This window comes from Sinohyriopsis cumingii, chromosome 5 (assembly GCF_028554795.1).
Source record: "Sinohyriopsis cumingii isolate HCF-2022 chromosome 5, ASM2855479v2, whole genome shotgun sequence".
NCBI lineage: Eukaryota > Metazoa > Mollusca > Bivalvia > Unionida > Unionidae > Sinohyriopsis > Sinohyriopsis cumingii.
This window is the reverse complement of record NC_142965.1, coordinates 86419913-86560454: the sequence shown is the minus strand read 5'-3', so window position 1 is coordinate 86560454 and position 140542 is coordinate 86419913. Positions and strand designations below refer to the sequence as shown.

The following is a 140542-nucleotide window of genomic DNA, read 5'->3' as shown; positions in this document are numbered from 1 at the left end:
TTAGATTCTGCTTCAGTGTCTTTATTAATAGTTCAATAACTAAACAATATATCAAATAGCATGCTCTGCGAGGACGGTCTCATATTGAGATGTTGTCTCTCTATACATATCATAGTCGAACATGATGTCAACTGCGTCCGTGATTTCTTTGACATGGTTGTACGCTAAAGAAAAACCAAATATGAACTTGCGAGAGATATTTTTTTGTAAATCGTGGAGTCATCTCCGAATTTCAGTAAATTTAGTTTGGAAATGAATGAGAAACGTAGTGGGTGGATAGCTTCGTAAACAAAATTAGTCGAAATATATCAACCATGATCACTAGCTGGACATCCAATAGATCCAGTGAAAAGATAAATAATGAAAAGAGAACTCAATTTTGTTTTTATCAGTTCAGGTTTTCTTAATTATCATGTATCGGAAGTGTGAAAAGCTTACGACCATTTAAACAACGCTGCTCAAGGACTTTGCACTCTTACAGCTCAGAACTTTTAAATCATTTCTTTATTATGGCACTTTTTGCCATAGTAAAATGTTTGTTACTGAGGTTGTGAAAATCTTCATCTATACAATTATTGCCTTACTTCCTTTTTATGTCTTTTGAATGCTTCTTGTATAAAAATAATATAAAAGCTATTGTTTTCTTTCCTGTTTCTACAGTTACAGATTGAAACGTCCTAGTAACTTTGCATTTAATCAGTTCGTATTGGACCTCTTTTGGTGGCTCCTCCGTGAAATCAGGAGATATAATTTAACAAAAATCAAGTTGGTACACTATTTATGTTATCACATTGGCTACACTATGTACGTTATGCGATTCTATCTTCACGTTTTGTGACAGCAGCCCAAAATCATGAGTAAAAGGTGTCTTACATTGTCAAGTTTTAATATCTTTATATATGTGATTCTTTCTGTTTATATTATAATCTACTTTCTACTTTAATATATTAGTTGTATTGTTTTATACACTGAATTCTATCCGTATAACCACGATAAAAAGACGCGTTGTTGCTGTTTGCACATAAGTTCCTGTAGCAATGTATATGGGCTTATGTATGCGTGTGTGCATGTATGTGCGTGTGCGTCAAAAATGGAAAGTAAATGCAATTAAAGGAGCGAAATGTCATATATATATATATATATATTTTTTTTTTTAGCTCTTAAAGTATCATCGTGCGCACGCGACTGTAGCCACCTCTTATGACTATAAGGTTGTTGATTCTAAAAATCTATTTCAACAAATTCAAAAGTGTCATAATAGTCATAGATATGAAGTTCATTTGGAACAACTCTGCTTTTCCAAAACTTTATTAAACTTTATTGAACTGGAAATTAATAGTGAGTTTGATAAAGATGATCTTGTTTCAGTTACTTTGATAGATTACTGAATTATATTTTTAAATCGTTCAATATTATTAAGCTCATTTATTACCACGTCATATCTATGTTTGCTGATTAAGCTATTTAAAACGTAGATCATGACGCCACTAATACAGTGATTTCTGCCACTGCGAATTCGGACACAGTACCCCGTAATTTTATTATAACAGTATGAAGCTGGGGTTGGGATTAGATGTTGCGAAGACAATAATAGCAATCTCGTTCATGAGACATTTAAATATAATATAATTGAACTATGAATGAATCTGACAATATGCTCGTGTGCATAAAGTAAAACATCGGATTGAATGAATGATGCACACGTGTATCTACAGCTGATAAAAAGCAATTATATGGTTCCTAAATTGAACTAATCAGAACAGAAATCTTTAACAATAATCAAATTTTGGAACTTATAACAAATATGATATATATATTAATCTATCACAATAGCTGATCAATGTATAGAATTTATAAATAAATACGAACAGTATATGATTCTGTAACCTAAGTTATGAAAGGATGGAATTTATACACAGATATGACCAATGTAAATTTTATCACCAATTATGATCACAATACATACTCTATATAAGTATATAAAATAATGTTCGCTTCATCTACAAGTATGGCGTATGTATAATTGATTTTTACTCGTATTGCGCAACTGAATTATTTGTTTCAATCAAATAGTGATATTGCATAATATTGTTCAAAACTGGAACATGTGTATCTCGTGACGTTCAGTTGATGAACACGACCTACGTCCGGTTCAACGGCATTTTATGAATGATAAAGGAGCCACCACGAATGGTCCCATTCTGCTGCAAAATTCTTTGAGAGCTTCCTTATTCCCTACAGACCCATATGTACCGAAATTGTGGTCCAACACTGCGAATAAACCAATGTTGTCATCAGAACCAACGTCACAAGTGGCATCAGCATACGGGCAGCACGAAGTCCCGCAATAGTTCTACAACTTACAGTCGGAAATATAGCTCAATATCCAACGATTGCTCCCGTAAAGTGGACAGCCTCCAGACGAAACTCGTTGTCTTGTGCTAAAACAGTCAGACTTTACTCTATACGTACCCTGATTATATTGAAATCCGTGGTCAGATGATATGAGATAATTGGGTTTCTCACTGCAGAGGGTGAGCAGATCTCGTTCTTTTGAAATAGCTAAAGTTAAACATAATGGGAATCGTAAATTCTTAAAGTCTACCCCTGAACGTTTATTTAATTCTCTACATTTTTAGGGTTTAGTGTCAGTTTTTATAAATCTAAAGGTACTAGTTCGGGGGTAAAGCGGCAGAGATGGATTATGTCCGAGTGGTCAAATATTATGGAGAGTGTTACGACTCAATCGTCTGAAAGTACATTTGTTTCTCTAAGTTTCAGAGCAACGATTTAAGAGGAACGTACACGTATTTTGCTTTAAATCCTAAACAATCCTAAATTTGTTATCACAATTCCAAATGTATAAAGTGTTATCAACAAATTCAATATTGAAACTTGCGATGTACCAGCAAGTAGTCTTGAATAGGTTGATTTATCAACAGTGTTGAAGTATCACGACGGTATAATCCATATTATATTTGAACGAATTCACAAAAAATCTCCAAATAGTGATCTAATTTAAAAAGTCGATGAACACTTTTGGAATTTAAATGAATAATTAAACAAATGATTCCTATGAAACTAATATCTGTACAATAATTCCACAGACTCGAAATAAAACGGAAATGAAAAATTTCGTTTGCAACAAATTTATATAAAAACCTTAGACTCTATAAACAATTCCACGATAAGGGTCACAGGTTCGCTTCCAAAATATGCAAACATTAGAAATATTCCAATATCTTGATATCAGACATAAGTAAACAACGTAATATGACTTCAAAAGTGACAAAACTATGATAGGCCATAGCTACTCTGCCACCAATCACGGACAAAGGTCAATCACACAATATAAATGAAATATACATAAACAAGGAGACAGTAAGTTTACGATAATTATTATGATATTCGTGCAGAATATGTACTGCACACAAAATAGCTATTTCACGTACACTCCATTGCATAGTTTCGATAAATATAGCAAAAAAATTGACACTATGGATTGAATAAGCAGATGAAGAGCAGAGTTTGATATGAAAATCGGACAGAATCAGATAAACTGTGCTCTTTCTATTGCAATTACACTTTGAGGATTATCGTTCTGGCATTTTTCGTGGTAAAATGTACAAGATGTGAACTCAATATACGATTGTCTGTATTAGAGATAAATTAGTTAATAAGGAAATCATGTTATTGATAATTGGCCTAAAGATCAAAACTGTAGATCAGGGCTTCGAAGAATCTACATCAGTTGATGTGGTAAGTGTTTTTTTCTTATGGTTCTTTAACTGTTCAATGTTAGAGAAACATTTCTCCTTAAGAGGTTGTTGTAGTTGTTGTTGTTGTAGTGTTTAACGCCATTTTTCAGCGCACGATAGCTATTCATGGCGGCCAGTATTAATGGTGGAGGAAGAACCCGGGAAAACCCCAGAAAAAATACCGAACCACAAGAAGTGACTGGCAAGCTTTCTCACGTACCCACATAGGCTGAATCCGTACATTCACTAATGACGACAAGCAATGAAAATAATAGATGGGTTTATATTTTCTACAAAGTAATAACTGTCTAACAGAAGAAAAAGTATGTGAACTAAATCAAAATAGAAATACAAAATAGAATATATATTACGCAGTTTGTTTCTCCTGTTCATAACACTATCATTTAACACATACAATTGGTGCAGAAGGCTATGGCCCAGATGAAAGCAATATAATAACATTAGGCAATATATTTTTAGAACCGTAAAGGTACATTGAACTATCTGTGTTGATGTCATATTTCTGTTGGCAAGTGTGTGTGTGTGTGTGTATGTGTGTGTGTGACTTGGATTTTTAACGTACCTTTAACAAGTTTTCAGTCAAATCGCTACGATGTCTGCAGTGGCACAATTTATATTGATGTCTTGCGCTGGGGCTTCATGCCGCTGACATGTAGCATGATGTCCCACACTGTCACATTATCCTGACACCTGGTCGACCAGTACGAACACTAATCTTTTAATACAGTTGTTAGTATCATTTGTGTAAGTCTTTGGTATGACTCGGCCGGGGAACCCACGACCTCCCGCATATGAGGGGAACGCTCTAACCACTATGCCACCGGTGCGGTTACCTGTTAGCAAGTAGTATAATGGTCACAACAACATTTAAACAATTTTAATATAGGAATAAACAGAGCCATTGAAAGGGAAGTACCAAGAAAATAGCCGCAACGAATAAGCAGCCTGTAACAATTCGATAAAAGAAAGCGAATGAAATAAAAGAAAACATCAGTAAGAATTATGTAGACAAGAATTTAAAATCGGTGAGAGTAACGATAAGTGGCTGGTGTAAAAGGTCTACAAATAGGATGTTTTTTGTAACCCTTGTTATTTTCTTTTTGCTTTTATTGTAGACTACTGTGTACCTTTCTTTACGACTGTAAATAGTAATCTAATTAATGATGATAGAATAATTAAAATGATATGATCAGGTAGTACAAAACCAATTATTTCAGATGATTTTAAAACTCTGCCTATTAAATTAATAATAATAGCAGGGAATGGGTACTAATGCATATGTAGCAAATTCAAACACATAGTTTGCAGTAGTTTGTATTTCTTGTTTATCTTGTTAATGTATAAACTTCCTTTAGTACCTTTACCACCACTATTACACTTACGAAATAATATACTTCCTACTAATCATTTAACCAAATTTTGCAATGGGAAATATGGGTTGTTAATATCATACATATAGCCATACAAATTTTGTGTTTGTTAGATCTTTCTCTTTAAAGAGTTGTCTTAACCTCTCTCTAACTGGTAAGTCTTTAAAGTTTGAGATTTATCTTGTGGAAAGTTTTAGTAAAAGTCTTTAAAGTTTCTATGAAATGCTCAATTATCTGTTCCCTTTTCCTTTGAACATATTGCAATTGTTACTTTACTTATACATTTCTTTAGGACATCTATATGTTCTCCATGCATTTTAAAATCTAATTACATCAAGTGTTTCACTGAAGGTCTAAAAAAAAGCTCACATCACCTCCTAATTATCATACCTTTCGTGGAGCAATTATCCTTGAACCTTTGCTTGATATGAAAGTTTATAACGGGAAAACACCTTTTTAACGTAGTGTTTGATGTTATATTTCTTTATAGTGGTTTCATAATATTGATTCTTGTCAAGTGAATTACTTCGCAATAGTTATCATTATAATACCGTGTGTCTGATGTACTCCTGGAGGCATTCATTTTACTGTATTATATGCTCTCCTCACCTATGCGTAAAATAATATATTATTAAAAATTCTCAGCCGTTTCATAAATTCATTATAGTGCTCTGTATTTACCTGCCTCCATTTTGGAGCAATCTTTCTCGTGCTTTCTGTTTTTTTTTTTTGTGCTCTGTTTCTTATGGTACACATTCCTGTAGTCATTGAAATGGCCACACATTTCAAACACGCGTTGAGCTTCATTTATTTTATAATCATGTTTAAATGAATTTTATTTTATCAAAATATTGTCTTTTTTAAATATGACCGTAAGATCAGTTTAAGTCCATGTATACTTTTCAATGGTTTAAATAAATAGGTTCTTTCGTTAAATCAATTATATGTTACCTGTTATATTTATTATGTTGTTTATAAACTACATGTCCCTGGTCAGGTACATATAGAACGTAATTTTGGACAAGATGAAGTACAAATAAAACTGCATATGAAATATAATCATTAAAAAAGCAATACAAAATACAAATGATATATATATATATATATATATATATATATATATATATATATATATATATATATATATATATATATATATAACGATATTAACGGCATTTAATTATAGTCTAACAACATTAGAATTGTAGGTGAGGCCTCGTTTTGTTGGACGAATTTTTGTAGCTAAAATATCCAAAGTGAAAACTGAATAGTTATTTTATATTCATCTCCGTCTTATGACACCATAATTAAAGTTAATGCTAATGCAAAATCCGATTTAATAATTTCCTTCCACTGGACGTTGTTAAGAAAGTTTTGATCATCCCTGAAAATATTACGGTGTTATGCATGTTTAATTTGCATTGTGTAAGCTTTCCTCTGTGATTATATGATATGAATATCTATATTGTGTTTTTGACCTTCGTCAGTAATATATAGATGTTTTAGGACTATTTGGGATTAAATTCACAACACTGTTAAGTTGTTTTGAAAAATGTCACTGTTGTATTTTAAGGAAATACATTATTTGTTGAATTTTACAATACTTGTTGGTTTTCTCTCTCTTGTGTTACTTTGCTACAGACCAATCAGTCGTAACAAATGTAAAGTATGTAACTTTGGAGTACAATAAACGTGGGGTATTTGCTTGAAGTCACTTGAGCTGGTTCGTAAATAGTCTGTCGTTGAGACTATCTGCTGCATGATACCGGACTTCTGAGCGCATTTGTTTATCCAAAAAGTTACAATTGACATACACCACGCTATTCAATCATTGCCCTGGTGGTTGCTTAATTGTTTTGTTTTTCATTGTCTTGGCACTACATTATAACTACTATTACTTGTATGTATAATGAAAAGACTCAACAATCGTACAATTTCTGACAAATTGCTGGTGCAATAAGAAGGTGCAAAACTTAATGTATATTTAAAGATATATTATGTACTTGTGTATATGTGTTTTGATACGATACTGGTAAAAAGACATTTCAGACATCTTTATCTGTTAAAACTCTATTTTCTCATTTTTGGCTTAGTAGCTCATTTGTTAGCACCATGGAATGTCCAACATAAATTCAGTATTTGATTTCAAGACCAGGCCATGTCAACTGACGTTTGGTACCTTTGAACAGACTGTTTATAAAATCTTTAAGAGTCATATTTGGGATAATTGTATCCAAATGGTCTCGATTCTTAAACATGATAAAGTGGTATAGAATTATGAAAAATAACTACAATGCATTGTATCAGTAAAGACATATGTATCTTTTGTGTCTCAGAGATACATGATAAAGAAACCGTCATGCAAATTCACAGCATTTATTAGCGGCTTGAGATGTGTAATTGTTTATATGTATTAACCTTGTATCTCTTTTAATTGTTTGTACATGAACAAGGTTATACACGAAACTAGACGCACATGTGTGTCTGCGTTTGTTTCAAATCTGCATATTGCACATGTACAGCTGCACGACTAGCTATGCACCTAGTTGGAGCTATATCTCTGAGGTCACGTACATGATATCTAAGGCAAATCATAATCATAGTGCCCTAATGTTTATTGATTTGAATTAAGTTGTTATGAGACACAAACTAATTATTATGCCAGTACGTGCCTTTAAGCAAGATTCAAGGCCTCATTGCACTATCATGACTGGTTCAGGAAAGCATTTGAATAAATAGTAGACTAGATGTGGCTGTTACAGTGTACGATTTCAAGCATAGCTGATGAGATCTGGGACCTATCTTTAATACAAATGGCCTGTTGGCATTACTAGATTATATTGAATTTTTATGTTTTCTCAAGACCTTTGCCCACAATGCGTGTTTATGATTTAAACCTTTGTCACAATTGTGCATCAAGTTCAACTTCGCTGGAGTGATAGGAACAATATACCATTTTAAATTCCAAGAGCCTCGTCAGATTGCAGTCAATCATCGGCATTGCTGCTGTATCCTAAAACATGTTGAAACGCAAAGGTAAAGGATTGTTTTGTGTATGCATTCGAACAATGATATTTAAAGAAAATATAAATTTTTGTTGTCGACAATAGGGTTGAGAAATGTTATTACAGTTTACATGACATTTTACAGCTGCTATTTCTTTTATACTAAGTTAGTATCTTTTTAAATCGGGGTGTAAATTATGTATTTGTTCCAATAATATATGTCACTGAATCCATCCACATGTATATAGTGTATCGTTATTTTAATCATAATAAGTCTGTCATAGTCGCTTTACAAAACACGTTACCAATATTAAAACCTAAAGTTACCGATGATGATGGCTTACCGTTGTATATTACAATAGGTCGACTATTTCGCATGATGTTCATTCTTGGTGATGGTGATGATGTCCTACAAACAGTCCCAACTACTACTACTACTACTACTACACTACTACTACAACTGCGATTGCAAACACAGGGTTTGATTAATCATTATTATTAAATAAAATAACGTCTCACGATCATAAACATCCACCTTGAATGTTACTGAAGGTCTAATATTCAACAAAAAGGAAAGTTTGTCACCTAGTAGCAGAAACTGAATTTGTAATTTGTAATTAAATGATGCACACTTACTCGTCCATGGCACATGCTGTTTTGTTTCGTCTGTTCCTTTTAGCCAAAAAAAAAAAAAAAAAAAGAAAACGAGAACGAAAACAAGCACAGAAGATAACTAAACATATCTTTAATACAGTGATTTCGTATTTACTAATGTAGCAGATGTCAAGAACAAAAAACAGTTAAAAATGAAGATCAAGTAAATCAAGCTGGGTAGGATTTAAACATACACCTTTGCAGACTTTGGAATGTAGAAGCTCGATCTGCCCTCAGATGTTAAAAGAGACAAGAAAGATATGTTGCATTGGCTCAGTGGTTACTGGGACGGGTTCACAATTGAAAAAGTACAGTACGATACCTACCATAGAATCCACCTGATCAGGAAATTGTGTTGTGTTCTTTGGCAATGCACTTAGCTAAAGCATCGACACTAAAGAACCAAAAGGTACTGCTGAGTTATTAACCAACAAATTAGGTCGTTTTGTGGTTGCAAACAGATAGACATGCGTTTGTCTGACCTTTATATACATCTATGTTTTGTGTATAAACCTGATGTGTCGAATATATCTGATTGTTTAACAGGAATATGAATATTCATGACTATGTGTATGCAGATCGTGGTTAAAAATGTTTAGGTCCAGACTGTCTTGAAAGAACGCAGAACGCACAATATCAAGGCTTGTGTATTACGCCAAAATGGTCGCCACATAATTTCAGGGTAATGTTTGCTTTTTTATTTTATTTTCACGCATCTTGAGTAGGACTGTGATTACAGTACCTGGCCACTTGCAGAAACACTTCATGTATTAATCTTATTACAAATTACAGTCAGTGGCAGTTGCAACCGAAACTGTAGCAGCGACATAAAAGTAAGTTGTGATAAGACCAAGTTAAACCGAGTAAACGTTATAAATGGAGTGAGTTTCCGTTAAGAGAAAATATATACCGTAGATTAGAAAGAGAAGGAAACATTTTGATCAAATATATCAACGGTGTGCATTTACAGTCTTTACAAAGTTACAAAAAAGAACAAATACAGTTACAGAAGGTGCAAATGCATTTACAATTGGAGAAAGAGAAAGAACAAATGCAATTGTAGAAAGAGATAGGTCAGATACATTTACACTTGGAGAAAGAGAAGGAAGAGAGGGTATATCAATGTAGAATGAAAGAAATGGAGTTGGTAACTGAAAAGCACGCTCCTACTTTAGATAAAAATTCCAATTTCGGTGTTAAAAAATATTTGGTTAGTGTACCCCTTTAGAGAAAAAGATGCAGACAAATAGTTTCCTTAATTTGAAAAACAAAATTGCTGTTAATTTGAAATGGCAAGGGAGCATTGGACTCAATTACTACAATGTACATTTTTTTTGGCAAAGCCCGATATATCTATGAATCCCTGTCAGTACAGGAGATTGCTGTCTATGATTTGTTGAAGGAATGCATCTTTAGGGTTATGAGTTAGTGCCTGAAATTTAACGGCAGATATTCAGAAACTACAAAATAAAGAAGGTAACAAACCAATTTGCAAGAGAAAAAGAGTTGTTATTTGACAGATGGTGCTTAGCCAAGAAAGTTGATGAAGGTTATGAAAGTCTCAAACAACTTGTATTACTTGAAGATTTTAAGAACTGTATCCATACTGAGATTAACATTTATGTTTATGAGCATCAGAGCAAAACTTTGGAAAATATTGCTCGTGCAGCCGACGAGTATGTTTTAGCTCATATATTTTCTTTTGTAAATAAGACTTCCACTCAGCAATCGTCTGGCAGAAACGTATTTCAGTCTAATACAAGCTGTTCTAAATCTCAGTCATGCACAACTTTTAAAAATTAAGCTTCAGATAAGTTTGATCAAAGTTCTTTGTCTCTTCCTACGTGTACGTTTTGCAAGAAGAAATGATATGTTATTTCTGATATTGCAAATTGACAAATCGGCCTTGGAATCAAGACAAACCTAATCCAAATGATCTTATTTCTAAGAGGTTAAGGTCACGGTCGTGAATTGAAAGCCATACATTTGATGGGTCTGATGAACCCCAGACTGATTTAATTATAGAGAATGATGAACCATTCATACCAAAGGGTTCTGTATCACTCTTGGATGATTCGGCCAATCTCTTTCCAGAGTCTTGTTTTGTCGGGTACTTTGCCTTTTTCTTAGAAGTCTTCTTTTAATGAGAGTGTTCTTATTCAGGGAATATAGTGCGGTTTTGTTAATATACCTCACCATTGTGTAAATTTGTTATCAGATGTAGTCTCAGGACCCGTGACAGTCGGAACAGTGTTTGCTTTACCCGTTGAGGACATTCAGTTTTAACTAGTCAACGACTTAGCTGGAGACAAGGTTGTGGTTAATCCACTTGTAACTGACAGGCCATGTTTGGGTCAGAAAGGTGATCTAATTGAAAATGAATTCCCTGATATTCAAGCTTGTGCAATGAGCAGAGAAATGGCGAAAAAAGCTCTTGAGAATGATATTGATCAGGAAATTATTCATTTATCTGACACATGTATTGGTCAGGCTTTTGATGAGGGCACTTTCACTCCTAGTTTAGATCAATCAGAAGGTATTTAACTACTCATTCTCTTTATTCTAATCAGGGTGATAAACGACAATCACTTGTCGTCGAACAGGTAAACAATCCTGAGATATCCTATTTGTTTCAAAGGGTCATACTTGAAAACTGAAATAACTGAAATTCCTGTATTACATTTCATTAAAAATGGAATTCGTATGAGAAAATGGAGACCTCATGAGGTACCTGCGGGTGACGATTAGTCTGTGAACTATCAAATTGTAGTTCCAAAATCTTACAGACATGAAATACTTAGTCTGACACATGCAACTCCTTTCGCTGGTAATTTAGGGATTAATAAGACTTATCACAAGATCTTGACTCACTTCTATTGGCCAAAAAATCAAAAGTAATGCAGATCATATCATATATGTCAAATTGTAGGAAAACCCAATCAGAAGATACCTAAGGCTCATCTTCAACATATCCCTGCATTTGACTAATCATTTAGCATAATTCTGGTAGATTGTGTTGATCCTTAACTAAGACTAAGTCAGGTAGCCGATACTTTATGACCATAATGTGTGCGTCAACATGCAAATCCTTTGAGAAATATCAAATTTAATACAATAGTAGAAGCTTTAATAAACTTTGTTTTTACTCAATTTGGCCTTCTCAAGTCTGTCCAATGTGATCAAGGCACAAATTTCATATCCGGAATTTTTCAGCAAGTTATGTATGAATTAGGCATACAAGAAATAAAATCTTCCGCTTATCACCCTGAGAGCCAAGCCAAGTGGCATTGGAAAGACTTTAGCAGACTTTAAAAATACGATTCGATCATATTGTTTTTATTACGGGTAAAGATTGGGACGAAGGCATTCATTTACTATTGTTTGCTGTTAGGGAATCAATTCAACAATCTTTAAGCTTCAGTCCCTTTGAACTGGTATTTTGACGTACTGTGCATGTACCATTAAAGAGTTTGAAAGAGATCCTTCTTTCTAATGAAGATACTAAAATTAATCTTCTCAACTGTGTTTCCAATTTTAAGCATAAGTTGTCAAAGGTTTGTGAGGTTGTAAGAGCGAATCTGCACTCTACTCAGGCAAAAATGAAATTAAGATGTGATAAAATGTCAAAGGAAAGTAGTTTTCAGCCTCAAGATATAGTTTTGGCTCTCTTGCCCACATCATAAAATCGTCTTTAGGGCAAGTAATATGGTCCCTACACAGTTGACAGGAATGTAAATGATTTAAATTACATCATAAATACTCCTGGGAGGCGGAAACAAAAATAAGTTTGATACATAAACATGTTAAAGGGAGAAGTTGAAAGAGATAGCCAGGTCAAACATACAATTAAATTAGTAGTACCTGTCCCACTCATTGAAGATTTAAAGGAAGGAATGTCATTGAATTCTACTGATATTGGAGTGATAAAATCTCCAAAAGTCAAATATTATAAAAGATCTGGACCATACACTTTCACATTTGCAGCAGCAAGACAGAAATGAACTTAAACATTTCTTATTTGAATATGAGCTCTTATTTCCAGATGTCGCTACAAGAATATCAAACACAATTTTTCATGATGTTGAAATTGTAAATTCTCAATCTGTGAAACAAAACCCGTACATGATAAACCCTCTCAAACAGGAATACTTGAAAAAAGAAATTCAGCATTTGCTGGAGAATAATTTCATAGAGCCCAGTACAAGTGACTGAAGATCACCATGTATACTTGTTTCGAAACCAGATAAAATATTCCGTATGTGCACTGACTAAAGAAAGGGGAACAGTTTGACAAAAACAGATTCATTTCCATTACCAAGAATCGATGACTGTATTGATAAGATCGTAAATGTCAAGTATGTCACCAACATCAATCTTCTGAAAGGGTTTTGGCAAACTCTTTTGACGGGAAGAGCAAAGGAAATTTCGGTATTCGTGACTCACGATGGACTTTATAAATATAAATAGTACCGTTGGGGATGAAAGGTTCGCAAAGTAATTTTAAATGTTTGATGAATATGATCACCTCTGGTCGATATAATTGTGATGCTTACATCGATGATGTCATCATCTACAAAGACACCTGCAAAGAACATTTAGCGACAATTTGGAGATTCTTTGAGAGACTCACTGATGCAAGTTTGATAATTAATTTATCCAAAGGTGTGTTCTGCCGTGCTAGTGTAACTTTTCTAGGACATATCGCGGGACACGGAAAAGTTAATGATATAGAAGCTAAGGTCAAGGCATTATCTGAATTCAATGTGCTTGTTAGTAAAAACAAAATTTAAAAGGTTATGTACATCCAATTATGAAATAATGTCAAGCACTAAATTAGCTTTTAGATACAAAGATCTAATATTAGGTTTTCGAAGAAACGGAAACGAATTTCTGGAAAATATCATACCCAGTAAGTAAAATACCAGCATAGTAGCAGGTTTAGTGACAACAACCCCCTTACTGTCATCGACAAGATGAAAAAGACTGCTATAGTGGAATTTGTTGTTACTGAAAAATGATATCGACATCAGGCATATCAAAGGAAAAAGTAATTTAATAGGATGTGCATTTTCCCGTGTATAGAAATGTATTATTTAATGTACAGTGTGTACAATTCAGAAGGGTTCTTATGATTTTTAACCTCATGCATAACTAATATGTGGTAAAAAAAGCTTTATCATATAAATCTTTCTTTTTCTTTATGGGGGAAGTGTTATATATATATATATATATATATATATATATATATATATATATATATATATATATATATATATATATATATATATTTGATTTAATTTATATTTGATTTGATTTATTTGTTTGTTAGTTTGAGATTTTTTTAAATTCCATTACCTGCTACTGTACTGGTATTTTACTTACTAGGTATACTATTTTCCAGAAATTCAGTTCCGTTTTTTCAAAAACTTAATATTAGATCTTTGTATCTAAAAGCTGATTTAGTGATTGACCTTATTTCAGGATTGGATGTACATAACCTTTTAAATTTTGTTTTATTCAATCTTAGTGTGCGATTTATAGAGTGAAATCGAGGTTGTACTGGGAGAACGTGACTTTAAACATGTAAAAACCTTTACGTTATTATTTCGAAATGCTGGTTCTACCGGTATTTCGCAGTAGCTAGATTTAATAGTGACATTTTGAGAAAATATTTCAGTTGGGTTTTTTAAACACTTAGACGTCTTGGTGACTTGTTTGAGTTGGAATTCTATTTTATCGAACTATTAATTCTTTTCCCTAGGAATATTTAAGTCCTCATAGAAAATTCTTGGACAAAAACATTTATTGAAATTTTATTTTTAATTCAAAATTGGAATATTATTTTCTGTGGTTCAACAAGAAACTGTTGACTCATCATATATATACTGACTACAGTATACGTTATTGCTTTCCATTTTGGATTTTTGTCGGGACCAAAACTCCCATTCTTTTGAACATGTTACTACTTGGACTTCAAAATTTTTATTTCTTGGATTATTCTTGGATTATTATTGGATTTGATTCTTAAAACCGTAAGTTCATTTTCTCATTTTTACCTTGCTTTTCTAAATATATAAATTATTTGTTAAATTGTACAAAGCTTGTTGTCTTCAATCTTTACTTGTTAGTAGTAAATGGGGTGAGATTAGCGACAATGGGAATTAGCATTACAGAGACCCCTGGGTCAGATTAGCGACAAGGGAAATTTAACATGGCGAAAAATCGTGGGTCAGATTAGCGACAAGGGAAATTAACATGGAGAAAAACGCTGGGCCACTTTAGGGACAATGGGAATTTAACATAGAGTTTGGGTCTGTCTAAAGACAAGGGAAATTAACATGGGGAATAGAGTTTGGGCTTTTGGGATTTTTTTTTTTTTTTTTTAAAGTTTTTTTAAATTTAAATTTAAATTTAAAAAAAAGGGGTAGGCAATGGAAAGGCTATCTCTTTTCGAGAAATATGGCTGGCCCTGAAAAGGGCCTTTGGGTTTATGTTAATGTATTCATTAACATAAATGGTACCGCATTGGTCTTCTTCTTGTCCTTAGGCTACGTCTCACTGTTGGTCCGTAAATCAGCACTCTTTTCAGGCATCCTTGTCTTTCTACGTAGATCCTACGTATCCACAGGCTGGTGTTTGTCCTGTGGACAACGGTCCACTTGGATCGGACATACATGGGTATGTCCGTCCGGAACATCATGGAAGACACAAGCGTAGAAGATTGCACATCGGTCCACATCTTGAAGCGACGAGAACAAGTGAATCAATGCACTGAACTGCGCTTATTTATAGGTAGAGGCAGGATTGAAACGGATTGAGTTCATTCACCAATCCAAACACGCGTTACAAAATTCAGTCAGCCCGCATCCAATCCGAAGAGAGTAGTCTGTGACGTCAGTTGGTCTATATAGATTCGCTAGCGCTTGTGTGCAGTCAATCTATGCGACAGTGATTCAACATGACGGAAACTCAGAAAACGATCCATTGGGGTGCACCAGCAGGGGAGACTGCCCAAGGGAACCCGGACTTACTTTCAGAAGAGGTACATTGAGATTTTGTGGATTTTCTTACCTCGCAAGAATTTGTTCCGGAACCTTCGTTACCTTCTTCATTACCGCAAGTGGAGAATTTTAGACAGAGACAGAAAGAAGAATTGGAAAAATTTATGCAACGACAAAAGGAAGCGGAACAAGCTTTTCTCCTACAGCAACAGCAACAGCAACAAGAAGAGGTAAGAAAAAAACAACAGCAACAACAGCAAGAAGAAGTAGCAGCAAAGAAACAAGAGGGTGAAAATCAAACGGCTACGGTACTGTTGGACATTTTAGCGGAGTTAAGAAGTCTGAAACAAATGTATCAGACCTCTTTATCACGACCGAAGAGAATACGACCTTCCCGAGCTAAACACGCCAACCCTGTGACTAAGCCTATCGTACCACCCTTAGTGATTTCAACCCAATCATCAGAAGTAGGCCTTGGCCGTGGCAAAGGCTTAAGGCAGTTAAAGTTGATTGGTTAAACTCACCCCTACACCAAAATAAAAAGGCCCTTTTCAGGGCCACCCACATTTCCCGAAAAGAAATACAATTTCAATTTGCCAATAACTCAAAAATAAACCCCACCCATTTTACCCTTATAGTACGTGTCTGTGTATGAGTGCGTGAGTGTAGCTTCTTATTTTAAAATCAAAACTCAAAGACACTTACCTTATATCATTCATGTATTCTTTTATCCATTTTTTACAATCCAATTCACAATTCACCACAGAACACTTTAATTAAAAGTTCATTGACTTCTTCTTTCTCCTTGTTTAGTCTCTCTGTTTTTTGAATTTCTTCACCGTTTTTTCCTCATTTTCTTCCCTTCTTCTTTTCCTCTCCTGTTTCTTTGCTTCTTTTAAATAGAATTGTCTTCTTTCTTCCTCTTCTTCCTCTGAAGAATCCCTCTCTTCTTTCGAAGAATCCCTCTCTTCTTCCGAAGAATCCCTCTCTTCTTCTGAAGAATCCTTCTTTTCTTCTGACTCCTCTTGTTTCTTTTTTGGGCAATCTGGAGACCAATGTCCTTTTTCTTGACAATAATAACAGGTATCTTGACTTTTGTCTTTTTTAGCCCCTGTTTTTTCTCTTTTTTGACGGTCTGGACACTCTGAAGACCAATGCCCTTTCTTCTGACAGATATAGCAAGTATCCTGACTCTTATCTCGAAAGGAAGGAGAGTAGTCCGTCGGCTAGTCTGAAGAGAATTTTCTAATGACCCTTCGCAAAGCTCTGACGAAACGTTCCATCTGGGTAGTCTCTTCCATCGTTCTCCTCGGTTTGAGAGTGAAATGAATAGTGAAAGGACAAGACACACCCTTTTTATACACGCTGGTTTGCCAAGACTATAAATTAGTCTGTGGTGTTTAAACTTGAGTCATTTGACGTTTTGCACTCAAGATGAAACGATCTCATTCATTCGAGAAGAAAGAAGAAGAAGAAAGTAAGAGGCAGAAACGTGATCTATCGCCTCGTACCAGGGCCGAAATCTTGGCACAAATTCATGCCAGTGATTTTGAAGAGGACATGAGTGAACCAGAATCCGAACCCTCTAAACCAAGTTCACCACCCTTAGTCAACCCTGAAAAGTACTATTCCATTCGAGAGACGGAAAAGCGCTCCTCTAGAAAATTTAGAACCACGGCTTACACCTACACGGTGAAGTTTAAAGATTTCAAGGCCGACGTACCCTTGGAGAAAGCAGAAGGGTTTATCACCGAGATGTGGGATTCTTTGCTCACCGCACTCAAGCGACAATGTCAAGCCAAAGAAGACGATCGCTTGACACTATCCATAGATCACGACGGTTTGAAATCCCCTGTTTGGATCGAGTTTAGCAGACCCGCAGAACTGACCCCTTCCAAAGTCATGGAGAAGATACAACAGGTGCAACAATCTAATGACCAGTTTGACATCACCGATGGTAAAGCCACACTGAAAATGGCCCACGTCTCTCCTCCTCAAGGAACTGGATGCAAAAAGATGTTATTGGTGGACGACCTTCGCAACACCAAAAAGAGTCTCGTCCGAATTAACAACCCTCAAGACCAGATGTGTTTAGCCCGTGCCATCGTGGTGGGATGAACCTATGCCAACAAGAACGACACGGTAGAATGGAAAAGAACCTGGAAAACTATTCAACAATCCGACCGAGCCAAACAACGAAATGAAGCAGAACTCCTGTTACAACAAGCCGGACTGTCCAAAGACACACCCTGTGGCATTCCTGAGATGCAAAAATTGCAAGATGCCCTAGCTCCACGCTACACCTTGAAAGTGCACCCTCAAGAAATGCGTGGAACTCTGTTGTTTCGAGGCCAAGATTTTAAGGACGGAAAATACATTCATGTCTATCATCACGATGACCATTTCGATACCATTACCAGTATCACTGGAAAGTTACCAGTTCATGGACCCGCTGAACCCGAGGGATAGTTTGTACGGAGGAAGGACCAATGCCACCTGTTTGCTGTACCAAGCCGACGAAGAGAAAGGAGAAGAAATCAAATACTTGGACGTGTGTTCGCTGTATCCCTACGTGTGCAAATATTGTCGCTTTCCTGTAGGGCACCCACAATTGCTGACGGAACACATCGACCTGAAAAACATTCGACAATACGAAGGCTTGATCAAGTGTAAAGTTTTGCCTCCCACGAACCTATACCATCCCGTCTTACCTCACCATTGTCAAGGCAAACTGATGTTTCCCTTGTGCCGTACTTTTGCCGAAACGTGCAACCAGGACCAACCTTGCCATCACAGCCAGGAAGAACGTGCCTTGACGGGAACCTGGGTCAGCGTGGAATTGTTCAAAGCTCTGGACATGGGATACCAACTGTTAGAAGTGTACGAAATTTGCCACTTTCCCAAGACACAACAGTACCACAAGGGTGACCCTACTCAGAAAGGCATTTTCGCCGACTACGTGGATGCCTTTTTGAAACTGAAACAAGAAGTCAGCGGCTATCCTTCCTGGTGTCACACTCCCGAAGACCAAATACAATTCAAAGAGAAATACTATGCACAAGAAGGCATCTCTTTAGACCACATCGAAAAAAACGAAGGCAGGCGATCGTTTGCCAAAGTGATGTTAAATTGCTTGTGGGGTAAAATGGCACAACGCCCGTGTTTACCCAAGACGGAATATTTGACAGAACCTTCCCGCTACTTCCAGATGATTCACGACAAAACCAAATACATGAAACACGTGGACGTCGTTCGAGAGGATTTGATCTTGGTCAATTACGAAGAAGATCTGGACTTTGTACAAGACGACCCTTTTGGAAATGTCATCATTGCGGCTTACGTGACAGCTCATGCTCGCTTAAAATTGTACGAAGCTTCAGAACTGTTAGAAGAACGCGTCCTGTACTTTGACACGGACAGTTGCATTTACATCCATCACCCGATTCAACAGCACCCTGACATCGAAGGAAACCGTTTAGGAGCCTGGACAGACGAGCATCCCGACGACAAGATTCTAAGTTTCGTCAGTGGTGGTCCCAAAAATTACGGCTACGAATACCGGGACAAACAAGGAGAAGTGCACACGACGTGTAAAGTGAAAGGACTGACTCTGAATCATCGTACCAGTCGAGTGGTCAACTTTGGGGTATTGAAAGAAGCCTTGCAATCGGGAGAGGATGGAAACTTTAAAGTGACCACCTATCAACCGAACAAGATTGTACGTTTACCCACTCACCACATCGTCAGTCGACCCTTGGAAAAGGTCTATCAAATTGTATACCAGAAGCGAGTGCGACTTCCCAATCACTTCACCTTACCGTACGGTCACGTCGGTATTGGTCTGTATATGAAAAGGAACCCTAGGCAAGATCGATAGTTCATTGTTCATTGAAGTAACTTACCATGTCGTTGACGAAGAAGAAACCAAATTGGTTAGGAGTCAAATGTTGGACATCACCGAGACCAGGGTTTTGAGGCTTGGACACAAGAGGTGGCCCAGTATGCACGAGAGTTATTCAAGGAAAAAAGTTACTTTTCAACCTGTGTTAGTGACGGTGCCAGAATAACCCGTCACCCAGGACAGGACTGTCGTGGACAGGCCTGAAAGACCCTTTCGGGAGGACACTTGTGTGACCTTACCCCTACTATAGAACTGGTTAGAACTTTACCCAAAACATGTTGTACAGACACTTGTGTTTATTCCACGTTCATGGTTATCATGTGCCTTTTATTCTTGTACTTAAGCCTTTGGCTTTTATGCATTTTTGTCTTTCGTATTCATGTTTGAAACATTCAATAAACGTGTTCTGAAAAAGTATATAAACTCTTGTCTTGTTTGTTTTTCCTGTCACAAGTGACATTTCTCACACCATGGCTACCTCTGCTGTCTCTGCTCCCTCTTCCTCTACTGTCAAAGTCATCGACGAACACTTAGATCGTGCCAGTTGGGAGGCTTTGTATCTTCGTCATCCCTTTAACATGCTCATTGCTGGACCTAGCGGTTCAGGCAAAACCGAATTCGTCAAACGTTTGATCGAACATAAACATCATTTGATCGATCGGCCCCCTCAACGAATCGTGTGGTGTTACAAAGAGTGGCAATCGGCGTACAACCTCTTGCGAGAAAGTCAAGGCGATTCCATCGTGTTTGTGGAAGGCATTCCTAAAGAAGACGATGGCATCGTCTCTGACTCCCGTCTAACCCATTTGGTCATTTTCGACGACATGTTAGGAGAAGACGAAGAAGAAATTAAACTGTGGTTCACGCGCAAAGGGCATCACCGTAATGCCAGTGTCGTTTACATCACCCAAAATCTGTTTCAACAAAGTAAAGCCCATCGCACCATCAGTCTCAATGCGCATTACGTGGTCTTGTTTAAAAGCCCTCAAGATAAATCGCAAGTGCAAGTCTTAGCCAAACAGTTAGGAACGCCTTGGCTGACTCAGGCGTACGACGATGCCACTCAAACTCCACACGCCTATTTACTCGTCGATTTGAAACCTACGACTCCCGAGGATTTGCGATTTCGTACCCACTTGTTTCACCACTGGTGCCAAGACGGAGGGCCTGTCCTGTACACGTCTCCGTCCTCGACTTCATTTCACTCCCCATAAAAAAAATCTATAAAAACCTCAGACCCTTTTTCGTCTGTCTCACTCTCAGTGCGAACATGACGTCCCTTCAGTCACATCTTCCCGTCAAATTGATTCGTGCCTTGTATGGCATCAGTCGAGAAAAAGATCCACAAACACGAGCTCGTGTCTTAGAAGCTAGTCTCAAAGAAGTCTTACGATGGTTCACGGTGACGGCACGTCAATTACTCCAAGGAATCATTCAGATTCCTCATCAAACCAAACGCTTTTTCGATCGAAACAAAGTCGCTTTGGTCCAACTGGCCGATCCCCGCATCGACACTCAAACCAAAAAACAAATCATTTTGAAACCTGGAGGGAGCGGTACTCTAGGAGGGGTCATCATTCGCTCACTCTTAAGATGGGATCCTAATGCCCCCAAAGTTATACCCAAGACAAAAGTCCAACGAAGCCCCAAGAAGAAAAAGACCAGGTCCCCAAGGAGAACTTCTCCAGTGGCAGGACCCTCCTCTGACCAGACACCACCCCGGAAAAAGAAAAGAAGCCCCCAGAAAAAGAAAAGTCCACAGAAAACTAGTCGCAAGAGAGGCACTTCGGCCAGGACGCAACCTTACACTCGCAAACTACGACCTGCCACAGCGGTGACTGCGTCTCCGGCAGCTTCACGTTTGTCCACTTCTCCGTTAATGACACCCAGAACTGAAGAGTACTTGGAGACGTTGATCACACCAAGAACTTCTCCGTTGATGACCCCCAAAAGAACTTCCCCAGTGGCAGGACCTTCCAATTTAGTAGCAGTGGCTGCTGCTCACAAAGTACCTTCTCCCAAAATCAAAGTTCAAGAAAGATCGGGCATGTTACAAAGTTTACTGGATTTGTCCAAGCAAAAACTGGCTCGATTTAGTCCGTTGCGTACCCCTGCACGACGTGTCATGCCTGTCCTCAAACTGATACGACGTAAAGACAATCAGTGGCGACGCGTTCCAGTATAAAAAAGGCCTGTGACCAAGTCGGGTATCAGTGTTTTTTCGGTGCTCCTGAAGACTCAAAGATGTCACCCTCCAGAAAACCCCAAGGAAAGAAAAGGAAAGGACTGCCACCACGTTTAGCCAAACATCGGGACATGTTATCTGTCCTGTCCAAAGCTTCTCCACCCCTACGAAAAAAACTCATTCAAACGGCCTCCAAAGAGGTCATCGATACCGTGTGCGAATGTTGTTTGAACGTTTTGAAAGGCACGATCCCTTTGTCCAAACACCAGAAAGAATGCTTAAGCAAACATCGTCACGTTCTTCGCCAAATGGTTCAAAAGAAAATTCCCATTCGTCAAAAAAAGAAGATGTTAGTGCAACGTGGAGGTATTTTACCTCTCTTGTTAGGCCCCATACTGAAAGGAGTCTTGGGAACCATGTTGGGAGGACTGGTGGGAGCAAGATAAAAAGGCCTTCGGAAGTCCCAAGATCTCAGAATCGACCCCTGACAACCCCATGGAAGGACGAAAACTAGCTTTAGTGCCTTATAAACGATGGATGGAATACCATCGGTGGCAAGAACAACACACCCCGCATTTACCTCCCAATCCCCATTTGAGCGAGATGTCCCAGTTACAACACGAATTGCAGTCCTTGATGGATCGCCAAGATTTGTCCGAAACAGAAAAATCGCAAAAGTACGGTCAACTCTTGCAACGACTGCAACTCTTTCACCAGAAAGCTTTAGACGAAACAGCTCTACCCACTCTGAAAGATTTTAAGACCTTGATGAAAAGTCCAGCACCATCACCAGTACCAGTACCAGTACCAGTACCACCAGTACCCGTGACCAAGACAGAAAAAGGAGAAGAAGAGGAAGGGTTTCAAATTCCACCAGAAAAAGTACGCAAGTTAACAACACCACCTACCTCCAGAATTGGATGGATTAAAAAGATGATGGCCACCCCTTCTTCCTCACAAGAGAAAAAGAAAGTGAAGACAGAAGTGAAGACAGAAGTGAAACAAGAACCGATATCCCCCGCTCAGACATCCTTCTCCTCTTCGACACCTATTGCTGGCCGCACACGCAAAGCATTGCAATCCAAGAAAATACCCCAAGAGAAAAAGAGTAGCATCCTCCAAGAGTGGGTGTCTTATTAACACACCAACCAACACAAAAAAAATGGAAAAAGTCTTAGCCAGCATTTACTACGATCCCTCCCATCCTGCAGGTTACGCAGGAGTTCAAAAATTGTATCGTGCTGCCAAAACGCGACTGAAAAGTCTCCGTTTACCTCAAGTGCAACGATGGTTACAAGAACAAGCTACCTACACTTTACACAAACCCATTCGACGCAAGTTTGCCAGAAGTGGCACCCGAGTGGAAGGCATCGATCATCAATGGCAAGCCGATTTAGCCGATGTCTCTCATTTGGCCAGCTACAATCGTGGCTACAAATATTTGTTTTGTGTCATCGACGTCTTTTCCAAATTTGCCTGGGTCGTGCCCTTGACTTCCAAATCGAGCAGCGAGTTAGTGCGAGCCCTGCAACGGGTGTTGAAACAAAGCGGTCGTCACCCTCTTCGATGGCAAACGGACAAAGGCACCGAATTTCTGAACCAAGCTTTCCAAAAAGAATTAAAGAAACGTGACATTCATTTTTTTACCACCGAGAATCCCGAAACCAAAGCCAGCATCGTGGAACGTTTTCAACGCACTTTGAAAGAACGCATGTGGAAATATTTTACGCATCACCACACTCTGAAGTACATCGACATCTTACCGCACCTGGTGCAAGCGTACAACCAATCTTACCATCGAAGCATCGGACGTGCCCCGCAAGACGTGACTCCCGACAACGAAGTGTTGGTGTTTGAGCGTCTGTTTGGTACGTCCCCGACGAGGGCTGTCCCCGAGAAAAGTGGAATGTTGGCCTTAGGAGATTGGGTGCGCATTGGCAAAACCAAACGCACTTTCGACAAAGGTTACTTACCTAACTGGACGACCGAATTGTTTCGCGTCACTGGACGAGTGCATGGCCGTCATCCTGCCGTCTATAAATTGGAAGACATGAACGGAGAAGTGCTCAAAGGAACGTTTTATTTGCCCGAGTTACAACGTGTCACCAAAAAAGAAGACGACGTGTACGACATCGAAAGCATTCTCGAACGCAGAACCCATAAAGTGGGCAAACGACGTGTCAAAGAAGTTAAAGTACGTTGGAAAGGATATCCACCCAGTTTTGATTCTTGGATCGACGCTTCGCAAGTCATCGACTATAAAAAGAAGTGACCATTATGCCCTTTCACACAGCAGACGCAGCTAGGTCGACCACTCCTCCTTCACCTAGTTCTTCTGTGCAAGATTTACAAAAACAACCCTTGTGGGTGTGGTGTGGAGAACGTGTGCCTAAAACGCAAATCGTCTTTTTCTGCCAAATCTTCGTGGTGTATTGTGTCATCGGGGCAGCCATTGCCAATTTGAGTTTGCAACAAGGAGACAAACAATTGTGGACCATTTTATTGAGCAGTTGCATCGGTTACCTGCTTCCTAATCCCTCCCTGAAATTCTCCTCGAACGGGAACCCCGGGAACCTTGTGTCCAGTGCCAGTGCCAGTCACCACTTCAACCACAATCAGAACCCCATTTTAGACGGAGACACGCCTCTGACGTCCAGTAATATCCCCTCGGACAGCCACAGAACTCTGGAATTATGAGTCACCAAAACCAATTTTACTTAACTTTATCCAGTGACAGTTCCATGGAGGTGTTTCCCAAGAACACGTTGTGCTGTTACACGGTCAAATTACCTCAAGCCATCCAGTTAGATCACGAAGCCCATTGGGAAGTGGCTTTAGTAGAAATGATTCACCCGACCCAAGTCCTCAATGTCCTTCCCAATCAAAATTTTTTTGATGTGGAAGTTCATGACGAGCAAATGCAACAGTGGATGGATAGCAATGTCAAATATGACAAGAAAACCCGTACACAAAAGTACACCACCTATCACTTGTTCATTCCCCCAGGCTATTATTTTAGTGGTCAACATTTGGTCAGCACCATAGCCTCCAGGTTTAATGTCGTGTTTCTGAAAGCTTTGGAGCATGTCAACAAAAGTGTCACCATGGAGTACCACAAAACAGCTCGTCGCTTCTTGATGAAATTTGAACGAAGTAAAATCGTGTCCATTTTATTTTGTCCTGAATTGTTTGACATGTTGGGCGGAGACATGGACATGAGAAAGGCCATGCTCAAGAAAAACGAATTACCCATCGTTTACGACAACGAGTCTTTTAGCAAGTTATTTCGTGCCCCGGTAGAACTGAACCAAGGACTGAATTTGATGTTCGTGTATTCCGATGTGGTGGAGTACAACGTGGTGGGACACACCTCCGTACCGTTACTGCGTGTCATTCCTTTCAAAGTAGATTCTGCCACGAACGCTGACGAGGAAGGTGGAAACACTTACCACGTCCACCGCGAATTTGTACATCCTCACTATTTGCCTGTCAGTAAGTCGTATTTGGACACGGTCAACATTGCTATAAAAGGAGATCTGGGACAAAATATTCCATTCACCAAAGGTAAAGTCACGGTCCATTTTCGAAAACGGTTCTCTCACGACTCGTAAGTAAGTCATGTATCCAGTGTACCGAGGGGTTGCTCGACAGCGAGGACACGGTTTAGGAGATATGTTAAAATCGGCCTTTCGTTCGGTGGCCCCGGTGTTGAAACCAATGGTGACACGCGGATTGCACGCCTTGAAAGATGCGGCACTGACGCAAGACAAAGAATTTCTCCAAAATGTCATCATCGACAAACAAAACCCTAAAGAAGCCTTCATGAGGGCAGGCAAAAATGTCTTGCTGCAAACGGGCAAAGACATTTTAGGCCAACGAGAAACACCTATAAATACCCTGCACGCTACCGAGTCAGGCATTCAGCAAGGGCAAGGCAGAAAGAGACGACGAAGAAAACACCCTTTCACCAGACTTCAAGCTAGAAAGGCCAAGAAAAGAAGAACCGTTCGAGACTTAGACGTTTTCGATTATTGAGAAAAGAGACAAAAAAATGATGCACCGAGAATCTTGCGCTTGTTCCAAGACGGAACTGGATCTGTTTGCCATGCCCCCTACCATGATGACCATGCAAGAATCCCAGTGGGTGGAATTTCACCCCGTCTCCTCACTGACCGATTCCGCTCCCATCGAGTTTGAAATCAAAGGACAGCCCGAAGATTACATCGATCTGAATAGCAGTTACTTGTACCTGAAAGTCAAAATTCTAGATAAGACTGGAGGTGCTATAGACGATGAAGCAGTAGCTCCCGTCAACAATTTCATGCATTCCTTGTTCAGTGGAGTGGACTTGTACTTGAATAACAAACTGGTCAGTAGCAGCATGGATACTTACCCTTATCGTGCCTACCTGGAAAATCTCTTGACGTACGGAATAGATGCCAAGAACACTCATCTCAATGCCTGTGTGGTATGGGAAGCTGACGAACCTACCAAGTTTGAAATGTTGGAAACTGATGAAAAGAAAGACAACAATGATGGATTTGTAGAACGAAGAAAGAGAATCACGGGAGCCGACACAAGTTTAGAACTGATGGATCTTTTGCATTTGGACATGTGGTTGCAAGAAAAGTATTTGCTGAACGGGGTGGATGTCCGCCTGAGACTGAATCGTAGCAGTGCCGCTTTCCATTTGATGGCTGATAGTGACGGTTACAAAACCAAAATCCTAGAAGCCAGACTCTACGTACGCCGTGTGGAAGTGTTACCTAAAGTGGGAAACGACATCAGTCAGACGTTGAGTAGAACGACCGCCAAGTATCCCATACGACGCGTGGAAGTGAAAACCTTCACCATTCCCAAGGGACAGCGATCCATGATCGAAGATCATCTGTTCCAAGGACAGTTACCCAAACGTTTGATCGTTGGTATCGTCGAGAATACAGCCTTCAACGGAGCTGACGAAAAAAATCCTTTCTACTTTCAACACTTTGGCGTGTCCAAAATCGAAGTCAGTCGCGATGGCAAGACCTTGTGTACCCGACCTTTCGAACCTGACTTTACCAAGAAGAATTACTTGAGATCGTACTTGTCCCTGTACGAAGCCACCGGACAGTTAGGAACCAATACCAGTCACGGTATTACGTACGAGGATTATGCAGGAGGCTACGCTTTGTGGGCTTTCAATTTCACTCCAGACCAAGGCAGCGACGAGGGACATTTCCACCCTATAAAATCCGGCCAGATTCGTGTGGAAATTCAGTTTAAAGACCGAGACCCTGATGAAACGGTGAACGTCATCCTGTATGCAGAATTCGATAATACCATAGAAATCAACAGTTTGAGAGAAGTCATCCTAGATTACTAGAAACCATGGAAGACTGTTATCCCTCTTTACCTAGTGGAGAAACTTTTAGTGTTGGATTATTGTTAAAAAATGTTAGAGTTCTTGTTGTTTAGTGTTAAGTGATTTTTGAATAAAAAATTTTGTGTTTTGAAAAAAATTGTTTGATGTTATATTGTTGGATTATTGTTAAAAATGTTAGAGTTGTTGTTTAGTGTTAAGTGATTTTTGAATAAAAAATGTTGTGTTTTGAAAAAATGCCTTTGTCTTTTGTTTAGCTATAAGAATGTTGGATTGATGCTCTTTCATTTCTTACTATCCCTCTCATGACACTCACTAAACGTTGCGACTCAAAAACCGTGTGGGGGATGTTTTCCTTCACGTCCGCGCTTTAACTTTAAGAACCGGGTTGTTTCCAGTCTAACCATCCATTGTCGACTCATCCTCCTAAGAAGATGTGCTCCAAACTAGCTAAACTGAACGAAGCCTACGTGAATTTGCATAGGGTCAGACACAGTCTGATACCGAAGCCAGAAGAAATAGAGAATGTGAGAATGTTAAAAATCACTGAAGACCTGATAGAAGAGCTCTTCAGAGAAGAAATGAACAGGGAAAAAGAAGAATGGACAGAGAAGTACAGACTTCAGAGACAGCAGCAACAACAACAACAAGAGCAACAGCAGCAGCAACCTGAACCTGACAGAGGCTTTGTCGATTGCCGTATCGACACCAAAGAGTTCTTCTTTTCTTTCCGAAGAAGCAGACCTATCGCCAGAAAGTCTATCCTCAGAGGACATCGCATTCTTAGAAACTAAAAAAAAGAATGCCATAGCAAACAAAAAAAACCCAGCCCTTTTCAGGGCTACCCCAATACTCTAGAAAAGAAATAAAGATCGATTTGCCAATGTTTGTAGGTAGAGTAGTGTGAAAATAAACACTAACTCTTTTTTAAAAAATGTGAGGGTATGTGTTTGTGTGTTAGTAGGTGCTTAAGTAAGTTGGTATGAATAGTAGATTAAAATCATGTTTTTTTTGGTGTTTGAGGTGTATATTTGGAGTTAGATTGGATTGCTTTGCGTATGTGGATAGTCTAATGAAGTGATTTATAAAAAATTTTAAAATAGTGATGGGTAGCATAAAAAAGTGAATGAGTGTTTCTTTTAGGTCCGCGCGTTGTTGTTTTTGGTCATGATGTAGGTAACATCAATTTTATGTTTTTTTTGGGGATGTTTTCCTTCACGTCCGCGCTTTCACTATAAATTGAAACTCGCTGGGCAGTCTAGCTACCTTTGTTGATTGATCAACACCAAAAATGAACACGAGACTGTCTAAACTGTTGGAACTTCATGTGCATCTGGAATATGCCAGGCGCCTGTTGAATGAACTGGCCGCGGAAGCCATTGTGGAGGAGGGAAGGATAAGAGAGGAGGAGGAAAGAAGAAAAAAAGAAGAGGATGAGAGAAGATATGAAGAAGAAGAAGAAGAGGAAAGAAGATACAAAGAGGAGGAGAGAAGAAACAAAGAAGAGGAGGAGGAGAAGGAAAAGAAGAGAAGAAGAATAAATTTCAGAATCCCAGAGAGCGAAAATTGGGAGTCTGAAGCGACATATCCTGCCTCTGCTCTCTCTCCCAAAAAAGTAAAAAGTAACTGGGGGATAAGATGTGTATGTGGCGCCAGGCCTGGAAGGTGCCACCATTAACCAGGTGTCCATGAAGTTCCAAAAAAACAGCCCTTTTCAGGGCTACCCAATACTCTAGAAAAGAAATAACCATCAATTTGCCAATGTGTAGGTAGAGTAGTGTGAATATAAACACTAACTCTTTTCTAAGATAGTGTGAGGGTATGTGTTTGTGTGTTGGTGCTTGTAAGAGCTAAGGTATGTTTGTGTGAATAGTAGATTATGGGTTTCTTTATTGTTTCTTAGCGTATGTGGAGAGTATAGTTTGGGTTTTGTAACCGCTCACGTACGATTGTGTGGATAGTAGATTATGGATTTTGTTTATTGTTTCTTAGCGTATGTGGAGAGTATAGTTTGGGTTTTGTAAGCGCTCACGTACGATTGTGTGGATAGTAGACTATGGATTTGTTTATTGTTTCTTAGCGTATGTGTTTGTGTGTTTGTGTTTGTGTGTTTGTGTTTGTACCCGCTGACGTACGATTGTGTGGATAGTAGATTATGGATTTGTTTATTGTTTCTTAGCGTATGTGACGAGTATAGTTTGGGTTTTGTAAGCGCTCACGTACGATTGTGAGGATAGTAGATTATGGATTTTGTTTATTGTTTCTTAGCGTATGTGTTTGTGTGTTTGTGTTTGTGTGTTTGTGTTTGTACCCGCTCACGTACGATTGTGTGGATAGTAGATTATGGATTTGTTTATTGTTTCTTAGCGTATGTGAAGAGTATAGTTTGGGTTTTGTAACCGCTCACGTACAATTGTGTGGATAGTAGATTATGGATTTTGTTTATTGTTTCTTAGCGTATGTGGAGAGTATAGTTTGGGTTTTGTAAGCGCTCACGTACGATTGTGTGGATAGTAGATTATGGATTTGTTTATTGTTTCTTAGCGTATGTGTTTGTGTGTTTGTGTTTGTGTGTTTGTGTTTGTACCCGCTGACGTACGATTGTGTGGATAGTAGATTATGGATTTGTTTATTGTTTCTTAGCGTATGTGAAGAGTATAGTTTGGGTTTTGTAAGCGCTCACGTACGATTGTGAGGATAGTAGATTATGGATTTTGTTTATTGTTTCTTAGCGTATGTGTTTGTGTGTTTGTGTTTGTGTGTTTGTGTTTGTACCCGCTCACGTACGATTGTGTGGATAGTAGATTATGGATTTGTTTATTGTTTCTTAGCGTATGTGAAGAGTATAGTTTGGGTTTTGTAAGCGCTCACGTACGATTGTGAGGATAGTAGATTATGGATTTTGTTTATTGTTTCTTAGCGTATGTGTTTGTGTGTTTGTGTTTGTGTGTTTGTGTTTGTACCCGCTGACGTACGATTGTGTGGATAGTAGATTATGGATTTGTTTATTGTTTCTTAGCGTATGTGAAGAGTATAGTTTGGGTTTTGTAAGCGCTCACGTACGATTGTGAGGATAGTAGATTATGGATTTTGTTTATTGTTTCTTAGCGTATGTGTTTGTGTGTTTGTGTTTGTGTGTTTGTGTTTGTACCCGCTCACGTACGATTGTGTGGATAGTAGATTACGGATTTGTTTATTGTTTCTTAGCGTATGTTGAGAGTATAGTTTGGGTTTTATTATATGAAATGAAAAAGTAGGAGATGTTTTCCTTCACGTCCGCGCGTTGTTTGGTCATGATCTAGGTAAGATCAATTTTACGTTTTAGGGGGATGTTTTCCTTCACGTACGCGCTTTAAGTATAAGAACCCACAGTATTCGTCGTTCAAACCATTCTGCAAAGAATAAAAAAAGAAGATGGCTTCTAACCAAATGGACAAAATACAAACATTACAAGACGTTTTAGACAACTTAGGAATGATGGAGCAGATGTTGATAAGACTGGTTGAAGACCATTATTCCTATAGTCCCCATCGTGTAAAGATGGAAATTAATAACTTAAAAAAGGTAAAGGACAAGATTAGTGGTGTCATGAAAGAGATAAAGGAGGAGAAGGAGGATGAAGAGGAAAGAATAAGAATAAGCAAATGGAACGAAAAGATTGAAAAAGAAGAAGAAAATGAGAAGAGGAAGAAAGAAGAGGAGGAAGAGAAGAAGAAGAAAGAAGAGCAGGAGATAAAAAAGAAAGAAAAGAAGAGAAAGAGTGTTGGAGATAAAATAAGAACTTGGTGGAGAAAAAGAAGAAACTAGAAGCAGAAGAAAACCCAAAGGCCCTTTTCAGGGCCAGCCATATTTCTCGAAAAGAGATAGCCTTTCCATTGCCTACCCCTCTTTTTTTAAATTTAAATTTAAATTTAAATTTAAATTTAAAAAAACCTTTTAAAAAAAAAAAAATCCCAAAAGCCCAGACTCTATTCCCCATGTTAATTTCCCTTGTCCCTAGACAGACCCAAACTCTATGTTAAATTCCCATTGTCCCTAAAGTTGCCCAGCGTTTTTCTCCATGTTAATTTCCCTTGTCGCTAATCTGACCCACGATTTTTCGCCATGTTAAATTTCCCTTGTCGCTAATCTGACCCAGGGGTCTCTGTAATGCTAATTCCCATTGTCGCTAATCTCACCCCATTTACTACTCTTGTTACTGTTTTAAAGAGCCTAAAATGTAACAATAGATTATTAATTATTTCTTAATGACCACAATATAATCAGTACCTAACGGAGTAAGGTTCTCATACAACTTTCTATGTACACACACATTAACAGGGTCTCATTTGTTTATTATACAATACTAATCTAGATATGTTAATGACACATTGTTTGGGTTGAAGTTTTAGCCTGTTTTTCTACCGAATATTTCATTTCATATCCTTGGCAATGATGTATTGAAACTAATTGTGTTCGACTGTTTTGTAAAGGTGGCTACATATATATCAAACGGTTGACTTTATTTATATGTCTGGCGATGCTATACCTATGTCCTAATAAAAAAGGATCTGCTGGAATGGTTGGCATTGGTCATCCTGAATAATCTGTCCCTGAAAGCATTCTCTTGGATTTAATCAGCAAATCCAATAAATATGCACAAACGTTATATTTCGGCATAAATTTTAAATACAGTGATGTTTGCTGATTGTTTTACCCTAGACTGACTATGTCGTACTAATTTCATGTAAATATATAAAAAAAATTGAAAGATAAAAGCATCTCAATTTATCATCCATACTAAATTATTTAGTTAGCAAATTCTAAGGGAAGAGTGTAAAATGAGAATTGACGCAGCATGCTGCAATTCTGAGTTCCAGGAACAACTTCTAAAATTCTGAGCCATAACTGAAGGCATTAAATGGGTGAAATCCACAAACATCTGCAAAGTACTAATTATCAGTGACTCACTTTGTGTCTTAAAATCACTGAAATCCGGCAGCTCTACATGCCGTGATAATTTCGTAAACGAGACCAACATCGTACTGGGACAAATTGAAAATAATAAGAGGAAAATCGAATTTATGTGGGGTTAGGACAAATGTAACAAGAAGTATGGGAAAAGCTGGAGACCAGCCGCATAGAAGATTGGTGTTATGCCAGTGCGTATACGGCGGACCCCATAACGACTGAGACAAACCTGCCCCTCCCCTTGCGCTATCCTGTGGTTGCATACAGTCGACTTAGCACTGGCAGAAGTGGCATGTTCAAAGTACTAAATATTAGTAATAAACAATATAAACCAACTATGTAACAAAACATAAACAACAATTTAATTGACTGATAGGTAATTTCTCCTAATTAGCAATTATCATTGAGATTTCATGATGCTCATTACTAATAACTTCTATCTTCAGTCTTCTGTCATCTATCCCATCTGTAAGCACTAAGTGAAGTGGAGTAAAGATATAATATATATTCATTATATTAACTTGGTCCATAAATCTTAGAAATTATAAGGTGGCTATATGCCAGCCATCAGGCCCAGCCATACAAAGTGACAATGATTGAGAAATAAAAAGACCAAATAATTTATGTAAGAACCCTAAAATCAGAATCATAAGGTGATCAAAAATCGACTGGCCATCAGGCTCCGTTTCACAATGCGGCACCCAAATTATTCATAGAAATTAAAGCCCCAAATTAAATATATCAGGTGACTAACACCCAAGTCAACAGGCTCACTCCACCTCCGCACTAGGCCGAAAATAACTTTACATAATTGTATAGAACTCCGAACTATCAAGCGTTATAAATTAAAACCCCTAGCAAATTAACTAGAAATGAATGCCCTCTTCACATAAAAAGCTTTTCTCTCTTTTTCCCATACATTCAACAGCACAGATACAATCTTTCAAAATTCTGCAAGACGCTATTAATTTTGGAAACTGGGATCTAAATTAGCTATAGATGGTACAAACGGCTCCTTTCCTAACTATATCCCTACCATCCGACCCTCGTCCGAACATTCAATCATACTGTGCTATGCACGCATGAAACATACTGACCGGTGAGCGTGCCATCACGGTACCGGGATGGCGCTATATGTCGGGTATAATCGCCCAATAAGCGAAGTAGTGGATGTATTCTTTCTAGCAATGAGCATGGGTTCTTCTAAACCTGTTCCGTGGGATTTCAATGTCCCGAAATCGGACACAATTAAGTAGCACGCCCTGTGTGCATTAAAGCGTTGTGTGATGAGGTTCTTCCTCCGTCACCCTCGAACAAGTAATTAGGCTGCTTTTGCGGAATTTAGATCTTCGCGCATGCACAAGCGACGCTAATACAATCATCATCATCCTCATCATTCGAGACATTCAAGTCTGAATAATAAAGATGGCCAGCAATATATTGGAGAAACTGAACAAGTTTCAGGAAGTCTTAGATGATTTTGGAATGGTGCAGAAAATGTTGGTGTGAGTTGAGTATGGGTGTCATAACCCACATTGTGTAAAGATGGAAATCAACAATGTAAGAAGAGCCAAAGAAAGACTAAAAGCACTGATTAAAAATAAAATCGAAGAAAAGGAGGATCTAGAGGAAAAAGAGCAAATCAGAGCTTACAATGATAAGCTTAAAGAAGAAGAAGAAAATGAAAAGAGAAAAAAAAGACGAAATACAGGTGAAGGAAGAAGAGGAGGATGAAATGGATGAGAAGAAAGAGAAGAAGAAGATAAATGTAGTGAAGAAGATAAGGTGCTGGTGGCAAAGAAAAAGACAAGACAGAAATTAGACGAAGAAGAAGAAACCCAAAGGTCCTTTTCAGGGCTCCTCCATTGTCTCGAAAACATGCATATTCAATCTTCCTTAAATTATTTTAGTCGGTTGTATAGTTGTTTGTTGGATAGATTTATGTCCATCAATCTATATACGTCTCTGTCTCTATCCCTGTCTCTAACCCTGTATCTAACCACGTTTCTATGTCTTTGTCTCTATTTGTCATTAGAGTAACGCGTATTCAGATCAGCCCCTGCCACACTGTTCCGCCGCATTGAGGTCAGCCACTTTCAACACTGTAGCCAGTGTCCAGTACCGTGACGTGACCCCTCTCCAATTCCATTTGACCCTAGACAATCTCAATCCTTTGTCGCTATACATTCCCTATGTTAAATTCCCATTGATCTTAGAGCATCTCACCAAGTTAAATTCCCATAGACCCTAAAGTATTCCCATTCACTACTAATCTAGCAGTACACTATTGCTATTCATTATTATATGATTTTTGACGTTATTTAGGTATGAATGGATTACTAATTTTGAAGGTTAAATTAAATATTTTGCTTACATGCATTAATTTATAAATCTAACAATTTATTTCTTGATTTCAGAATTAAAATGAATATACTTAAAATGAATACTAGTTATGTTGTTGCTTTGCTGTTATATTTTATTATGTTTTGTTGTTTGATGTTGCTGCTGTCCCAAACATAAACTATGTAACTGGTTTAAAGTTGCAATACATTAAAATTGCTTACTTAATAAAGGTAATGTCGTAAACCAGCTTCTATACAATGCAACAGCTCAAGCGTTCAATACAATGGGCCAATTTTAGAACATTTGAAGATTCTGAATATCTCACGGCAACTCTGATGTATCTATGAAAACGTAAAGAGAGAGAGAGAGAGAGAGAGAGAGAGAGAGAGAAAGAGAGAGAGAAAGGGAGAGAGAGAGAGAACTTGGAATTTGACAGTCTAATCAAATACAGAATTAAATGTGGTAGACGCATTTGATGATGTTGAGAACGACAACAAGTAAACCGATGAAATAAGTTAATTGTTGTTATCGTCAGTAAAAGCATGTTGAATATTAGGAGATAAAACAATTTATCTCAATGCTAAATACTGCATCATTGCTTAATGCAAAACCGAGAAGACACTACACACAATTTTCTGAACACGAGAAATATAATACAATATCATTCATACAAATGTCGTATTTGCATGAACGCCAAACACAGAGAAAACACTCAGGCAAGGAAATTTACAAGTACATTCCTCTCTATATGATATATGTTTCCAAATTAATATATATTATTGCACGAAAGGGGAGAGATTCCTTCGTGTTAACTATGGGTTTTATAGTAGAAATACCGAAGTTTTTTCGTGCGAGTTTGGTTTGATAACCTTTATTTTGTGGCGATGGCAGGGAGTTCCTAAATGAGTTGTCGATCCTATGATGTCATGCTGTGTTATCAAGGTTAAACCAACTCTAAAAAAGTACGTAGCCTTACTTGTTCGAGAAAATCAGGCTGTTGCAAAAATGATTAATTTAGTCATACAGCCTGAAGTTAGTGATGTGTAACACTGTGCTAATTTGTTTTGTGGGATTTAACGCCATTCTTCCGAACATGGCGGCCACTATATTTGTTGGACGAAGAACCCGGGAGGCCCAAAAAAGACTACGACCCACGGGAATCTAGTGGCAAGCTTTCGTACATACATTTGTCTAGCCGAGACTCCTACTCACGCGGACTGAGATGAGATGTGATAGTGATCTTTGAAAACTAGCACATATGATAAGTCGGCCACGCGGGGCCAAACATGACAGCGACGGGGTTTGAACCCCCTGATCTTAAGTTTCATTCTGTATCCTAAGCTGTTGTTGCTTTTAGCCAACATAATGCTGCAGGCTCCCTCTAGCGTCGATTGACATTTTTGCCAGCATCATTGTTCTTGTCGTAAGAAGATATAATTTGCTTTTACATATTATTTGCAAAGAAAGAGGCCAAAAAAGGAGTGAATATACATGAAGCGACGCATCCCCGTTGTGTATATATATTATTCATATCGTCCCCCAACACACACTCACTCTCTCTCTGTCTGCATGCAATCTTCACAACACCGGACTCGTAACTGAAAAGTAGTATCCCTAGTGAAAAAACAAATCACAATACTGAATTTGAGTTATTCATATCAGACATACCTCCAGAACGACAAATATCGACTAGGCAAGCAGGCATACATACATGCATACATACATACATACATACATAAATACATACATATGCATGCATGCATGCATGCATACATACATACATACATACATACATGGATGCATACATACATACATACATACATACATACATACATACAGTCTACCCGTACGGGAGATGATTCTTACAAATCGTCTTAAACCATGGTCAAAGTATCTCTTATATAGCAGACTAGCAATGGTTTCCTATGGACTGTTAAAGAAAGAAAGCGAACTTTAGGCAACACCATCATTGTAAGCCTGAGTTGAATAAATCAATACGTTGTTTCTCCACTTTATCTTTTTTAATCCCGTGGTATTTCGCTATTGGTTTAGTCGGTATCAATTGCAAATACATCGACGTAACGTGGCGAATAATTTCTTGTTTGGCAGCCTTGATGAGTCAAACATTAAATTATTACTCCTTTCAAACATTTCATTTGAAATGTACACTCATTGTAAGACTGTATTTAGCACAAGGTAAAACATACTCATTTCATTTGACCAAATTTGTATAATAGTTTAGGGAAATATCTTTGGAATCCATTTGAATTCCCTTTCGGTTGGCTTTTTGTTACGTCATGACGTCATGATGTATTATTATACTGTATTATTATACCTAAGACAATACATTTCTTATATGGGTTTATCAACATAAAAGCAAAATATAATGTGATCAAAGAAAATATGATATAATCTTCTTTGTAATTATCATTCTACACGGTCATCGAAATTTGAAAATCGATTACTATGAAATGCAATGAAAACGTATCCTTTATCGAAATAATTACGCTGTTGTTTTCATCATAAAGGTTCAAGTTTTTATAGATGAAATACCACAGTTCTTATCATTGCTAATAAATACTAGACAGGCACTCGTGTCACGAAAAAAATTTTCAAACTGAGATGATTTTTCATTAATTTGCATATGACGTATCAGTCATTTGTAACAAATTTGTCAGGCACACATATAGATTAAGTGATGTAAATTATTGTTTTAAAATTTAACACGTGAAACCCTTGTATTCTTGAAAAGAGAGCTGACGATTCATGAACATGTCATCATACAAAGCCAGCCGACTGATATAGAAAAAACTATATTTTATAACTGTATTTTAATCCCTGATGCATGTTGAGATAGCGGCTAAAATTCATTCTTACTAAAAGGCAGTAATTAAGATGTTCCAAAGCTTCATGTAATAAAGACACTGAGCGATATTTCACTAAACAGGGGTCATGTGGATTACCCCCGTACATAGTAACACTACGATAACTAAGTAGCATAACAATGAACTTAATATCGCTGGTCACCTATACGTTATTTCCCATAGTTCGGAAATCATTTTTGTGCAAAATATCAAATGATTATTACTTAACACTTATCTTTCCTTTCGACACAGTTTTAATCTCACTTTATTTAGCTTATGTTCAACGTATGAAATTGTGAATGAAATTACTCGATAATTTACAAAAGAAAAACAACACATTACCTTTAGTACATTCCACAAGGGAGTGTAACTTCAAAACAATAATTAAAACGTTGAACAGCAACTCACACATTTGAAATGATAAACATTACTGTGTATGTCCGATCTATGTTGTCTATTTAACTATTATTATAAAACAAAAGATCCACGTGGTCTATCGTCGGTAACTTTCATTGAAATGATAAATTAATCGCCTACCAATCATGTAAAAATTAAACGAAGAATCGAATATTAGTTCATTACTTTCGATCTTCATGCAATTTATTGAAAAACAAGATCTAGTTTTAGAATAGCATTGTGTAAACAAACTGATGGAGTTTACAATGCACTTCCTTTACAAAATAGGCCATCATACAAGATTATCCGCTTTTAAATTTATGTATAGCTCTAACCAACACGAATTCTGATAAGAGTTCTAGATATCTATAAGTCAATACTGCTGACCCATTTGTCAAAACGTATCCAAGATATGACCAAAGGAACGAAAAATGGACTTCATCAATTTTGTTTGTGTAGCTTGTAAGTATGCTTTGTAAATTTTAAATTATATCAATTACTATGTACATTTTCAACAGCTCTATCGTTTTTAGAATGTTCTGGAAATAATGTTCTTCGTAAGTACAACACAACACTCTTTTCAGTATAATTTTTATCAAAGTTGCCACATTCTCCTCTTAATTGTTATCGTCCATTTAATTGAACTTCCTTTTGGATGTATTGTTATTATGCCATGACGTTATTTTGTAGCAACGTCATTATAGTGACATCATGGTAATACGTAATTGCAGTAGAATTAGCGAGTTTGATAGATGTACATTGTGCTAATTCCATGTGTATGCATTGTGTTTAATACATATATCCATTGCTGTTATTTGAGCTGACCATATTCCTTTATCGAACATTTTTGTCTACTATACATAATTTCTACTACATTCCCAAATTATGTTTTTTTTTTAAATTGATTTGTGCAATATGTTTTTTCACCTTGCATATACTCTTTTTTTCTTTACCTTAGTTTTCGATTTTTTGTCTCAACATACGATACTTTCTCCCATATTTATTACGATATTGCGTACACTACATTTCTGATTTTTTGAATTCTTTCATGACATTGTAAGATGATTCAACTTCCGCATCATTTGCGACATATAATTAAAGCTAGTGGCGGATACCGAAGATTATACTATATCAGACTATTTACATATAGCTAGCACTTTGAGTTTGGCGTGCAACAAGTGGAGATAAATCAGGGTTTCTATATGATATATGTACCAGGTACAAACTACATAAAATATCGTGATATAAAAGCATCCGATAAGTCTTTTTATGAAAAATACACTCATGCATCCAAAACACTATTTGTCTTTTTTCACCAGAGATCTGGCCTAAAGTGCCAAGGAATACATGAACGAGGACTGTTGTTTGACTATTTCATTCCGTTAGAATTTAATCTGAGTTTTACTGATGACAAGCAAATCAATTGTCACCCATAGTTTGCATACATGGTGAATTCCCTGATAAAAAACTTATCAATTTTGAGATTAAATACTCATTTAAAAGAGATATTTAAAATATTGTACCCACTATAGTTCTGCTCAAAATACTAACCACTACATCATTAATTTTAGAACAGCATATGTGCTATAAACGTATTCATTCTAGTGAAATAGCCAAGTTTTGAAGTAGCATCAATGGGAAAAAATATATTGCTGGTTTGTTTAGGGCTTTTTGTTCTTTTAGTAACAAATCAACTTTGACTTTAGGGAAACTATGTGATAAATGGCATTGTAGCATCGTTGGTCGTCAATATATTTCTGCTCATTTGACTTATAAGCCACGAGCTCCCTAGCAATCATCCGTAGCGCTTCATATTGATTGCCTAAGAAAGGTCTCATTCTATAGCTTGACTAAATAATTTATTTTAATTTTTTTTTGCAGCTGTCTCTCTTTTTCCTTTGTGTGTTACTGAGACGGAAGGATATAACTATGAAGATCTTGGTAAGTACCTTCATACATTAACGATACCAATCGCAATTAAGCAGATAGTTAATTTAAGGTCAGCAATTTTAGGAACACCTGTAATATAACATGTTGCGTTCAGTGTTATTTGGTAGGTCAAATGTTTTCAAAGAACTCAAATATACTTTTCAAATCTTGGCCTTTGACATTTCCTGTATTGTGTTGGACGTTTTCACATCATAAAATGTGTATTACACTGGACAACAAATTTTTACAAAAGTCATGTTACTGAAATAAAATTAGTCAATTCTTATCAATTTTTATGTGCTGAACACGAATATGACAGTCAAATTGCAAAATTGGCTCTAGTTTTTTTGTAATCTGCAAGAAATTAATGTTTACATAACGAAATGCATTCCAATAGTAAAAGGTCAACTGTAATAGCCTACCTATAAAAAATCAAGTCATTGACTACATCTTAGATTTCTTCGCCTGTCTCTTGTACAGCTGTTCGGGAGCATCTCTGAGGAGTGTCCAGCAGTAGTCAGCCAGCATTGTAGTGGACCATTTTCCCTGGTATCTTTGTTCCATTGTTGCGATATCTTGATGAAAACGTTCGCCGTGTTCATCACTAACAATACCACAGTTGCTAGGAAAGAAATCCAAATGGGAATGAAGGAAGTGAATCTTTAGAGACATATTGCAGCCAAGTTTCTTATACTTCATCAACATGTCTTCTACTAGTTCCTTATAGTTTTCTGCCCTAACATTTCCGAGGAAGTTTGTAGAAACTAGGCGAAAAGCATTCCATGCTTGTTTCGCGTCACCTTCCAGCAAGTTGTTGAACCGGTCATCTTTGAAAAGCTCTCGAATCTGAGGACCCACAAAAACTCCCTCTTTAATCTTTGCTTCGCTGAGTCGAGGGAATTTTTCATGCAGGTATCGGAATGCTGGCAAAGTCCGGTCAATGGCTTTCACGAAGTTCTTCATCAAACCTAGTTTGATGTGAAGGGGTGGTAGCAAGATTTTCTGAGCCTCAACCAGAGCTGGGTGTTGGATATTCTTCTCTCCAATGGCTACATTCTGCCTGTGAGTCCATTCCTATCTCATGTAGTGCATTTCCCTTGCTCGGCTATCCCACTCGCATAAGAAACACATGTATTTTGTATATCCTTGCTGCAGTCCCATTAAAAGGGCAACTACCTTCAAATCACCACAGAGGTGCCAGCTGTACTTGTTATACTCAATGGAATTCAGTAGCTGCCTTAAGTTATCGTATGTCTCTTTCATGTGGACAGCATACGCTACTGGAATAGATGGAAGAATGTTTCCATTGTGCAAAAGCACAGCCTTGAGACTCAGTTTCGAAGAGTCCACAAATAGTCTCCATTCTTGTGGGTCATGAGTGATTTTTAAAGCATTCATGAGGCCCTCAATATCGGAACAGAATATCAGATTACTTTCCTTTCTGAAGAAAGGCTCCAATTGCTGGTGGCGCTTTCGATATGCAGTAATTGTGACATCTTCTTCTAGAAGATTCCATTGTTGGAGTCTTGATCCTAGCAATTCTGCCTTGTTCTTTGATAAGTCCAAATCACGAATCAGGTCATTTAGTTCTTCCTGTGTTATTCTGTGTGGGGTTGATGATGCACCACAGTGAAAATCTGGATCACTACATGCTGATGGACCAGGAGAAGAACAGGTCGACTCACCTTTGTCTTCGTCAGATGAATCAAGAGAATATTCTGCTGGAGGTTCTGGAATAGGAAGTCCCTCACCATGTGGAACTGGTCTCAATGCAGACGGAATGTTTGGGTAGACTATTCTCGACTTCTTTCGCTTCGTTATTCCGCCGGAAAGAGGAGGAACCAAGCAGAAGTAACAGTCATTTAGGTGGTTGCTTGGCTCTCTCCACACCATTGGGACTGCAAACGGCATTGATGACCTTTTGCAATTCAACCACTGTGAAAGCTGTGTTGTACATGTAGCACAGCATATATGCGGAGCCCAAGGCTTGTCTTGGTCACCAACCTTGCATCCGAAGTAAAGATGATATGCCTTCTTCACTTGAGAATTGATACTTTTCTTCTGGTTGGCAAATGTCACTTCCCCACAAATATAGCAAAAATTGTCCGCGGTATTAACACACTTTCGAGGCATTACTGTTCTTTATTGTACGTAAATGGATAAAATAATAAGTTTTATGTAACAGTAGCTTGAACTGTCTCGCACAACGTCTAAAATATTTTAAATGCTGAACCTATCTGATTGGGCTTTATATAGTACACTGCTTACGTCAGCTTCAGCAGCCGCCTGGCATTAGTATAATAGGCCTACACATGTATAGTACACTGCTGACGTCAACTTACTTCAGCAGCCGCATGGCATTAGTATTGCATTGCATCAGAAAATGATGCAATCAACTGTGGATGATGTGAGCATGATGGTATTATGCAATGTTACATCATTATTCCGGATGTTGCTGCAGTCCTACTGGAGAAATTTACACAGTGAAACATAGAAAATGAGGTATATGAATATCTTCAAAACGAGAGCCAATACAAATTTTTCACGGTTATATTCGTGTTCGGCACACCAAAATACTACAGATTAGGGCCTTTTCAAGTCAGTAATGATTTCACTGTTGACCAGTGTTATCTTTGTATCGTTATTTTAGTGCCAAAACGGGATGCATTGCTTCTTCAATTGCTTTTATTTGCGTTTAGTGAACCTGATTAAATCTTACTTAAGGAAATTGGAACTCAGGATTTTTAAATTTCGTCACGATCATTTAAAGTAACAAAGTGAAAAATGTATTAACTGATATTGCATGTCTTTGGCTCCAAGAGGAAGAACTTGTGCCCTCCCAAATACCTTCATTCATCAAAACCCCTTATGGTACTAGCGTCCTGTCTGTCTATCGCATTCGCTCATTTCATGCACAAAACATGGGATCTACAACTTTTACAGTAAAGTAATAGATAAGCTAAGTTTGATAGTTATGTGCCGACAAACGTTTATAAAATTATGTATACCTAAACACTGACTAAAACACTGAAGTTGCACGCGAGAATATTGACCTAGCAGGAAGAACTTGTGTCGAGGCTTTACATACTTGAATATTCCGTGCTGTGTTCCATTCGCTTCTGATTTCTAAATCTAAATCATGTATTTGAGAAATATTAGAGACTTTGCAAACCTTTTTAAAACATGAATAATATTTATTCTGAAATTAATTATAGGATTGCTTTTTCATAATACGGATTCAAGTTTGAATCTGGTAATAGAAATGTAAGCACCATTACAAAATAGACACCCATTTGCAGTAGTATAACAGCTTTATCATTATTATTGCAAATGAGACTCATTTCAATTAGTGTTATGGCTATTCCATTTCTATTGCAAATGGAGACTCGTTTTCGCTGTGTGTAATGTCTATATCATTACTATTGCTAAATTCATACGTGTTTCGCAGATTCAATCGGATTTCTGTCCTGAAAACAAAGGTAGTAAAATTGAGATCGGATCCATGTGTGATCCAGAATATATAAATGACACTTTCGGATCAACATGTCGGAATGCGTGAAAGTGAGATCTGTTCAAATTGGATACATTTTATTAAAGAAACTATAAACGTATTGGGCATGGTTTATCAACTTGATTTCTGATTTAGCTGTACTATATACAGTTTTAGTAAGATGATCCATCAGAAGAGATAAGAGGTAGTCATCATAAATAATCTTTATCATTCATATCGTTTGTGCTTTTTGTGTTGACTTCGCGGTAGTTGTTGTATTATTTGTCAATTTGCAAATAAGAAAACTGGCGTTTAAATGTTGTTGGAATATAATAGAATACACGCTAAGCTTATTCCTATGTTGAGGATATAGTTTCGTAATGTATGTTTTGATTTATATCGTTTACAGCAACGTTTTGACCAATTTATCAAAATATCAAGGTATCCAAATCTTATAGTGATCCAGTTATATTTTTCTCCCGAAACAATGATGCTCAAATAAAGACTATACTTGAGTATAAAAATTTCTTATCCATGTTTCATTTAATGCTTATTTCAGGAAGCTATGAGATTCTGCAGAAGCAGGAAGAATTTGAAAAGAAAAGATTTTTCGTATCAAGCACAATCGCTGGTACGTCACAAATTCATTTCCTTACATGTATAATACGTTACTCCTCCTCCGCAGTTTTATTATTCTTATTTTGAGCTCGATGTACCTTTAAATACTCAAGATTAGAAACAATTGTTTCTTAGGCTAACGTAATAAGGAATTTGTCACGTAAGAATGCCAAAGCAAACAAACTCACCGATGAAAATAAATACTTAAAATTATAGTAGTGTCTAAATTAAATTCATCTACATTTACAAACACAACTATTTGAAAGCATATTGCCCGTAGTAAGCGGGGTGTGATATTTGTCCCTAAGTGACTCAAAATATGATTTAGGTATTTAAAGAGAACACATTTTTCTAAATTAAAAATGATTTCGCAAGTCAAATTAAAACTATACTTTTTGAATTGACATTTTATACAAATTGATACTAGATACACTCTTGGAACATATTAAAGTTCTCATCGATGAATTATTTTGACTTTTATTTTCTAGGTTGGAATATTTGGTCTCCATGGTCTGTATGCTCTAGCAGTTGCCGAGAAGGAATCCAAGCAAGAGGAAGAGCTTGTAATACTGGAGTGACCTCTGATTGCGCTGGGCAAAATTATGATGTAAAGGCGTGCAATTTGGGGCCCTGTTCTGGTATCATGACATAAGTGATATTTTATGCATATCCTACAACTGCGATTCACATTAATATTGTTCCTATCGATCTTATTAGCGAATAGCCCATGTCCTCTAGGGTTTGTGTTCCTAACTAGATCTCCGCCTGTGCATATCCAGTATTCACAGAAGACGGATCCGCTTGGTATAATCCGCTTGAAAAGAAAACCCTGTTATGCAGATAATTTAAAAAAATTAATAATATTATAGAATCGTATACATTATCTTATTCCTGTATTTGATATATTCTGTCAACGTAATATATTTTACATTTCCTTGACTTATTTCAACATGTCTCTATTTATTAGTTGTAACATATAATCTTATATAACATATTGCTAAATAATGAAAACAAGGTATGTGGGATATTGTCGCTCACAGAAGGCACACGCACAATATATGTTTCTTCTTTTCAAATATCTGGTTATCTTTTGTTTAATTCACATGTGTTTACCTTTCTGTGTGATTCAATACAACCTACTGTGATTATCATTTGCATATCATCCATTATTTGCGTAGACAAAAATGTTGAAATGCTTATGGAGAAATAATGAAATGATTGTGTCTGAAATTGTACCTGTCCGGTATCTTTTCTTTTTCTTCTTTTATACGCTTGTTCGTACTATGATCTCAGATTGAGGAAATGGAAACTGATGACGAGGAGGAAAAAGATGACCATAGCAATGATGATGATTTATTAAAGGCGATGACTGAGACCGATGGGCATGTATAAGGTGTAGTATGAAGAACTGAGAGATATAAATTCGTTATCTTCTTAAAGGTTTATTTTATGTTTTAAACTGCTAAAATCAGTTTGCTATGCCTTAATTGTACTTGTGTATGTTACTTAACAGTATGGAATCCTTGGTCACCATGGTCAGCATGTTCAAGAACATGCGGTGACGGACTGAAAGCCCGAGGAAGGTCATGCGAATCAGGAGTGTTATCAGACTGTGATGGTCCATATTACGAGAACGATAATTGTACTCTGAAATCCTGCTCCGGTAGGTCTTATTTAGATGTTTCTTTATTCATCATAAAGAAATTATGTATAGATTTCAAGGAAGATAGTTAAAGAAATTCTGGAGGACGTTAAATTTGAGAAGTGATTAGCATGGGAAACATTGAGGACAAATTGCACATTCTTCCAAAGAGCATCTTTTGTCAACAGAAAGTAGCTTTTACATTAGTATCTCCCAATAACAAAAATAAATCCGACTCAAACTGAAGAAGCAAACTTTGGCACTGATGTGCTGACGTTTGATTGATAAAATTCTCTTGACGTGATCATGCCCATTTGATCCATCTGATGATTACCTATGGCAAAACCTAAAACAAGTATATTCTGAATACGTTGAAGAAATAGGTCACGTCATAGCACTGAATATGCCCAGTTAGTGAACAATACGATCATTGTCCATAAGCTTTCTTACTATGTTACAGTCATGCAATTTTTACGGATATTATAGTTATGTTGCCAGATGTGTTACATATAAACAACACGTTGAATGTACATTAGAAAAACTTATTATGCAACCTGTCTATAACATATAATAGGTCTTGCCCATAGTATGTATGTGAGATCAAACAAGTGTTATCCATTAAACAATAGATACCAAAGTTCGTTGCACAAAGAATGAGGACAGTTTGTTTTATTGAAGGCTGGTCCTTGTGGACAAAACGGAAACCCTATAATGACTGTAAAACCACATTGTATTCATGTTACAGATAAAGCAGACAGATACAAAGTAGAATACTTGCGTTAGGTATAACGACTGACAGTTCAACGAAGTTTTAAAAATCGATCATTTTCTCTGCGGTGTACAATTTTGAAAAAGATCAAGACGTTGGTACATATACCTAATGATGAAAAGAAAAGAAATTGTAAACGTGGGTGATTGTCTTTCAGGCAGCTACTCATACAAACAAGTATATAATTTGTTCTACAAAGGAAAAAGGAAGAAAACGTTTTCACATGCATGAAACATTAGAAGCCATTACGATTTTAGTTGGGATTATATGCAGTATGCATGAATTGTCAGATTCTTCAAGTAGATTATAATATACATGGACTAGTTGTATCTGTCCTTTAGCGGGGAATGGTTGCCCATGGGCAATTATGAATCAGTCGATGATTTTAGTTGTAACTTTTGTATTTGAAAGAACTATCAGATATTTATTGATAAACTGTTAACTGCAAAGATTGTGAAAAATATATTGTTATCATATGCTCATTTATTTCTCAGTTAATGTGATATTGGTAAATCATGAGAAACTATCAAATATAGATTATATTCCTAGAATATTTTTAAGCATGGATTCCTTGGTCATCGTGGTCGTCTTGCTCACACAGTTGTGGTGGCGGTTTCCAGACAAGAGATAGAACGTGCAACACTAACGTGAATTCTGATTGCGAGGGTCATAGTTACGACATACAAGAATGTAACGCAGTACCCTGTGATGGTAGGCTTTATTGGCCACTTTTGTTGAGTATGTATGTATGTATGTATGTATGTATGTATGTATGTATGTATGTATGCAGTCAGGCAGGCAGGCAGGTAGGTAGGTAGGTAGGTAGTATGTAGATAGTTATGTAGGTATGTACGGTTGGGAAAGACCAAGCTAAAACTGTGTGAATTATGACTGAAGTTCAACGGATCTGGGTATGGATACTGTTTACGTGATCTAAATGTTTTTTTTTTGGATACGGATTTTATTTGATTCCCATACACTCTACTTGTTTGCACCGTCTGCAATAAATTGATTCCTTATCCGTAATTGCACAAGAGTTACACTTTGTAACATTCATGTTTCAATAAAAACATAGCAAAAAAACCTTCTCTTTACGTTAAGCTTGTAATAAATGCCAAAGTCCTCTTGTCATTGATAATTAAATTATTAAGTAAACAAATTCCAAACATTAACGACAAAATATACGATATCTATTCACTCTAGAAATGAACATATAATGAAAATAGTCCATCGTGCTAGAAAATTTAAGGTATTTTAAACCTAAAGGGTATTTAGACAGCTTGAAAAGATATACTCTGCCATAACGCACAACTCTATTGTTTTGTCTTTTCTCAATGCTTAAGAACGATTTGTAGTAAATAAAATATTTGAAATGCAAACTTCTTTACATTTATGTTCTACTTACATTTGTAGTTCACATATAAATTGACAAAGTTCCAGAAAGGTTTATCAGACTAATTTTGTGTCCTTTGGACAAGCAGTGAATTTTACATTCATTATCTTTAATTTAAAACAAATGTAATTTTCAACTCTGATCCAAACCCGAGGAACAACAGCTTTTATTGGACACAAGGTAAAGAATGTATGCCAATAACAGATTGTAATGGGTACAAAGTAAGGAATATATGCCAACGACATATTTCAATGGACACAAGGTAAGGAATGTATGCCAACAACTGAATTTATTGGACACAAGGTCAGGAATGTATGCCAACAAGATCTTATATTGGACACAAGTTAAAGGATGTATGCCTACGACATATTGTAGTGGACACAAGGTACGGAATGTATGCCAACAACTGATTTTATTGGACACAAGGTAAGGAATGTATAACAAGAATTGATTGTATTGGTCACAAGGTAAAGAATGTATGCTAGCAACAGATGATGAAAACTCTTCCTCTCTTTTAGAGTACTTTCAATCAAACCGATTTTAGATTCGTATGTTCAATGCGTTGAAGGAATTTTAAATGCTACATTGTGTTAATATTCTATAAATTGACCACATGTCTATGTATATACGCATGCCCTTATATAAATCCTTGACGTAACAAAATGAGTAGGCAAGGAGATAATGATATAAAATATCGATATTGAGGGATAAAATCCGTGCTTCGACGATTTAACACCATAGAATAAATACACAAACCTCTAGTAGCCTTCACACTAAAACAAATACACAAACCTCTAGCAGCCTTCACACTTCTTTTATTAATAGTTGATTTATGTTTTCGAATCAAATTATGATAATTATTTGCCTAAAGAAATCACTTACATGACTTCCATAACCTTAAATTGTTTTCTTTTCATTGTTAAATTATAGCATAGTTAATGAGTTTTTAATCTGTGGCAGCATACGATGCATTACATATTGACATTTATCGATTAAAGGAGTTTTTAATGTTGATGTTTTTGTGAGTTTCTTTTTGAAGAGTATGTTACACGTAAAAATAATGAAGCATTGATAAAACAATCCTTGAATAGTTCAAATCATACTTTGCTTGTTTCTTACTTATCTAAACAATCACGAAATGCATTTCTCAGTACATTTCTATGATAATAGTATCTGAGCATTAGGTACATCATAGGATTCCATTAAAGTGTTAATCACTGATACGTGAAGTCATGTTATAGTAAGGGGAAAATGTCCAAAATCATAACGATAATATAAATTTTACACAATAATTGCGCAGTACATGAAGTAAAGATCAAGCTTATACTGTTACATTGTTTGCAAGTAAAAACGTGTGCATAGCGGGATTAGTTGCAGTCTATTTATTTAATAAAGCGTAACATCATTATTAATATTGGAATGTACTGAGCAAAGTTTATCGGATTTCCCAGTCTTATGTTGATCACTGTATATTTAATATGTTTAAACGTTTCTCGTAGTGGAGAAGGTCGTATTCACGCAACATCTAAATACTTTACAGGAATTTCGTCGACATCAAACCCAACATTGCCAAGCGGACATACAGGAGGTAAGTAAACAAGATCCTCTAAAGTCTGCAGATCGTGAACTGAAGGTTTCATAAACTCGCAAATGCTACATTAAAATATCTCTAGTCTCCTATTTACCACACCTTACGAAACTCTGATATTACACACTTGCATGTTTGTGCTTGTTTCGCATTTGTTTGATTCAGTATTTAGCCTTTCGAAACTAAATGTTAGTACTTCGCGCCATGCAATACAATACACATCCAAAATACACAATAAAAGAAGTATGCCTATCTCATTTTACCAAAGACTTATTTTTAGAAAAATAAAGAGAGAATTCCATATGCACAGAAGTTAGGGAGGGTCTATTTTGCGAGAAGAATCACTGCTGTCATAATATGTTCATTATTTGCTCTTTCAATCACCGACTCAAAATAATCAACAAATAATCATTAAAATCTAACAGAGCTATAAACGGGGACGTCAATACAAATAGCACATACATTGGGTTAATTACGCCCCCTCCTTCCATTTCTCGTGCCCAACCCTACCCCTAAAAATGAGCGTCAAGTAACCAAAACGTATTTCAAGTTTTCTTTACAGTCCAATCGTTAAAATTGTGCCCAGGAAACGCTTAAATTGCCGGAGATCCTGGGGATTTCTCCTGCTGAAGCTCTCACGAGGGGCTATGTCCCAAAAATTGCGGGTATTTCTACACTCATTCGATCGTCAATTTGTCCCTTTGTTGAGTGGTAGATGATTCTCGTCTGTAAGACGTGACATGAATACACAGGTGTTCGATACTCATAATGTAATCACGTTGAAAACTTCTAATCCATCAGAGGTGAATAGTGAAGAAAGTCTCCAAACTCTAAATTGGTAATATTTATTGTGCATCAATATGCGTAAACTAAAATCCACTGTTACGGTAAAGTTTACTGCAATACAATTCCCGAAATTTAGAGATAAAATTAATTAGAGTTGAAACTTGTTTTCCTTTTTGTTTCATTTCTAATGAAGAATGATGTTTAAAATATTGTTCGACCTATTTAATGAGTCGAACTGGAAATTCGGGAAATTTTTGTGAGGAACTTATCGACTAGTCCTTACAACTTAGTTCTTTATTTGTGTGCGTGTATGTAATGTGTGATCTAGATTTTGAAAGTAGCTTTAACAATTTTAAACTAATGGCTAGGATGTCTACAGCGTGCCAGTTTATATTTATGTCTAGCGTCGGTGCATCATGCCACAGACATGCAACATCATGTCCCTTCCAGTCACATTAGATCGACAATTCCTATCAGTACACTCAAAATGCTTAACCCCAAGCGAGGCAGCTGCTAGTACAATTTTTGTAAGTCTTTGGTATGACTCGGCCGGGTTAGAATTTGCGATCTTTCGCATCTGACGCGAACACTGACAGTCGTTGTTGAACGGCTTCATTTATAATTTTGCCCATCACATCCGGCATTGTTTCTGTTGATGGTAATATAATTGATTTTGGTTTAATCACTTTTTGTGATGCTCGAGTGCCTAATCGTTTTAGTCGATCTCAAGCCCATGGAACCGCATGTAATTCCACTTTTCTCATGGGATCCACATCAACATTGTTAATAACATCATCGACTCGCATTGCAACTTGTTTAGCAATTGGTGCAGCGCTTGAAGGCAACTAAGTAAGCACTCTAGTGTCCACATGAATAATGCACAAAGAATGTTACTGAGGCCAGTTCCATAAGATATTGCCTAAACGGGTTTTCTCGTGTTTGCAACACGTACGACATTATATTAAATAGTCGGCAGTTCACGTAGCTCGGCCCTACCATACCCATCAACCTCTCTCTCGATGCTGACCTCAACAAGCGGATTGGAAAGGCATCAACAGCTCACTCCAGGTTGTCGCAGAGAAGGGGAACAGCAGCATGCTGACCCTGTGCACTGAGATCTCCGTGTACCGTGCATACCAAGAATACAACGATATCAGTGTAGGACAAAGTGCTGACCTGGATCTCATCCATGACTTGAATGCAAGTAATGCTACTCTAGGAGAACAAAACTCAAGAAGGATAATAAGTGGGGGTATGAAAACCATAATTATTGTTTGAGGCAAAGCTTCTTGTCTACAAAGTCCATTAGTTAAAAGAAAAATAAATCAATACAAATAAAAAAGAACACGAAAGCCGGACATTATCAAAAATATACTAATGTGTGCGTGGATATTAGAATTGTGAGGAAGCCTTGGTAAAGTTAGCAAGCGTGGAAAATGTCACTCATGGAGTTGCCCGAACAGGGTCAGCTTTATTTTGGCGTTGCTAGATTGACGTGCATACGCATAATGAAGTTCATCAGGCTGATTCGATTTTTCCCCACATAATTGTGTACGTGATCTACAAGGCCGTGAACGGTAGTGAACGACAAGCAGACACAAAGTAGCAGAGCCGTTAGGTCAAAAGATCAGGCACGTGTTCCTGATGCCCTGGAACGCATTTATGCACGTGGACTACACTACAAACATTGCCACGATTATAATAAGTTGGTCCTGGTAAAGAATTTCTTGGATCTGTTGTTGCGTTGTGGGTGAAACTGCGAGTCCGACATTCAATATACATCATGGATAATCTATTGCTGAACGATTATTCGGACATCAATATGCACATGAGTTGGTAATGAAGGCTCTAATAGGTAGCAAGACTTTCATTAGTCATAACTGCACATAAGAATTAAGTCAAGAGTGTAATTGGTTTAAAAATGTTAAAGCAATACGAGAAAAGATTGTGACGGATACTAAATAAAGATTTGACAGTTGGAACGTTTGGAGCCATGCGGAAACAAGTTTGTTCCGCATGTGTATTCATCTAGATAGTGAGAAGGTTGGCAAGGTCGTGCTACTGACCAGGTATGGTCCGTCGGTATGTTTACAGTCTCGAAACGGATTGAAACTCCTAGACAAGGAACACGTTATCGTTGGGAACTCATTATTGAGCAAGCATCAATCTCTCCGGCAAAACATTTGTGAGAGAGAAATTTCAAGTTGTTCCAGCCAATACAGAACTCCACCAAGATCTGTCTTAATGCACTAGATCATTATGCAAACGTGTGTAAATCGTAAGTTGATTCATAATGGTATGATGTCCAAATGCGTTAAATAGTGATTTCATCACGAACATTTCATCGCTTGGTATCAAGAGGTGACAAACATAACTTGTAACATAGCTATACACCCATGGCATGTTTCGGAGACAGTATCTTATTTGTGGTGTGTACAAATTCACATCATTTGCGAAGATATTTCCTGTTGTCATAGGTGACAGGGATTCCTGTTCTTTTAAACACAAATTCTCCTTACACTGCTTTAGTGTTATGTACAGTTATGTCTCTGCAAGAGTGAGTATCAATCATGGATAGTAAGAGAAGCACGTGAGCCACGATAAAGCTCACGAATTTACCTGGCGGCGGAAAAACTGATCTAGTGTGCATGAGACGACGTAAAACTGTGCTGCCTGAGTATGGTGTAGTCTACAGTTAGGGAAAGTATGCCTTCCTTCACAAGTTGGCATAGGTCTGAGTGTCAACGGAACTACAGCCATTGTAAGGGACAACGAGTAACTGGAGCAGATTCAATGTTCATGCTGCATTAAACCATTTTTGAAGCAGCGAGAAACTGAGGCCACATTTTTTGGCAACATAATAGTGTTTATGTTGCTTAGAATAAATTGTTCATCAAGCCTGGCTGAAATACCTGAATGCACGTAGAGGACAGCAAAAACTCCAGCACAGTAGACCTACAAGCATAGCTTCCCTATTCCGGCTAGATCGTCAATTATCTTTGTTTGTCTGTATGTCATCAGCAGGAGGGTCGATACGTGACTCAGACCTGCCGTATTCGTCTACGTATTCGATACTTAGGAACTTCTGTATTCATCTACGTATAAGTTACGCAGACAATTGTATTCATCTGTGTGTTAATCCATGGCAATTGTTGTCTGTGAAGTTCATTATAGACACCTATAGCAGACAACCACCCTGTAGACAGTACCATTTGATTATAGAGACCAGTCGTATTTGCAACACTTGGAAATCACCTTTTCACCCATGTCAACTTAGAAGTTGACGACAATGAGAGGTTCTCAGGGCGCATCTACTTTTAACTCCTAATGGGCCAGAGCGTTGCAACACCAGTGTGATTCAAGGAAAATTGAATGTTAATAAATGTCGAGGGTATTTGCCTTGTTCGCATATGTGTGAGCTAATTAGCTACAGGTAAAAATTTCAATTTTGGTACTTGTGATTACTCAACAGCTCCAATAGCAATACTAAGTGCAATTCGGCGGCGGATTTGTTTATCCTCAGATACACATAATAACGCAAGTATATCAGCTTTTTGTGCCCATCTTACCATTTGTATATTAGGCAAAAGTGCTAATTGTTTCAGTTGTTGTACCGTTACTGTTGTCATAGCATTCAGTGTTGGCAGATTACCAACTGGTAATGGATTATCTGAGAAAGCCAGTTGATCCCGTACAACTATGGATCTGAATAATTCAAGTATGACAGCTTTTCACATACTGCTTGGTATTTGCATTTCTTGCTATCATTCGCTTTGTTTTAGTTGATGCACGATCGACATGCTTGTATCTCGCGAAATCGTTCTCTAATTGAAATGTCCGTAAATTCTTGTATTAATAGTTGTACTCGATCAAGATCATAACTGCAGTCACTTCAATCCTAGCTATTATTTAATTTATATCTGTGTCGTTTTTGGGGGTGTTTGTACAAACAGGTTCAGAAAATCACTGTTTACGAGAGTGGTAATGTACACGAACAAATCACACATGGTCGGCAAATTTGACCAGCAGATATGATTTACATTATTTATGGTGGCACGTTATTCTGCGGGATTCACGTTATCCAATGCACAGTTTTTGCAATGATTACGTCCTAATGCCTCTGAATTTTATATGTGCAGCATTTATCTAGTTAGACGTAAAAAAACAGTATTTGGTTTTGATAATTTCCGCAGTTTATCTAATTAAATGCATCCGCCATTCGATGTGAAAATTGTTCATCCTCATAGCATAGTGTCTGTACACGATCCAGCTTTCCCAAGCATACAGCTCGGTCGGCAACGCAAAGGCTTTATAGACATTAAAATTCATTTGTAGATTGACATCCCTGGACTCTCAAACATTTGTACGTAACCTGGAATAGGGCACATTGGCTTTATCAATGTTGACATAGTTTTTATCACCGACATAGGCTGCACGTGCCGTGATAGGTGGCCTTGTACACTGCCAGACGGGTTTGCCCTTGTACTGAGATGTTAAATTCTACATAAAGCTTTGTTGGTGCAGGGCGATGCATCATCTCTGTCATCTGGTTACTGACTGAGAGACCAAAATCGTCTCAAGCTGAAGAGAAATCATCACCTGGTTTGTTGCATGTCAGACTCAGAGTTGACATTCAGGGAACAGTGGTCAGCGAATTGGAGCTCACGAACAGTCGCTTCTTTGAACGTCGTCTTTGCCTGAAGTCTCACCAGATTTAAGAGCTTGCAATCAGTCCGGTATTTGGTATCGATCCCAGTAACATAGTTACGAAAGGCTTCAGACAACGTGGTGGAGAACATCATTCTGAAGAGTGCCTGGACAAACATACATTTACACCAAATTCTACGCCATTACCGCATGCACGCATCTATTGCATAAATTGAGCCTCACTTGTATACAAATGGATAAAATAGGTTATGAGAAATGATACTAAAATCAATTTTTGTGAAGTTTTTAGAACCTATGCATAACTATATTATTAAAAGTAGAACAAGTGTAGAATATATTACTGTGTTGACATGTTTAATATTGATAACATCATTATATACATTAAACAACATCATCGCAATCCATAGCAGTCATCATACAACTTCCAGAAGAAAATAGGTGATCATTATGAAGTTTACAATATCCAACTGGCACTAAGCTGGGTCATAAATATCTGTCGCCGGTTCTAATCATTGCCAGTGCAGGGTAATTTCAATTGTTTTGCAATATATACATTGTTTTTAATATGACATCATAGCGCTCGACTTTCAGTCTGCCTTACGCAGGAACACGCCTCTTGGTTCACCTCGTCCACATACCTCTAACTGATCGACATGAAGCGAAATAACGTGAATAATCGTCATTTAAAAGTATGTATAATTAAATTCTCAAAAATGAAATTTTTAGCTGAAATAATGTTTAGCGAATGCCAATATAAAATAGTCGGTATCGAATTCCAATATGACTTGTATGGCACTTGTTTTTTATACATAGAAAATAGCTTTTCAGGCTTCACATCAAAATGTTTTAAAACCAAGCCACAAATTTATTTCGATATTTTTATATTCGAATTATTCATGTTTACTTTAGTTGACGGAAAATGGTCTGATTGGGGCACTTATTCCTCGTGTTCAGTGACATGCGGGAATGGTACTCATACAAGGTACCGGAGCTGTCTATTTAACGATCCCGCAGCCTCTCATAGAGTGGCATGTTTCGGTGCGAACTCCACCACAGAACCGTGCAATCCCGGACCGTGTCCTGGTTAGTGGACTAATATGTCATAAGATTGTAAATAAAAAAGTATAACCTGAAAAATGCTTTAAAATATATGCTGTTCTTTATTAGTATAAACACTTGTACAACTGTCCTTTTCTAAAATTATCCTCTTCGTAAACTTTCCAGACTAAACGAACATTCAATATATGCAAAGGTCGAAGCTGTCTAGATTTGAAAATTTATATAAATAAACCTGCACATTTTATTGGTAAAATCAAGAATGTTTTTTTTTTTTATAGAGAGTTGATTAAGTTGTTGATTTTTATGTTGCAAACCCTTGGTATGTCAACGGTTTTTATTTTAATGCAGTTCCAGTTCACAATACAAATTAATATAACCTTATTTTATTTCTGGGTAATATTATACTCAAAATATTAATGCTTAATTAATCTTAATTTGAAATGTAATAATTGACAGTTTAAGCAATAAGTATTCTTTAATTTCACATCTTAACATACTGTATAATAATCAGTGGACGGTACGTGGTCAGCATGGACTAACTATACGACCTGTTCCAAAACTTGCGGCGGCGGTGTTCAGTTTAGAAGCAGACAGTGTGTGTTTCTGAATGGACATCCTCACGGGAGGGACTGCATTGGAAATAACTCATCGTCTCAGGAATGTCATACAGATATGTGTCCAAGTAAGTCGACTATAAACTATACCACTCTGTTAAGTATACTTTTCAAAGGCTTGTTAAAATATAGTAGTAAACTATACTAAAACGAATTGGTTGATGAGAGATTAATCTGATTTTTAAAATTATATATATATATATCGTACTCTACGGTGATTCGAAACCAGGTCCGCGGGTAAACGGCACCCATCGTCTTGCCTGCACACATGAGCCCATATGTCCTCACGACTAAGCACACATCACCAAAAGTGACGTTACCCAATTGGTGTTATATGAACTCGTGCGTAGCAAACACACTCATGTGAATATGTTTCAACCGTTTACTATAACATGGAATGTACACAGGTGCCACGGGAATAATTAATATTAAATCACCCGGTTCAACTGGTGGTGAAAACCCAAACAGTATATAATATGGAACAGCCACACATGAGGATTCAAGGTCGTACGCGCCCGAGGGAAGGTCAATATTCTGCTGAAAACGTAAAGACCATATTGCGCCAAGACCACCAACGGTTGTGATCAGATATTAGGCCAACGATAATAAAACTTGCAGCGGTGCTAGCGCAATCTCAAGTGTGATTGAATTCAAAACGGTAACGGGTGCATAAAAAAGACATTTAAGTACGGTTTTGTTGATGAGATCGTGATCATCGACGTAACGTTCTGGTAGCATTTACAACATCCTGTTTCATCGCAGCATGGATTTCCCGGAAAACACCAAATTCTTTAACACGAGCGTAGTGCATAGGAATTTTAAAACTAACCTCAGCGATTATTCATTAAAGTTTTAACCGGTGTTGTCATCTACGACTTTCATTCAGGTGGCAGGTTGTCAGTTGACTTTCGTAACATCTTCTTGAAGTGTACTGATTTCTTCTGTGATACAACTGACCACCGTTGGTAAAACTGCCTAACTTGTCGCAATATCTCCTATGTTTTTTTTTTCTTGATATCCTTGATGCGTTTAGCTATTTTACAAATCGGACCCGGCCCTTCCTTTTTTTTCAGTTAGCGCTGCCACCTCTTCCACAGTTGCTTTCGATGTCTTTGTAATATCCTCGGCACGCTCGGCAATTGCCTTTGTTGGTTTAATTAATGGTGCAAATGTTTGTTAAAAACCAGTTGTTATGATCTTCTCATACAGTTTTTCTTGACTGTATCATATCTCTGGGATTCTATATAATCTTTAACTTAACTTTCAAATAAGCATCCATGTTGCAAGTACTTGGCTTTTGCTGTTCCACACTGTGGCCTGAGTTTCTTGTCCAATCAGTGTCAAATATATGAGACCTAGCCTGAATGATAATTATAATACAGTTCACTCGAATGCGAATGTTTCAAGAATACGGCATCTGGTCTAAATCCTTATATAAAACAGCTTACTCTGAGTGATATACAAGTGTAATATATAGGATTCTAACTTTGCTGATTGCCAACATTTCACGCGATGCTTCAGTTTCGTGTTTTGAGTGCCGGGAGCATCCCGCAGTCTGTGAACATAAGTACCAGCCAATACAGTGTGCGGCCCCTACCAATTACTGCATCAATCATCTGACAAACAACCAGGACGGCACACGAATCGTTGTAAGAAGGTATGGAATATCATATGTTGTTACTATTTTCATGTTAACAGATTACAAATTCGGAAATGAATGCGTCTTGAAAATAGTGCGTTTTCCGAAGATAAATTATACAAATTGAAATCTATCCTACGTTATATTTTGCTAAGCGGACTGATTTAAATGAAAAATGTATTCTATTTTATCTTATAATACAAGATGTTATATTTTCGAATCATTAGCGGATATTTAAAAACATATAATCACTTGGACACGATGAATATATACTGAAACATCCGAAGCAACATTTTATTTTAAAAAATGGTCACGTATTCCACATATTATCTGAAATAGTCATTAATCAACCGTGTCCATACAATTTACAACTAGATAGTGAATAAAATATGGTTGATTTATCTATTTATTAACGCTCTAACACTATACTATATGTACCATCTGAAATTTAAGCCATTTACTTACAACCAATAACAGGTCCAGGGAAAGGTATTGAACTATTTTTTCCTTCATCCTCCGTAATCTCCAATGACGACGACAACGACGTTGATGATATTGATGATGTAGTTGGTGTTGATGATTATGAATTTTTAATGCTATCATTTGCATGCATTGTGAATGATTATTATTGTTATTATTGTTATTATTATTATTATAGATAGTTTTTTCATAGTCATACTATATTTATAATCAAGGCTGGCTAACCTGAAAAACAAATGAAAAGGACATTTTGTTAACTCATTTATGTTTATCTCCACCACAGATGTGGTACTGAAGTTGAGTGTGTAAATGACTGGTGGAACACCTACTCTGACAACGAACTATGCAAGAATTTCAATCAAGACTCCAAGTATAATCTTAGTTTCATTTGCAAATACTGCTGTGTAAAAGACAATTGTAACGAAAGAATTAATCCCCCCAAGGAGACTAATTTCGTTAAGAATTAAATATGATGTATCCTCATTGTTAATGTTGTGGTTATTCCCAAAGCTTATGCAGACCTGCAAATAAAGGTATAGTGAATTGCATGAAATGTTTCCTTTATTTCTAAAAAAGTCTTTAGTCAGGTCAAAAAGTCAAGTTTAGCACCTTAAATATTTCTTCAGCTACTATTATGTTCGGTTCAGCAATGTCAAGGATGTATAATGGCATCTACATTCTGGAAAATATGAATAAGCGGCTATTCTGTTTCAGAAGATTGCACTCGTGTTAAATCAGCGAAATCTCAATAGAACTCAGGGGCAAATTGGTCTTAGGTGGTTTGCACGATCTCTTATATTACATTTATTATTATAAGAAAGCATGTATATATGGTGCATATGCAATATAAGGAAGGAAATAAGGGAATGGAGTTATATTCTAATGTTTCAGTGAAAACGAAGTTGTAACATCTCACGTTCTAGTTTACGGAACGAACGTTCTTGCCTCAAAATAAGATTACATTTAGATGTGAGTGAAGATGATATACACAAGTAGTTTTGAAATGATAGACATATATAGTGTTTATTACAATTGTCGTAGTTGTGAAGTCGAAACATTTATATGGCCACTAATTAACAGCTAGAAGATTCCAACAATTACATAATTTTGTTGGGAACTATACTATGTTAGCATGGCATGCAAGTGGGACGTGAATAACAAAGGCCGCATCAACGTTGTTTAAAAGTAGAAGATTCAATTACAATAAAATGTCTTCATTTGAATCGCAATCATAGATTGGAACAGAGCAACTCACTTTGTCCGGAAGATTAATCGGTGTTAAATGTCATTTCGTCCGTAAGAGCACTCATAATACCCAGATTTTGATTTACTTTTGTACCTATCGTAGTTTAGATTACTATGAAATGCGTCCTTGAATGCTTAATATGCCAATGCGCTGATGAGAAAATAAATATAAGCTCATGAAATATTTTATTTAAACCGAGGAGTCAGCATCATATTTTCTGTCCGGAGCGATATTTTTTGTTTATTCCTGGTTACAAAGTTTTTCCAAGCATATGGAACCCCTGAGGGTGACAACCGTTATAAACAAGAAATCGAAATATACCCATTGCGTTGGAACGTTGGGCGTCTAGTATTTGCACTTCAATGAAACACAGTTGAAATAAAAACAATTATATACCTATGGATCATTTAAGGGCTTCTTATTTACCATGTATAAAAGGCTAATTGTCCATAGTAGAGCTATTAATGCACCACACGTGTATCCAAATTAAAAGCGAACGGTATGATAGACATTAGACATGTAGATTAGTGGGCAGAGGAGGTAGGCACCACATGTTCGTTTCACATTTATTGTGGATCGTACAAACATGGTTTGTGTCATCTAAACTCAGTGAAAATGTTGTGCTTAAAATAGTAATATTGATTTAAAAATCTTATAAAACAAACACAAAGTAAATAACTGAAACTCATTTATTTCAAGACAGAACTGGAACATTGCCTAATTTGTTTCTCTTCCAATTCCTTTCCGAAAATATAGATCGAAATCTTTATGCTTGCTTTCCCACCTCAGCGCTCTTCAACATAAGCATTACCGTTTCGGTCAGTCGAATGTGTATAGAGTCCCTTCGTAATTTACAAATGCCGCATTCATGCGTACGTGAGATATAAATATACGGCGTAGACAAGAAGTATTCACGGCAATACAATAAACTGAAGATAAAAAGCTTTTTATGGGACTACAAAGAACCTAAATAGTTCTTCTTACCTAGGTATTACCTACATAAATACATACTGTATACCAATATAGCAAGTAAACATTACGATTGCCGAAGTGTTGTCTAGTTAAAACAGAATGACGCAATGTTCAATTTCCGACATAACGACAATCTGAAAAAATACCGGTTAACATATGAAGCGCGCACGATCAAAACACTATATAGTAGAGAATTATTGACGTCCTTGTAAGCTAATGATAGTGTATGGTTTTCAAACAAACGTCAACGACGAAGAATTTTTTTTATTATTTGTACTTATGCTGTCCCCCTCCCCAAATAAAAAATAAAACGCTGTGAATGTCCATAACAACTGAAATCACACATGAAATACACGGCAAGAGTCGAAGCAAAGATAAAATGTATCCATGACGGATTAGAGAAGAAGCCGGTGAGTTACATACAGTGATATAAAATATATAGCTGCATACCATAACACGTTTAGATGGTTCCATATTGGAACCAAGTCACACACTAAGCATTTGCTGTATCCGTAATATAAAGTGTATATGCATGAAAATATAACACGCATTGTTCTGTTTCATTATTATTCCATGATCAAAGGTGCTAAGTTTTATATCAGTAATCACTATGTCTAATGTTCAAATTTCACAGTATTTTACGTTTCAACAGTAGTAGATATGAATTATGAAATAAACATGTCACATTACACCTTGCAACCTCTTAATCATTGAAATACATTCGGAAACTATCGTGAATTTTCGCTTCCCTTTTAGATTTTGGTAAAGTATCACAAAGATGTGTATTGTCTTCCGTTAACGTTCCTGTCACAATATATTATTGTCACAGAGGTCACCCAGTCGGCATTGCGTGTCTGAGATACTCGAATTAAACATACTATAAAGCATATCAGGTGTACGATAATAATAATTAAGCCGATGGTAGTGCTATAATCATGTCATTCCATCCATCGTAGCTTGGCACCAAATAGTCCTATTTAAATCACATCATCATGTCGGTTTACAGTGCCGCGATACATAGACTTGCAAGCTGCAATAATTGCTAGTGGTCCATATGTGGACTTTTATGTTGCAGCAATTGCTATGATGTCAGTGTTTGATAGGGTAAGACATTTGCACTCCTTCTCTGCAAGCATCGCCATCACAAGTGTACACATTTTTAAGGCTTATTCTTCTATTGCAAATGTGAGCTGTTTTGCATTAGTTTCTTTCGTTTTGGACTTTTCTCACTTTAAAAGTCTTTAACTTCTCACTTTTATGAGAACATAAAAACATCATGCCCAAAAGTCTAGAAAAGTATATAAAGTTCCCCCTAAGGTGAAAGAAATGAAGGTGACGTCCAAGTGTGTGAAACAGAATAAAATGCAGCAATTTAGTATCATATATTTGTTATTAAAATGCCAATTTTATATTTAAGACTGGTTCATGGAAACATTTCTGCATAAATGTATACATCACAAAACCTTTCAAATTTATAGTTGATATTTTAAACCAAAACAGGCTTTCTATTTCAACGAAGATCATATATTCACAAATCCTCTACAGTATCCTTTAATAATGTCTAACAATAAAGTGAATACAACTGGGTAGATTATTCTGTTTATTCAAGCACTATAGCTATACTATCTAGAACCAATAACAGATCTAGGAAAGAGCAATGTACTTTGTTTTGCTTTCATCGGCTGTAAACCTCAAGAATGATGATAATGATCGTGCTACTTGTGATATAGGTCATGGTAAATATGGTATGTGTGTGTGTTTTGGATTTTTAACGTAGCTATACAAAATCTCCAGTCATATCGCTATGATGTCTGCAGTGGGGCAGTTTACAGTGATGTCTAACACTGGGGCATCATGCTACAGACACATAGCATGATGCCCCACCCAGTCACATTATCCTGACACCAGGCAGACCAGTCCTAAAACTAACCTCTTAATGCTGAGCGCCGCCTTCCGAGGCAGCTGCTATTAACATTTTTATAAGTCTTTAGTATGACTCGGCCTGGGTTCGAATTCGTGACCTCCCTCTTCCGAGGTCGACGCGTTAACCACTAATCCAGCGGAGCGGTGGTAATTATGATATTCTTAGCAAAACTGAATGATGTTGTTGTAGTATTTGTCGTTATTGTTGTTGTTGTTGTTCTTATTATTATTATTGTCAGCAGCAGCAGCAGTAGAAGAAGTAATATTAAAGGAAATGTAACCTGTATTGTCACGCTATTTCTGCATGCTATCTCTGTAATCAATCGTGAAAAGTCTGATGGACATATCGTAAAGGATGCATATTTATATCATGTATTTTTTTTTCTCCACAACATATATGACAATTATCTGTAGAGTACAAATGATTGGTAGCAAACCTACTCGAGCCAGATATAATGCCCGACTTTCGTTATTCTCAATGAAACGTGTATAATCATGATTTATGTTGAACATTTTGAGATCACATTAATCCTCCAAGGGAATTTAATTTTATACTGGCTTAAATCTATTTATTTTTCTCACTTCAGACATAATATTCTATTCACATAACTAATATAAATCTTCAAGTAAATTAATAGAGGGTGAAGTAAAATGCTATCTTGCTTTCTGAAAAATCTAATGTAAAAACATGATATCTCTTCTTTCTTCAATTTTGTTCTCAAACAGGACCTCTAACAGAAACATTTTCTTGTAACTAGTATTGTTTTGAGGTTTCACGATACTAAAATTATTTCACAGGTCTTTCTCTGTATGTAAACTGGTACCCAGTAGGGTTGCTTAGCGACCTATAAATACGTTATGATGTCATTTACCCACTAGGCACTGCGTTGGCGGCCATATTATTTCCGGACAAATTTACGATACAGTGTTCAGTAAGCCTTATTTCTGTTTCCATCTTTAACTAAGTGATGCCATTTTTTTGTGTTGTCCAAGAGGGAGTTTTATTTGTTGTGAAACAATGCTATTAAGTAAATTGGACTAACTTCCCATGCCTCTATGCATTGTTTATACCTGCATTATTATTATTATTATTATTATTATTATTGATGGTATTACTTTTATAATTTGACCTTTGTACGATCCAGTTCTAAATCTTGGGAATTTTATTAAAAGAATAAAGTCCATTATCTTAATAAAATTGTTTAACTATGCCCATTTTGAATAGACAGGCAGAGTCAAACAAACTAACCCACTGAAATTCGACCTTAAGCGCACTAACGCACTAACCCTTCAGAAATATCCCGTGTTTTAACTGACAGTAACAATGTTTTCTCCGTTTTAGAGCACAAGTCACTTTGCCATTTAATTGCCACCATGTTATAGAAATGATACAAATACTTAGGGGTGTGAACTCATAAAGTGACTTACAACAGATGATAGGTTAACATATCCTTTTATACCACGTACTTTCAAAAGAGATGATTTAACGATAAAGCATACGTTGACTGAAATTCGGGACAGGTGTATGTGTATTGGTGGGGTGGAGAGTCCAGCATGGTGTATGTGTATTGGTGGTGGTGGTGGGGGGGAGAGTCCAGCTGGGTACATACCTCATTTTGTAACCGGGATGATTCGTATCCAGTATTTCTACACATGCTGTTTTATTTTTCGTTGAATTTAGAAGTACAGATTTATTGATGTTTATAATTATGTATTATAATGAATATTATTAAAAATGAAAAAGATGTCAAATTTTAAAATCGTTGGAAGAACAGTAAAACAATAAAATCAAAAATATTTTACAAGTCTATAATGGATCTTAAAATAACAGTTTGTGCACATAAGTATTAGAGTGTTTTTGTCCGAAACTCAAAATATATTCTAATTTTAGATATGAGGTAGTGATTCGTGATGTCAGACGAAGACTACTGCTAAACATCCCAGTTCCTAAAAATGTGATTTTCCCGTTAGGTATTCAAACGCTATCATCATAATAATTAAGCAGAAATGAAAACCACACATAAACAAATGGTATACACTGACTTACACAATTCAGTATCGTGTAGTTTGCACATCCTATGCCAAAGTCCAGAGCAAGCGTGCATATATATATATATATATATATATATATATATATATATATATATATATATATATATATATTTATATATACTGATCTATCACAATAACTGATCAATGTATAGAATTTATAAATAAATACAAACATTGTATGATTCTGTCACCTAAGTTATGAAAGGATGGAATTTATACACAGATATGAACAATGCAAATTTTATCACCAATTATGATCACAATACATACTCTGTACAAATATATAAAAAAATTGTTCGCTTTATCTACAAGTAGGGCGTATGTATAATTGATTTTTACTCGTATTGCGCAACTGAATTATTTGTTTCAATCAAATAGTGATATTGCATAATATTGTTTAAAAAATGGAACATGTGTATCTCGTGACGTTCAGTTGATGAACACGACCTACGTCCGGTTCAACGGAATTTGTTGAATGATAAAGGAGCCACAACGCATGGGGTCCCATTCTGCTGCAAAATTCTTTGAGAGCTTCCTTATTCCCTACAGACCCATATGTACCAAAATTGTGTTCCATTACTGCGAATAAACCAATATTGACATCAGAGCCAACGTCACAAGTGGTAGCATCATACGGATAGCGCGAAGTTCGCAAACGTTCTACATCTTACGGTCAGAAATATAGCTGAATATCCAACGATTGCTCCCGTAAAAATGGACAGCCTCCAGACAGAACTCGTTGCAGAGGGTGAGCAGATCTCCTTCTTTTGAAATAGCTAAAGTAGTGGGAATCGTAAATTCTTGAAGTCTACCCCAGAACGTTTATTTATTTCTCTACATTTTCAGGATTTAGTGTCATGACTCAATGGTATGAAAGTACATTTGTTTCTCTAAGTTTCAGAGTAAAGATTTAAGAGGAACGTACAAATATTTTGCTTTAAATCCTAAACAATCCTAAATTTGTTATCACAATTCCAAATGTATAAAGTATTCTCAACAAATTCAATATTGAAACTTGCGATGTACCAGCAAGTAGTCTTGAATAGGTTGATTTATCAACAGTTTTGAAGTATCACGACGGTATAATCCAGAATATCTTTGAATGAATTCACAATAATCCCAAAATAGTGATTTAGTTTAAAAAAGTTGATGAACACTTTTGGAATTTAAATGAAGAATGAAACAAATGATTCCTATGAAACTAATATCCGTACAATAATTCCACAGACTCGAAATAAAACGGTAATGAAAAATTTCGTTTGCAACAACCTTATTTAAAAGCACTATAAACATTCCACGATAAGGGTCACAGGTTCGCTTCCAAAATATGCAAACTTTATAAATATAGCAATATCATGATCTCAAACATAAGTAAACAACGTATTATAACTTCAAAAGTGTCAAAACTATGATAGGCCATAGCTACTCTGCCACCAATCACAGACAAAGGTCAATGACACAATATAAATTAAATATACATAACAAAGGAGACAGCGAGTTCACCTAGCTAGGTCAAACATAATTTGAATAAAAATGGTAGAATTTAGTTATGACGGTACAATTAAAACATTTGAATATGGGCAGCCTACTGAATCCATATGCCATTTTGGGGAGCATGTAACATAGTGCAAAAGTTTTTGGTAGGCTTTGTGTCACATATTACTAATGAATGTAATCATATACAAGATCTTATTCCTCGTAAATATAAACTAAGCGGCAATTTTCTTTCATTTTTAAAATAAATATAGCTTTGAAATAAGAAGCATTTACTTAAAACACGGCTAGGTTGCTGTCATTGAATCATGTAATTGATATGTTTCGGAAGATTGCTTTAGATAAAAAAAACTGAGCGTAATTCACAGAACATAAGTATTACCTTATTTAAAAATTTGTCTCTACAAGAAGATTGGAAGTGAAACCGATAGCTATAATTACAATTTGATAAATAATAAAATGTTTTTAATGGTGCCTCAGAGACGGAAAAACTAATATTTCAAAGCAAGCATGGAAGACCTGCGTGTAAAAAAATATCATTATATTCTCTGTACATTTTTTGTAAGGCGATTTGAAGAGATTATTCGTAGCACAATATAGTGTACTCTACGTCAATTTTTTTTTATCTTTTTTTTCTTCAACTTTTCAAAATACATAAATTAAGAATAGAATTAAGAAGATTATAAATATACGTAGCTTTAGTCTGTCATTTATAAGCAATAATGTTTTTAAGATTTTTTATTTCACCAGATCGAATTTAGAGGGAATGTTCAGCATAATTTGCTCGCGAATTCACTTAAATTATAATGAAGAAAGATACAATAATTTGTAATTGTCATAAATTTTTATTTGAAACGGCAATACGATCTTGTATATATCTAATTTAGAATGCAAATATTTTCTGTTTTGGGATGAGGAAAAATAAAATAAAGTGTGGTTTCAATTACAGTGTTACTTATTGTGCAGATTAACATTCCTTTCATTTTCTGTTTAGTTGACTGCATTTCATGGATGATGCAAATTTATTGGGTTATTTTCACCAAAAGTTAATATTTTAAGAGCTGAGTAATCCTTTTTTTTATAAGATTTTCTTTCTTGTAATGAGTATCACATTTGTTCGTCTGCTCAAAACGGAACGCTACATTTTAATAGAAATTTAAATAAATACCGACAAGTAATGATCAGATATTATAAACAACATATTAAATATAACAGGTAATATATAGGTGACGTAAGGAAAGAACCTATTTATTTAAACCATTTAAAACTATACATGGACTTAAACTCATCTTACGGTCATTTTTAAAAAAGACAAAAGTTTAATAAAATAAATCTCATTTAAGCAGGATTATAAAATAAATGAAGCTCTATGCGTGTTCAAAATATGTGGCCATTTCAATGACATCAGGAATGTGTACCATAAGAAAAGAGCAAAAAAAAACCCCAGAAAGCACGAGAATGAATGGTCTAAACAAAATGCCCCTGGTCAGGTACATAATGAACGTAGTTTTGGACAAGATGAAGTACTAAATACAACTGTATATGAAATATAATAATTAATAAAGCAAAACAAATTGCAAATTATATATATATATATAGGACGAGTTTTTGTTGCTAAAATATCCAACAGTGAAAACTGAATAGTTATTTTATATTCATCTCCGTCTTATAACACCATAATTGAAGTTAATGCAAAGTCCGATTTAATAATTTCCTTCCACTGGACGTTGTTAAGAAAGTTTTGATCATCCCTGAAAATATTACGGTGTTATGTATGTCTAATCTGCATTGTGTTAGCTTTCCTCTGTGATTATATGATATGAGTATCTATATTGTGTTTTTGACCTTGGTCAGTAATGTATAGATGTTTTATGCCTATTTGGGATTACATTCACAACATTGTAAGCTGTTTTGAAAAATTTCACTGTTTTATTTTAAGGAAATGCATTATTTGTTGCATTTTACAATACTTGTTGGTTTTCACTCTCTTATGTTACTTTGCTCAAGACTTGTCAGTCGTAACAAATGTAAAATATGTCACTTTGGAGTACAATAAACATGCGGTTTTTGCTTGAAGTCACTTGAGCTGGTCGTTGAGACTATCTGCTGCATTATACAAGACTTCTGAGCGTATTTGTGTATCCAAAAAGTAACAATTGACATACCCCATGCTATTCAATCATAGCCCTGATGGTTGCTTAAAATTGTTTTGTTTATCATTGCCTTGGCTCTACATTAGAACTGCTATTACTTTTATGTGTAATTAAAAGACTCAACAATATACAATTTCTGTCAAAGTGCTGGTGCAGTTAGAACGTTCAATGCTTTATGCATATTTACAGACATATATTATGTGCTTATGTAAATGTGTTTTGATAAGAATAGTGTTAAAAAGATATTTCAGACGTCTTTATCTGTTAAAGCTCTCTTTTTCTTGGCATAGTAACTCATTTGTTAGCACAATGGAATGTCCATCATAAATTCAGTATTTGATTTCAAGACCAGGCCATGTCAGTTGATGTTTGGTACCTTTGAACAGACTGCTTATATCATGTTTGAGTCATCTTTGGGATACTTGTATCTAAATGGTCTCGATTCTTAAACATGATAAAGTGGTATAGAATTATGAAAAATAACTAAAACGCATTGTATCAGTAAAGACATATGTATCTTTTGTGTCTCAGAGATACATGATAAAGAAACCGTCATGCAAATTCACAGCATTTATTAGCGGCTTGAGACGTGTAATTGTTTATATGCATTAACCTTGTCCCTCTTTTAATTGTTTGTACATGTACAAGGAAACACACGAAACTAGACGCACATGTGTGTCGGCGTTTGTTTTAAATCTGCATATTGCACATGCACAGGTGCACGACTAGTTATGCACTTAGTAGGAGCTTTATCTCTGAGGTCACGTACAAGATATCTAATTCACATCCTGATCATAGTGCCCTAATGTTTATTGATTTGAATTAAGTTGTTTTGAGACACAAACTAACTTGTATGCCTGTACGTGCCTTCAAGCAAGATTTAAGATCTCTTTCAACTACCAAGATTGGTTCAGGAAAGCAGTGGAATAAATATTATACTAGATGTGGCTGTTACAGGGTGTGATTTCAAGAAAGGCTGATGAGACCTGGGACCTATCTTTAACACATATGGCTTGTTGGCATTACTAGATTATATCGAATTTTATTGTTTTTTCAAGACCTTTGCCCACAATGCGTGTTTATGATTTAAACATTTGTCACAATTGTGCATCAAGTTCAACTTCACAGTAGTGATAGGAAAAATATACCAATTTAAATTTAAAGAGCCTCGTCAGATTGCAGTCAATCATCGGCATTGGTGTTGTATCCTAAAACATGTTGAAACGCAAAGGTAAAAGATTTTTTTGGTGTATGCATTCGAACAATAATATTTAAAGAAAATATGAATTTTCGTTTTCGACAATATGGATGTGAAATGTTATTACAGTTTACATGACTTTTCACAGCTGCTTTTTTCTAATTTAGTATCTTTTTAAATCGGGGTGTAAATTATGCATTTTTTTAATAATAAATGTCACTGAATCCATCCACATGTATATAGTGTATCGTTATTTTAATCATAATAAGTCTGACATAGTCGGTTTACAAAACACGTTACCAATATTAAAACCTAAAGTTACCGATGATGATGGCTTACGGTTGTATATTGCAATAGGTCGACTATTTCGCATGATGTTCTTTCTTGGTGATGGTGATGATGTCCTGCAAGCAGTTCCTACTACTACTACTACACAACTACTACTAGAACTGCGATTGCAAACACAGGGTTCGATTAATCATTATTATTAATGAAAATAACGTCTCGCGATCATAAACATGTACCTTGAATGTTCTTGAAGGTCTGATATTTAACAGAAAGAAAAGTCTTGTCACCTAGTAGCAGAAACTGAATTTGCAATTAAATGATGCACACTTACTCGTCCATGGCACATGCTGTTTCGGCTGTTCCTTTTTGCTAAAAAAAGAAAAGAAAAAAAAAAAAGAAAACGAAAACAAGCACAAAAGATAACTATAACACATATTTAGTACAGTGATTTCATAAGTACTAATGTAGCCAGATGTGAAAAAAAAAGTTAAAAAATGAAGTAAATCGAGATGGGCAGGATCAAAACGTAACCCTTGGCTGACTTTGGAATGTAGAAGCTCGATCTGCCCTCAGATGTTAAAAGAGACAAGAAAGATATGTTGCAATGCCTCAGTGGTTACTGGGACGGGTTCGCAATTGAAACAGTACAGTACGATACCTACCATAGGATCCACCTGATCAGGAAATTGTGTTGTGTTCTTTGGTAAGGCACTTTGCTAAAGCATCGACACTAAATAACAAAATGGTACTACTGTGTCATTAATCAACAAATTAGGTCGTTTTGTGGTTGCAAACAGATAGACATAAGTTTGTCTGACCTTTATCTACAGCTATGTTTTGTGTATATAACCTGATGTGGCGAATATATCTGATTGTTTAACAGGAATATGAATATTCATGACTATCTGTATGCGGATCACGGTTAAAAAAATTAGGTCCAGACTGTCTTGAAGGAACGCAGAACGCACAATATCAAGGCTTGTGTATTACGCCAAAATGGTCGCCACATAATTTCAGGGTAATATTTGCTTTTGTATTTTATTTTCACGCATCTTGAGTAGGACTGTGATTGCAGTACCTGTCCACTTGCAGAAACACTTCATGTATTAATCTTATTACAAATTACGGTCAGTGGCAGTCGCAACCGAAACTGTATCAGCGACATAAAAGGAAGTCGTGATAAGACCATGTTACATCCTAAAGGATTTTGACCGTTCAGTTTCTTCCTCTAAAATTTCAATTTATTACAACTTGTATCCATCAAAACTAACCGAGTAAAAGTTATAAATGGAAAATTGAGTTTCCGTTAAGAGAAAATATATACTATAGATGAGAAAGAGAAGGAAACATTTGGATTAAATATATCAACAGTGTACATTTACAATCTTTACAAAGTTAAAAAAGAACAAGTACAGTTACAGAAAGTGCAAATGTGTCTGCAATTGGAGAAAGAAAAAGAACAAATGCAATTGTAGAAAGAGAAAGGTCAGATGCATTTACAATTGGAGAAAGAGAAGGAAGAGAGGGAATATCAATGTAGAATGAAAGAAATGGAGCTGGCAACTGAAAAGCACGCTCCTACTTTAGATAAAAATTCGAATTTCGGTGTTAAAAATATTTGGTTAGTGTACCCTTTCAGAGAAAAAGATGCAGACAAATAGTTTCCTTATTTTGAAACAAAATTGCTGTAAATTTGAAATGGCCAAAGGAGCATTGGACTCAATTATTACAGTGTACACTTTTTGACAAAGCCCAATATATCTATGTATCCCTGTCAGTACAGCAGAATGCTGTATATGATTTAGTGAAGGAATGCATCTTTAGGGGTTATGACTTAGTGCCTGAAGTTTAACGGCAGAAATTAAGAAACTACAAAAAGATGTTGACAAACCAATTTGCAAGAGAAAAATAGTAGCTATTTGATAGATGCTGCTTAGCCAAGAAAGTTGTTCAAGATTATGAAAGTCTCAAACAACTTGTATTACTTGAAGATTTTAAGAACTGCATCCATACTTACATTAACATTTATCTTTATGAGTAACAGAGCAATACGTTGGAAAACGTTGCTCGTGCAGCTGACGAGTATTCTTTAGCTCATATATTTTCTTTTGTAAATAAGACATCCACTCAGCAGTCGTCTGGCAGAAAAGTATTTCAGCCTAATGCAAGCTGTTCTAAATCTCAGTCTGGCACATCTTTTAAAAATCAGACTTCATATAAGTTTGATCATTGTCTCTTCCTACGTGTACCTATTGCAAGAACAAAGGATATGTTATTCCTGATTGTACAAATTGACAAATAGGCATTGGAATCAAGGCAAACCTGATCCAAATGATCGTATTTCTAAGAGGTTAAGGTCACGGTCGTGTATTGAAAGCTTTACATTTGGTGGGTCTGATAAACCCCAGACTGATTTAATTATAGAGAGTAATGAAGCATTCATATCGAAGGGTTCTGTATCACTCTTGGGTGATTCGGCCAAATCACTTTCCTATTAAAGGTTTAAGGGACACAGGAGCTTCTCAGAGTCTTGTATTGTCGGGTACTTTGCCTTTTTCTGAGAAGTCTTCTTCTAATGAGAATGTTCCTATTCAGGGAGTAGAGTGAGGCTTTGTTAATATTCCTCACCATTGTGTAAATTTGTTATCAGATGTAGTCTCAGGATTCGTGACAGTCGGAACTGTGTTGTTTTACCCGTTGAGGGGATTCATTTATTACTAGCGAACGAATTAGCTGGAGACAAGGTTGTGGTTAATTCACTTGTAATTGACAGGCCATGTTTGGATCACAAAGGCGATCTAATTGAAAAAGAATTCCCTGATTTATACCAAGCTTGTGCAGTTACCAGAGAAATGGCAAAGAAAGCTCTTGAGAATGATGTTGATCAGAAAATTATTCATTTATCTGACACATGTATTGGTCAGGCTTTTGATGAGGGCACTTTCACTCCTAGTTTAGATCAATCAGAAGGTATTTAACGACTCGTTCTCTTTATTCTAATCAGGGTGATAAACGACAATCACTTGTCGTCGAACAGGAAAACAATCCTGAGATATTCTGTTTGTTTCAAAGGGTCTTAAGCGAAACTGAAACGACTGAAGTTCCTGTCTTATAGTTCATTAAAAATGGAATTCTTATGAAAAAATGGAGACCCCAAGAGGTACCTGCTGGTGACGAGTGGTCAGTGAACTATCAAATTGTAGTTCAGAAATCGTACAGACATTAAATACTTTGCCTGACAAATGAAACTCATTTAGCTGGTAGGTTAGGGATTAATAAGACTTATGACAAGATCTTGACTGACTTCTATTGTCCAAAAATCAAAAGTGATGTTGATAAATACTGTAGATCTTGTCATACTTGTCAAATGGTAGGAAACCCCAATCAGAAGATACTTAAGGCTAATGTTCAACCTATTCCTGCATTATTTGACTGACCATTTAGTAGAATTATTGTAGATTGTTTTGATCCCTTACCTAAGACTAAGTCAGGTAACCGATACGTTTTGACCATAATGTGTTCGTCAACAAGGTCTGTCCAATCTGATCAAGGCTTAAATTTCATATCCGGAATTTTTCAGCAGGTTATGTATGAATTAGGCATACAAGAATTCAAATCTTCTGCTTATCACCCTGAGAGCCAAGTGGCATTATAAAGATTTCAGCAGAATTTAAAAATACGATTCGATTATATTTTTTTTTATTACGGGTAAAGATTGGGATGAAGGCATTCATTTACTATTGTTTGCTGTCAGGGAATCAATTCAAGAATGTTTAAGCTTCAGTCCCTTTGAACTGGTATTTGGACCTACTGTGCATGGACCATTGAAGTTATTGAAAGAGATCCTTCTTTCAAATGAAGATACTAAAATTAATATTCTCGATTTTGTTTCCAATTTTAAGTATAAGTTGTCAAAGGCTTGTGAGGTTGTAAGAGCGAATCTGCGCTCTACTCAGGCAAAAATGAAATTAAGATGTGATAAAATCGCAAAGGAAAGTAGTTTTCAGACTGATGATAGAGTTCTGGCTCTCTTGCCCACATCATAAAATCGTCTTTAGGGCAAGTATTATGGTCCATACAGAGTTGACAGGAAAGTAAATGATTTAAAATGCATCATAAATACTCCTGCGAGGCGAAACAAAAACAGCTTTGCCACATAAGCATGTTAAAGGGATATGTTGAAAGAGATAGCCAGGTTAAACATGCATTTAAATTAGTAGTACCTGTCCCAGATAATTTAATAGCATATGCATTTTCAATGTATAGAAAGGTATTATTTCATGTTCACTGTGTACAATTCGGAATGGTTCTTATGCTTTTTAACCTCATGTATAATTAATCTACAAATCTTTCTTTTTCTTTATGGGGGAAGTATTATGCAAATTTGATTTAATTTATATTTGATTTGATTTATTCGTTTGTTTGTTAGTTTTAGATTTTTTATATATAATTACATGCTACTGTAATGGTATTTTATTTACTGGGTGTGATATTTTCCAGGAATTTAGTTCAGTTTTTCGAAAACTTAATATTAGATCTTTGTATCTAAAAGCTGATTTAAATCTTGACTTTATTTCATGATTAGATGTAAACAACCTTTTAAATTTTGTTTTATTCAATCTTAGTGTGGGATTTATAGAGTGAAATCGAGGTTGTACTTGTAGAACGTGACTTTAAACATGTAAAAAGCCTTTACGTTGTTATTTCGAAATGCTGCTTCTACCAGAATTTCGCAGTAGCTAAATTTAATAGTGATATTTTGAGAAAATATTTCAGTTGGGCTTTTTAAACACTTAGACGTCTTGGTGCTTTTTCTTTTGTGACTAGTTTGAGTTGAAATTCTATTTCATCGAATTATTAATTCTTTTCCCTTTGAATATTTAATTGCTCATACAAACTTCTTGGACAAAGACATTTATTTAAATTTTATTTTGAATTCAAAATTGGAATATTTGTTTCTGTGGTTCAACAAGGAACTGTTGACTCATCATATCTATACTGGCTACAGCATACGTCATTGCTTTCCATTTTTGATTTTCGTCGGGACTCAGACTCCCATTCATTTGAAAATGTTACTACCAGGACTTCTAAATTTTTAATTCTGGGATTATTATTGGATTTGATTCTTAAAAGCGTTAAGTTCTTTTCCTCATTTTTACCTTGTTTTTCTAAGGAAATAAATTATTTGTTAAATTGTACAATGCTTGTTGTCTTCAATCTTTACTTGTTACTCTTTTAAAGAGCCTAAAATGTAACAATAGATTATTAATTATTTCTTAATGACCACTATAAAATCAGTACCCAATGGGGTAATGTTCTCATCCAACTTTCTATGTACACACACATTAACAAGTATTTATTTGTTTATTATACAATCCTAATCGAGATATGTTAATAACAAATTCAATTGGTTGAAGTTTTAGTCTGTATTCTTAATGAATATTTCTTTTCATACCCTTGGCAATGATGTATTGAAACTGATCGTGTTTGCCGTATGCAGGTAAAGATGACTACAGAAATATCAAATGGTTGACTTTATTTATCTGTCTTGCGATGCTATACCTATGTCGTAACAAAAAAGGACTATCTGGAATGGTTGGCATTGGTCATCCTGAATAAACTGTCCCTGATAGCGTTCTCTTGGATTTGATCAGCAAATTCAAGAAATATGGACAAAAATTATATTTCTTGGATTTTCAATACAATGATGTTTTCTGATTGTTTTACCCTAGACTGACTGTGTCGTACTAATTTCATGTAAAAGCATCTCAGTTTATCATCTATACTAAAATGGGTCGGCGTATTTAGTTAGCAAATTCTAAGGGAAGAATGTAAAATGAGAATTGACGCAGAATGCTGCAATTCTGATTTCCAGGAACAAAGTCCAAAATTCTGGGCCATAATGAAGTCATTAAATGGGTGAAATCCACAAACATCCGCAAAAAAGTACTAATTATCAGTGATTCACTAGTCTCTTAAAATCACTGAAATCTGGCAGCTATATCTTCAGTGATAATTTCATAAACGAGACCAACATCTTACTGAGACAAATTGAAAATAATAAGTGGAAAATCGAATTAATGTGGCGGCAGGACAAATGGAATAAAAAGTATGGGAAAATCTGGAGACCAGTCGCATCGAAGATTGGTGTTATGCCAGTGCGCATACGGCGGACCCCATACAGACTGAGACAAACCTGCCTCCCCCCGCTCCATCCTGTGGTTGCAAATGCTCGACTTAGCATTGACAGTAGTGACATGTTCAAAGTACTAAATATTAGTAATAAACAATATAAACAAACTATATAACAAAATATAAACAATAATGTAATTGATTGATACGTAATTTGCGCTAATTTGCCATTATCATTGAGATTCGATACTATTCATTACTTACAACTTCTATCTTCTGTCGTCTGTCATCTATCCCATCTTTAAGCACTAAGTGAAGTGGAGTAAAGATATAATATATGTTCATTATATTAACTTGGTCCATAATATTAGAAATTATTAGGTGGCTATATCCCAGCCATCAGGCCAGCCGAACAAAGTGGCAATGATTGAGAAATAAAAAGTCCAAATAATTTATGTAAGAACCCTAAAATTAGAATCATAAGGTGGTTGAAAATCCAATGGCCACCAGGCTCTGCATCAGAATGCGGAACCCAAATTATTCATAGAGATTAAAGCCCCAAATTAAATATATCAGGTGACTAACACTCAAGTCAACAAGCCCACTCCACCCCCGCACAAGGTGGAAAATAACTTCATATAATTATATAGAACCCCAAACTATTAACCGTTATAAATAAAACCCCTAGCAAATTAACTAGAAATTAATACCCTCTTCACAGAATAGATTTTCATCTCTCTTTTTTCCATACATTCAACAGCACAGATACACTCTTTCAAAATTCTGCAAGACGCTATTTATTTGGGAAACTGGGATCTAAATTAGCTATGGATGTTACAAACGGCTCCTTTCCTAACTATATCCCTACCATCCGACCCTCGTCTGAACATTCAATCATTCTGTGCTATGCACGCATTAAACGTACTACACCGATGAGCGTGTCATCACGGTACCGGGATGGCGCTATATGTCGGGTATAATCGCCCAATAAGCGAAGCAGTGGATACATTCTTTCTAACCATGAGCATGGGTTCTTCTAATCCCGTTCCGTGGGATTTCAATGTCCCGAAATCTGACACAATTAAGTAGCACACTCTGTGTGCATTAAAGCGTTGGGTGATGAGGTTCTTCCTCCGTCCCCCTCGTACAAGTAATTAGGCTGCTTTTGCGGAATGTAAATCTTCGCGCATGCACAAGCGACGCTTATAGAATCATCATCCTCATCATTCGCGACATTCAAGTGGGAATAATAAAGATGTCCAGCAATATATTTTAGAAACTCAACAAGTTGCAGGAAGTCTTAGATGATTTGGGAATGGTGCAGAAATGTTTGTGAGAATTGAGTATGGGTGTAATAACCCTAATCGTGTAAAGATGGAAATCGATAATGTAATACGCGCCAATGGAAGACCAAAAACACTGCTCAAAAAGGAAAACGAAGAAAAAGAGGATCTAGAGGAAACAGAGCAAATCAGAGCTTGAAAAAGAAGAAGACAATGAAAAGAGAAAAAAAAGACGAAATAGAAGTGAAGGAAGAAGAGGAGGATCAAAAGGATGAGGAGAAAGAGAAGAAGAAGAATGTAATGGAGAAGGTAAGGTACTGGTGGCAAAGACTAAGACAAGACAGAAAGTTGTTTGCTGAATAGGTTTATGTCCATACATCTATGTATGTCTATGTCTCTCACCGTGTCTCTAACCCTGTATCTAACCACGTCTCTGTATCTTTGTCTCTATTTGTCCCTAGAGTAACGCGTATTCAGGTCAGCCTTTGCCACATTGTTCCGCCAAATTGAAGTCAGCCACTTTAAACATTGTTGCCATTGTCCAGTACCGTAAGGTCACCCCTCTCCAATTCCTTTTGACCCTAGTCAGTCCCAATCCATTATCGCTGTCCATTACCTATGTTAAATTCCCATAGACCCTATAGTACAAACACCCACTTTTAACATTAAAGACACTAATGTATTCCCATTCACTACTAGCATAGCAGTACAGTATTGCTATTCATTTGTTTATGATTGTTGACGTTATTTTGGTATGAATGGATTACTAATTTTGAAGGTTAAATTAAATATGTTGTTTGCATACATTAATTTAGAAATTTATCTCTTTATTTCTGGATTTCAAAATTTAAATGAATACTAGTTCCAGAGCGTTGCTGTTGCTTTGCTGTGATATTTTATTATCTTTTGTTGTTTGATGCTGCTGCTGTCCCATTCTTAAAATTTGTAACTGGTGTAATGATGTAATACACTAAAATTGCTGACGTAACAAAGGTAATGTCGTAAACCAGCTTTCGTACAATACAACAGCTCAAGCATTCAATACAATGCGGATATTTTAGAACATTCGAAGATTCTGAATATCTCACAGCAACTCAGATTTGTCTATCAAAACGTAAAGAGAGAGAGAGAGAGAGAGAGAGAGAGAGAGAGAGAAAGTTGGAATTTGACAGTCTAATCCATAAAAATTTAATGTGTGAGACGGATTTGATGATGTTGAGGTCGACAACGACTAAAGCGATGAAATAACTTAATTGTTGTTTTTGTCAGTAAAAGCATGTTGAATATTAGGAGATAAAACAATCCGTCTCAATGCTAAATGCTGCATCACTGTTTAATGCAAAACCGAGAAGACACTACACACAATGTTCTGAACACTAGAAATATTATACAATATCATACATACAAATGTCGCATTTGCATGAACACCTAACACAGAGAAAACACTCAGGCAAGGAAATTTACAAGTACTATCCTTTCTATATGATATATGTTCCCATTATTGTGCGAAAGGTGAGAGATTCCTTCGTGTTTAGTACGGTATTTATAGAAGAAATAACGAAATATTCTAGTGCGAGTTTGGTTCGATAACCCTTTATTTTGTGGTGATGGCAGGGAGTTCCTAAATGAGTCGTCCATCCTATTATGTCATGCTGTGTTACCAAGGTCAAACCAACTCTTAGAAAGTACCTAGCCTTACTTTATTGAGAAAATCGTACTGTTGCAAAAATGCTTTCTTTAGACATACAGCCTGAAGTTAATGATGTGTAACACTGTGTTAATTTGTTTTGTGGGATTTAACGGAATTCTTCCGAACATAGCGGCCACTATATTTGCTAGACGAAGAACTCGGAAGACCCAAAAAGAACTACCGACCCACGGGAAGCTAGTGGCAAGCTTTCGTACATACTCACATTTGTCTAGCTCAGATCTGAACTCACGTGGACTGAGATGAGATGTGAGAGTGATCTTTGAAAACGAGCTCATGTGATAAGTCGGCCACTCGGGGCCAAAACTGACAACGACGGGGTTTGAACTCTCTGCGTTTAAGTTTCATTTTGTATCGTAAGCTGTTGTTACTTTTAGCCAGCATAATGCTGTAGGCTCCCTCTAGCGTCGATTGACATTTTTTCCAGCATCATTGTTCTTGTCGTAAGAAGATATAATTTGCTTATACGTATTACTTGCAAAGAAAGAGGCGGAAAAGGAGTAAATATACATTAAGCAACGCATCCTCGCTGTATATATATATATATATATATATATATATATATATATATATATATATATATATATATATATATATTATTCATATCTTCCCCACACACAAAAGCAAAATATATTGTGATCAAAGAAAATATGATATAATCGCCTTTTTAATTATCATTCTACACGGTCATAGAAATTTGAAAATCGGGTACGATCAAATGTAATGAAAACAAATATGTATCCTTTATAGAAATAAATACGCTGCTGTTTTCATCATAAAAGTTCAAGTTTTTATTGATAAAATAGCACAGTTCTTATCATTGCTAAGACATACTAAAAGCGGGCAGTCATGTCACAAAAATATTTTTCAAACTGAGATGATTTTTCATTAATTTGCATATGAGTTACAGAGATAGTTGAAGTTATGCAAATCATTGTTTTAAAATTTAACACCTAAAGCTCTTGTATTCTTGAAAGGAGAGCTGACGATTCCTGAACATGTCCTAAAAAATGGTGAGCCGCCTGATGGAGATAAAACTAGATTGTATAACTATAGTTTAATCTCTTATGCTTATTGAGATAGGTGCTAAAATAGGTGCTAAAATTCATTCTTACTATAAAGCATTAATTAAGATGTTCCAAATCTCCACGTAATAAAGATACAGAGTGATATTTCACTGAACCGGGGTCATGTGGATTACCCCAGTACATAGTAACACTACGATAACTAAGTAGCATAACAATGAACTTAATATCGCTGGTCACCTATACGTTATTTCCCATAGTTCGGAAATCATTTTTGTGCAAAATAACGAATGATTATTTCATAACACTTATTTTTCCTTTCGCCACAGTTTTAATCTCACTTTCTTCAGCTTATATTCAGCGTATGAAATTGTGAATGAAAATACTCGATAATTTACAAAAGAAAAACAACACATTACCTTTAGCACATTCATCAACGGAATGTTACTTCAAAATAATAATTAAAATGTTGAACAGCAACTCACACATTTGAAATGATAAACATTACAGTCTATGTCTGATCTATGTTGTCTAATGAACTATTATTGGAAGACAAAATATACATTGGTCTATCGCCGGTAACTTTCATTGAAATGGGCAATTAATCACTTGCCAATCATGAAAAAATTAAATGAAGAATCAAATATTAATTCTTTACTATTCTTTTTGTTTCGATCTTCATCCAATTTATTTTGAAAACCAGATTTAGTTTTAGAATAGCATCGTGTAAACAAACTGATCACATTTACATTGTACTTCGTTTACAAAATAGGTCATCATACAAGATTATCCGCTTTTAAATTTATGTATAGCTCTAACCAACACGAATTCTGATAAGAGTTCTAGATATCTATAAGTCAATACTGCTGACCCATTTGTCAAAACGTATCCAAGATATGACCAAAGATCGAAAAATGGACTTCATCAATTTAGTTTGTGTAGCTAGTAAGTATGCCTTGTAAAGTTTAAATTATATCAATTACTATGTACATTTTCAACAGCTCTGTCGTTTTTACAATGTTCTGGAATAAGTTTCTTCTTAAGTACAACACCACACTCTTTTCGGTACAATTTTTATCAAAGTTGTCATATTCTCCTCTTAATTGGTATCGTGTATTTCATTGCATTTCCTTTTGGATGTATTGTTATCATGCCATGACGTAATTTTGTAGCAACGCCATTATAGTGACATCATGGTAATACGTAGTTGCAGTATAATTAGCCAGTTTCATACATGTATATTGTGCTATTCCATGCGGATGCATTGTGTTTAATACATAAATTCATTGCTGTTATTTGAGCTGACTATATTCCTTTATCGAATATTTTATCTACTATACAAAATTTCTACTACATTCCCAGTTTATGTTTTTCCAAATAATGTACTATTAATTTGTGCCAATATGTTCTTTCACCTTGCAAATGTTCTTTTTTTGTCTTTACCGTCGTTTTCGTTTTTTATCTCAACATACGGTAATTTCTCCCATATTTATTATGATAGTGCGCCCACTACATTTCTGATTTTATAACTGAATTCTTTCATGACATTGTAAGATGATTCAACTTCCGCATCATATGCGACATATAATTAAAGCTAGTGGCGGATACCGAGGATGATAATATATCAGAATATTTATAAATAGCTTGCACTTTGAGTGTGGTGTGCAAATAGGGGAGATAAATCAAGGTTGCTATAAGACATATGTACTAGATGCAAAATGTATAAAAGAACTTGCTATAAAAGCATCCGATAAATCCTTTTATGAAAAATACACTCATGCACCTATTAGACTATTTATCTTTTTTCACTAGAGGTCTGGTCTAAAGTGCCAAGGAATACAAGAACGAGGACTGTTGTTTGACTGTTTCATTTTGTTAGAATTTAATCTGAGTTTTACTGATGACAAACAAAACTATTTTCACCGATCGTTAGAATACAAAGTGAATTCCCTGATAAAAAACTTTCAATTTTGAGATTAAATACGCATTTTAAAGAGATATTTAAAATATTGTACCCACTATAATTCTGCTTTTAAAAAATAACCACTACATCATTAATTTTAGAACAGCATATGTGCTATAAACATATTCATTCTGGTGAGATAGCCAAGTTCTGAAGTAGCATCAATGAGAAAATAAATAGTGCTGGTTTGTTTAGGTTTTTTTCTTTTTTTTTAGTAACAAATCAATTTTAACTTTAGGGAAACTATGTCATAAATGGCATTCTAGCATCGTTGGTTGTAAGTATATTTCTACTCATTTGACTCATAAGCCACGAGCTCCCTAGCAATCATCCGTATATCTTTTATTGATTGCCTATGAAAGGTTGCATTCTGTAGCTTGACTAAATATTTTATTTAAATTTGTTTGCAGCTGCCGCTCTTTTTCCTTTGTGTGTAGCTCTGAGAGAAGGATCTAACAATGAAGATCTTGGTAAGTATCTTCATACATTAATGATGCCAATCACAATTAGGCAGACAGTTAATTTAATGTCAGCAAGTTTAGAAACTCCTGTAATATAACATGTTGCGTTCAGTGTTATTTGGTAGTTCAAATGTTTTCAATGAACTCAGATATACTTTTCAAATCTTGGCCTTAGACATTTCCTGTATTGTGGTGGACGTTTTCATATAAGAAAATGTGCATGATCTTTGTATCGTTTTTTAGTGTCAAAACGGGATGCATTTCTTTCTTCAATTGCTTTTGTTTGGGTTTAGTGAACCTGATCAAATCTAACTTAAAGAAATTGGAACTCAGGATTTTTAAATTTCGTCACGATCATTTAAAGTAAGAAAGTGAAAAATGTATTATCTGACATTGCATTTCTTTGGCTACAAGAGGAAGAACTTGTGCCCTCCAAAATACTTTTAATCATCGAAACCCCTTATGGTACTAGCCTCCGTTCTGTCTATAGCATGCGCTCATTTAATGCGCAAGACATGCGATCTACAATTTTTACAGCAAAATAATAGCTAAGCCAAGTTTGATAATTATATGCCGATAAACCTTTATAAAATAATGTATACCTAAACAATGACTAAAACACTGAGGTTGCACGCGAGAATATTGACCTAGGAAAAAGAACTTATGTCGAGGAGTTACGTACTTGAATATTCCGTGCTGTGTTCCATTCGCTTCTGATTTCTAAAAACTAAATCATGTATTTGAAAAATATTAGAGACTTTGCAAACCTTTTTAAACATGAATAATATTTATTCTGAAATTAATTATAGGATTGCTTTTTCATATTGCGGATTCAATTTTGCTTCTTGTAATAGAAATGTAAGTACCATCACAAAATAGACATTCATTTTCAGTAGTATAATAGCTTTATCATTACTATTAAAAATGGAGACTCATTTCAATTAGTGTAATGGCTATTCCATTTGTATTGCAAATGGAGACTCGTTTCGCTGTGTGTAATGTCTATATCATTACTATTGCTAAATATATATGTTTCGCAGATTGAAACGGATTTTTCTCCTGAAAACAAAGGTAGTAAAATTGAAATCAGATCCATGTGTGATCCACAATAATATATAAATGACACTGTCGGATCAACATATCGGAATGTGTGAAAGTGAGATCTGTCAAAATTAAATCATATATATATATATATATATATATATATATATATATATATATATATATATATATATATATATATATATATATAACGTATTGGGTATTGCTTATTAACTTATTTCTAATTTATATGTACTATATACATTTATATTAAGATGAGCCATCACAAGAGGTAAGCGGTAGCCATCTTGAATAATCTTTATCATTAATATACTTTGTGCTTTTGTTGTTGATGTCGCTGTAGTTGTTGCATTTATGGTCAATTTGCAAATATGAAAACTGGCGTTAAAATGTTGTTGGAGAGGTCTTAGGTTTGTAATTAAAATCGATTCAACACAAGTTCCATATCAGGACAAAATTGCGATACCTAAATATTCTTTCGACATTGATATATGTATAATGACTCCTGCCGGATAATAATCATTATAAAATTTGTATGTCTTAGATGATTTGATCCCATAAGGAACTAAGGTTAACATTACAAACTGAAGCATTTACAACTACAACTTGTATATTTGGAATAAAACCCTGATAACCAAACCAGGTAGAAGATAATGAAACAGTCTTTCCAATAAAACTGCAATCTTTGGAGATCATGAACCATTGCTTTCTTGCAGAATAGTATGCACACTAAGCTTAGTCCCGTGTTGATGGATATTATTTCGCAATCTATGTTTTGATTTCTATCGTTTACAACAGCGTTTTGAGCAATTTATCAAAATATCGAGGCATCCAAATCTATTAGTGATCCAGTTGCATTTCTCTCCCGAAACAACGATGACTGGAGAAAGACTATAATTGCCTATTCGAATTTCTTATCCATTTTTCATTTAATGCTTATTTCAGGAAGCTATGGGATTCTGCAGAAGCAAGACGAATTTAAAAAGAAACGATTTTTGGTAACAAGCACAATTGCTGGTATGTCACAAATTCATTTCCTTACATGTGTAATACCTTACTCATCCGCCGCAGCTTTATTTTTTTGTTTTGAGCTCGATGTACCTTTAAATACGAAAGGATGTTGGCATTTAGTGAATTATAAGGGAGTTTACTCAAGAGTAGAAACAACTGTTTCTTAGGCTAACGTAGTAAGGAATATGACACATAAGAATGCCAAAACAAACAAACTCACCGATGAAAATAAATTCTTAAAATTATAGTAGTGTCTAAGTTAAAGTCGTCTACATTTCCAAACACAACTATTTGAAAGGATATTGCCCGTAGTAAGCGGGGTTTGATATTTGTCCTTAAGTGACTCAAAATATGTTTTAGGTTTTTAGGGAGAACAAATTTGTCTAAATTAAAAGTGATTTCGCGAGACAAATTAAAACAGTACTTTTTGAATTATCAATTTTATACAAATTGATACTAGATACACTCTTGGTACATGTTACAGTTCTCATCGATGAATTATTTTGACTTTTATTTTCTAGGTTGGAATCTTTGGTCTCCATGGTCTGTGTGCTCTAGCAGTTGCCGAGAAGGAATCCAAGCAAGAGGAAGAGCTTGTAATACTGGAGTGACCCTTGACTGTGCTGGGCAAAATTATGATGTCAAGGCGTGCAATTTGGGGCCTTGTTCAGGTATCATGACACAAGTGATATTTTATGCATATCGTTCAACTCCGATTCACATTAATTTGTTCCTTTCGATCTTATTAGCGAACAACCCATGTCCTCTGGGGTCTGAATTCCCTGGCTTAACTAGATCTCCACCTGTGCATATCCGCAGAAGACGGAACCGCTTGGCACAATCCGCTTGAAAAGAAAACCCTGTAATGCAGATTATTTAAAAAAGCAATAATATTCTAGAGTCGTATACATTATCTTTTTACTGCATTTGATATCTTCCGTCAACGTAACATATTTTACATTTCCTTGACTAAATTCTACACATGTCTCTATTTATTAGTTGTAATATGTAATCTTATGTAACATATTGCTAAAGATTTAAAACAAGGTATGTGTAATATTGCCTCTCACAGAAGGCACATACAGAAGACCTGTTTCTTCTTTTTAAACATCACGTTATCTTTTGTTCAATTCACACGTTTTTACTTCGATACAGTCTTCTGTGATTTTCATTTTTATACCATCCTTTATTTGCGTGGACAAAAAATGTTGAATTGTTTATGGAGAAATAAGGAAATGATTGTGTCTGAAATTGTACCTGTATGGTATCTTTAGTCCTTCTTCTTTTATACGCTTGTTTGTACTATGATCTTAGATTGAGGAAATGGAGACTGATGCCGAGTAGGAAAAGCATGATCATAACAATGATGATGATTTATTAAAGGCGATGACTGAAACCCGATGCACATGGATAAGGTGTAGTATGATGAATTGAGAGATATAAATTCGTTATCTTTTTAAAGGTTTATTTTATGCTTTAAACTGCTAAAACAGTTTGTAATGCCTTAATTGTATTTGTCTCTGTTTCTTACCAGTATGGAATCCTTGGTCACCATGGTCAGCATGTTCAAGAACATGCGGCGACGGACAGAGAGCCAGAGGAAGGTCATGCGAATCAGGAGTGTTATCAGACTGTGATGGTCCATACTACGAGAATGATAATTGTACTCTGAAATCCTGCTCCGGTAGGTCTTATTTAGATGTTTCTTTATTCATCATAAATACAGTAAGTATAGATTTCAAGGCAGATAGTTAAAGAAATTTTTTCAGACGTTAATTTTGAGAAGCGACAAGTTTGGGAAACAACTGAGGACAAATTTCATATTCTTCCAAAGACCATCTTTTGTCAACAGAAAGTAGCTTTTAGATTAGTATCTCCCAATAACAAAATAAATCCGGGTCAAACTGGAATAGCAAATTTTGGCACTGATGTACTGACGTTTGATTGATAAAATTATCTTGACGTGATCATGCCCATTTGATCCCTCTGATGATTACCTATGGCATAACCTAAAACAAGTATATTCTGAGTAGTCATTCTATTTACAAATATTATACTTATGTTGCCAAATGTGTTACATATGAACAACACGTTGAATATACATTGGAAGAACTTATTATGGAACCTATCTATAACATATAATAGATCTTGCCCATAGTATGAATATGATATCAAACAAGTGTTATCCTTTAAACAATAAATACCAATGTTTGTTGCACAAAGAATGTGGACAGTTTGTTTGATTGAAGGCTGGTCCTTGTGGACACGACGGAAAGACTATAATGACTGTAAAACCGCATTGTATTCATGTTACAGATAAATCAGACAGATACAAAGTAGAATACCTTGGTATAACGGCTGACAATGCGATTTTTATGTTATGACGAAATTGTAAAAAGTCGATCATTTTCTCTGCGGAGTACAATTTTGGAAAAGATCAAGACGTTGATACATATAGCTAATGATGAAAAGATAAAGAAATTGTAAATGTGAGAGATTGTCTTTCCGGCATCTACTCATGCAAACAAGTATAGAATTTGTTCTGCTAATAAAAAAAGGAAAATAACGTTTCCACATGCATGAAAAATTAGAAGCCATCATGATTTTAGTTGGGATTATATGCAGTATGTATGAATTGTCAGATTCTTCAAGTAGATTATAATATAGATGGACTAGTTGTATGTGTCCTTTAGCGAGGAACGGTTGCACAAGGGCAATTATGAATCAGTCGATGATTTTAGTGTAACTTTTGCATTAGAAAGAACTGTCAGATATTTACTGATAAACTGTTAAATGCAAAGATGGTGAAAAAATTACTATTATCATATGCTCATTTTTATCTCTGTTAACGTGACGGTGGTAGAATCATGAGAAATCATGAAATATAGATTATATTCCTAGAATATTTTTAAGCATGGATTCCTTGGTCGTCGTGGTCGGCTTGCTCACACAGTTGCGGTGGCGGTTTCCAGACAAGAAATAGAACGTGCAACACTAACGTGAATTCTGATTGCGAGGGCCATAGTTACGACATACAAGAATGTAACGCAGTACCCTGTGATGGTAGGCTTTATTGTCCACTCGTGTTGAGTATGTATGTATGTATGTATGTATGTATGTATGTATGAATGCATGCATGTATGCATGTATGTATGTATGTATGTATGTATGTATGTATGTATGTATGTATGTATGTATGAATGTATGTATGTATGTATGTATTTATGTATGTATGTATGTATGTATGTATGAATGCATGTATGTATGTATGTATGTAGGTATGTAGGTATGTATGTAGGTATGTATGTATGTACGGTAGGGAACTGTGTGAATTATGACTGAATTGCACCTGATCTGCGTATGGATGCTGTTTGCGTGATGTAAACGTGATGTAAACGTTTATTTCGGATACGGATTTTATTTGATTCCCATACAGTAGACGTATTTGCACCATCTGCAATACATTCATTCCTTATCATGAATTGCACAAGAGTTAAACTATATAACATTCATGTTTCATTCAATCCAGAGCATAAAAAATCCTTTATTTTACGTCATGTTTGTAATAAATGTCAAAGTCTTTTTGTCATTTAAACTTAAATGATGAAGTAAACACATTCCAAACATTAGCGACAGCAATATACTTTACCTATACACTCTAGAAATGAAGACAGAATGAAAATATTCCACCGTGCTAGAAAATTTGAAGTATTTTAAACCTAAAGGGTATTCAGACTGCCTGGAAAGATGCACTCTGTGATAACGCATAACTCCATCGTTTTGTCTTTTCTCAATGCTTAAGAAAGATGTGTAGTAAATACAATATTTTAAATGCAAACTTCTTTACCTTTATGTTTTACTTACATGTGTAATTCACATATAAATTGACAAGGCACCAGACAAATTTATCAGACTAATTTGGATTCCTTTGGCCAAGCAAGTGAATTTTACATTCATTATCTGAAATTCAAAACAAATTTAATTTTCAACTCTGATTCAAACCCGAGGAACAACTGATTTTATTGGACATAAGGTAAGAAATGTATGCCAACAACATATTGTATTGGGCACAAGGTAAGGAATGTATGACAGCGACATATTTTAGTGGATACAAGGTACGGAATGTACGCCAACAACTGATTGTATTGGAAACAAGGTAAGGAATATATGCCAACAACTGATTTTATTGGACACAAGGTAAGAAATGTATAACAACAACTGATTTTATTGGACACAAGGTAAAGAATGTATGCCAACAACAGATGATGAAACCTCTTCCTCTCTTTTAGAGTACTTTCAATCAAACCGATGTTAGATACGTATGTTCAATGCGTTGAAGGAACTTTAAACGCTACCTTGTGTTACTATTCTTTAAATGGACCCCATGTATATTATATAGGCATGTCCTTATATAAATCCTTGATGTAAACAAAAGAGTGGGCAAGGAGATAATGATATTAAATATCGATATTAAGGGATAAAATCCGTGCTGCGACGATTTAATAGCATACAATAAATACACAAACCTCTATTAGCCTTCACACTACAATAAATACACAAACGTCTAGTAGCCTTCACACTACAATAAATATACAAACCTCTAGCAACCTTCACACTACACTAAGTACACAAACCTCTAGTAGCCTTCACACTACAATCAATACACAAACCTCTAGCAGCCTTCACACTTCTTTTATTAATAGTTTATTTATGCTTTCATGTTTGTAAATTTCTAATCAAATTATGTCAATTATTTGCCTAAAGAAATCATTTACATGACTTCCTTAACCTTAACTTGTTTTCTTTTCAGTGTGAAACTATAGCATAGATAATCAGTTTTTCATCTGTGGCAGCATACGATGCATTACATATTGACAATTATCGATTAAAGGAGTCTTTAATGTTGATATTTTTGTGTGGTTTTTGTGCTGAACATTATGTTACACGGAAAAATAATGAAGCATTGATAAAACAATCATTGAATACTTCAAATCATATCTTTCTTGTTTCTTACTTATCCAAATATTCACGCAATGCACTTCTCAGTACATTTCTATTATAAGTGTATCCCAGCATTAGGCGTATCGTAGGATTCCATTAAAGTGTCAATCACTGTTACGTGAAGTCATGTTATAGTAAGAGAAACTATCGAAAACCATAACGATAATATAGATCAAGCTTATACTGTTACATTGTATGCAAGTACAAACGTTTGCATAGCTGGATTATTTGCAGTCTAGTTTTATAATAAAGTGTAACATTATTAATAATAGTGGAATGTATTGAGTAAAGTCTATCGGATTTCCAAGTCTTATGTTGATCGCTGTATATTTAATACGTTTAAACGTTTGTCGAAGGGGAGAAGGTCGTATTCACGCAACATCTAAATATTTTACAGCAATTTTGTCGACATCAAACCCAGTATTGCCAAGCGGACATACAGGAGGTAAGTAAACAAGATCCTCGAAAGTCTGCAGATCGTGAACCCTGATGTATATCGTTATGTGGAACGTAATAGCTGTCCACTTTATGTTTGTCCCACTACCCCCAAAAGGAATAATGCGGGCACTTCGAATGCATGGCAGTGTCTATACCAGTTTCATAAGTCCCTACCACACCCCAAATATATGGCTTGAAATAAATCTAACCATTTTACAAGGACCTCAAACAACAGTCGTTGTTAAATGAAGTGTTCTTAAACTCGCAAATTCTACAGTAAAATTTCTCTAGTGACCTATTGACTACACCTTACGAAACTCTGATATTGGACACTTGCGTGGTTTTGCTTGTTTCACATTTGTTTGAATCAGTATTTAGCCATTCCAAGCTAAATGTTAGTACTTCGCGCCAAAACACAACCAAAATACACAATAAGAGAATTATTCCTATCTCAATTTTCCAAAGACGTATTCTTAAAAATTAAAGAGAGAATTCTATATGCAAAGAAGTTAGGGAGGGTCTATTTTGCGAGAAGAATCAATGCGGTCATAATATGTACATTATGAAATCTGCTCTTTTAATCTCCGACTCACAAATAATCAATAAATGATCACTAAAATCTACCAGAGTTATAAACGGAGGCGTAAATACAAATAAAACATAGTTTGGGTTAATTACGCCGCCCTCCTCCCACTTCTCGTGCCCAACCCTCCCCCTATAAGTGAGCGTCAAGCAACCAAAACGTATTTCAAGAGCAAGTTTTCTTTGCAGTCCAATCGTTGAAATTGTGCCAAGTTAACACTTAAATTGCCAGAGATTCTGGGGATTTCTCCTGCTGAAGCTCTGACGATGTGATATGTCCCAAAAATTGCATGTATTTTCTACACGCATTCGATCGTCAATATGTCCCTTTGTTGAGTGGTAGATGATTCTCGTCTGTAAGACGTGACATGAATACACAGGTATCCGATACTCATAATGTAATCACATTGAAAACTTCTAATCCATCAGAGGTGAATTGTGAAGAAAGTCTCCAAACTCTAAATTGGTAATATTTATTGTGCATCAATATGCGTAAACTAAAATCCGCTGTTACGGTAAAGTTTACTGCAAACAAATTCCCGAAATTTAGCGTTAAAATTAATTAGAGTTAGTTGGTCCAAGTTTTACCCAGACGGAATATCCTCAGCCATTCCAAAATAGTAACAATGGCTATTATATACTTCATATTGTCACAAGATGTGATAAAAAGCCAAAAAAAGTGTTTTCATTTTTCTTTCATTTCCAATGAAGAATGATGTTTAAAATATTTGACCTATTTAATGTGTCGAACTGGAAATTACAAAGCTGCTAAGCATGATCCAGTAGTTGTACGATGACATGAAAGACACAGTGCAGTACGATGGCTCAACGTCTGTCCCCTTGACATCCGGAGGGGAGTAAAACAAGGCTGCGTCCTTATCCCCATGCTCTGCGACATCTTCTTCGCTGTCCTGCTCAAGCACGCCTTTGGGACTTCACAGAAGTGATCTACCCGCAATCAGACGGCAGACTGTTTAACCTGGCACGACTGAAGGTACAGAGCAAAGTGCGTGAAGCAACCATCAGGGACATCCTTTTATTGCGCAGACGATTCTGCTCTCGCCACTCACACAAAAGCATAGTTACAGCGCCTGATGGATCGGTTTGCAAAAGCATGCGATGCGTTTGGGCTAACCATCAACCGACAGAGAACAAACGTGATGGCCCAGGACGGAAACCCCCAAGCATAATCATCAACAGTTCATGCACCTCGGCTCTACCCTCCCCAACAACCTCTCTCGATGCCAAGCTCAAGAAGCGGATTGGAAAGGCATCATGAACTCTCTCCAGGCTGTAGCAGAGAGTGTGGAACAACAGCATGCTGACCCTGAACACTAAGATCGCCGTGTACGTGCCTGTGTGCTAAACACTCTGATGTACGCCAGTGAAACGTGGACTCTCTACCCCTTACAAGGGAAAAGACCTAGCGGCTATCACATGTGATGCCTCCGATGTACACTATGGATCACCTGAAGCGATCGAGTAACAAACAACGTAGTAATTGAACGTGCCTAGATTCCCAGAATGGTCACACTCCTCCGCGAATGTCGCAAAAGATGGCTGGGCCTTTTATGTCGGATGGATGAGGGACGGATCCCCAAAGACATTCTATATTAGAAACTTGCCTCCGGCAAAAAGTCGATCGGACGGCCACATCTCCGCTTCAAGGATGTCTGCAAGCGCGACATAAAAGCCCTTAACATCGATGTCAACAACTGCAAAGAGCTAGTTCAAGGCAGGTTCAGCTAGCGGCATGCTCTTATCACTGGTCTGAAAGCCGGCGAGGACAAGCTACGCGTGCTAGCTTATGAAAAGTGAACGCAGGAAGAATAAGCAGCTCCAACCCACACTAGTCTCAACTTTTAAGTGCAGCAAGTGCAGCAAGGGCTGCCACTCGCGTGTTGGCTGCATATCCGCAGCCGGCGCTGCACAACCACGAACTGGGACATCTCTCATGGGTACACTTCCATAGTCTCTCGAGACTAACGGATGCCAACATACGTTACTGTTGTTACTGATCAAATAGATCACGCAGATGTTTCGTGTTGACCCATTGGAAATATTTGATGGGGCTTGTTGCTCAACAGTCACAACAAAATCGTGTTCACTTGCACCTAAATTGTCAATGACATGTGCTTCTTAGATAGTGAAAACGAAATAGATGGTGGTGGCATTGCCACTCAATGATGCTTTGTCACTGAGCTCTACTCAAAGTCTTTGAAAACATTATAATACGTTTGATCATCAGCCTACTATACATTAAGGCTCAATGAATCCTACGTCAAAGATCTTAAAATCATATTAAAGCAACAGTTGAGTTTGTCCTGATCCAGCATGTCAAAGAATTAGCGCATGAACTGAGATTGGAAATACATCAATCATACTTGAATGGTTTAGATGCTGCTTGGGCGGAAAAGTCAATGACGGTAAACCTTTTCATAGCATCGACTTTCTGAAGACATCTGTGAAGTTTCTTTTCTTGATACCATTTAAAAATACAATTCATTGGAACTCTCAGTTCAATTAGGAATTGCCGTGGACGTTCAGTGTCCAGGTTTGAAAGAACAACAGGCAGTTATATCGCTATTGCATTAACAAAGTTTCCTGGAACACCGCGGAGTAAATTCTCTGGCGAAAAACATATCCCCTGATACAATTGCAGGGACCTGAACATTGCTTGATATACGACTTTACCAACATGACCTTGCATACCAAGAATAAAAAGATATATGTGTAGGACAAAGTGCTGAGTGGATCTCATCCATGACTTGAATGCAAGTAATGCTACGCTAGGAGAACAAAAGGCAAGAAGGATAATAAGTGGAGGTATGAAAACCATATTTGTTGTATCAGGCTAAGGTTCTTAAAGTCCACTAGTTAAAAGAAGAAAAAAACAGCAATACAAATAAAAAAGAACACAAAAGCCGGACATTATCAAAATATACTACAGTCTGCGTGCGTATTGGAAAGGTGAGGAAGCCTTCGTAAAGTTACCAAGCGTGGCACAAATCACTCATGGAGGTGCCCGAACAGTGCCAAAATTATTTTGGCGTGGTTAGACTGACGTGCATACGCATAATGAGGTTCATCAGGCTGATTAGTTTTTGTCCCCACATCATCATGTACATAATCAACAAGGCCGTGAACGACCGTGAACGACAAGCAGACACAAAAAACAGAGCCGTTAGGTCAAAAGATTAGGCAAGTGTTCCTGATGCACTCGAACGCATTTATGCAAGTGGAATACTAACATTGCCACGATTATAACAAGCTGATCCTGGTAAAGAATTTTGTGGATCTGTTGCTGCGCTGTTGGTGAAACAGCGAGTCCGACATTCAATATACATCATGGATAATCTATTGTTGAACGATTATTCGGACATCGATATGCACAAGAATTGTTAATGAAGCCTCTAATATGTAGCAAGACTTTCATTTGTCATAAGTGCAATTAACAATTAAGTCAAGAGTGTGATTAGTTGAAATCAAGCTAAAGCAATACAAGAAAAGATTGTGACGGTTACTAAATAAAGATTTGACAATTGGAACGTTTGGAGCCATGCGGAAACAAGTTTGTTCCATATCTGTATTTACATAGATAGTGAGAAGGTCGGCAAGGTCATGCTACTGACCAGGTATTGTCCGTCGGTATGTTTACAGTCTCGAAACGGATTGAAACTCCTAGACAACCAACACGTTATCGTTGGGCGCCCATTATTGAGCGTGCATCAATGTCTCCGGGCAAAACATTTGTGAGAGAGAAATTACAAGTTTTTCCTACCAATACGGAATTCCACCAAGATCGGTCTTGATGCACTAGTTCATTATGCTAACGTGTGTAGATCGTAAGTTGATTTTTAATGACATGATGTCCAAAAGCGTTAAATGGTGATTTCGTCATTTAGTTTTCATCGCTTGGTATCAAGGAATGACATACCTAACTTGTAACATAGCTATACACCCATGGTATGTTTCCGAGACTGTATCTTATTTGTGGTGTGTGCAAATTCACATCATTTACGAAAACAATCCACGTAGTCACATGTGACAGGGATCCCTGTTCTTTTAAAAAAGTTCTCATTACACTGCTTTAGTGTTATGTACAGTTATATCTCTGCAAGAGTGAGTAACAAGCACGGATAGTAAGAGATGCAGGTGAGCCACGATAAAGCTCACGAATTTACCTGGTGGCGGAAAAACCGATTTAGTGGGCACGTCACTTAAAATTTATATATATGTAAACTTTCCAAAGCGTTCAATTATTACATGTAATCCAGCTTTTAGTTAATAGTTACTCCCTCTAAAATTATCATGTGAAAGCATCGTTTTGTCTTTGCATTGTTCATTTTACACTATTCGTCAAGAATATAAAATCATCAAATGCATTTTTTTATTTCTGCATTACATTTTTTCACAAGGAATATTGTACAAATCTTCAGCAGATATAAAACTTATAAATGAATTTGAATAATGATGTATACTGTACTTATTTTGGAATGAGATTTGTACAATATTGTCATGTCTTTTTATATTATTATTATTATTATTATTATTATTATTATTAACGATTAAAATTGTTATTCCTTTCTGATTCAAATTTTCTTTCTTTGGACATAATTTGAGGCTATCATATTTGCTCTGTGCGAGAGTGTATGAAACGATATTAAGCTGTTAACATTTTTACACTAAAATCAATTGATTGATATAATTACGTGTAGTCGACGGATTATGGCAAGAATGGTCCAACTGGACGGCTTGCTCTCAGACATGCGGTAATGGAACACAATCAAGGGGCCGCAGCTGCTACTTTCCTAGTGGAGTCCCTCAAGGCAACAACTGTAGCGGAGCAGCAAGACAGATTCAAACCTGCAATCCCAAGTATTATCCAGGTAGGTTCTGCTGATTCAAGTTCTATTAAACAAGTAAATTAAGGTCAGATTGAGGCATGCTGTAAGATGCACACTGACAGGGTCGCGCCTGTTAAGTTCTAAGATGAAATCCCATATCGATATACTAATCTGGAAACCTGTACCTTAGTTCCATCAAGTATCGAACAGCTGTAGGACTGTTGAGTTAAGTACTACATGGAGTTGCGCATAGATATACAAAATAGATATAAATATAAAAGACATTACACGTAAACGGAAATCAATAGTATTATATTAGTGACATTTCTAAACGAACATAATCTCTTTCTTTTATATATATGGTTCAGAGTCTTGTCATATATTTTCTAGTTGACGGTGTATGGGATGCCTGGTCAGAATGGTCCCCATGCACGAAGAGTTGTGGAACGGGAGTCCAGTATCAACGCAGAAAATGTTATTTCCCACCTGGTGTTCCACATGGCATTAATTGCACTGGACAGGACACAGTACAGCAAAACTGTCGAACCAACCCCTGTACAAGTGAGTATTTGTGAATTGAAATGATCCGTCTTAATGTATATATATATGTATATATATGTATATATATATATATATATATATATATATATATATATATATATATATATATATATATATATATATATATATATATATATATATATATATATATATGTATATATATTATATTATATTATATATATATGTGTATATATATATATATATATATATATATATATATATATATATATATATATATATATATATATATATATATATATATAGTTTATATCACATACAAATTCACATGTTTGCCATTTGAAAGGAGTTAAGATTGATTACAGGCAACTGCACTGCGTGAATGTACTCCTCATATTCCTGCTGAGTATGTCAGCTACAAAATGTAGTTCTGTACCTTTTGTGGCTATTGACAGTCATCTTTGCATATTGATAATTTGATTGGTTTCTTTTTTGAGCTTTATGTTTATTCACATTCATTAAATCAATATAAGACGCATTCATTATTTAAACTTGAAAGATGGCTTTAATAAATAATGTTGAGCGCTACAAACACATGGTTAGAGTCTTGAATACTGAATATTTAACCATTCCATGCCTGCGCAAGAAAATCAGTGTGGAATTGAAAATAAGCAAAACGAAAACCCACGAAGAGGTAATTAAAATATTTTAATATATTAACAGTTGATCAAAGACACTATCCTGCTTTAGTTGGCATAACTACCGACTATAAAATTCTCTCTCTCTATCTCTCTCTCTCTCTCTCTCTCCCTCTCTCTTTGGTGGGTTTGGCTTGACAATTATCATGTTACTTAGGTCCACATACATCATCGTATGACAAATGAAATTCCTCTACGCTCGTATTTTCATGAAATTTTGCCAGTATTTTGCTACTATAGTAAACAGAAAGAGATGCCTTTGGACATACTTAATTGATAATAACCGAGTTTTACAACGTTCTGATAGGTTTAACAAACAACAACAAAGCATTAAATAATAGTATGTGTGCCTCGTAATCCAAAATGTCCCGTACAGTGTCGCAGGATCTTTCAATTGTGTAACATTGATCATATAAACACTGTAGATAAATCTCAAGGAAAGTGTACACATACCGTTATAACGAATCATTTTCTTGTAATTTACTTGAAATAAGTTCAAGTTTTATGGTTTTCATCCAGCTCAAATTCTTTGTCTCATACTCCAGCTTTCTGCGTATTTTGTCCCTTATGCATAAGAGGGGAGGGGGAAACGGAAAGTAGAAAGGATTGCTATGAAATTGTGTACCATATTAAATCCATTTAGAAAACGTGGATTATTAATACTTTTTAACGTTTATCATTGATCCATAGGCCTAGAATTGACAACACCTTTGTAAGAATGTTTATATATGCGTATTTATGCGCCATGGGTGGATCACAATTTGATACAACATTAGTATTGGCATATCAAGCTGCTGATACCAACACTTTAAAAGCCATGCTATTTTTAAGTCCAAATGTAATTGATTTTCAGTACTGTTTCAAATAAATTCTAATACTGTGTTGATGTGGCTGTAGTCTCTAACGTACCAGTGACCTCTAATATGGCGATGTGCTAAAGGCTCTTGCCATTTCACAATCGTGACAAGACGTACTGTATTTACAAACATCACTTTAAATTTTAGGTCAATAAAAATGAATTAAGATCTTATGATATGTTACTGACCCCTGAATGACCCGCCAAAGGAGTTTCATGTACTACACTAAGAATATTCTGTTAATACGTCTTAGGAACAGCAATTTGATATATCACTGACCACGCGTCACCAGCGAGTACTTCAGATGGTTTCCATTCCCTTATAAGGACCCCAAATTTACTAATAACAAACAGTTACTTCTGTGACTTCCGTTTCGTTAATAGCCCTCTGAAACAACCGGGAAATCTCATGATCTTGCCCTTGTTCGACAATGAGTTATTGCCGTAGTCATCCTGATTATAATGGAGATAATGAGAGGAAAAAATATATCAAAGTAATCAATACCTCTTGACTGATCCATACGTTTAGCAAAGGTGATCTCATTCAAAGCCTGATCAATACATGTGCCCGTTAAAAGTAAGTTCCTGATAAAGGTCAATCATTTGTTGCCATAGGTCTAATAACTGCACATGCTAATCAGGGAATTCATTTTATATAGGATCGACGTTTTGATCCAAGCTTGGCTTGTCAGTTAGAAGTGGATTAACCACAACCCTTCTTCCAGCTAGGTTATTGCTTAGTAGTAAATGAATAACCTCGATGGATAAAGACTACATTATTTTGACTTTCAGGGGTCCTGAAACTAAGTCTAATGACAAACGTACACGAAAACCAATATTAAAATCGCAATCTACTTCCTGAATAAGAACACTTTAAGTGGAAAAAGTCCCAGGGAAAGGCAAAGTACCTGTTGATTAAAGACTGAGAAGTTCATGTGTCCCTTACAATTCTAATAGGGATATGATTAGCAGAATCACTAAAATGTGTTATAGAATCTTTCGACACGAATCTTTCATTATTCTGCATAATACAAATCACGATTTGGTTTGATCTAACAAATCCATTGCTTTTAACACAAGGCCGTGGTCTTAACCTCTTAGAAATAAGATCATTATGAATAGCTCCGTCTTGATTCTGTTTGTTTACTTTTCAGTCTGTAGTAATCAGAAATAAAGCTCACTTTCTTCTTGCAGAGATAGTGTACTTAGGAAGAGATAAACATTTATGATCAGTCTTATCAAACCCTTGATTCCTAAATGGTGTTCCATATTAATATCTGGTAGTGCTTCTATGAGACAGAAACTGATTATTGTTTTACATGTAAACTGTTAGGGGAAGACTTACTGACAAAAGTAAAAGAGTCAATGAATAATTGTCAGCTGTACGAGCAGCATTTCCTCAAATTTCTACCATTTGATCATCAAAGTTTTAACTTGTCTGTGTATGAGGTTCTTGAACCCTTCAGATAATATTAATTGTCTGAGGTTATCCTAGTCTTGATCAACGTTCTTGGCTTTTGTCTTGCAAATTCTACGCTGGTCTGTCCAGTTTCATTTTTACAGCTCTTAAACCTTTGTCGATATGTCCCAGGTACCAGATTATAACCCTTCAAGACACCTTCCTTAACCAAATCATGATCAGCAAGTTGTTGTATTGACAAAGAAATATAGACCTCACCAGCTTTGCCAGTAAGAACATCTTGTAATAATGGATCTCCTCACTATGTCATATTTCGGCAATTGTTGTTTTAATGAAGAAACTATTTATCTATTTCTTTGTCTTTAAAATGGATAATAACCTAACATTTCTGGAAACATAATAAATGATCTGCTGTTTACAAAGGGGCGAGTGTTTTCCACTTGGCAGCTCTAATTATGTTAACATAAATTAAAATTCCCTTTCTTCATTTTATCTATCTTATTGCCTCTGTATTTCATACCCTTCTTTTTATCTTTGCATTTGTATTAGCCTATTTTATGTTTCTGTTTATCTCTTTCACCATTCTTCAATTGCAATAGTCTCTTTCACCTTTCTGCAACTACAATTCTTCCTTCTTTTCTTGCTTCATTTGTCGCTCTCTCTCTCTTTTCTTTTTCTGCAACTGCAACAGCAATTATCTTTATTCTTTTTTGTAGCTGCTTTAGTTTATTTTTTGTTCTTTCTGAAGGTGACGTTATGTTAATGCCATTTCCGTCTTGTGTTTTAATTTTAGTTCTATTACTTTCTTGTCAAACCCATGTAGAGATTTGCGAATCGAACCCAAAGCACTTTCATCCAAGCGATTGTTTATCACCAAAACATTGGACCAAACTATGCTTTATTTTTTGCTTCGTTAAAGCAGAGAAATTACATTGTCTGCCTAAATGGAGTAATTGATCCTCTTAAAAGGTAGGATTTAAATAACGTTCTCCGTGTCAGATGACATTTTCGAAGCGTGTTACTATCACTATTGATTTCTCAAATATGTGAAAGAATACCTGGGACTTCGAAAATTACAAAATTAAGTGAATTTCAATTTCAAAATGAAGTTTTCTGAAATATTTTAGAGAAATTCTTATCCCGGACTAGCCGCATAATTTATTGTAACGACTCTATGGTCTTCAGCTAAGTAATATAAACGAGCAAAAACTAACAGGTTTTGTACAATTCAACAAACTATCTCTTTCCCGAGAATAAAAAAAGTAAAAATTTAAAAGAAACTTAGAGTGCTGTCAAATAAGTCCACAATAATCATTCAAGTTCTTTCAAAAATCAAAATAAAAAAAGATGTTCCAACTGAAGTTCAGTGGTCTTTCAAATAAGTTTCAGTATTGAGTGTTTTGATGTGCCTGTGGTCTCTAATGTGGCAGTGGCCTGGAGTGTGCTAAGATTCATTAGATGTATCACAATAATATTGTCAGAAAATGTTGTTGTCTGAATTTGCTATTATTCCAAATTATTGTTTCTGAGCTTTTTATATCAACCATTGAGTAATATAGATGCAACAAAACAAGTAATCACGAACAGGGCAAAACAAACCCAAGTGAAGTTTGCTCTCATTGAGTCTTTGTTAGATTGCAATACAAAACTGGCCTGAATCCAGACCCAATAGGCGCAATATGAAACATTTTGAAATAATACTTCCATTAGAGAACGTCAGGTGTACGTGTTTAATTTCTGCGCTTTATTTTGTTTATTATTGGTAATATTTATATTTGTTGTCTGACTTTGACATATCATCACTGAGTGTCTAAAGCGCATAATCTAAATACAACATAATGTTGCACTGTTCGTTGTCAGTATCTACACACACAAAGCCACAAACACAATTATAAACACGCATAGTGTTTATTTATTACAATTTGTATTTACGTATTCGTTTATAACTTTATTAGATTATTGGTTATTATGTGTTGGATAACAAGGAATCGGTGTTGGGATGATGCTGCACGAGACTATTTAGTTCCGTAAAATGGACCCTCCGTAGGTTTTTAGTATAAAAAATTCTCTGTGTATTCTAAGTTGGCCTAAAAAATATATAAGGCTTATAGAAACGGTTTGATAAACCAATCTATCGTGACGCAAGAAAACCACATAAAATGAATTTACAGTCTCGTGATTGTGTGATATTTATTTGATAAAACGAAAATTATTTGTAGTATCAACATGGTTAAAGAAACATTAAGTTAACAATAACTTATAGTCTAATCATCTAATCGTCTCGATTAAAACACAAATAAATATTACTTCTCTGAGACTATTGATAATTGCAGGAATGCCTAATTTTCTGTAATTCATCTCTTTTATAGATAACTAAAACGTATGTGATTTTAGAATAATGTCAACTCGTAATAATGATCAGCTATTTTAATAATGACCATTCAAGAATTAGGTCAACCTGGTCTTTCAAGAATTGATATCCTGAAGTCAGATCATGTGATGTTTACTTAGATAAAAGCATAGTCAGCCTTAAAAAACTATGAATGAATTTTACACCCATAATACAGGAATTAAATCTTGTTTAATATGCAAACTAACGAAAGAGAAAGTTAATATTTAAAATGGTATGAACTAAATTACGTTTACAAACTATAATCATGAAAAAATACGCATTATCTATCTAATTTTCTATATACCAATTCTTCGTTTAGTGTTAGCTTCGTCGTCTGGCAGTACTATATGATAAAATCTACTTGAAGCAATATAGTCTCATATGAATTGATACTTCTAGCTACAACTGACTTGTCAATCCATTGTACAAAAAGTGTTAGCAAATTTTGCACTGAAAAGATAGCGATTCAATTGACATATGAATACAAATCAACAACATTAAGACAGAAATAGGAAATTGACATTGCACGATGATTTTCGAGGTCATAAGTGTATGCTGTATTCTGATCCTTTCGGAAAATTCTGCTCCTGGAATTATTATTGAGGAATCAGCTGAAGAGTAATATCCTAATATTGGCCAGGCTCATTGCTCTGGTCGAAAACACGGACACTAATATCCTGATCTAGGCCAGGATCATTGCTAGGGAAAAGAAACAAACAAAACAAAACAAACAAAAGAAACACAAAAAACGTGCCGAATTAATTGCCCTAGACGAAACACGCAAAATGTCCTGGAAAAGGGGTAAGCTTATCGAAAATTGACAAAGACATTTACTATCTTTCACATTATAACCCTACCATTGGAATCAGATAGTGATAAGTTGAACAGCTGGTACACAAAATAGGTCCTGCCTTCAGTTTTCTCGTCCGTAAATCAAATGGTATATCTTCCGCTTTCCCCATGAACTATTATTATTATTATTATTATTATTATTATTATCATTAGTAGTAGTAATAGTAGTAGTAGCAGAGTCTTATCAAGTGTCATAATTTAAACGGTATATTTATAAAGAAACCTCTTCTACGAAAAGTTATATTTGTCTCGCGTACGTATTTCTCTTTTGGAAGAGCGTACTCTGTGTATGTATGTATGTATGTATGTTTTCACGTTGAAAATAACATCTTATGTTGCTATTAGTGACGGTGCGTAATCTGATTGATGTGACATTAATGACTTTCGTGGTACGTAATAACAACAGCAGGTAAAGAAGAAGTTCCAAAATAGCTACTATTTACATTTGAAGTTAATTTACAACGGAAAAGGTAGTTGACGTTCTGAGTGAACTGCTATCCTCATTTTTATGTATAAATATTACAGTGGATTGCATTATGGGTAAATACTTGGAAAGCTACTTATTCGCTTAACTTTCCAAAATATTTTATATTTCTAGAGGATGGTATTTGGAATGCATGGGAGGCCTGGTCTTCATGTAGCAAGTCCTGTGAAAACGGAACACAATCAAGAACTAGAGTGTGTCATTATGATCCGACAGCGCCGGTTGGAAAACCGTGTCCTGGTGATGCCAAACAGTCGATATCTTGTAATACAGAACGATGTCCAAGTAAATAAGAGAACAAACATACTAATGGATGGACCGTAAACTCTATGTTTCCAATAATTTATTATTTTTAATGGATGTTTGATCAACTCACGCGATTGAGAGGTAAACTGTACATGAAGTTATAACTAAATATTATGAAGCAAATGAACCAGATGGGTTACGAGAAATTATACTATAATCGGGGATTTTGATTTTGTTGTTTTTTCACAATCTCTTCATAACTATATTAATAGAAGAACAATAACTTACAAGCAATTCACCGTGTTGACTAATTTAATGTTGATAAAATCAGTATATACCTTATCACGATGGTCGCAATCCTTAGTTGCCATCACACAATTTCCAGACGAAATTCATTGATTGCAATACATTTTGTAAATGGCAAACTGGCACTAAATTGGGTCAAGATGCCGGGACTTATCATTGTCATTACCAGTACAGGGGTACTTCAATTATTTTGCAATATTCACTGTGACATCATAGCGCGTCGTTCAATCCATTTTACATAGAATCACACCTCTTGGCTTGCCTGGTCAAAAATTCGTATTTATGTCTCTGGGGAATTTCTGCAATAAAGTCCCGATAAATATTGATCGACATGTAATAAATGATGCGACTAATTGTTCTTTTAACGGAATGGATAATACAATTCTCAAAAATGAAAACTTTGGCTGAAATAGGCGATACCGAATGCCAACATGACTTGTATGACATGTCGTTTTAAATAGAAAAGACCTCTACAGGCTTCATGCCAAAACGTTTTGAAAATAAGTTTCACATTTATGTCGATACTTCTATTTTTTAATTATCCATGTTTACTTTAGTTGATGGAAAATGGTCTAATTGGGGCACATATTCCACGTGTTCTGTGTCATGCGGTAATGGTACGCATACAAGGAACAGGAGCTGTCTATTTAACGATCCAGCAGCCCCTCATGGAGCGGCATGTTTTGGTGCTAACGTCACCTCGGAACCGTGCAATACCGGGCCGTGCCCTGGTTAGTGGATTTTTTATTATGTCACAAGAAAATAAATAAAACAAATTATAACATGGAAATGCTTTAGGATTCTAGTCTTAATTTATCAATATAAATACTTGTATAACTGTCCTATTCAACAGATTTCCTCTGGTAAACATTCCAGTCTTAACGAAGATTCGAAATATGCAGTAGTACTCACGAACACACACACACACACACACACACACACACACACACACACACATACCCACACACACACACAGATATATATATATATATATATATATATATATATATATATATATATATATATATATATATATATATATATATATATATATATATATATATATATATATATTTATGAATTGACACATTTATTGTTAAAGCAGAAAATAAATTTTAAAGAAACCTTATCAGCTGATCAAGTTGTAGATGTTATGTTGTGAATCATGAAATTAATACATCGCATGTTTAAAATATTTCAAAGCTCAACCAAATCGCAATGCCAACATATGCTTCAAAATGCTTGATTACTTGTGAACTTTCTGTAATTGTTATTTTTATCCATGTTATATAATAGAATTTAATTTCACGATACATGATTAATATAATTTCTTTTTAATCCTGAAGAATATTATACTGAAAATATTTTTGGTGAATAAATAATCTTAATTTGAAATGAAGTAATTACAAATTTAAGCAATCAGTACTCATTTATTGTACGTCATAACGTATTTTATTAATGATCAGTGGACGGTACGTGGTCAGCATGGACTGCTTTTACGGCCTGTTCCAAAACCTGCGGCGGCGGTATTCAGTTTAGAAGCAGACAGTGTATGTTTCTGAATGGCCATCCTCACGGAAGGGACTGCATTGGAAATAACTCATCTTCTCAGCAATGCCATACAGATATGTGTCCAGGTAAGGTCTAATATAACAATCTACCACTCTGCGAAGTATATTTTTCAAAGGCTTATTAAACATTCATATTAAATAAATTGGTCAAACCAAGGTTGACCAGAAATTAAAATTATTATTATTATTATTATTATTATTATTATTATTATAAATTTTTGGTCTTCACTGTTGAAACGCAAGTGGTGTACTCTACCGGGGTGAGTTGGTAGGGGTGGAGAATCAATAAACCTGTTAATTAATATGTGTTACTGCAACAACTCTGGAGGTTATTTCTCACCTTCATTGAGATGTCCATGAGATGTTCCGATCACAAGCGTAACGACACATTACCTCCCTTAGTTAAGGTGGTCTTGCTGTTTATATGAACTCGAAAAAAACACACCCCAAGACACAAAAACGTTCGATTTTTGTCAAAGCAGGAACATATTGTATCGGCTTCTTTTGTCTTCGGCGTGGCATACTATATGAGTACGATATGCATTACGCCTTCTGATTGGTCTGTTGGAGAAGTGGGCATTTCAGTGTAGAGCATGTAACGGTTGTTTCTGGAGGTTCATTTTGACTACATGCACATGGCAAGTATAAACAAGCGATGTGATTTTGAAATTTAACGTAGCTTTAACAATTTTTCAGTAGAACTCTCCCGACTGAATATCGACATTGCCTGCCTCCAGAAACCCGACTGGATGACAGCGGCACAATCATAGAAGCCACTTACACGTTCTTTTGGCAAGGGAAGCTCTCGGATAAACCTAGGCAGCACGGTGTATGCTTTGCCTTAAAGAACACGCTAGTCCCCTTCACTGAACCGTTGTCATCAAGTCCTGAGAGAATCTATGCCCTCCGGCTGTCAACATCCTCAGGCCAGGTCACCATGTTCAGCGTGTACTCACCAACCCTCAGCTCCATCCTGGAGGAGAAAGACAAGTACTTTGAGGCTCTGGATCAGGCATTATCCAGAATCCCCAACACCGAAGGACTCTTTTTACTAGGGGACTTCAATGCTAGAGAGGAAGCTGGCCACTAGGCTTGGTATGCATGTCTCAGCTCTCACAGAAGGGGAAATATCAACGAGGATGGTCAGCGACTGCTGGAAATGTGCTGCTCCCACATCCTATATATGACCAACACTTTCTTCAAATGCAAAGAGATCTACCAGGTGTCACAGAGACACCCACGTTCACGCCACTGGTACCAGCTAGACCTTGTCATCACCAGGCGTGCGGAACTGGCCAGTGTCCTCCTCACCCCCAGCTACTATAGTGCTGACTGCTACACGGACCATTCCCTCGTGGCCAGCAAGGTGCGAATAATACCCAAGAAGCTGCACCACGCCAAGAAGAAGAGTCGCCCACGCATCAACACCTGCCGCCCAAGCGACTCAGAGAAAACACAGCAGTTCATCAGCAAACTGCATGAAGCGGTCACCTGATGACCCCATCGACTCCAAGTGGTCCCACCTCCGAGACTCTGTGTACAATTCAGCTATCACTGCTTACAGGAAGAAGGAATGCAAAAAATGCCGATTGGTATGAGACCAACATGGAGGAAGTGGAGCCCGTGACCAGTGCAAAGAGGAAAGCCCTCATGGCATACAAGGCTATACCTAGCCCCAGATCACTACAAGCCCCCAAGACTGCTAGGAATAACACCCAGCCGACCGACCGCGGCTGTGCCAACACCTAATGGCTGACCCTTTGCACCAGTATATAGACAGGTGAGCGACAAGATTGCCAATGCATCAGCAGTGATGACCACACTTAACCAGAGGGTCTGGAACAACCCCATCCTCATTGAGAAGTCCAAACTGAGTGTCTACCAGGCCTGTGAGAGCTGTGCTAATGACCGTTTCACCTGGCGTCTTGCTGTCAGAAAGGGCGTTCAAAGAGCAGAGGAAGACCATAACATAAAGTAAGTTGAAAAGAGAGCTAGAAAGAAGGAGAAACAACAACTTACTCTGGAGCTACACCATCGTTTCCCGTAGACGGACGGATACCAAGGAGGGTCAAACATGTTTCATAGATGTTGAATTCCAGAGTGTGACAATAAGAAGTGTTCTTTGTTAGCAGATGAGAATCAACAGCTGAAAATTTGTCATTCTATATTTAGACAAATGAAAACATTCCATTACATTTATACAAGGTGAATAACCAAATTTTGTTCCTACAACATTAGCATCTTGTACTTTGAAACAGACTGTCTGACAATGTTGAATAAAGCGACAATAGGCAGCAGGCCAGTTCTCGTAGTAAATCTAGGTTGTCGAATCAAAAACAGACCAGCTGTAGCAAAGATAAGAATCAAACTTGTCTTCTACAGCAATGACATTAAATAATAAACTGTTTAGTGCCACTTGTTGATTTGTAATGAAGAGTTTTGTTTATGTTGACTAAAGCATGCCCAGAAAATCGGAGCTAAATGCCTTTACCAAGGACACATTAAGACAGCCAGCCAGAGCTAGCTGCTTGGTTTCTTCGAGCACGAGTTCAACCCTCTACCAACTGCACTACCGCGACTCCCCTTTATAAGGATGAGTATTTGTTTCCTAGAATGTGTAAGCTGTCATAATATAGCTTTTCTCTGCCATTCATTGTTTTTGCTTTAGGATTCAATAATTTGTCCATTCATTGGTACTTTATTCATTGATGTTCATCCATTTATTTACTCATGTGTTAAGTGATTGCGCTGGTAATGTTAACCTTGCTTTTTTTTCTCCCGAGCATCGAACAAAGAAAAATGAAACAAACGAAAAGGTAAAAACAAAACGCAAATTTTGTTTTCTTTATAAGCACAAACACACACCTGATGTTTTGATAAAATGTAACAACTTTGTTAAATAAGCTGCATGTAACAATAGTTTGAGGGTGAAACTATTTACAGCAAATACAAAAAATATAATTGATCATAGGTTGTTATTTTCATAGACGTTGTTTTGGATCTAACTAACCTTCAAGTTAAACATTGGCGCAGACTGAGTCATTCGTTGTTAGCTTGAATACTTCAGACCACAATAACATTTATTTTGCCATTGAATATTATGCAATGGCTATTGTTCGTGTCATTAGTCCTGTGTTTTATTTGTGATAGATATTTCAATTATTTGTTGCTTTAATGATTTCCTGTTACAAATTCAAATATGGAAAAGAGCAGTTGACATATACCACCATCACTGACTTTTTAGGTTAATGAAATTTCTATTCAGTATAGTATTGACGTTTTCTTTTCGTTATTGTATTTTGTTTACCCAATGTAAAACTCACTGGTAAGCGCTGATAGTGTCAAATAAACAAGTTCCGGATCGTTTAACAAAGGAAGATAATTAGGGACAAGCCTATAAGGAACGAAATATATGAAGAATAAAATATATCCCTAAAACAATTCTTCGCAGGATGTACAAACGTTTAACGTTTTAATTGTAAATGTTGTTTTTTGCCATTACTGGGACCAGACTTGTTCAAAAGAACGTCACTTTTTTACCTGTAGGATATAATTTATTTTAAAACATCGGTTCCAACTTTCTGTTGAAATATATTTAAACATATTTTTATGTATTTAGCACAAATAAGACTACATTGAGGATGCTTTTAAAAAGTCAAAGAAAAACAAACAAAAAATCCCTTCAAAAGAACTATCGATACAGTGCCGATTTCACCAGAACTGTCATCAATGCTCAAAGAATCAATATGTTTTTTAGTGTAAGACAAATCACTCGCATATATACCATGCCGTTCCATCCATCTATGAAGGCGAAGTGGATTTTCAAGACGAAAATACCCAGTCAGCCGTATTTGTGAAGCAAATCTTTAAGGAAAGAGCGGGTGTCTTAAAAGAGCACTTGGCTTGACACACGATACGTTTTATTATGTTCCATAGCTATTGGAGTAAAGTATCTTGCCCATGGACACACTACTGAAACTGATCCAGTCTGGCTTAGTGGCAATATTCGAACCGCATCATTTCAGTCGCAAGTCTAGTATGTCAACCACTGAGCCATTATGACTATTAGAGCCTGGTACGAAAACGTTGAGATTGAGAAATGTAATAGTCATCTATGGTAACAACATTTGGTAGCACGCTATTTAAACCAATGGTAAATTTCAGGACCACCCGTTAGTCTAGAAACCTAATTACTTATTATTAGTACCAACTTCATACCCTTTTCACTTCCTGTGCTTCAATTCTAGGATCATAGTGGTGATATGGGCATTTTAGTTTAATTTTAGTTATAAGGGGATTGTACGAAAATGTGACGTGCGAGAAAATTTTGTTTATAATCAGTTTCATTTCGATTCCATACCCCTTCTTTCATATCCTACATTTTGTATGAGTATATGATGGTCAACAGTTGCGGGTCCTGGTCAGTATCTCTATGTATTAATTAGTAAGAGTGGGTTCTGCGCAGTAGTTGTGAGTGTTGGTCACTTGATTTATATGCTGGACAGAACTAGTGCATGTATGACGTCGTTAGCAGTACAGTACCCTTTGTCCACTTTCTCATTTCCTATTACCTGTATATAGACCCTATCTATTCATTCAAAAATATATTTTAACATTACGTTTCACTCTGTCCATATACTTGCCCGTCTGTCCGTAAGGTTACTTATACCTCTACTGATATAAATGCATCCTGCAGATCGGACTCTATTTGATAAGCAGTAGTTTCTTTTGAGATGTCTGTACCAGTTTTAACCTGCAGTTCTGCATTCTGTATAAAAACAGTAGTTCTTATTTGCACCATGACATTATTGTCATTTTTATTATTATTATTATTATTATTATTATTATTATTATTATTATTTAATAGTATGATCTAAATCAAGTTGGTGTTATGGACTATGTTTTTTTAATGACTGATTTCTAGGAAATGTTACACTTTGTCATTTCACCTTCTGTATTTCAATAGTTTAATGCCCTGTTCTTTTAAATTGTTGTAATGCAATGTTTCATACATCTACGTCTATAAATACAATGACTTCTAGAGACCACATCAGGCCTCTTTTATTAAGATACTAATTAAGGATGTGTTTGTTTTTAACGACATTTTTCACCAAACGATAGGTATAAATGGCGGCCAGTATAGCAAGTCAAGGAAAAACCCGGTAAAAGCTATGGACTGACGGGAAACTACTGGCAAGCTCTCTCATATAACCACACTGGTCGAGCCCGAGACTCGAACCTACGCGGAGAGGTGAGATGGCAGTACTCGGTAAAGGCGAGCGCTCTTTACAACTCAGCCATCGGGGGCCATGTACTAATTGAAATAGTCTGCAAATTATAAAGCACATGCGAAGTCCAGACAGTGATTATTATGAAGTTTTTTGTTTCTTTATTGAATAACTATTTTCGTTGGACTTCATTTTTGCTTGAAACCACAGTTCAGTCCCTAAACTTAAAGTGTTTTGTAATTTTGCACAACAAGGCACGTTCTCAGAATTATTACTCACGAACGAAAAGATTTAAAAAATGTAAATCTTTAAAATAAATCAATATATATTATTTTGAATAACTGTTTTAATCAAAATTTTTTGTTTTACTCATACATTTATAGAACTTATGACGCAACTTATCCTTACCATATCAAAGTTCTTACCATTGTAGATGAAACGTAGAAGCAAGTTTCACTTATTTTTGGATAAAATTATACGTAGATGTATAAAACGAATTGCGCTTGTAAATAAAACAATCAGTGTTCAAATATTGTTGCTGCAACAACAACGAATGCACTAACTTGGGTAATTATTTACTTATTACTTCATTTTTCGGTCAATTAGTCAATTTTATAAACGGGTAACTTCCAAGGAACGCAGATGTGAAACTATCAACGAATTCACGAGAATAAAATCATAAACCTTATCTTGCGTTCGATGTTCTTGTCCGAGTCTTAGATTACAATTGCTGATCTATGTTTAAATTTTAGAGGCGGGGTTGCCACAGTGAAGAAACGACAATTTGTTGCTCCCTTATAAATCGTAACTACAATATCGAAACAACGTATCTTAAGTTGAAAAGCTAAAAATAAATTATGAGTACAAAAAGTGTCACCATTAGACTCAAGCATGAGTCGGATCCAACTGCAAACATCATTCACACATATCCGCCATAGAAAGATTGTGTCAGCTGATCTAGATATATCCAGTGTGTTAAGACCAATTATTAAAACAAAGAACATAGGCTTAAAATGTTGCCACATTAAGTGATGACAGATCATTGTCTATGTTGGGACCGCTCCGATGACCAAAGTTCAGTTGAAGACGGTCTACGTCTTGATTCATAACACTTTCAGGTCATGTTTAGGGTTGCCAACTTTTTATAAATATATTATCTATACCTCTTTGAGTGCTTCTTTTATTGCTCTTACAATTTATTAAAAACTTGAGTTGCAGTTCTTATTGAGTCAAAGAAAACCTTTGATACTTTAACTTTACAATCATATCAAGTTAACACTGAAAAAATACTAATGAAATGCACTTCGTGTTTCAGCTCCCACAAGATCAAGCAGTGAGTATATCTCAAATTATGTCTGTGGCGTAGCAAAGAATCGGCCATTTTATCCTTTTTCCTTAAAAAGAGAAGCAAAGAATCAGCCATTTTATCTATTTTCCTTAAAAAGTGAATCGCTTATTACGTTAACCGTTTGTTTTCAGCTTTTTTTTCATGAAAAACATATTTCGGAGATAAACGTATTTTTGAGTTAAATATCGATTGATTTTGGACAGAAATGTTTTGTACGGTGTATCCAGATATTGGAAATAATTTTTTGTACGATTCCTATTTTGAAAATGAGCATGTTCCGCTTTAGGTTCTATACAAGATCAGTGTAAAATTCAATGATCATGAATGGTTCTGAATTTATGTGTCTCATTTAATATTTTTAAATTAACCCTCCACGACGTTTATCCATTCATGTAAACATGTGCTACATTCGATTTATTAGTCGGCTTATTGTCGAGACTTGCTCACTTTCGAGAGGAGAGAAGCTTTGTGTGATGAAGGAGATTAGCTGAGCAGCAGGGGGGGCGAATCGGACATTTTGTCCAATCGTTATTTTGCTTAATTATTACTTTCTGCACTCAACGATCTAGTGTCGTCAGCGCCTGGTAAAAAAAAAACGACGTCGGTCCATCCTACACGATGGTGACGTCATTTGGTTTAATTAACACCTTCTGCGCGCCGATCCCCAGCGTCGTCAGCGTCCGGTAAGCACATCGACGACCGCGTCGATGTCATCGCCCCCCCCTGCTGCTAAGAAGTTATTTACAATGAAAATTATTTACAACTAACCGAATATTTGGTCAAGTCCGATACGATATCGTGTGCGAGGATCATGTAAATTTATCGTTACGAATCCATGTGGGGTCGACTGAGCATGACTAAAAAAGTTTCGAAAAACATTAAAGTCCATGTCACCGCCGCACCATGTCTGCCAAATATTTCGTAGCGTGTGTGTATCAACGCCGTTGAACACAGCAAGAATATTACAGTTGTCTCTAATTACTTTTGGAATCTGAGTGTATCGTTGAGTGACATATATCACGTCAGTGTTTTTATGCCTGCCTCTGGAAAATATCCTAGCTGGGTTTTTTTGATTATCTAACATAACATCATCGTACACGACTAGATTGTTAACGTCGCCATCAATATCATCAATACCCGGTGCATCATTGATATCCGTAATAAACTCAATAACATTTTTTTTAGCGATCGCTGATGCATTCTCGTTGAAATCTTTCAACACCTCGTAGCATCGTTGATCATCCACGCTAGGAGCAACCAAATACAACTTATCCCACTTCATCCATCTCATTATTAAATTGAGTAACAATTGCGTCTTGCCGGATCCAGATGGTCCGATGATAATCATCCGGATCGAGTTTGGTAACGCTGCAACATGCTTAACTGGTTCTCTTGTTTTAGTCGCCGAAAAATCAATTATATTCATATCTCTATACATAAATTATGGATCTATATTGTGTGAAGTGTAGAGTACGTACTGGCACAAATGATATGACAACCGCTACAACAAGAAATAACAGATCGGCGCTTACTGGCAAGTGTGTACAATGCGGTACAAAGAAATTTAGATTTATTTCTATTAGACCCGGAGATGTTTTTAAAAAAAGCGAGGAGGTGACATCGCAGCCAAATTGGCAAAACTCCCCGGAACACCGTGGGCAAAGTATCCAGGAGAAAAACACCTCCCAGGATATAGCTACTGTGGCCCCGGAACACGATTAGATATCAGACTCGATGATCAAAATCAGCCCAAACCCGGTGAGTATCCAATAAACGCTATCGATAAGGCGTGTCATGCTCATGATGTTGCTTACAAAAGTAGCGATCTGCAACAGCGTCATATCGCGGATGTAAAATTAATTCACGCATTAAATGCTATTCCTGATAAATCCGTCAAAGAAAAATTGGCCTCATGGTTGGTAAAATCGGCTATGAAAGGTAAATTAATGATGGGTGCTGGTAATTAATAACAACATGGAATCCATCTATTATTCTCCGAGAGGATACTGGAAGGGGAAGGCCGCAATTGGTAAGCTTGCAAGCGCTGCAAAGGTAACAAAGACCACTGCGGCTAATTGGTTATCCAAACAGGCTATATGGCAAATCTATCTACCACCGCCTAAACAAATCAACTTCTCGCGCTTTGATGTCAGCGTACCTAATGAAGTTCATCAGGCTGATATATTATTTCTGCCGCATGACAACGGTTACAAATACGCGCTAACCGTAGTTGATGTTGCGAGTCGATACAAACAAGCGGAGCCGTTAAAAACAAAGTCGGCAACTGAAGTAGCCGCTGCGTTTGAAAGAATTTATCGAAGAGGCCCTCTGCGCTGGCCAAATCTATTACAAGTTGATCCCGGTAGTGAATTTCGCGGCGCTGTTTTATCAACGCTGAAACATCATAGCGTCGCGATACGACGAGGTCATACTGCGCTACATCGTGATCAGGCAATTGTTGAACGATTCAATCGGACTCTCGCTGAACGGTTATTTGGATATCAATACGCGAAGGAATTCATCCAAGAAAAACGATCTCGTGAATGGGTTAAAAGGTTGCCAGGCGTAATTGCAGCGTTAAATAACGAGATTACCCGAGCAATCAACATGAAGCCCAGCGACGCGATTAAATACGAGTATATACCCGGAAAATCAAAAATAAATAGCGTTTCCAAGCCGATTCTTGGCGATGTCACTGTTAGATATCTATATGAACCAGGAGAGCTTGAAGGCGGTAAAAAAAGAGCTACTGATCCTATTTGGAGTGTTACCACACATAACATATCAACGATAACACGATCAACTGGTAGACCACCGATCTACAGACTGGATTCAACTGCTCCTCAGCGCGGATTTACACGCGAGCAACTACAAGTGATACCTGACGATACTCAATTACCCCCGCGTGGTCTTAACTAGCGCCGTTGCGTCTATTGCACTCAAGACATGTCAACCTCACATTGTTTTTAACATGACCGAGACTGTTATCGATTCTGTCCACGGTAAATTGGCGAGCGTCTTTATCCGAATAACGCCAGCGCATTACACAATTACAACTCGCGCAGTGATTATTCTGTTGTTGTCGTAACGCAATTATTAATTCGGCATCAATATCAAAACGCCGCTGTTTTTTTTTATCCTGTTGGCGGTAACCCGAGAGTTTTCTATCAATGACGCTTGCATCGATAATGTCGTTGTCGTTGGTGACTCCGTCACTGGCTTCGTCAATAACAATTCTTCGAAGCTGATTTATTCTCCGTACTCGGGACACTGCAAGATAGACTAGATTCGACCATTCGATGCGATTATCAACCATCCAAACAATTGTGTCCGTGATGGTTAGTCCCTGCGAGGAATGTATTGTTGTTGCGTATCCTAGCGTCCACGGGGATTTATCAGCACGTAGCGCGTCCTCGACGACACCGATATCAACGAGCACGATATCATTCAGCACGAGAATTTGTTTTTTTGTCCCCGACGCTGTCGGGGCTGGAATTTCAACTTCAATGTTCTGCCGCCGTGTGTCCGCGGGTCTATAACATAACGGCACTGGACGCGTTGGAAACTTTTCCTTATGCAACGTAAACAACTTCCGCTGAAGTGTGTCTCTGACTATCTTTCTGCTCGCTACAATCAAATCGTTTGGTCTCCATGTTTCCCAGAATTCATTTAACGGCGTTTCCGGAATCACCTCGCGGATTATTTCACATTGAATTCTATCCGGCTGTAATCTGATTAATTTCTTAACCTCGCGCAGTTGTTCATCAAGTGCTCGGTAATCAGTATCGGTTTCTTCATAATAGTCCACAAAACCCCTTAACCAATCATGTGGACCCTCGCCGACAAATGGTGGTGGTTGGCCATGGTCGCCACACATGATCACCACTGTATTCGCGCGCAGCAACCACTCAAGAAACATTTGTAAAGTATCTAACGAAACAGTACATATTTCGTCCCAGATGATAACCTCAGGAATAAATTTTTCACCCATTCGATCAGGAGTCCACTCACCGCCGCTGTATCGAAAAAAGCTGTGATAAGTAACGGCGTCAACATTTCGTTGTTTTATCTCTCGCGCTAGTCTATGGGTCGGTGTAAGCACGATTATACTTGCCCGCGTACGAAATAATTCAATTGCCCGAGTCGTCTTTCCTGACCCGCCACAGCCGCTTAAATAAACTGTTTTGTGTCTACAAATTGGATCAGAACACGATGGTGCATTAGACCATTCTGACAATTTATCACCGCGTAAGTAGTTGTTTTCAACGGTGACATCTGCTGACGGGGAATAATCGCGTCGTATTTCATTTTTAATTCTCCATGTACCCCAACTCTCGTCCGGACTAGTAAACTCGGCTACGTTTCCCTTATACGCTACGTCAACATAAAACGAATCAACGGCTACTCTAACCGCGGTATCGGGGAATCTATTTATCATCGAGAATAAATTAATAGCGGCGTAACCCAGCATAGACGCCCTCAAATGTGGATACGCCGGGCTGTCTCCATCGCTGTAGGTAACAACTGTACCCAACCTCGTTCCATTGGACAAGAAAGCTGTTTTGCAGTTCACGTATCTATTTTTTGCCACTGCGTCCTTGATTACGAAATCATATTCTGCGTCATCTATAATCAGCCGTGAGCAATATCGTTTGTAGTCGCAGTTTTTTCCACCTTGTGTGAACTTACCAATTATTCTTCTACCGAGATCTTTTGCCTCGCGGTTTCGTTGGTTAAATATCCTCCTGGACCATTCGATGATATATTCCTCGTCGGCATCAATGTTTTTTCTGGACTCGTCAATTATGCTATCTAGACGCTCCGGTTCTGGTAACCAGACTTCAGTCTGTGCCCGGTATGATATAATCGCGTCACTGACAATCAACGAAACTAGCATGCTACAATCAATCATATACCGTAGCAGCGCTATTGGCAGCCACTTCTTTTCAGCCATGTGTCTACCGATCCAAATATAGCAACAGCGATGGAGTCCTGCCGCGAATTCAAATGATACTATGCGAGCGAATCCGGTTAAATCAAAATCAGGCAGTGGTCCATTAATAGCAACACGAGTCATTTCATGACTGGGGTGTCCAAATCGTCTAAAGTACTCGGCGGCGGATCCATACCCGAGAAAACTCGCTGGATAACAGGCAACCATATCAACCGAGATCATAGCGTCGCGGTTGTATTCAGTGTTCCATAATCCACCGTGATAATACTCCAAACAACTGGATTGTACATCCGGCAGAAATTCCTTGCGCGTTGGTCTCCACGCATTTTTCCTTGCTGCAACATGAGCTACAACCGATGGAATCGTAAAACAATTTGTTAGCAGTTGTTCATCATGCTCCTCAAATTCTATGGCGGTTTTTTTCATCCTGTTGTGAAATGCTTCAGTGCGATATAATTCGCCGTTTGGTCTTACAAACTGATCAAAGGTATCCACATCGTTTTCAGCGCTGCGAAGTAACCACACTGATACAGGGTCGTTTTTACACAAGTAGGCAATAGCATCAAATAGTTTCCTCTCCGCGAGAAAACCATCCCTGGAGAATTGTTCTCCTAAAAATTCTTCGGGTATATACTTTACTGTTCTATCCCGTGGAAATATTGTGATCGCGGGCGTCCATGCGTGTTCGTTATGATCAATAATTTTGATTGGGGCTCCCTTCGATTTATACTTCGATTCGTATAATACTTCACCGGTTATCGTTGTAACGGTTATTGGAAATCTCAACGACGTTTCTAATCTCGCTATGTCGCTGATGGTTGCTCCACGCTCTTTTACGGTTAGTTCCCACTGGTTGATTTTGCTACGTCGTAAATCAGTTAATTTGTTTCCTCGACATGCATTTGTAAAATGCTCTATTATTCGTTCTGCTACACAATTTATCCCCGTTGACTGTTTCATCGGTTTCAGTTTTCCGATATCAGGTTTCTTATTTAACGGGTATATTCCATAAACAACTGCTGTTTCAGGATACGCTCGTTCATAGTATGGTCTGTCAATTCCGGTTAACAACCCCGGCTTGGAGTCGCGGCTGACAGTGACTGTTTTCTTGTCGCTGAAAACTGGTTCAAATTTATCACGTATGATCCAATCGCCTGATTCCACCCGGACAATGAATTTTACTCTGAAGAAATACCTTTTACCGTCAAGTTGTGATATTATCATTGCTGCGCGGTTGTCGTTCATGGTAGCATCAACAACACCATCAATTCGAAATGTTGACCAACTATGAGATGCACCATCACGTTTGAATTCATTGATACAATCGCGTATTTTATTCAACAGGGTTTTATCGTTTATTAACGCTTTTGGTGTGTCCTTGAGGACTCTATCGAGATTGAACTTAATATTTTTCCAGGGCTTAATTACTGCTAATCTCTCAAACTCATCCATATAATTAAAACAAGTATTTAAATAAAAGAATATAGTATAATGAATAAATGCAAATGGTTGATGATTGGGTCGACAACCCCGTGCAACAAATCATGTAGAGGTGAATTCTGCGGGTATCATTTACAAAGCGTTCGTAATGGTTCTCTTGGCCCCCTACCGTGCTTGGTTTGCCACGTCGGTGTAAGAGGAAAATCGCAGTTGTGTATCAATTGTGGCGGAAAGCGATACAGGGAACTAAAACGCTATTATGACAAGCGAATTAAAAACGCCGTCATTGACCCCACCGCCGACTTCGTCATCAAAACCCCCCAAGACTACGTTGAAAGATTCATAATTAAACCAAATAATAAATTAGACAAGTAGTATTATTATACAAATGGACCAAGAATTTCAGCCGCACCCCCTGCTCGTCAATTACGAGGCATCTCGCGACGGTATTGTTAGAAACCGCAGACTGAAGAAGCCGGTTGGATGGAAAAACAATCACGGGTATTTAATGTTTACTGCTGGAGGGAAAAAATATCTCTGTCACAGAATCATCTATGAATGTTTCCACGGATTGATCAAAGATAGTCTCGTTATTGATCACATTGATTCTAATTATCAAAATAACAGACTGTGTAATCTGCAAGCCATCTCTCAGAGTGAAAATAGTAAAAAAGGCCAAACTGGTAAATACTCAAAGAAAGCAAAACCCGTAAAGTCATTTGATACAACAACTCACGAGGAAAAAATATTTCAGTCGATGAATGAGGCAGGAAAATATTTTGACATTTGTATCGCCTCAATACAATTTGTTGCAGAACGAATATATCAAACAGCGATCTCAAAAAAGACGGGTCATAGAATTCGATTTTCATATATAACATCAAAGGGAGATAACTCGTTTTGTGATAGCGTCGCATGACAAGAGTTATGTCCCTTGAAGTCCAATTAATGTTGCGATTAATTAATCATTTTACGATGAAAACTAATGAAATACACGCTATTATCTAACAGCTGTATTCTTTTTTTTAATGTTTTATTCAAATATTTGGTTTCATTTAAATGCCGTGAAACACCATTAATAAGTATTTAAGGATTTAACGATTCAAGGGAATTCAAATTAACACACACCTTGTGACTGACGCCGCTGTATTAGTCACTTTATATACAAGATGACTCGTTATAAGCCTGGGGCTTTCGAAAGCCAATTCAACTAATCAAAACTAACCCACGCTCTTGACCCGGGCGTGTGGTTGTCTTTTGTTCACAATCATGCAACCGGGTTAATTTAATTGGGTTGCTTTTGATTGGTTGAATTGGCCGTAGAGTTCCGCCCCGCCGTTTTATGTTTGTGCTGTCTTGTGCCGTCCCATCATCCATCAATCATTTCATTGTAAATATATTCATCCATGTAGTGATGTCCCCAAGCATATCTTCTGGGAGGTCTACGATGACGTTTGTCACCCTAGGCCTCCCCTCCCGGAGATGTATGTTTAGGGTTCCAAGATGTGAATGTCCTTAATTAAGTATATGTGTATGCCTGTAATCTGCCACAACACTCGAGTGGAGATTTACGGCATTGTACTGTCCATACAAAAAACGGGGTCAAAAATGACCCCCAATAATTTTATTAAATTTTATTAAAATTTTTGATATTAGAAATAAGATGTTTTATAAGAATAATGAATATCGAAGACATCAATAATATATTAACTGAGATTTCAAAATTAAAAAATCAAGGAATTGAATTATCTGATGGTCTCGACAGTGAAAAAATATTATCCGATTATGAGATTATTAACGAACAGTCGAAACGGGGGCGTTTTACCCTGGCCCGCGAGTACTTTTTTATAAAACGATTACAACATACGATTAATGAGAACCTGTACCACAATGACGCAAATGCATTCATTGGACTATTCACTGCCGTTGAAATAATACGAAAAAAACTCGGACGTGTTTATGAACGACGCCGGGAGATTTCTAGTAAGATCAAAAACATTAGAAGGATTATAGACGAAAACTCCGTGGAGCCCCCGATGGTACACTCGGCGGAAAATTAGAAAATTGCGGATCAATTTACAATAATGGTAGGTGAATCACTTACTACTCGGCTAGCCAGAGAGCGGCTAGCAGCGCTTAAAAAGTTTATACCGTTACGAGACAGGGTGAGAGAGAAACTTCAAACGCGACAACAAATGCAAACCGATTTTACTGTTGGAAGCGAACAACTCTTTGCCCCGGTAACTAAAGCGACTAAGGATGTTACAGCGGCAACTGTACCCGTTCTTGGTGCGCTTGAAAAGATAGCGGCAGAGACAAAACAAACAAAAAGGTCTTTAGAAACACTCCCTGCAAAAATAGCGGCTGCTACAACACGGAGGCCACCACCACTCGCTATAACCGAACCACAAGAACCTTATGTTACAATGGCCGACGAGGAAGAATTAGGTGCTACTGCGAAAGAACCAGAAGAAGAAATACCCGAAGAAACACCCGAAGAAACATCGAAAGAAAAAAAGAAAGAGGGAAATATACCCCGTAATGTTCTTAAAAAGTCCGCAATAGATCAAATTAGAGACATCGACGACGATGAAGAATTAGTTAATTTTGTTGCTACAACATCAACTAAGAGCATTCGAGATGAGTATATCAATGAAGGTTACAAGAAAAAAATAACCTCGACGGAGAACTGGGCAAGAATAGTGTATTTAGCGAGTAAACATAGAGAAGCATTACCACATCGTGGTGATCCCGATTACGATAAATTCCTCGAGAAAGTTAAGAGTAGAACACCAAAAAAAGGAAAAGGATACCCTGTTGGTAAAGAATCCTACGGCGTTACCTGCCCTAATAGTGTTCTCAGTGATATATCACGGCTGGAAGTACTAATTGGAGGAAAACGAGCCGGAAATAACTCTACGGAAATAATCAATGAGGCCGCTGATATTTGCAAGCGGTTATTTGCAGGCGGTATTATGGACATTAATGCATATCGAACGCTCATAGACGAACTCGTGGATGATTAATTGGAAAACTGGTGTTTTTAATAAGGATGATCATACACTACAACCATGATAAACCAGTACTCGTCTACGTGGTAAACTCGCGATTGCCTGTTTACCGCGCGTACTATGGAGATGGTCTCGGTAGCACCATTGCGGGGTTATTTACAAGAATGGCTCCAAAAGTAGCGCCGTTAGCCAAACAATTAGGAATGAAGGCTATTGATGTTATTCGTGATAAGGGTATTAGTGCCATTGGAGATGTTGCCGGAAGGGCGTTTTCAGCCGCGCGGGACAAACTAATGTCATTGGTGAAATTCAGGAGAAAAAAACAGAAACCACCGGTAATGCCATCAACGACAGTGATGCCTGCAAATGTCAGTAAAGTAATAAATAACGCCGTGGAAGAAAAATTAGAGTCGTTGGCGACGACTTCGCCATCCGCCGATGCGGCAACCAACGCGCTCATGAACGCGATAGCGGGGAGTGGTTTAAATTCAAAGAATTTACGACGAAAAAATCGCAATTGAAAACATCAACATGATAAATAATAGAATGTTTGCGCGTACCGCTGATCCCGCGTTTGATATGGACGCCCCAGTACGCAGGGATGATTCTGTCCGTGATTATCAATATTATTCTTATTATGCAGCGCAACCTGACCTACGATCGCGAATTGAACTTCAAGTCCAAGATACCAGTAAATATTTTTTGCCGTGTGAAGCGTTTATCGAAATCGAGGGAGAACTCGTGACAAATGCCGCCGATAATGCACCATACGCAGATGACCATCGTGTTCGAGTTGGCTTCGTCAACAACGGTATCATGGCGTTATTTGAGAGCGCCAGATATCTTATTGACGGGCGAGAAATTGAATCAATAGAACGCGAGGTTGATGTTGCAACGACGATAATTGGGTTGGCGAGATACTCGGATGATTATACAAGATCGGCGGGCCCATCTATAATGTTCGCAAAGGACTCCACCGATAACGCTGATCATATTCAGTACATTAACGTGCTGGTGGAAAGAGATACTTCAGTTCCTAATCAAGCTGAAGCAGCCAACCCAGACCGCAGAACAAGACCGGGTGCTGAGTTCAATATCATAAAAAGTACTAACGATAATTTTAATCTAGGGTTTGCAACACGAATAGGAATGTTGCAAGGACCACGCCGAAAGTTTTCATACGCGATTCCACTCCATCACATATTTGGATTCTGCAGAAATGTTAGAAAAGTTGTCTATGGGGCTAAGCATACAATCGCGCTGACGCGAAGGGGCGATGATAACAATGCAATATGGCATGCTGCTGGCGTCGCTGCCGGTAAAGTCATTTTAACTAAAATGGCATTGTGGATGCCGGTGCTGACTCCATCAGTTACCACGGAAGCACGATTGTTAGCATTTATGGAACAGGGAGGGAAATCGTTGTTGAGTTGGCTAGCGGTAACAACTGATGCTAAAGAGGATAACGTCGCCGATACGTTTACATGGCACCTAGCATCAAAACAGGGTGTTTCAGCCCCGCGTCATATATTCATAGCGCTACAGAATAGGGAACGATTGGGTAATCAAGAACGCAGCCATATGATATTTGATCGATTAGGAGTCATGGAGGTTTCGCTGAGAATAAACGGACAACAGGAACCATCTGAGGATATACAGCTTAATTACGGTGACAACCATGTCGCACGTGTGTATCATCGATTGCTGTCATATATGGGTCGTGATCAAAACGTCGACACTGGTTTGCAAATATCACAACTTGATTTTAAAAACCTGTATCCGATTTATTACTTTTCGTTGGAACATCTTGATTTAACGAGACAATCCGTCGTTGATATACACTTCCGAGCTCGTATAGCCCCAGCTGGTGTTAATTACAGAGCGGTCGCTGTCATTCTCAGCGATAAATCAATGCTGCTAGAAGGTGTTGGTGGACGAATGAGAATCGTTGATGCGCCAGTGGAAAACATGTAATTGAAAGCACAAAACGCGTTTACAATAAAATGTCGTATAGTGTCGTCAATGTAGAGTTGACTGATGGTCAAGTCAAGAAATTACGATCAAAGTCGGCTAAACAATGCGGGATCACAATAACGCTGAAGCCGTCACAGATGGCGGGTGGTAATCATAAGATATCGTTGACGGCGCGTCAAATAAAACATTTCAATGATGCGATGAAGAATAAAAAGGGTGTTCAAATAGATTTTTCAGCCGCAGCAATTAAAAACATGGAAAAGACCGGTGGGATATTTCCGCTGTTAGCTGCGATTCCGGCATTGATTGCCGCGGCCGCACCAGCAGTGGCTAAGGCGGCGGCGTTAGGAGCCGTTGGTACCGCGGCGGGGATGGCATTGAAGAAGGCAACCGGGAAAGGCTACAAAAAAAAACGACCCGTAGCCGGAAAGGGTCTAAGACTACCGGGAACCCCGTATTCATGGTACTCGGGAAAGGGTCTAAGACTACCGGGAACCGTTTATTAACTCCAATGTCTAATTTTGATTTAATAGACGCCGCAAACGCGTTAGCGATAAAAAACTTCAGAGGTGTTTTTATGAGGGATCAATTACCGACAAAACCAAGGAATATTGAAACCGGTATAATTAACCTCGATGGGTCCTCCGGAGCGGGAACTCATTGGGTTGCATACGCGATTGATCCGCGTGCGATCGTCTATTTTGATTCATACGGGTTAGCTCCGCCGAAAGAGTTTATGCGGTATATCCGGGCGTGTTCAGCCCGGGCGTGTTCAGCCCGGGTTTTTTATTCCACGCTGCCAACACAGCAATTGAGTGACCCGCCGATATGTGGCCGTGAGGTATTGAACGTACTCGCGGCGATTTCATCATCGCGAAAACCACCTCATATGGTTGTAAACGAATATACTAGTGGGGTCGTAGAGGCCCGGCGGGTTAATTAGAAACGCTGGTTTTTTTTACAATAACGATGATTGATATCTGGGGACGACCGGTTTCGGCGCTGAAAAAGCCCACGGAAACGCCCGCCACCGATGACATAAAAAAACTAATTGAGGATGAAATCGCTGATACGTTGAACTTAACCAGTGTTGACCCAGATGAAATAGTTGTATTTCAAGACCGCCAGGGTAAATTGAAATCCAGTAATGTGTCGCTGAATGACGTTTTAATACGACAGCGTGATGCCGCAGAGGGCACTATCGCGTTGTATACCGGCGACGGACGACTCAAACCGGGTGAATCCATCTTGACAATAAATGGAAAAATAAGTACACTTGGCGACAATTATATAACCATGTCAAATTCGTTAAAGGGTTTACGTGGTGAATTTAACTTTCATGGAGAACAGTTCAGGTCGATGATAACGCACGTCAGCGAAATGCGAGACATTGTCAATAGTTTTTTTCGGGGACCCCCGACGGCAGACGAACCAAATCTTGTAATAATAAAAAATGCTATTTCGGATCTTATGGAGATGTCGGCCAATTTACCCCCGTTGCGAAAAAATGTTAACAGGATCGATGACAACTTTGATAAATTCTTTGGTAAAAAAAATACCAAGCCGGATGAGATTACAATAACTATAAATGATATCACTGCGTATGGACAGGAAATAAAAACAATCAAAACTGATGTTGCAACAAACAAAAGGAGTGTAGACGCGCATGAACGGGAAATAGAAATAATCGGCGCTAATGTTGCAACGATCATAAATAATGTAGACTCGCATGGACGGAAAATAGAAACAATCAAAACTGATGTTACAACGATCATAAATAATATGGACGCGCATACACAGGAAATAGGAACAATCAAAACTGATATTGAAGCGAACAAAAAGGGTGTGGACGCGCATACACAGGAAATAGGAACAATCAAAACTGATGTCGAAGCGAACAAAAAAAATGTAGACGCGTATTGGCGGGGAATAGGATTAATCAAAACTGATGTTGCAGCGAACAAAAAAGGTATAGACGTGCATACATATGAAATAGGAACAATCAAACTTGATGTTGCAGCAAACAAAAAAAGTATGACCGAGAATACACGGGAAATAGAAACAATCAAAACTAATGTTGCAGCGAACAAGAATAATATAGACGCGCATTGGCAGGAAGTAGGAATAATCAGAACTGATGTTGAAGCGATTAAAGACGGGCTACCGAGAGTAGCAGAGCAATTTGAAAAAATAAAAATCCCTCATGAGAACATCATCAACACAGTATACACAATTCGGCATGGATCATTCGATTGGACTCCTACACAGAATACAGTAAATATCACCGCAACTGTTAAGGGCATTTATCGATTGACACTGATTTCAATGATGCAGTTTAATATATTATCGTCGAGTTCATCCGGGTTTAACAATACAATATCAACAATTATAGACAAGAACGCAACTGAAAAGTTTACAATTTATGCCGTTGATAGAAATCTAGCCGGGGCAAACATTACATGGTATGTGGAATTTGTAGCGAATCTAAGTAATTAAAAACACTAGTTCTTTTAAAATAAAAATGACCACCAAGGAAATTGAATCAGAGGTATCACCGACGTCACATCAATATCGATTCGATACCGCAAAAGAATTCTCCGCGAACTTGAAAACGCTTTCCGAACAATACCGTGCAAAAATAAAAAAATACCGCCGAAAAATAACCGCCATCGACGCGGTCGTGTACTCGGTGTCGGGTATAGTGGCCGGTACCGGTGTTATTTTATCCACGGTGACCACGATAGCCCCGATCGCTGTTCCAATCGCTGTCTCCGCGATGACAACAGTTGCTGGAGTCGCCAACGCAATCACTAGGAAGATATCATCGTGTTTTCAGAAAAAACTCAACGAGTATACAGTAAAACATCAAATAGTATCCGACGCGTACTCGAAATTATCCGGGTTGATCTCGTTGTCAATTGATAATTTGTTCGTATCCGATGTTGAATTCTCCACGATGGTCCAGTTGTATAGCTCCGCGATGTCAAAAATCGAGGATTTTCAACTGGAAGCCGGAACCACCTGGTTGTTGAAATTAGACACTAAAGACAACAAATAATAATAATGTCGCTGAACCCCGAAGGGTTTCAATTACTTCAGCGGATCGCGGAGAACACCACTCCGGTACAAACAAATATGATATCAATAACGTCAACGAAACCCGAATTCAGTGTGAACTTCCCGTCGCCGGTTCCAGTGAAGGAAATAGCGCTGGCAAAATTGCGAGTATATCACAGTTGGCCTAATATTCGAGCGGACGCATTTAACGGACAACAACCTAATAACTCGCTGGTTTTTGCACGGAAAAATAAACCCGATGGGACCCCAGACTGGGAGGAGGTTACAATACCAACTGGGTCATACCAAATAGAGCAAATCAATAAAGAATTTCAACGCAGAATAAAATCGATCACAGGAAAGGAATCAAAAATCGCTATTACGGTTCATGAACCGACGTTATCATCGACGATTGAAATAAGCACACCGGGGTATATGGTTGATATTTATAACAGTTCAATAAGAACCATACTAGGATGGCCTAAGAATCCACCCGCGGATTTGCACACAAATGTGCAATCGTATCATGAGATTAATCCCAGTTATCTGAATGATTTGTCTATTATAAGAAACACGTTATTACCCAGCGAGTTTATATTTCAAGACAGGAATACCATGCAATGGTTTTTTCCGTATAAGAAAACTCCTGAATTGTCAGCCAAGGTCACAGTTCGTTTAGATGATATCACTGGTGCGTTTGCCGAGATTAATCGTAATTACCAATCACAACTAGAACAGCTACGGAAAACAAAAGCACGAAAACACGTTGAGGTGTTAAATCAACTTATATCAGACATGGAATATATTAATGAGCGAATCGTTAAGACAATATCCGATAGCAGCGATGATAATAAACAAAAATTCCTAACCGGGTATAATATCACAGAAGCCGATTTACCCGATTTCAAGTTTCCAGGATACAACGCGCCAGAACTAAGAAAGTCTCTTAATGATTTTCTCAGTCCATCAACTTATATCCTCAGACACGATAACGGGGATGATGGTATGCATATTGCTCCATACAACGTAAATATCGCATCGGTGATAGCAATCAATCTAGTGTGTGATGTTATCGAAGGGAGTTACCAGGTAGATACCAATCAATCAAATCAAGCTCAACAGGGATATATCCTTTATTCATTTTCACCAACAGCCCCTCCGGGATTTTTAATCGTTGAGAATCCGATTAATCCGGTCTATATGCGATGCCATGATCGGTTTTTAACGAGAATTAATTTTAAACTCACCGATCAGTCAAATAACCTAATTGATCTACAGGAGGAGGAGTTAGTGATCACTCTGTTTGTAAGATCATTGTAAATAACTTCTTAGCAGCAGGGGGGGCGATGACATCGACGCGGTCGTCGATGTGCTTACCGGACGCTGACGACGCTGGGGATCGGCGCGCAGAAGGTGTTAATTAAACCAAATGACGTCACCATCGTGTAGGATGGACCGACGTCGTTTTTTTTTTACCAGGCGCTGACGACACTAGATCGTTGAGTGCAGAAAGTAATAATTAAGCAAAATAACGATTGGACAAAATGTCCGATTCGCCCCCCCTGCTGCTAGCTGATAATTAACTAATTTTTAATGGTAATGTCTTATAACCTGAATATTGACCACTACAAGCTTATATAAAGTATTCAGTAAACCATATTTAGCTTTCTTGACCAGTTAGAAATATGTAAATCCTTTTGTATTCGACCTTATTTTCATTAGTTACCTGTGCAACGTGTGGAGATAATCCTCCAGATTTGTGTGAATTCGTATTTGAGCAAAATATCGTCTGCCCAGATCCTTACTGTGTCAGTATAATAAGAAACCCTGACTCCGGACAAAGACTTGTAGAGAGGAAGTAAGTTATCCTTGTTAGTTACATTATCTCTCATTCTCTCTCATGTATAAAATCTTAAATGTCTGACAGTATGACAGTGTTAAGCATTATGTTGAAGGAGTAAGTTAGCGCTTAAAATTTCGTTAGCTATGTATGTATGTATGTATGTTTGTATGTATGTATGTATTTGTTTAATTTGTTTTGTGTAATTGAACGTTGTCCTTGATTTAGGATAGAGTTTTCTGTTTTCTATTTGATGCTTGTCTTGCTTGAAAAGTTATAAATAAATTGTTTACTGATATATGATTTCAAAGTCAAGCCTTGGTTAGGAGGTTATACAAAGAATGTTTTGCAAAGTTTGCTGTATGTTTCCGTTAAGATAACTTTGTATTTTTTTCCTTCACAAAATGCAATCGCTATATAGATCAGTTGTGGCTGTACATAAAATTGGTTTTTTGGTTTTTGCCAACAAAGTCTCCATTACTGTTTTAATATTATTCTTTGGAAACTATTTTGTTGTCTTAAGATATCATTTTGAGAACAATAATTTATTTGAGATATGCCTTGGATAGAAAAATAGCTTATTGGCATTTTGTAGTAAAACTCATTTTTGAGATTATTATGTAATCATTTAAATACACCATTAATGATGTAATCGGTATAGATCAAGACTATTGGTGCATCGACACTATCAAAGCTATTTGTACATCAGCACATTCAAGACTTGGAATTCATTCGGACTATTCTATACTTTTGAACTTGTGAGAGAACGTTTAGGATTATTTGGGAATTAGTAAACTGTAAATCCCTTTAATTTTCACTTTATTATGGGCAAGTCATTTCTGATGTTGCTTCTATTTGGTACTTATTTGAAGACCATAAAGTTGTAACATTATATTAGATGTACAATTTTTCTCTCTTTCTTCTTAAGATGTGGAAACCTACAAGAATGCAAAACTGATTGGTGGCAACATACTAGCGAGTTAGAAAAGTGCAAGGTATTCAACCCAAACTTTATTTATACACAGACGTTTGAATGTACATACTGCTGTACAACACCCAACTGTAATGAGAACATTCATCCAGATAGTGACACATTATACAGAGAGAATTAGGTTGTTATAATGACTACATCCACAGCACGATTTCTCGACGGTCAAGAAATTTTGCACACTTATATATGCATTTACTAAAAAATGGAGATGGTGCTGCACACACTGTACAGACTTTTGTCAAAGACCACGATATGAAATCTAAAATAAAAAAGACATTCCAGCTTTGTGTTTTCCTTTAGAATATCATACCTCCATTCCAAGCCATTTCTTTGATCACGAGCATAAAAGTCGTTTTTAACAGGAGAGGAAATTATTTATTTATAGGTATTTCCTTATCATGGAAGGTTTATATAAATAGTTCTAGCAGCAAGTGATCTGATATTATTTGATAAAAAAGACATATAAAAGACAGTTAGCACCGTCATGAAAATTGTAATGTTGTTGTACTCAGATCTTGCTGTATATTCTTATAGTTTCTAAGTATCATTTGCTGTGTATTTCTACAAACGACTACATACCAAAATAAATAACAGAAATAAATTGGTACAAACGTTTATTTGACAATTATATGCTTTACACGAAAGGCGAAAATTGTAATTATCCTAATAATATTCCAAAATATGAACCAAAGTTTTCATTTATTTTGTTTTACAAGATCAAAAATGAGTAACATTTGGAAAATTATCATTTCTTATGGACTATATACAGAATCACAAAGAGTAATAATGAACACAAGCTTTTGTAAAGCGTAACGTGCACCATGGTTTTACTACCAACTGAACATCTCGTTCGAGTTGTCTACAGGTACTAATCCTCAATCAACTAGTATGTAGAAGCATTCTAATCCATTTAAAATACGTAGCAAACAACAACAGAGGGGAAGAGTGTATAACCGAATTGTTTTTACGAACATTGTCTCAAAGTGATTGCTTAACCGCAGTTCTGTTGCACGCATTAGTCAGTTCCTAGGGACATAGTCCTCATTAGAAAGTTTTAAGCATTAATCTCACATCAGGCAGATGCTGCTTTACATGCATGCGTTATCGATTGATGAAAAGGTTAGTAAATGATGGATAGACAGGTGTTCTGTTCTGACAGGGATTTATGTCAAAAGAACATACGAGTACTATTCAGGATTTAATGCTATGGGTAGAAAGAAGAGGGATTTTACTTACCATTCATATACAAAGCCACTATATATGATTTATTACAAACTAGCGAACATCCGATAGTCAGAATTGATTGGAAGGTGAAAATTCAGTATGAAATACAGCCCGGCCCAGTTGGTCTCCGCTACCAGTAGTGTCAGAAACAAAAATGCGGCGATCTACTTGTTAGTTAATCACAGATGCCAAATCGTCTTAGTTGCAAAAATGAAACTGATAATATATGACTGTCATGTGGAGCAAGTAACAGGTCATGCCAACCAAATGTTGCCAGCATCAGCATTTTTATTTACATTTACCTTCGGCATGTATTTTTGGCCTGTTTTCTGAACGAAACAGGATGTTTAAAAACGAGCACTGGGGCGCATTCCCATGTCGATTCTTTGAAAGTATTTAAAAAGATACCAAAATGAACGTAAACGATGTTGTGCTACATTATAATGCTTGCTCTTAATCAGTAGATGATGTTCTCTTTTCGTGCGTTATTGCTAGATATATTTCATTGAGTGGTACCAAAGCCACGAGTTAAAATTTATCGTTTTTGGTACCACACGATGAAATATTATCCAAAGAAAAGAAAAATTTCTTTTTATTATATACCAAACTTGTTCCAGAATCCTAGTTTAGAAGAATCACACCCATTCTCCAGCACAACAGGCTAGCCACCACTCCCTTTCTCGAAAATCCACCGTACTTTCATAGGCTGATCATATAAATGTATGTTACCTAAGAAAGTGGTTGGATTGGGTTGATCTAATTTGTCACACAGTAAATTATATTTTGTCATTTTTTAAATTATTTGACCGTATATGAAAAACGCGAGTGCGATTCATCAATGCATCGAAGCGGTTTTATCGTTGTTGTCAAAAATGTAAGGGGAGATAAATTCAGAGAGATGCCAACGGCGTCTGGTCAAATTTCTTATCAAAGATTAATTTCCACGTCTGTAACGGAAAGCAAGATTCTGTTTATTTGTTCTAGCTCACAACGTAATCATTATGGTTTCTACAGGTACAACTTTGTTGGCACATACAATGAAGTGTTGGATAACGTAATGATATATCTGATATTTTCACGTCAAAATATAAGGATATTTTTTCACATGTGACAATATAAGTATATTTTTACACATGTAAAACTAGAGGAATGAAACAAAGTTATGAAAATTATTTCACCAATAAGTCTCTATATTTGACACAAAAGAATATAATCGATAATATTAATAAGTTATTAGAAATAAAGGACAATTAATATTAGCAATCCTATCTACAGCAAAATAAGCAACATAATTTAATTTGAATGATTAACATAAGTGTTTAGAGTTTATTTTCTCTAGATTAAAGACTGACATGTCTTTGTAATCGAACTCAGTTAAGTTTGTATGATGGTCTTACAATAAGTGCAAGATTACAATACCACTGTTGTCGTTACCTGCTAGAGTATCATATATACACCTTTCCCACAATTCAATCTCGCAAAATATCATTGGATAGTATGATCAACAGTCAGCATATCAATGTATTCTAACTGTAGACATTTAGAATGAGGGCTATGATTCACATCGGTAGTAATAGTTGGCAGATGTTCCATTATGACAGTAAGAGATCTGACACACTATGTTTTTATGCATTATTTAAAACGTCTCTTTAAGCCATGTGCCACACATATAAAATAATAATGTGGGTTTGTATGTGCTAAAAGCAATTTAGGTAAGTATCAAGTGTCTAAATGACTTTTACCTGCAGTCCGCAAGCTTTCAGTACTGACAAGCTTCATTCCAATATTACTTCAGTTCGAATATTTGCATATGGTCAAACACGCAGTTGAATAATACATTATTTCTAAAATTATGTTATTTATGTATTGAGATTTCTATATCTTTTCGGGGCGTCGGATTATAGGATTATGTATATAAATTGTCTTACCGATTTGAAATGTCGATATGCTTTAATATAGGAAGTATTCAAAGACGCTCAATGTAATGAGGTATCAAAGAAATCTGAATAAAGATTGATGCAAGCCGATGAATTATGTGACATATTAATTCAGATGAATACAAAACATTCTGCTGAAATATATTCATTGTTTAATAAGTCTCAAAACATTTAAATATTGTATCATTATATATGTCTCCATGACGAAAAGCATTACATCACATTTTATAATAATGACCCAATTTATTGATTGGTTGATGTTGCATATGATTGACTGATTGGTTGATTGGTCTTTGCTTAATTTTTCCCCGTAATTCACATTCTATAGTCAATAAAGTGGAACCAGAAAAAGCTGAATATACCAGAAATATATTTCTTAATACAGATGAGTCTTAGACGCGGCATATTTATTGAATTATCAAGCGCAGAAACCGCTCGGACTGTCAGTAGTGAATGGGGATGCATTATCCTCAATGGGAATTAGCATTACAGAACCCCTTGGGAACGTTTAGCCTCAATGGAAATTTAACATGGGGAAAAATCGTGGGACAATATAGCCTCAAGGGGAGTTTAACATGGGAAAAAGGTCTTGGGTCACTCTAGTCTCAAGGGGAATTGAACATGGGGAAAAAGTCTTTGGACACTCTAGCCTCAAGGGGAATTGAACATGGGGAAAAAGTCTTGGGTCACTCTAGCCTCAAGGGGAATTGAACATGGAAAAAAAAATCTTGGGTCTGTTGAGTGACAAGGGAAAATGGAACAGGGTCGGGACCCTATTTTAATAGGGTTCCGACCTGATGGGTCTATGAAAAGGGAACATACGAAAATTGAAACAGGGAGGATTCTCTATTTTGTTAAAAAATAAAAAAAAATAAAAAAGGGTAGGCAATTGAAAGTCTATCTCTTTTCGAGAGATGTGGGTGGCCCTGAAAAAGGCCTTTGGGTTTCTTCTTCTAATTTCTTCTATTTCTCCACCAGCTTCTTATTTTCTGTCCTACACTTTTTCTCTTCTTTTCTTTCTTTTCTTCCTCCTTTTTCTCTTCTTTCTGCTTCTCCTCCTCTTCTTTCTTCCTCTTCTCATTTTCTTTTTCAATTTCTTCGTTCCATTCTCTCATCCTCATCCTTTCCTCTTCATCTTCCTTCTCCTCCTTTATTTCTTTCATCAGAGCACTGATCATGTCCTTTACTTTTCTTAAATTGTTGACCTCCATCTTCACTCGATGGGGACTATAAGAATAGTGATCTTCGTTTAGCCTCACTAACATCTGCTCCATCATACCCAAATTGTCCAGGACGTCTTGCAATGCTTTCATTTGATCAAATTGGTTTGAAGCCATCTTCTTCTTTATTCTCTGTAGAATGGTTTGAACGACGAATACTGTGGGTTCTTATACAAAAAGCGCGGACGTGATGGAAAACATCCCCTTAAAGCCCAAAAGTTATATTACCTAGATCATCACTTAAAACGTGCGGACGTGAAGGAAAACATCCCCTACTTTTCTCATTTGATATGATCTACTATCCACATACCTTAATCAACAATAAACAAACCCAAAATCTACTATCCACACACGCAAAGCATTAAAATCAAACCCCAAATTTACTATCCACACAAACCAACTTAAGCTTTTACATAACCCAATAATCTACTATCCACACAAACGTACGTGATTGTTTACACACACACACACACACACACACACACACACACGGAAAAAAGAGTCAGTGTTTATATTCACACTACTCTACATACACACATTGGCAAATCGATTGTTATTTCTTTTCTAAAAGTTTGGGTAGCCCTGAAAAGGGCTGTTTGTTTTGAACTCCATGGCACCTGGTTAATGATGGCACCTTCCAGGCCTGGCACCACACACACATCTTCTTCTCCAGTCTCTTTTCACTCTTTTTGGAGGGAGAGCAGAGGCGGGATAAGTGGCTTCAGAATCCCAATTTTCTGTCTCTGGGATTATGAAATTTCCTCTCTCTTTTCTTCCTTTTCTTTGTTTCTTCTCTCCTCCTCTTTTTTTTTTCTTCTCTCCTCCTCTTTCATTCTTCCCTCTTCTACTATGGCCTCTGCAGCCAGCTCATTCACTATACGCCTGGCATATTCCAGGTGTACATGTAGTTCAAGCAGTTTTGCTAGTCTGGTGTTCATTCTGGTGTTGATCAATCAACAAGGGTAGCTAGACTGCCGAGTGATTTTCAACTTATAGTGAAAGCGCGGACGTGAAGGAAAACATCCCCTAAAACAAAATTGATATTACCTAGATCATGACCAAACAACGCGCGGACCTAAAAGAAACACTCACTGACTTTTTTATACGACCCATTACTAATTTAAAAATTTTCAACATACTATCCACATACGCAATCAAACCCCAAATCTACTCTCCCCACACGTCAAACAGCAAAAAAAACCCCCATGATCTTAATCTACTATCCACACAAACGTACGTGAGCACTTACAAACACACAATCATATACACAAACAATTACACTCACACTATAAAAAAGAGAGTGAGTGTTTATATTCACACTACTCTACATACACACATTGGCAAATGGATTGTTATTTCTATTCTAGAGTATTGGGGTAGCCCTGAAAAGGGCTGTATTTTTTGTTTGCTATGGCAATCTTTTAGTTTCTAAGAATGCGACGTCCTCTGACGATAGACTTTCTGACGATAGGTCTGCTTCTTCGGAAAGAGAAGAACTCTTTGGTGTCGATACGACATTCGACAAAGACTCTGTCAGGTTCAGGTTGCTGCTGCTGTTGCTGCTGTTGCTGCTCTCTCTGCTGTTTCTGAAGTCTGTATTTCTCTGTCCATTCTTCTTTCTCCCTGTTCACTTCTTCTCTGAAGAGCTCTTCTATCAGGTCTTCAGTGACTTTTAGCATTCTCACATTCACTATCTCTTCTGGCTTCGGTATCAGACTGTGTCTGACCCTATGCAAATTCACGTAGGCTTCGTTTAGCTTAGCTAGTTTGGAGCACATCTTCGTAGGAGGATGAGTCGACAATGGATGGTTAGACTGGAGACTGCCCCGGCTTTAAAGTCAAAGCGCGGACGTGAAGGAAAACATCCCTCCACGGTTTTCGAGCCGGAACTTTCAATGAGTGTCATGACAGGGATAGTAAGAAGTCAAAGAGCATGAATCAACATTCTTATAGCCAAACAAAAGACAAAGGCATTTTATTTTCAAAACACAACATTTTTTATTCAAAATCACGTAACACTAACAAACAACTCTAAGATTTTTTTAACAATAACTCAACAATATAACATCAAACTTTTTTTTCTAATGACAAACATTGTTTCAATTAACACTCTACTTTATAAAGAGGGTTGACAACGTTGTGAATGAAATTGTGATTTCCACTGATGGAAGTCATTAGACCATTGATGGACACTACGTTTCCTAGCTTGAGACAAAAGATAAGCATAATGGTCACAAAACCATCGATCTACTTTCACATCGTTTCTAGAAGAAGAACAGGATCAAAATGAGTCACTAAATGTTCTAAGGAATAGCCCAGGCTGGGATGATACAGAAAATACACACAATATTGTCCACACACCAAGGAATCTGTGCCTTGTAAATTTCACATTATTGAATCGGGTGGTCTGAGCATTTCTTCTCATAAAGTCAATGATATCGTCTTCCAAAGGGGGCAATCCGTACGAATCGAAATATTCCACACATCCTTCTTGAGGAGAGTAGACGGCTACCCAGTGGGTTCCTGGGAGATGACTGTCGTCCGTGTTGATCACATAAACTAGATGGTCTTGCGGTTTGCGATGAGGGAGTTCATCTTTAGTACAGACGACAGGATTTCAAGAAGCCGTATACGAACTGTGGTTCAAAAGGTAATAAAGTTCCCAGGTATCCATGTTTTGTGTGTTATTTTTCTTCTTCACAGGTAATAATAAGTCATCAATTCGAGCCTGACTTTTTGCTTGAAAATGTCTGACAAATAACCGTTTCTTCGCTTCGTCTCCCCACTCTGATTCAGGAGAGCTTCGATACGATGGATCTCTTGAGTGGTTAATGGTGGACAAGAATGTTCACGCAAGTCTTTATACCACTGATGCAACACGACTTCGTCCGAGATGAGAGTCCAAGCTTCGTCCAGATACTCGTTCAATTTTTCTTCTTGACTTAACATCAGACATTTGTCGTGTTGAATTTGACTGGGATGATCGTTTTGACATCCATAGCAATCTTTCGTCATAAATTCCGTCATTTTCTCGACCAAGTGTTTGGCAAAACAGGAGACTAAATGGCCTTCTTGTTCTGGCCATCTTGACTTCATCATGATAACTTCTTCGTCTTTGTCTTGAGATTCTTCTTCCCCGGTCTCCTCACATTCCATTTTCAAAGTTTCTCCACTAGATAAAGAGGGATAACAGTCTTCCATGGCTTCTAATAGTCTAGAATGACTTCTCTCAAACTGTTGATTTTTTTGGTATTGTCAAATTCTGCATACAGGAGGACGTTCACTGTGTGATCTGGAGGTGGATTTGCAATCTGAAGTTCCACACGAATCTGACCCAATTTTATAGGGTGGAAATGTCCCTCGTCGCTGCCTTGGTCTAGAGTGAAATCAAAACCCCACAAAGCATAGCCTCCTGCATAATCGTCGTACGAAATACCGTGACTGATGTTGGTTCCTAACTGTCTGGTGGCTTCGTACAGGGACAAGCACGATCTCAAATAATTCTTCGCGACACCAAAGTTAGGCTTAAAGGGTCGGGTACACAAGGTCTTGCCGTCGCGACTGACTTCGATCTTGGACACATTGTAATGTTGAAACTCAAAAGGATTTTGATCGTGGGTTCCGTTGAAGGCTGAATTCCTGACGATACCAACAATCAAACGCTTGGGTAACTGTCCTTGGAACAGATGATCTTCGATCATGATCGCTGTCTAGCGGGAATGGTGAACGTTTTCATTTCTACGCGTCGTATCGGATACTTGGTTGTCGTTCTGCTCATCGTCTGACTGACGTCGTTTCCCACTTTAGGTAACACTTCCACACGACGCACGTTAAGTCGGGCTTCTTGAATGATAGTTTTGTATTCATTGGCATGGGCCATCAAACGGAAAGCGGCACTGCTACGATTCAGTCTCAGACGGATATCCACCCCGTTCAGCAAATACTTTTCTTGTAACCACATGTCCAAATGCAAACGATCCATCAGTTCTAAACTTCGCCCTTGCAGAATTTTCTTACGACGGTCGTTAAACATCCACATTGTGAGGATGTCATCTTCTGTCAGGACTGTGTCGCTAAACGTGCCTACACCTGCCGTGTCAGGTTTCCATGCCACGCAAGCATCCAGATGAGTATTCTTGGCTTCTTTTCCGTACGTCTAAAGAGATTTTCCAGGTAGGCACGATACGGGTAAGTATCCATGCTGCTGCTGACCAGTTTGTTATTCAAGTACAAGTCCACTTCGCTGAACAAGGAATGCATGAAATTGTTGACAGGAGCTACTCTAGCATCGCCTCCTGGATTGGTGTTGTCCGTTTTGATCACTTTCACTTTCAAATACAGGTAACTGCTATTCAGATCGATGTAATCGTCGGATTGTTCTTTGATTTTAAACTCGATGGGAGCGGAATCGGTCAAAGAGGAGACGGGATGAAATTCCACCCACTGGGATTCTTGCATGGTCATCATAGTGGGGGCATGGCAAACAGATCCAGTTCCGACTTGGAACAGGCGCAAGACTCTCGGTGCATCATTTTTTTCTCTTTCTCAATAATCGAAAACGTCTAAGTCTCGAACGGTTCTTCTTTTCTTTGCCTTTCTAGCTTTAGACGTGTGAAATCTGGTGAAAGGGTGTTTTCTTCGTCGTCTCTTTCTGCCTTGTCCTTGCTGAATGCTTGACTCGGTAGCGTGCAGGGCATTTATAGGTGTGTCTCGTCGGCCCAAAAGGTCTTTGCCCGTTTGCAGCAAGACATTTTTGCCTGCCCTCATGAAGGCTTCTTTAGGATTTTGTTTGTCGATGATGACATTTTGGAGAAATAATTTGCCTTGCGTCAGTGCCGCATCTTTCAAGGCGTGCAATCCGCGTGTCACCATCGGTTTCAACACCGGGGCCACCGAACGAATGGCCGATTTTAATTTATCTCCTAAACCGTGTCCTCGCTGTCGAGCATCACCTCGGTACACTGGATACATGACTTACAAGTCGTGAGAGAACAGTTTACGAAAATGGAGTTTCACCTTGACTTTTCCTTTGGTGAATGGAATATTTTGTCCCAGATCTCCTTTTATAGTAATGTTGACCGTGTCCAAATAAGACTTACTGACAGGCAAATAGTGAGGATGTACAAATTTGCGGTGAACGTGGTAAGTGTTTCCACCTTCCTCGTCAGTGACCGTGGCAGAATCCACTTTGAAAGGAATCACACGCAGTAACGGCACAGAGTTGTGTCCCACCACGTCATACTCCTCCAAATCGGAGTACACAAACATCAAATTCAGTCCTTGGTTCAGTTCTACCGGGGCACGAAATAACTTGCTAAAAGACTCGTTGTCGTAAATGACTGGCAATTCGTTTTTCTTGAGCATGGCCATTCTCATGTCCATGTCTCCGCCCAACATGTGAAACAATTCAGGACAAAATAAAATGGACACGATTTTACTCCCGTCAAATTTCATCAAGAAGCGACGAGCTGCTTTGTGGTATTCCATGGTGACACTTTTTCTTCCAAAGCTTTCAGAAACACGACATTAAACCTGGAGGTAATGGTGCTCACCAAATGTTGACCACTAAAATAATAGCCTGGGGGCACGAACAAGTGATAGGTGGTGTACTTTTGATTTTTTGTGCCAGGGGTTTTCTTGTCATATTTGCCATAGGTATTCAAGTACTGTTGCAATTGTTCGTCATGAACATCCACATCAAAAAAAGTTTGATTGGGAAGGACATTGAGGACTTGCTGGATGTCAGAGGCGTGTCTCCGCCCAAAATTGGGTTATTGTTGTTGATGTTATTGGAGTGGTGACTGACACTGGCACTGGAGCCAAGGTTTCCGTGGTTCCCGTTGAAAGAGAATTTCAGGGAGGGATTGGGAAGCAGGTAACCGATGCAGCTGCTCAATAAAATGGTCCACAATTGTTTGTCTCCTTGTTGCAAACTTAAATTGGCGATGGCTGCCCCGATGACACAATACACGACGAAGATTTGGCAGAAAAAGACGATTTGTGTTTTAGGTACACGTTCTCCACACTACACCCACAAAGGTTGCTTTTGTAAATCTTGCAGAGAAGAACTAGGTGAAGCAGTGGTCAACGTAGCTGCGTCTGTGTGAAAGGGCATGATGGTCACTTCTTTTTATAGTCGATGACTTGCGAAGCGTCGATCCAAGAATCAAAACTGGGTGGATATCCTTTCCAACGTACTTTGACTTCTTTGACACGTCGTTTGCCCACTTTACGGGTTCTTCGTTCGAGAATGCTTTTGATGTCGTACACGTCGTCTTCTTTTTTGGTGACACGTTGTAACTCGGGTAAGTAAAACGTTCTTTTGAGCACTTCTCCGTTCATGTCTTCCAAATTATAGATGGCAGGATGACGGCCATGCACTCGTCCAGTGATACGAAACAATTCGGTCGTCCAGTTAGGTAAGTAACCTTTGTCGAAAGTGCGTTTGGTTTTGCCAATGCGTACCGAATCTCCTACGGTCAACACTCCACTTTTCTTGGGGGCAGCCCTCGTCGGGGACGTACCAAACAGGCGCTCAAACACCAGCACTTCGTTCTCGGGAGTCACTTCTTGCGGGGCACGTCTGATGCTTCGATGGTAAGATTGTTTGTACGCTTGCACCAGGTGCGGTAAGATGTCGATGTACTTCAGAATGTGGTGATAAGTAAAATATTTCCACATACGTTCTTTCAAAGTGCGTTGAAAACGTTTCACGATGCTGGCTTTGGTTTCGGGATTCTCGGTGGTAAAAAAATGAATGTCACGTTTCTTTAATTCTTTTTGGAAAGCTTGGTTCAGAAATTCGGTGTCTTTGTCCGTTTGCCATCGAAGAGGGTGACGACCGCTTTGTTTCAACACTCGTTGCAGGGCTCGCACTAACTCGCTGTTCGATTTGGAAGTCAAGGGTACAACCCAGGCAAATTTGGAAAAGACGTCGATGACACAAAACAAATATTTGTAGCCACGATTGTAGCTGGCCAAATGAGAGCCATCGGCTAAATCGGCTTGCCATTGATGATCGATGCCTTCCACTTGGGTGCGACTTCTGGAAAACTGGGCTTGTGTAAAGTGTAGGTAGCTTGTTCTTGTAACCATCGTTGCACTTGAGGTAAACGGAGACTTTTCAGTCGCATTTTTGCAGCACGATACAATTTTTGAACTCCTGCGTAACCTGCAGGATGCGAGGAATCGTAGTAAATGTTGGCTAAGACTTTTTCCATTTTTTTGTGTTTCTGTGTTAATAAGGCACCCACTCTTGGAAGATGCTACTATTTTTCTCTTTTTCTCTTGGGGTACTTTCTTGGATTGCAATGCTTTGCATGTGCGACCAGCAATAGGTGTCGCAGAGGAGGATGTCGGAACAGGGGATATCGGTTCTTGTTTCACTTCTGTCTTCACTTTCTTTTTCTCTTGTGATGAAGAAGGGGTGGTCATCATCTTTTTAATCCATCCAATTCTGGAGGTAGGTGGTGTTGTTAACTTGCGTACTTTTTCTGGTGGAGCTTGAAACCCTTCTTCTTCTTCTTCTTTTTCTGTCTGGGTCACTGGTAGTGGTGGTGGTGGTACTGGTGATGGTGCTAGACTTTTCATCAAGGTCTTAAAATCTTTCAGAGTGGGTAGAGCTGTTTCATCTAAAGCTTTCTGGTGAAA

At 37.0% G+C, this 140542-nt stretch overlaps 2 protein-coding genes across 2 annotated transcripts; both read left to right on the top strand.

Annotated features, from left to right (window-relative positions):
• The first annotated feature begins 44342 nt into the window (after positions 1-44342).
• Positions 44343-58952, top strand: LOC149799669 (uncharacterized). The gene is made up of 8 exons (XM_089958251.1): positions 44343-44485; positions 45361-45510; positions 46820-46969; positions 49192-49239; positions 55603-55776; positions 56264-56434; positions 57888-58023; positions 58769-58952. Exons 6-8 carry the CDS (start codon positions 56425-56427, stop codon positions 58950-58952), a joined length of 330 nt encoding a protein of 109 aa, XP_089814377.1. The 5' UTR covers positions 44343-44485; positions 45361-45510; positions 46820-46969; positions 49192-49239; positions 55603-55776; positions 56264-56424.
• A 6440-nt stretch (positions 58953-65392) lies between these two features.
• On the top strand, positions 65393-128706 carry LOC149799668 (properdin-like). Its single transcript, XM_089958250.1, has 15 exons — positions 65393-65426; positions 82333-82392; positions 84391-84462; positions 84978-85127; positions 85991-86140; positions 87370-87519; positions 89855-89902; positions 95196-95366; positions 95715-95885; positions 102660-102830; positions 103655-103828; positions 104564-104734; positions 111212-111229; positions 127403-127538; positions 128449-128706. The coding sequence occupies exons 1-15, from the start codon at positions 65393-65395 to the stop codon at positions 128630-128632; spliced, it is 1860 nt and encodes a 619-aa protein (XP_089814376.1). The 3' UTR covers positions 128633-128706.
• The last annotated feature ends 11836 nt before the right edge of the window (positions 128707-140542 follow it).

Bases quoted from the DNA above. Each gene is read 5' to 3' on its own strand.
- LOC149799669 (XM_089958251.1), top strand. The intron at 58,024-58,768 runs GTATGGAATATC...TCTCCACCACAG, and splicing joins ACACGAATCGTTGTAAGAAG to ATGTGGTACTGAAGTTGAGT.
- LOC149799668 (XM_089958250.1), top strand. From the start codon at position 65,393: ATGGACAGCCTCCAGACAGAACTCGTTGCAGAGG. The intron at 85,128-85,990 runs GTATCATGACAC...GTTTCTTACCAG, and splicing joins CAATTTGGGGCCTTGTTCAG to TATGGAATCCTTGGTCACCA. The intron at 102,831-103,654 runs GTAAATAAGAGA...TGTTTACTTTAG, and splicing joins TAATACAGAACGATGTCCAA to TTGATGGAAAATGGTCTAAT.